The sequence below is a fragment of the Asterias rubens genome, chromosome 13 (genome assembly GCF_902459465.1).
Source record: "Asterias rubens chromosome 13, eAstRub1.3, whole genome shotgun sequence".
Taxonomy (NCBI): Eukaryota; Metazoa; Echinodermata; class Asteroidea; order Forcipulatida; family Asteriidae; genus Asterias; species Asterias rubens.
Window position 1 is genome coordinate 9,967,515 of NC_047074.1, and position 143,972 is coordinate 10,111,486.

The following is a 143,972-nucleotide window of genomic DNA, read 5'->3' on the forward strand; positions in this document are numbered from 1 at the left end:
GGCACTTTACCAACCAAGCATGATATTCTTCATACTTAAAGCCATTATACACTTTCGGAACAGAAAAATAAATTAAAGTTCACAGATTTACAAATAACTTACAGGGTTTACTGAAGGTAATGGTAAAAGACTTCTCTTGAAATATTATTCCATGAAATGCTTTACTTTTTGAGAAAACATTTAAAAAATTATCAATTCTCGACATCGAGAATTACGGACTTATAGTAAACACACGTCATGACACGGCGAAACGTGCGAAAACAAGGTAGGGTTTTTCTGTTATTTTCTCCCAACTCAGATGACCGATTAAGCCTAAATTTTCACAGGTTTGTTATATGTAAGTTGTGATAAACAAAGTGTGGGCCTTTGGACAATACTGTTTACCAAAGTGTCCAACGGCTTTAACTCATTTATGATTTGTTTTGCCCTTGTACAGTTGGAAAATAGGAAAAAGGAAATAGTGATTATATAGCCTGAAAAATAAATAAAACCATACACCATATGAACAAGTAGTTCAGCCAAAGAATTATTTTCCTACTTTTTTTCCAAGGACCAAACCTCATGCCTGACCAATTGAGCTGTCTAGCCCTATTTTGATGGTTCTCCATATATTGTTGATTTCTTTGTGTGGGGCCAGTCAGAAGGTATACATACAACTGCTACATGTAGCTGCTGTGTAGACTTGTGATGCCAAAACTAGCATCGCAATTTCCTGATATATAGACCAGGGCCTAATTCCACAAACATGTAAGCACAAAAGCTTGCTAAGCAGAAAAAATCTTGATCAGCAAAAAATATGCTACCAGCCAAAACGCCATCCATTTACTGTTGCTGTGACTGGTACCCCACTAACTTCTTTGCTTAGCAAAGAAATCTGCTTAACAGACTTTTCAGCTTAACAGCTTCATGACATTCTGCCTAGACTTTATGGTTTTGTCTCGCAAGATGACAAGAGTAATGTGGTTTAGCCTACTCTTTGCATTTTCGCTACTTTTCTTCGTTGAAGACGACCAGTGGTGCGTTCTTCTGTACGTTGTCTCCCTTGGCAACCAAGATCCTCTCTATTGTTCCTTTCTTTGGAGCGCGGATCACATACTGAAAATGAAGGCGAGAATGTCGAAGAAATGTGATAAAAATAATAGTTCTACTTGTAAATTCTTTTACATGTACATATAGCACTTCATAACACCCCTAGGTGCTACAAGTGTGAGACCTATGCCTTTATAGCACCATTTAACCATTCAGATAGGAGGTGTTTTGGCGCAATATTCTACCGATCCGACCAGGAACACCTGGGCTGACCGCTTCTCTTTAAGATAAGTGCACTAGGTTCTTTTACGTGCTTTACACAACACACAGGAACTACAGCTTTACATCCAATCCAAATGACGTGGCAGTAATCGGTAATAAGTACATTTAGCTTTTTTATTAGTAAAAATTCAAATGAAATAGTGATTGTGTCCACCACTGAACTAGCCAGTTGGACCACTTGGAAATATTTGTCTAACTGGTCCTCAGGTGTTTTAACTGGCATTTGGTCAGCAAATCACTGTTAAAGGAGAACAACGCTGATTTCTTACCTCCATTTTCATAGACTCGAGGGCCAGTAGTGGGTCCCCTTTCTCCACAACAGCTCCTGCCTCAACGTAGAGGTGCGTAATGTCGCCCTGCATTGGAGCTCGGTCGCCCATGGTACCTGAGCTGGATTCGCCAAGGTACTCTGGCACAGGTTGGGTCGCCTCAACCCCACCAACCTGAGGATATGTAACGTGTAAATGGTTATTTACTTGATAATTGAAATTAAAAAGTTGCAGCCCCTTGAGTTGATCCCTTTGCTGCTACTTCCCAGGTTGTATCATAAATTTGATTTATGCTATGCGGCAGGTATAAAAGATGCCCCCTTATTTGTTGGGTTCAATCAACTTTAGTCAGTTCCTTCAACCAATGCTTCTGGTAAATAGAGCACCTGCCACATCAGGTTTCGGGTGCTCCCATATTTTTATTGTATGTAGACAGCTCTGACAAGCTTCGTCTCTGTCTTCACAAGTACAGATACCGGTATAAGGTATGTAGGACAACTGTAGGCGATAACAGATTCCTCAGAATAGCATAATGGCCTGGTCTCACAGGCCCCGATAACGAGAACGGAAACGAGAAAGTTAAAAATGCACGCCTTACGATTGGTTGAATAAGCGTGGGCGTATTCTAGGTGGAGCGATTCAACCAATTAGAATGGGGTCTTATTGCGTCAGGATCGTTTTCGTTATCGCTGCAGTATGACTCGGCCTTAACAACCCTTCTATGAGTGTCACAGATGGCAGTTACTTGTTGAATGGCTTCTCACTGGCACTCCATTTCTATGGTAAAACCATAGAAATAGAGTGCAAAAAAAAGCTTGAGTAGAATGTCTAGTCTGACCTACCTCTGCGAAGAGGTGAACAGCGCCCTCGTACATCACAACTTTTGTCTCTGATTTCACCCCGTTGATTGTCCCAACTAGCTGTGCGGAATTATCCTCCACTGCTGTGAGTTTGCCTTGGAAGTCAAACGTTTCCTCACCAACCTGTTATCAAAAATGAAATATGGAAGTTAAGACTCGGATAAAACGGGGCCTAATTCTATGGCTCGCTCAATCACAGAATTCTGCAGAAAAATAATCATAACAAATTGAGATTTTTAAATATTGAATGGCTTCAAAATATAACCTATACACTGAAGAACAAGGCAATGCCTCATATGAACCAGATACTTTAAATCAAAGGTCTCCAACAACAGTAGTTTTCAATGGCTTTTCCCTGGCTAAAACAATTGACTTTTATTTGTAGTGTAATCTGGAATGAAATCAACGATCCTTGCCAACTGGGTATTTTGTTTATCTTCTTCTTCTACTTAAAAAAAACCTAAATATTTCGATTTTCAGTTGTTTCTTTTGACCCACCCACCCACAATTTTGAAGAATTTATTTTGTTGCTATTTTGAATGGCCCCTATTCCCTTATTCAGACTGGCATAGTTTTAAGTTAGTTTACAGACGGTCAAAGGACTGGTTTTTGTTTATATTACCTTGACCATGAAGTTTCCTTGCGATCCGTAAGTCACCATGACATCAATCGTCTCATCGTCTTTACCGGTGAATGTAATCTTCCTGCTCAGATCCTCGTTGACTCGTACACCACTTCCGAGGGCAAAGGGCGAAAAGGGATCTGAACCCCAAACAAAAAAGAAGAAAGAAAAATGGGGATTCACTATCAGGATTGACAATGCGTGATATTTGGTTCTTGGACAAAGTTTGGAACTATCTATTGATTACAAGTGGACAGATGACAGCGATCCGAGAATGTGACAGATTCTAACACATTTTAATGAACCAATTCCAGGGGCGAGCAAGACATTCTGGATAAAAAAATGGTGTGGCGAGATTGAGGTTGAGGATGAGGAAACTTTACCTCCGGTTGAAACAGCCTCTTTCTGACCCCTGTCCTGTTCGAAGAGAATCATGGCTATTGAAGCCTGGCACAATGTCCGACTATTGAGGGCGCCCTTCTTCTTTAACAGTTCATCTTCGTGTAGCGGAATAAAACCTGTGTGTACGTTGGCCTGAATGAATTCTGGATGCTTGGCCAGGTCGTCTAGAAACCTGATGTTTGTTTTTAGACCAACGATCTACAGTAAAAAAAAAAAAGAGTAAAAAAAGACAAGTTTCTCTTGATCAAATGGTTTTACATATTTTGTATGCATGGATTTTGTTCACATTCCACTGAAGAACATTCTAGTTTCCTGAATCACAATTTCTTGATTTGTGTAGTTCATAATCTTAGATATGATAAAACAATTACAAACTCGGGCTGGACTTGAGCCAATGACCTCCGGATTATTTAGGCGGCACTCTACTAACTGGGCTATCTAGCATACTGAGCTGGCAGTTAGCAGGCTGGTGCTTTGGGCCCCTACTCAGGGTCGCTGTTCCCGTGGCAGACCACAAACCACCTTTGTGGACACCTTGTGCCGGGACTCTGGCCTACGACGGGAAGAGCTGCGTACAGCAATGGAGGACCAACGTGTTTGGAGGGCCATCATCCGATGCTCCGTATCAACTGAAAGAAGGAATGAATCTAGCCCTATGTAATGTATATTGGCGGTCTCTCTATTTTGTCAACATCTTTGTTCGAGGGTATCAACAGTCTAAATCATACACTTACATGATAATTTCTGAGAGCTTTTCTAAGTTTTTCCAAGGCACTCGTCCTATCCGTTGACCAAACCACCAGCTTAGCAATCATCGGATCATAAAATGTGCTGACCTCATCACCTTCAAAAAAGAAAAAAAATTAATGACATTATAAAAAGAACTTTTATATACTGAAGGGGCAGTTCACTGCTCAGTGTTGTACTTCAACCCAGCAAATGATCCCAAGTTGTGTGTGTGGTGTTGGCCTGAGGACTGCACTAGTAAAACTGACTTTGCTTTACATGGGATCAGGCATACCACCATAATCAGAGTCAAACAGTTTAGGTGTTGAGCTGCCATTTGGTGCTGAAAATTGTTAGAGGGATTGGGAACATAAGCCTTCATTGCACTACACCGTTCCTGGGGTTATCCCCGGGAAGAATGGCCGGCCCTTTTCACACCATGATCTGGTCTGCCCCTCCAAAAGGGCATACCTGTGGAATGCCCACTCCTGCTTCTGAGTAGGGGTAAGTGGTTACCCTGGGTATTCTTAAAACGTGTGGATGAAACCCCTTGATATAGTTATATCTTGTTGGGCCCCTGCACCTAAGCCCTCATGCCCCCTTCCAATGTTGGTTCTTAATGTGCGGTCTCATTGTTTGCTCTCATTGAGTGGTCTGCGCTCCCATCAGCATTGATCGGGGGGACAGGGGAGAGAATGTTGGGACAGGGGAGAGAATGTTCAGTCAGGGGGGGAAGGGCACAGGGAGTGTTTACTGTCCTGTTGTGAATGGGTGGCCAAAGCATTTTGGCCGGGATTGTAGGCTGGGACAGTGTTAACGTTCGCTGGAGTAACCAAGGGAAAACTCCCGCGGCCTCCCCAGGGCTGCATTCACTAGGGATAAGAGATACAGTGTTGAAAAGAACTCAAGTGGATCCCTCATTGAAGTTGGGACTAAAAAATAAAATGCATTGTGACTGACCCTGCCTGACACCAGTCTCTATCCTCACTGTCTCGTCTGCTTCAGGGGGTGATAGATGGACTAAGGGTCCAGCGCCTGGTAAGAAGTTATTATCAGGATCTTCAGCGTAGATCCTAGCCTCAAAGGCGTGGCCGTGAAGGCGGAGCTCTGATTGGCTGAGAGGAAGAGGGTCACCACCGGCAACCTATTGAAAAATAAATGCATTCAAGTGTATAAATGGGTATCTGCAAGGGTGGAGGTTGATAGTGTGTTTGAAAAAGCCACTGGAGCATCACGGCAGCTCAGGGCTGTATACACCCCAGGGAGCTGAGAAAGATTAAAGGGATGTTATTGGCCCTATGACCAGGGCACCTTTTTTTCTATCAGAAATTCTTTTTAGAATTTGACTTTTTAACTTTGGGAAAATTATTTTTGGGGATTTCAGATTACAGCAACACAAAAGGTCTTCTTAGGCTGGAATGTATGCACATCTCCTTAACACTCGCTCAACAATACGACTAAAAAAAAAAAGGACGACAAGTTTGGAAAATAGAAAAACAATTTTTGGAGGCAGGTTACAATCTTACCTTTAGTTGCCATTCTACCAGGTCCGTTGCCGTTACCATCTCAGTGACTGGATGCTCCACTTGAAGTCTTGTGTTCATCTCCATGAAGTAGAAATTTTTCTTACTGTCCATGATGAACTCCACGGTACCTGGTGAGACAACAAAGCTGTTAGTTTAACAACCCTTTGGTTCCTAAATTATTTGGGCCTCAACAACCATTTGGGGACTGCATTGTTTGACTACTCGAGCATTAAGCAGACGTTCCTGCACAACAGAAAGCTTTTGTTTTAAAGGCCATTTTCACAAACTCCATTATATCTTTGAGGATGTTTTTCAACAAAAGTGATTAATAACAAAGTTCTTACTTATTAAAATCCATTGCATAAAATCCACAAATCATTGAGATCGGTCAATAAATGACCAAGTTCTTCGTTTTTCTTTCCTTAGGGTGATCTGTAATCACAAACACCTTTTTGTTCGCAACCATGGCACTCTGTAGGTGTTGCGCATTTCGGATCATTCAACTCCAATTTGAAGAAACAAGCAACCTTATTTTATTTAACCATCACTGGAAATATTTCGAAAGTCAAAAGAAAGTCTGCTTCTAATAACCTCAAATGATAAACACAGAGCACACATTCGCAAATATGCATCGCTGTGGAGACATCTTTTGTTCTTTCCATTGTCCCTGTACTAAAGATTTTCCTATAAACTTTGTACACAAAATTGCTTGTGGAGCACCCTGGTCTTCAGAATTTCCCCATGGAGTCCTTATATTTTCGCTTTTTGATTTGTCCTTGATCTCCAGAAGGTACCAAATATGAGAGCATTATTTGCTGAACCATACCTGCTCCTACGTAGTTGACGGCCCTTGCTGCTCTCACAGCTGCCTCTCCTATACTCCTCCGTACTTCCTCAGGAAGTCCAGGCTGTGGGACAGAAAGAAGAAAAAAAAACCATGAAGGTCAAATCCAAACACTTTGAGAGCATGCCTCTAACCCGACATGGGGTAATAGATTGTTTACTTCTGCGAACGAATGATTTTATGGAACTGATCATTTTCTCCATCACTGGCATTGTTCAAAATTTTCCTCAAGACTCACCTAATGAGGACTCGTAGCTTTCCCTTCTTTCATTGTGTTACTGCGCCATGAGCCTCTTGAGATGAGTCATAAACAAAAATTGTAAAAATCTTTAGAATCTTTTTCTTTCCCTGATACTTTGTGGAATAGTTCTATTATGTTAAATAGAAGAAATAGTCTGGTCCTCTTTTATTACAAGGAATGTTTTTAGCATTCATCACTGGTACGGCATACAAGGAACATGACTGAGATCAAAACTAACCGCAGGTGCTTCTTCAATAATCTTCTGGTGTCGTCTCTGAACGCTACAGTCTCTCTCAAACAGGTAGACATAATTGCCGTGTTTGTCACCAAACACTTGTACCTCAACGTGCCTGCCAAAACAAAGAAGAATATTAATCATCAGGTTGACGTCTTGGTGACCAAACAACTGACCCTGTCCAATTGAGGCGCAGGGCCCCAATTTAACACGTCTTGGTGACCAAACAACTGACCCTGTCCAATTGAGGCGCAGGGCCCCAATTTAACACGTCTTGGTGACCAAACAACTGACCCTGTCCAATTGAGGCGCAGGGCCCCAATTTAACACGTCTTGGTGACCAAACAACTGACCCTGTCCAATTGAGGCGCAGGGCCCCAATTTAACTTGTCTTGGTGACCAAACAACTGACCCTGTCCAATTGAGGCGCAGGGCCCCAATTTAACACGTCTTGGTGACCAAACAACTGACCCTGTCCAATTGAGGCGCATGGCCCCAATTTAACACGTCTTGGTGACCAAACAACTGACCCTGTCCAATTGAGGCGCAGGGCCCCAATTTAACACGTCTTGGTGACCAAACAACTGACCCTGTCCAATTGAGGCGCAGGGCCCCAATTTAACACGTCTTGGTGACCAAACAACTGACCCTGTCCAATTGAGGCGCAGGGCCCCAATTTAACACTGGACCCCAGGCCTGAGGCCAGTGACTTTAGCATCGGGCCAGTAAACAACCCTGCAAGTCAGGCAGTCTTGTGTTTTTGAATAATAACACCTCACTGCATTTTTAGATGAAGCTGATAAGAAAAAATATATTTCAATTTAGTTGAGTATTGAAGCTAAACACATTTAAGAAAAATCAGATAAATCTTCTCCCAGTGATTGTCCAACAGCTCAAAAGAATAGTGTTGTTCTCATTTTTCTGATCAGCAGAGTTTGGTTTTGAGTATCAATGCTGCAAATGTCACTTTAATATCAACACACCTTGGTGTCTCCACAAATTTCTCCACAAGCATGACGTCATCATCAAAGGATTTCAGAGCTTCTCTTCGGGCAGAGTCCAGGGCCTCATCAAAATCATCCGCTGTCATCACGATGCGCATACCCTGAAAAGAATATCAGTTCAGGGGGTGAGAGTCAGTGCTGAGAAAGTAGTTTAAAATTAAATGAACTAGGATAACATTTGTTAGCTCTGGTGATGTCAGCAGTCAAGAGTGGGGGGTTCGAATCCCGGTCATTTCACTTGGAGACTTTGAGCAAGAGTATCTTGGACAGAGTATCTGGTTCAATAAGAATGGGCATCAACCGTACCTTACCACCGCCCCCTCGGACCGCCTTGAGCATCACAGGATACCCAATCTTCTCTGACTCCGCCCTCAATCTTTCCACTGATTGGTCCTCGCCATGGTAACCTTCAATGATTGGCACTCCAGCCGCTGACATGATGCCTTTTGATGTGCTGCCAAAAAATCAAGGAATCCATTTATTCTAATTTCGTTTACAATACAATCAAGAACATTGTAAAGATGATGAAAGAAGATACAGGGTTGGAGACTACAGATGAACTAGCTGGCTGCATGAGGGATCATCATGTGTGGCGTGTGTACATGTATCATCGCGCTCATCTCAAGCAACTTCGGTCAACGGAGTGATTAGAGACTATAGCAGCCACAAAGTGGTCAAGAGCCCAATTTTTAAACCCCCAACCAATAAAATTCTGTTTCATGTTATTTTTGTTGACATTTTCACTGAAAACAAAATTGATTAAAAATGAACACCATTAGTGAGATACAGGCATGGTTAAGATTATACAGAAATGAATGGTCTCTATAAAGGGTTTATTGAAGTATTTCACAGTGGCCTCTTTATTATATTATTTTATCTCAGAGGTTTATACCGAAATCCAACCAACCTTTTGATTCCCATATCTCTGATAGCGGACGACGGCGGCCCAACAAAAATGACTCCTTCCTGATCGCACAGATCGGCAAACTCTGTGTTCTCTGAGAGGAATCCGTACCCTGGGTGGATTGCCTGAGCCCCCGAGGCCTTAGCGACATCGATGATACGCTGCTTATTGAGGTAACTCAGCTGAGAGGCAGCTGGCCCGATGCGGTACGCCTCGTCCGCCTGAGGTTATCAATCAATCAATCAATCAATCAAAAGAAATTTTGTAAAGCGCCAAAATCAAAAGTTTGCTCTATAGGCGCTGATGTATGGGCACCAACAGAAGAAACATTATTGATGATACACCTCCTGATGAAACAGGTGAGCTTTCAGGAGTGTCTTGAATGTATGCAGTGAGGTGGTATCTCTGATGTATTCTGGAAGTTTGTTCCAGATTCTGGGGCCAGATCAAGTAAGATCAAAGCAAAGGGGCAAAGCTAGAGTCAGTTGGCTACATCTCAAATATTTCCTTTGCTCATTTTTTTTTATTATCTGAAGTCAGCAGGGCTTTTTGTTCCAATTAGCCAATGACCCTGTGAGATTGTGACTTTAGCTTTTATTAACAGTGACTGTAGTTATTTTTGTTCGCTATTTGCACGCATTTTATTTTATTGCTGCCCTACATTTAAACAGTTTACAAAGTTTGTTAATAATATTCTACAATCCCGGCCAAAATGCTTGGGCCACCCTTTCCTAACGTTGTATACAACGATTCCCTGTGCACTTCCCATTCACATTCAAAACATTTGTCCCCCGCCCCCCGCTCAATGTTGACTGTAACTCAGAACACAACTCAGAACACAATCAGCAATTGGAACTCAGAACACAACTCAGAACACAATCAGCAATTGGAACCAACACTCAGAACACAACTCAGAACACAATCAGCAATTGGAACTCAGAACACAACTCAGAACACAATCAGCAATTGGAACCAACATTGAAAGGGGGCAGGGAGGCCCAACGAGATATGGCCGGGATTGTAGTTATGAGTAGTTTACAGTAATACATCTTAGGATATGAAAACAAATGAAAGTTCACAATGAGTTAGATAGTTATATATATTAGGAAGCTTAATATGCTTTACTGTAGCAGTTTTAAACCAACATTTGTCAGTTTTAAAATCAGAGAGTCTTGACAAAGAACTTGAATGTTGTGACTCATCAAGGACAATTGTGACTTGGACCCGATATCTTGGTTTTGTACTTGAATGTAATTCAAACTGTCAATAAACATACCAAAAAAAAGATCCCTATACATCATGTCATCCTAAATAAAGGGTGCTAACTAATATCAATAAGAAAGTGGTTCTCATAACTCTCCTTCACCTTTTATAACAAACCAGAAAATACCTGGATCAATACTGCAATAAATCTCCCAATGTAGGGATATATGTGACCCGCTACGTGAAAATGAGTCAGATGTTGACAATTTCAAGGATTGAGTTGTATGAATGGCTTGAAAGAACACACCAACAGCAGCTATTTGGTATATGTCTAAGCTTTGGGGTGTTTAGCGTTGCTGAGTTACTCCCCTTTGACAACATGTTTGAAATTAGCTAATACATCATTTTTTCAAAAAAACAAGTTACAAGTAAAGTGATGTTTTAAACTACCATTTCGCGCGAAAGGATACAAATTAGACATTATAAGTATGATCACAAAATTGTTGCTTTCATAGCTTTATAGCCTAAAGGTAAGTGTTCTCAAGGTTAACCATTCAAATGCATTGGGCGACATCTGACTCATTTTCACGTAGCGGGTCACATATAGGTTGCAGTTTGCCTGAGAAACATATAAAACTTTCCCGAGTTCTCAGTAATGTCAATCATTAATAAACAATCCCTATTTTCTAATATCGGGTCTGAACTGAAACTTGAGTAATGCACACAGAACGTGGTCTTACCATTGCAACATGCATTGAGTTCTTGTCGGCATCGCTGTACACGGCCACCGTCTGGATGCCTAGTTTACGAGCTGAGCGTATCACACGACAGGCAATCTCTCCACGGTTGGCAATAAGCACTTTGCTGATTGGGGCTGGAGAACCACCTAAGAAAAAAAGGTCATCAAGTTAAAGGCAGTGGCACTATTGCTAACTACTCTCAAAATAATTATTAGCACAAAACCTTACTTGCTAACAAGTAATAGGGAGCTGTTGATAGTATCAAACATTGTGAGAAACGAATCCCTCTGAAGTAACATAGTTTTCGAGAAAGAAGTAATTTTCCAAGAATTTGATTTCAAGACCTCAGAAATGGATTTTGAGGTCCCGAAATCAAGCATCTGAAAGCACACAACCTCGTGTGACAAGGGTGTTTTTTCTTTTATTATTATCTTGGAACTTTGACGACCAAATGAGTTTTTACAGGTTGTTTTTTTATGCACATGTTGAGATAAACCAAGAGAGAAGAATTGTCTTTGACAATTACCAAAGGTGTCCAGTCCAGTGTCTTTAAAAAACCTTTCATGAAAGTCAGATAAGCCACGTGCACCTTGCACTTGCAGGAAAATACCACATAGGACTCGGACTATACATACCTGATAAGTTCCTGCATGATTTAATCCAATTTCCGTTATTCCTAGGTAGAAAAAAAGAGAAAGAATATAATTTTAATAATCAGTGTAAAACTGTTACCATGGTTACAATACTTTAAATAGTGATTTTTGCTAATCATATTGCAATGGTGTATTTTATTAGATGTACCAAAAAAAAACATTTAAAAAAATGTTTATAAAACAGTTGAAATCTTAATGGTTTTATTTGCTTTAGTTCATTTAAATTATAATTAAAATACCTCTTGCAGAGGTAGACCTTATTCCATTTTTTCTTGAAATTTGTCATTGTCGATCGTACACTACGCCTTTGAACAACTTTGGTTGATTTTGGCGCTATATACATTCCCTCTGATTGATTGATTGATTAATTGAGTGACTACAATTTTTTACAAATATCAAAAAAGTAGTACAGCGCCTCAGTTACTGGGTCTACTGTAGTACAGTCTGACAGTAGTAAAACCTATCATTTTTATATATAGTATTGTAGATTTAGGCCCAATTACACTCTAAATAAGCCTCTAAATGTAAATAACTAAATAAAAGGTCCATTTGGCATACATTGATCTGCATCATCATTACAATATTACTCATACGGTTACCTTTTCGCAACTAAATATTATTCAATGCCAGTCAAATTATAAGTAAAATAATTGCCATCATGTAAATAATGTATCCATTAACTACATAGTTTATGGTTTACTCAAATAAATTAATGAAAATAATATAAATCAATACGCAGCATCCCACTCCTAGCATTCGGCAAAATCAATTGACAAAAGTTGAGAAACCTACTAAAAAAATCAAAAAAATAAATTAAATCAAAGGTAAAAAAACACACACCACACACAATTTGAGTAATAATACATTCATAAATACTCCGGACAATTTGTCTTCTCCTATTGGTGGAGAGAGCGTCACGTGGGGGTGTTTAAACAGTTGACAATGACCAGTGTTTAAAATATAACCGCCTGGCTTCCGCGCGTCAGTACACAATTATCAAGCGGAACGCAATTCATAGCTATTAGTAACAGCGCGTAATCTCATTCTAAGCGCGCGTGTAATCTATTTCTAAGCGCGCGCGCGGACACACAACCCACACGCAACAGACTCTTCACAAAGTTTTTGAAACAAATATTTCAAACCTCGAATTTGCAACTGTCAAAGTGTCTGTAGGCCTAATTGTATTTTTTTTTTAAACAAAATGAATGGGAATAAAAGAGTACAAGTGACTCATTCTGAAAGGTCCGTTTAAAACCTTGCAGGGTCGCCGTGTGCTAACCAGTGCTAACCCGAGCCGAACACGGCAATTCGACCCTGCCTGCTTTAAAACGGCCGTGTAAGAACTTGTTGCTGCCCTTTTATTCCCTTAGTTAGTTAGGCCTATTGCAAATTATTGTTTATAAATAAAATGAAAACATTTTTACAATAATTTGTTTTTTGTATTGTAAAATAATTGGTTTTATTAATATTATTATTTAATTAAATAATTTAATTAATTAATTTGATATTTTACGTCCAAAAGGGAAAGGTTTCCGTATCCTGACACCACTTTATCATTCGTTATGAAATAAATTAGTATATTATTTTTACTCAAATGAGATGTTCCTTTTAGGAAAAAGTAACACACATTGACAAAAATCATACCTTCCTTGCAGAAGAACATCAGCAGAAAAGAGCAGTCGCCTTGCTCTCATGAACGTCGCCATGTTGATATTGAGCAAAACTGGACAACAGAGGGCAGCATGCATTATTGAACTCAAGATTCAAGAAAATCTGTGGCCCTTTTTGAAACGACTAGATTTGGCTTTGGGTTCGGCTCAGGCTAGCGTCGGCCCTGTCGGTTGTTTTAACTTGCGCATGCTTGTAGTGTACGCGCTCAGGGCCGGCTTCAGACGAGAGAGAACGGAGCCTCAGGCCGAATACAAAGCCGCAACCGTGGTTTCGAAAAGGGCCTGTCCCACCACGATGGGGGGGGGGGGGGGGGGGGGGGTAAAAAGTGGCCATTCTGCTAATCTGGTATTGATTAGAATAGCAAAAAAGCAGTTTTATGTTTTTTTATTTTAAATAATGAATTTTTTTACTTGTTAACGTTTCTGTTCTGAACAGCAGATTTTTATCTCCTTATCATGAAAAGAGTAAAGAACGAAAACTGGTATGGCCATAATTGCAATTTTGTATTCCTCTGTAATTCAACCAATGTAAAGACTCGGTCTCTCTCTGGGGGCCGAAAAGTGGCCATCTCTTTTTTCTCTCAGAAAACCAAATCACTTTGTCGCATAAGAGTCTTTCGTCTGACAATCTAGAAAGGGCGAATCACAAAGACTTGTAGATAATTTAAATAAATTGCTCAAGAGTGTGGAGCAAAATAATAATTAATATAAAAACGTCTTTGGCGCGCTATTTATACTATAAAAACTTTTCAGATTCAAATTTTTGGAGCAAAAATGTTTTTCTTACAACATTCATACATTCTTTGAATGAATTGTTTCTCAAATTCATGATATTGAAAACTGCTGTTGGTTGGTGTTGCCAAACGGGCCTTTATTTAAGCCTACACCTAAACCACTACCTCGCTAGAAAAAGTAGTGACATCGCGGGAAAAAGGGGGAGATCCCGGACTGTATCAACAGAGGGCGCTTTCACCAGACTCTGAAAAAACAACACAATCGAGTAATTTTTTGCTTGAAAGTTCGAGAGGGGTAACTGGGGGAAACTGTCCCACAAAGTCAAAACCTTCAAAATGACTAAAGAAGTAAAGAGTGACAGTGTCAGTAGCCCTGGTTCCGTCGATGGTGCTGACAAAAAGAAAATGAAGGATGCACCGAGTGCAATGACCAAGGTAGGTCACGGAAGATGTCAACTTCCAATTATTTTTTGATAAGTTGTCCAATTTCCGGACAAAGAAATTTTTACACAGGCACAGCAAACTTCATTTAAAAGTTCTAATAAATTTGTTTAATAAATATTACTTTTTCTACCTGATTATAACTTATATTTATAAGAAGCTAAAATTCTGTCTAGTTTGTACACACCAAAATGACCATGGTCCATGGATTTTTGAATTAAAATGAAATAAATATATTAATATTATTTTAAAATTAAGGTAGGTACGTGACAATCCGGGGATCCCGTGCGTAGCTCCGTGCACCCCCGAACTGATCGTTCATTGACCGGCCGCGTAGTAAATCGCGTCATCAGTTTGAGGGTAGTAGTCGTATTTTAAGAGCATACTTACTGCACATGTGTTGATGACGTAGTACACATGTTCCTGTCTATCAGCGTCTTCGAATTTTTTCGATCCGAGTTGTAAAAGTGGAAAAAAAAATCCGTGAAAGTTTTGGGTCGTCAAAGTCATCGATTCGTTATCCGAAGGTAAGCTTTGTTTGTTTTAAAACCTATACTCATTGTTTGTTCATATGTTCGTCTATACTTACTGTGAATTTGAAGTGATTCTGATAACCCCCACTTTAATTTTTACCGGCCGCAAAATGTTGTGTCGGTGGCGAAATTTTTTAAAATGGCCGGATTTCATACTGCCGGATGCTTGTTGTAAAATACTGTCACTTCCTTTTAAACTACTTTTAGGCTCTAAAATCATTCTTAAATGAGACTTAGGGATGTTTCCCATTGACTTTACGAAAAAAAAGTGTAAATTATGCCTCACAGACACCGATGATTATGGATTTGTAAGGGTGGTTTTTCAGTAGAGAAAAATGACATAAGCGATCCTGACGTCACGTGACCAAATCTCGGCAATGTGATTGGTCAGTGCCAATGTTTACAAACACAGGCTGCCTTTTTTTTCGACGGTGTATTGCTTAACCTTCATGTTGTGTGGTTTTAAGGTCATTTCGCGTTTTTTTTTTAGATTGTTTTTAATTTTAATTAGTGTTTTAATAAACAGGTTATGAAATAATTGATTTAATTAAAGAAAAATTCCACTTCCTCGCCGCAAAAAATATAAAGTATTGACTCTTGTGTAAATGCCAGTCCTTATAAATTTATATAATTTATCATTTTTACATTCTGCTTTTTATTTTGTTTATAGGGTTTGTGATAGGCGACAATAATGCCACCAAAGAAAAGGAAACTGGCATTGCCAGCAAAGGTTGGCAAGATACGCCAATACTTGACAGATAATTTTAGCATCTTCCCTGAAGAACTGAAGAATTTCAAGAATGGCCATGTACTTCTTCAGTACATCATAAATGACAGCTCTAGGACAATGACTATAAAGGCAGTGATGAAAAAACTTCCATCATGTGTCATTAATCTCAGCCAGCTTCAATCTCTTCTGACCCAAGCAAAGAAGTTCAAGAATTTAAGGCGTGATTCTGAAATGGAGAAATACGCATCCCTTTGCAACCAATTGTTCAATCCTGTCAATGAAGATCCTGAGCCAGAGACCTCCAAGCTAGAACATTTTGACAGTAAGTGTCTTTCTAACTTGTTTTGCGAACGACGTGAAATAATAAAATCATTGAGAATCTTAAATGTTTTATACATAGGCCTACCATGGAAATTAACAAAACAAAATTAAATTGTGACAATGCACACACAAGTGATTTTTTATTATTTGTTCTCTTTGTCCTACTGAGTTTTCCTTTGTGGTGATTATCTGTATATTATAATAATATTGACATCACATGTTTTCTGACTTGCACTGTGGTGAGTTTATTTTTGAATCTTTTCAATTGTCAAGCCCAAACTTAAATCTTCAAACTTTCAACCCAAATGTCATTTTATTATACATTGTAGTAACAAAGGTTTGTAAATTATTCAAATTTCAGGTCCAAAGGAGGTTCAGCCTCAGCCTGGAACATCACAACAGCTTGACCCCCAGCCTGGAATATCACAACAGCTTGATCCCCAGCCTGGAACATCACAACAGCTTGACCCCCAGCCTGGAACATCACAACAGCTTGACCCCCAGCCTGGAACATCACAACAGCTTGACCCCCAGCCTGGAACATCACAACAGCTTGACCCCCAGCCTGGAACTTCAGCACAGCTTGAGCCCCGCCCCCAGCCTGGAACTTCAGAACAGTCTATTGATCCCCAGCTGCCAAAGACACCAAGATCATCTTCGTCTAATCGCTCCTCTCCACGTCAAGGGCTTCTTACTCCCAGGAAATTGAAGCTGAAAAAAAGATTGGAGTATCTTTCCCAGACAAGGAGTACCATGAAGCTTAAGTACAAAAATAAGATTGCAAAATTGCGACATGAAATCAACTACCAAAGTCTGCATAAAGTAAAATATCTAAACCAGGTAATAACCCGCAAAGACCTTTCACTAAAAAAGAAGGACAACAAAATAAAACGCCTCAGAGTACAGTTTTCAAAGACGGTGTTGGCAAAGGAGCTGGCTGAAACAAAGAAAAAACTAAAAAATTCAAGGCGAAACAACAAACGACTACAAAATGTGAACAAGAAGAGATGCTCCTCTGAAGCTACTGATGATGTCGAATTCCAGAAACTGCAGGATGAAGTCAATGTGAAAACTTCAACTATAATAGCCTTGGAGAATGAAAACCTTTGTTTACAAGAGACAGTCGAGTCATTGCAGCTTGGGGAAAGTAAATTACAGAAGGAAGGCAAAGTGTATTCCCCAGAAATGAGGATGTTGGTGTATGATGCAGTAGTTAATCATGTTCCAACAAAAAACGTACCAACTCTGATTCAACAGTTTGCGAGACGGTCTGGAGTTATTCTTGACAAAGTTCCACACCGAAACACTGTAGAGATGATGACCAGGGAGTTGGGAGTCATTTCTGATTTTCAAGCTGCTGAAATTCTTCTTCAAAATCAAAATATCACTCTTGGTTTTGATGCAACGACTCAAGAAGGTGTCCACGTCAATAGTGTTCATATCACTACCCAGACAACCTGCCACATACTTGATATTGACCAATTGGCTGGTGGTACATCAGAGGATTACGCACTACACATCGAAGCAAGTATTCAACGCATCAACGATGTTTACTGCCAGTTCTACTCAACCAACTTCTCAGAAAATCGGAAAAAAATACTAAATAACATATCAAATACTATGTCTGACAGAGCTGTAGTTAACCATGCTACAATACAACGACTTGAACTGTCCTGGAGAAAATCCCTTAACGAGCTCAACTGTCACCTCCATCCCTTAGATACCATCGCCAGTAAGACAAGATCAACGCTAAAAATTATGGAGCCTGCTGATGTTGGTAAAAAGTTATGGGGGACTGAATCCTTGAGTCACCAACTTGTTCTCGCAGTCAACAAACTACGTTATAAAGACGGTCGCGGGGACCCAAAAGGTTTTAAAACCTACTTGGATAATGCTGGACTTCCAAGAGGACTCATTCCAAGATACAGGGGTAACCGCCTCCACATAATGTTTCACATCTGTGGCAAACTTCATTCACATTGTGATTTTTTTCTGAAGATGTTTGAAGAAGGAACTGTTACTTGCGGTGGTCTTCTGGGGGGGATAAGGCAAGATTTCTTGAATCCTTGTTCCCAAGTTGAAATTCAAATTCTGGGGCTGATCGGAAAATTACTCTCAGGACCATGGATGGCCACGTTTTACACATCCAGTGAGTCTCCAATCAGTCACATCGATGGCATCACCATTGTCAAGGAAGTTGTTGCTCTTATGAAGAAGTTTTCCCTCACCCCACTTGACACGCTGTCCACTACAACAGATTTCTTCGGCAATGAACTCAAGTCTACTGATGAAACTCTCGGCAAACTCCAACAGAAGCCAGCAGATGATCCATTATTTGAGACAATGATGGGGGCCTGTCTCTCTGCAAGTGTTAGTGTACTAGAAAAACAATATGAGCGGTACTTCGGCACCGACTTGACCGACAAATTAAGAACAGAAACTGAGTCTGCAAGATGCCACAACATAGATGCCGAGGAAATAATGGGGATGTTTAGTGCCTCTAAAGAACGTGCCCCCAATGCAACGATGTGTTATTTGTCGTCAAGGATCCGGGCGCAGAAGAATAAGGTGGTTGATTTTCTCGACAATCTGGAAGAAGAAAAGAGAGCAAAGCTGATTGAGGTGGCAATAACATTAGGAAGAAAGCACAGACAAGAGAGACGGAAGAAAAGTAGAGAAATCCAAGTAGAGATTCGTAAACGGCTGGCTAATAAACTCCAGAAACAGAAAACAAAAGACAGGCAGAAGCTGGATCGATTACTCAGATCCTGTGACACAGGGTCACTGGATTTAAGCAAACAAAATGAATTTGGGGATTTGGGAGAAGACAGACTTCAAACCGTTAAGGACATCATTGCTGGGAAGATTGTGGGTCACAAACTTTCACACATTTGGTATGATGAAGACACTCAGGAGAAAACCGTGTACTTCGGGAAGGTAGAAAAATTGTTGAAGAGAAATGGGGGAACTTACCGGATCGGGTACTGGAAAGAGGATCAGCTGTATGACGATGATGCAGAAGACTTTGACCTTTCGAAATACACACTGGCAGTTGACTTCATCTGTGAAGACTTGATACTTTCATAAAGATACATGTACATGTTACTCAATTGTAAGTGGGTAAAATGTTGTTCAAAACAAAATCCTCAAGTCGCATGACTTTGTATTTTTTGTTTTTGTTCGTTAAGAAAATTATCCCTTTTTTTAATGTCAGTAACTAAAATTAAGGAACCCATCTTTTATAGTAAGTAAAAAGAGTTGCAAAGTGTTCTGTGTTAGTAAGGCTTTCTTTACTGAAAGTTTTATTAAAATCTGTGGGATATTACAAAAGTTATGACAATTTTTGGTTCAGAACTCTCCGAAAAGTCCCAAAAAGGTCACACGTTTTCTTTGTTTTCTATTATAAAACAATACAAAATTAAGCCCGTCAATTAAATCTTAAAATATTCATAACTTTTTTAATAATTGACCCATGACCAAACAATTTATATCATTGTAATGCTTACTGTGAGCTCTTTCCAATGGTATTAAAACTAAGCCAAAATGTTGAATTTGAATTTTTTTGTCACATACCTAATTAAGGAGTTAAAACTTTTTTATTAAAAAAGAAATATATTTAGTATAGGGTAGGGCCTATTTTATTAATTATTATAATAAATAACATAATTATATTATTTTCCCCGAAAATAAATAACTGATTCGTGGCGCATAAAAAAAGAGGTTTTTAATCAACAAACATACTGTCCTGGGAAAAGTTTCCGTATCACGCCACCACTTGTTCATTCAATATGATAGTCCAGTATCTATATTGGAAAAGTTTCTGTCTGGCACCACCCCTTTTTCATTTGATGTGAACTAATAAATAGTATCTAATTTACCTCACGGAGATATTCCTTTTTGTAAAAATGAGTGAAAAAGTGGTGGCGCCATATGGAAAGTTATCCATTTAATTTATCTCAATGATGAGATATCCCTTTTTGTAAAAAGTGGTGGCAGGATACGGAAAGTTATCCATACTTTTAAAATAGGAGTCAAACATTTTGAGCCTTCGTAATGCTAATTTTTAAAATGATTATTGACAGGAGAGTACGTCAATGCCCATGTCGATGTGCATTACTATTGCTAGTCTGTCCTGTCGTTGACCAAGATGTCTTTTTTACCATGACGACATGTTTTATATATTGTCTCATAATTTGACAATTTCAGGTTATTATCCGGTGCCTGCCCCCTACCCTGTCTGAAGCAGACTTCCTGGAACAGGTTTCACCCCTTGCAGATAACAACTACTTGTACTATGTCAAAGCAGACAGAAGGTGAGTTGCATTAAGGGCCAGTGGTTAGACTGCCGCCGTCGATTTCACCAAACTCTCCCTAACCTTCGGATTAATCTTAGGACTGATGTAGTAGGATGAGTTAAGTTCCGTATCCATAGACATTAGGACGCATTGAACCCATCCTAAATTAGGATGGGTTTATACTCGTCCTAACTCGAGATAGGACTTCTCCGAGCATTTCGTGAAATCGGCTGCTGGACTTGTAATTACATGGTTGTGGGTTTGAATCTTTCAAAATACATAGTAGCCGCAGCACAATGGCTAGAATAAGTTGATACTTGATACTTGATGAAGCTGGTGAAAGCTAAACTGGGATGATGTGCTGTGCATGACGCCGTGACCAGTGGTGCACACTTGCGGGCCCATTACCCGGATCTCCGGAAGGGCTGCAAGCCTAAATGCTTGGATGGAGGGTGCACTGACGACAGTAGAAGATAATCTATTCCAGATCCTGATGGTGCGACGATAGAATGAATATTTGTAGCAGTCCAGGGAGAAAGAGGGTACGCCATATTTGTTTAGGTGATGATCATGTCTCAACTGTTTGGGTCTAGTGACTGAATCACAATGTCTTGATTTGTGCAATTCACAATAAGAGGTGATAAACCACTGTTTCTTTTGAGAGAGATTGGCTGTTGCCAGCTTGGCATTTATATCCCGTTGTGTGAGTTTGCTTCTAAAAAATGCAGTTTTTTGTTTGTCTTGTAGCCTTGGACCCAATGCGTTTTCAAGAGCCTACATCAACTTCATCAATCCAGAGGAGATACTCTCATTCCGAGACCGATGGGACGGCTACCTCTTTACTGATACAAGAGGTAATCACTGACCAATTCTAATGTTAAAGCACTGTACACGTTTGCCAATTACTCAAACTATATACTAGTATAAAACTTGGTAACGAGCAATAGAGAGCTGTTGAAAGTACATGTATAAAACATTGTGAGAAACAGCTCCCTCTGAAGTAATGTAGTTTTCATAAAAGAAGTAATTTTCCACTAAAATATTTGAATTTGATTTCGAGACCTCAGAATTAGATTTTGAGGTTCCAAAATCAAGCAACTGAAAGTGCAAAACTTTGACCGTGTGACAAGGGTGGTTTTTCTGCCATTAATTTATATTATCTCGCAACTTCGATGACCAATTGAGTTCAAATTTTCACATGTTTGTTAGTTTCTGCATATAATGTTGAGATACACCAAGTGAGAGTACTGGTCTTGTACAATTACCAAAGGTGTCCATCGTCTTTAAGCTAGCCAGCAAATGTTTGTATTTTTACATAAATATCCAGGACTCAATATCCAGGAAATAAAATTTCAGGAAATCTCCGGGGTTTGGGGTTTGAATTTTGTGTTTTTCCACTGCTCCCTGTATTCATTCCGCCTGTGATCTATCTTCCTGCAATTTTTTAATCTTCTTTCCCATAAAAGCAAACTGACAATGAAAAGTTGCCTTCTTATAGAGTTCCACAGCCAGTGCCGCGATGCCCTGTGCTGTTGCTGTGGTGCCCTGTGCAAGGTTCCAATACAAATTTAAATTTTCCTCATAGAGGTCTACCCCACAGAGGGAAATTGCCCTGCCGTCGATTTCACAAAACTCTTCCTAACTTAAGATTAATCTTAGGACTTAGGACGGGTCCCAACCCTGCACTGTAGCATGCGGACCTTAAGAATAATCTTAAGTTAGGACGAGTTACTCATCCTAACTCGAGATAAGACGAGTCCTAACTCTTTGTGAAATCGACGACTGCCACTTTAAGAGCAAAGTTCAAGGCTTGTGTTTGATAACAAATCCGGAACTATTCCTTCTGTAGGTACAGAATATCCAGCCGTTGTGGAGTTCTCTCCGTACCAGAAAGTCCCCAAGAAACTAGGAAGGAAAGCCGACCCTCGCTGTGGAACAGTTGAGACTGGTAAGTTGGGACAAGTTAAAAAGTTGGAGCTATTAAAGGAACACATTGCCTTGGATCGGACGAGTTGGTCTATAAAAAGCGTTTAAAACCGTTTGTTATGAAATATATATGGTTAGAAAGATGTTGTATAAGTAGAATATAATGATCCACACAAGTATCACTCAAAATTGAACGGTTTTCTTTTTACGTCGCAAACTATCACGGTCGGCCATTTGACTCCTATAAATGGCCGATCGTGTTATTGGACGAAGCAAAAAGAAAACCACGCAATTTCGAGGCATATTTTGTGTAGATCATTGTATTCTACTTTTACATCATCTTTCTATATGCATTTTATAACAAACGGTCACAAAACGCATTTCAAAGACCAACTCGACCGATCCAAGGCAACATGTTCCTTTAATGGTCATAGATTGGTTTTTGCAACAGAATGATGGTTGTTTTTTCTACAAGGTATATAGAGCTACGTTTTGAAGTATGAGACCTGTTTTTTTTATAGCACCATGTAATGGTTTACAAGGTGCTGTGGCGCAATATACTGCCAATCAGACCAGGAACACGTAGACGAATCCCCTCTTTTTACGATAAGTGCACTGGGTTCTTTTAAATGTGCATCAGATAACACATGGTAAATAATTAAGTCCCATCCTAATGACACAGCAATAATGGTTTAAAAGTGTTTTTCTTAAAGGCAGTGGACACTATTGGTAATTACTCAAAATAATTATTAGCATAAAACCTTACTTGGTAATGAGTAATGGGGAGAGGTTGATAGTATAAAACATTGTGAGAAACGGCTCCCTCTGAAGTAATTTAGTTTTTCGAGAAAGAAGTAATTTTCCACAAATTTGATTTCAAGACCTCAGATTTAGAATTTGAGGTCTCAAAATCAAGCATCTGAAAGCACACAGCTTCGTGTGACAAGGGTGTTTTTTCTTTCATTATTATCTCGCAACTTTGACGACCGATTAAGCTCAAATTTGCACAGGTTTTTTATTTCATGTATATGTTGAGATACACCAACTGTGAAGGCTAGTCTTTGACAATTACCAATTGTGTCCAGTGTCTTTAAAGACACAAGTGTCATGACCCGAATTAAAACCCACATTCTTCTGATCAGCACCACCAGAGCTTAAGTCCGATGTTCTTATCCACTTGGCCAGGACACACCACTAACGAAGGAGGACTTATACCTTGGTTGTTTCTTATTTCAATAGATGAGGACTTCTTGGCCTTTGTGGAAGCCTTCCAGGCTGAAGTAGAACGTCTTCCCAGTGCAGAGACCTATCTGGAGGAGCTAGAGGCAAAACTAAGTGAAAAGGAAGGTAAACAAACAGAATGGAGTGGTCTTTATTTTTTTTGTGTAATGTTCTTTTTTTATTTCCTCATTACATTCAAATATTGCTACTCGTACACTTTGAGCTGATGAGAAACACTTTTTGCATTCATTTCTATTTGTGTCATTAGAAACTTCCGTATTTAGCGCTCTATAAAATGTTGTAATTATTATTATTATTTATATGTTGGCAAAAAGACTCTACTTTTATGCATTTTGGTGTAAAGGACGTATATTTGTGTGTGCAGTTCTTGAAAACATTTGTTTCTTATGGAAATTGAAGGCCATTTTGTCACAGTTTCACTGGTTTCCAACTTGATATTTGTCTATATTCTGTTTATATTTACATATTCATGTGTAGTCTTTTTCTTTTTGTTTTATATTATATTTTGCATTTTATCGTGTACTTTGATTGTGTATGTTTGTTGTTGATGTACCATACATAATGTTTTATTTTTGGTGTAAACAATGTATGAGTTGCTGTGTTTTCATCTTAAGCCTCAAACATGTCAGAGATACCAGACCTACATGGTAGAAACCTCGTAACCACGGTATTCCGTGACATCACATGTTTACCAACAAAGAACCACAGAGCCTGGACTTCCTGATTTGTTGACAGCTCAAAGGAAGAAAATGAAATCTGATTTTTTTGTTGAGATTGCACCAACTTTTCATAGAAAGGTGGCACATCTTTTAAGCTTAACATGTTGTGCTGACACACACTGCTATTTTTATAATTCTTGAATTTATCCCAAAATCATGATACAAAATGTAAAAATTGTCCATTCGAGTCTGTGTAGTATCTCGCTTGAAAGGTCCATATTATTCTGAAACCAAACAGCACTTCTAGTTTTTGTCTTTTTTTCCAAACCCCTGTTTCCCAGAAAAGCTGTGTCCAATAAATAAAGAATATACTAGCCATGTCTGTTTGGTATTGGCATACTGTATGATGATGATTGTACAGAAATGAATTGTCACTACAGTCAGTTACAGTTAATGTTTGTTTAGAATTGACTAATCCGCTTGTTAAAAAGTGTATTTCCAATATTCTATTGTTTTTTACTGCACAGTCAGGTGCTGAAGATCTGGCTTAGGGTGGCCTGGTAATCTCTCCCCTATTGTTGATCCTTTTCTTCTATGTGTTTTATGTAACTTATTCTATTTTATTCGCCTTTTCTACTTTCTATTCCCCCTTGTTCTGTTTTTATCCCGTTTCAACCTTTCATGTATTTTTATTTTCTATGTTTTTTTTTATGCAACTGATTTTATAGATAATTGTAGGTAGTTTTAATATTGATGTCTAATCACCATTTGCTTTTTGCCTTAAATTTGCCAATTACAATTAAATTTTTATCTTGAGTTTCTACTTATTATAGGCTTATACATTATGTATATTAAAGGTAGGCCTACTCTATAAATCCATTTTTTATTACTATTACTATAATTAATATATTGCCACATGTTTACTTTGCCAAATGTTTGAATGATTGATGCATTGACTCTCGATTGTTCCTCTTTTTTACAGCTAGAGCAATTACGCCCTTGCTCACCTTCATCAAAAACAAAAAGTTGGAAAGAATTGTAAGTAACTGAAACTCCTCAACTCTCGTAATAAATTCTTATATAATTTTACATAACCACAATACTTTGAAGTGCAAAGTTTTTTAAAATGCTTTATACGATCGAAAGCTGCTGTAAGCTTCTGAAACCAAAAGTTTTGAATCCAAACCTTTCCTTTAAATGTCCAAACTGTGCAGAAGGTCCGCCAGGAGGCCAAAGATGAGCGACGACGGAAGGAGAGAGAGCAGAAGAAGAGAGATGACGAGAGACGTCAAAAGAGGGACGACGAAAGAAGACGTCAACGTGAGAGGCAGAGACAGAAAGAAAAAGAGTCAAAGGAATCTGACAAATCAGAACCACAAAAGATTAAGGTATTGTTTGGTCCTTCCATGGCAAAGCAGCCAAGCTCAACAATATTGTTTTATTTATTTGAGATCGCTTCTCGGTAAACTGAGGGTGTTTGTTTTTTAAATTTCAAAGTTTCAAAGGCATGGTATGTATTAAAGGCACTGGACACTATTGGTAATTATCAAAGGCCAGTCTTCTCACTTGCTGTATCTCAACTTGCATAAAATAACAAACCTGTGAAAATTTGAGCTCAAGTGGTCATCGTAGTTGGGAGATAATGAAAGAAAAAACACCTTTGTAACACGGAGCTGTGTGCTTTCAGATGCTTGATTTCGAGACCTCTAATGCTTGATTTCTCGAAAACCGTGCACTTTAGAGGGAGCCGTTTCTCACAATGTTTTATACTATTATCAACCTCTCCCCAATACTCGTTACCAAGTAAGGTTTTATGCTAATAATTATTTTAATTAATTACCAATAGTGTCCACTGCCTTTAAGCCTTGGTGACTAGTGTGATTAATGTTGAAGTCGTGACTATTAATTGCTTAGTCGAGTTGCGGCTACTGCTTTTTCAACTAGTTGGTTATTTGTGCCACCACAACTTCCACAAAAAATAGTTGCGACTACCTGCTTGTTGAACCAATTGTGTTGTTGAGGGCTATTCCTGACAACATAATTAACTTACGAAACACAATCAGACATCAGTGACACAATCCTTCAATCCTTTGAGCTTGAATGTTACTATATTACGCTAGCGACACACAATGTCTTAAGAATCTTGAGAATGAAAAATTTGTCACGAATGGTGTGTATTTGCAACTATTTGAGGTACGACTAGTCAAGATGCAATGCATCTTGAGAATTAGAAATTAGTTGCGACTAGTGTGCTAGTCACAACTATTTGAGGCGCGACTAGTCAAGATCAATGCATCTTGAGAATTAGAAATTAGTTGCGACTAGTGTGCTAGTCACAACTATTTGAGGCGCGACTAGTCGAATAGTAAATTTCAGTAATAGCCCAGGCCTAGTTGCTCCCATTTTTAACTTTCAAACACTCCATAATGACAGTGGATGATGATTTTCTCCTGAAATGATGATCAAACTAAACAATTTCTTTGTTTTTTGTTTTCTCCTAATGTAGCTGCTGAAGAAACCAGAGGGAGACAAGTCTAACAGAAGGAGAGATGAACCCACAGCTAGTTCCAAGATGGATGACAGGGGGAAGGAGAGAGACCGAAGGGGAAGAGTTGATGCTGTCCAGAATAAAGGGCGGTCCGATGATAGGTAAAGAGCTAAAGCGTTAAAGACAGTGTACACTATTGGTAATTGTCCAAGACTAGTCTTCTCACTTGGTGTATCTCAACATATGCATAAAATAACAAACCTGTGAAAATTTGAGCTCAATTGATCATCGAAATTGCGAGATAACGGTGAAAGAAAAAAGCACCCTTGTCACACGAAAATGTGTGCTTTCAGATGCAAGTCGATTTCGAGACCTCATCTATTTTCTGAGGTCTTGAAATCAAATTCGTGGAAAACTACTTCTTTCTCAAAAACTACGTAACTTTAGAGGGAGCCGTTTCTCACAATGTTTTTTACTATCAACCTCTCTCCATTACTCGTTACCAAGTAAGGTTTAGTGCTAATAAATATTATGAGTAATTACCAATAGTGTCCACTGCCTTTAAGATATAACAAATAGATCTTCTCCAATGTGATATGTAAATTGCACATAGCGCTTGAGCTCTAACATTTTGGTTGGCAAAATGAGGAAACGCCGCACTGTTTTGTAAATAGCTAATGGCTGCGTGACGCGATCGTGCATCTGCTGAATGCACATCTCTACTCCGTAAGCCAACCAATAGGGTCTGTATTCATGAGTGAATGTATTGGCAATATTTCTTCAGAAAGGTCTATTGTTGGGAAGGGTTGCAATTGAAAAACTCATTTCAACTTGACCTTTTTTCAACTACAGTTTTACCTTTTTTTCACACTTTTCAACAAAGAGGATATTTTTAGATGGAAATAAAAGAGTATTGACTATTGACTTACTTGGCTGTTAATAACCTTGCGATAAAGGACGTCGTCTTTAGTTCGTTTCTGCATCCCAAGGACATGAACCTGCTACTTTTAAAAGGCCTGTAAGACCTTGTTGCCAATTTATTACTCCCTAATAAACTAGCAATTAAAGACCGTGTCGTACTGAGCTGACAAAATTAATGTTCCTTTGATTTTTTGTCTGCATTCTCAGAAAAGAAAGAGACTTCAAGTCAACATCCAAAGATTCCCGCACAGGGTCTCAGAGGGATGCTGAGGAGAGAGATAAGTCCAGACAGAAAGATCGGGACTGGGAACACGAACGGCGAGACAGAGATCAACACAGAGACAAAGAACGGGAGAGGAACAAAGATAGAGATAGACAGCGCGATAGAGACAGAGACAGACATGCTGACAGAGGGGCTGACAAACACCGTGACAAAAGGCACGATCAGGAGACCAAAGTAGCCCCTGAGAGACGCAATAAAGGTAGGTGGCCCTCAACTAATAAGAGGCTGATGAGACCAAAAGAAAGTGTTTTTGAGAAGATACCAATTAAGGACCTCCACAGCTGCCAATTTTGATTGCCACACTCGAAACTAACCCTGATTTAAGTGTGTGTGAAAAAAAAAAAACCTTAAAAGTAACCAACTAAAACCAGACAAACGATAAAATGTTTGCACCTAGATCTAGAGTCTACACAATAGCTTACTAGCCCAGGGGTCGATTTCACAAAGAGTTAGGACCTAGGAGATATACAAAACGTGTGGCTGGTCCTAAGTTTGGACGAGTAACTTGTCCTAACTCGAGATAAGACTAGTCTTAACTCTTTGTGAAATCCACCCCTGGGCTTAAATCTCTGGCATGTGGTCAAGTGATTATTTCGTTCTCTGCTACATGCATTCATCAGAAGTGTTTGTTTAACTTGACCTAGATTCCGACTCAAGGGGACAATCCCAGCGAGAGGATCGACGTGACGGCGGCCGCCGAGACTCGTACAAAGAGAAGCCTCCGAGGCAATCTCAGGGGAAGGAAGGCGAACGTGACAGGAGAGATGTCGAGTCATCTCGCAGGAACAGCACCAGCGACAAAAGACCCGACAGGAGCGAGGGCCAGTCGAGGACAACCGGGCAGGGCAGTAGAGAGGGGCCTAGTAAGAAGGAAGAGAGGGACATGGGGGCTAGGGCCGACAGGAAACCAAGAAGTGACTCTCATGAGGAGCACTCGGAGAGGTCGGCAAAATCTGGCCGTGGGAGGGACAGGTCTGACCGTGAGCGTGACCGTGTCCGCAATAAGGTAAAACTTCCCTTTAGGAATGTATGAAAATACAGGCACATTATTTTGTTGTAAGTTTAAACCAATGTCTTGTAAATATTGTATTTTTGTTTTTTTCATTTAAGACTCTTAGCTTTTATTACAATACTGATTGTATACTAATTTAGGGTTTTACCCTTAAATCGATGTGTGTTAGCACTGTATACTCAGTACTTTCCTGAGTAGAGCTCTGTGAACAAAATCACAGGTGTATTAATGTAGGATTCAAACTGCCGCCAGCTATCGAGCAATCTCGGTGGTCTACTTGGTAAGACATCTGCTCTAGAATTGCAAAGGTCGTGGGTTCGAATCCCACCTGAGTGATATGCCTGTGATTTTTCACTGAACTCGGGATAGTACTGTGTATATAGTGCTAACACACATCGGTGTATTATGGGTAAACCAAAGTTAATATTCTTGTAATATTCATGATGAAAATTTGACATCTATTTGTTGATCTTGATATCTGTTTACTTGATAGGACCGACCAGCCATGGCCCTCTATCAACCAGGCAACAGGGGAGTAGGTTCTAAGGAGCAAGACGACAAGGAGGTCGGAAGCAAGTCAAAAGATGAAAGGTCAAGCCCTGTCGACTCCCTGCCTGAGAAGCCAAAGTCAGGGGAGGACAGACGAGAAGGGCGAAGAGATAGTAAAGACTCCAGTCAGGGGAAAGGTGGCTCAACTCCAAGACCTTCCCAAGGAGGAAAAGATGATCAACGCAGCAATGATAGAAATAGAAAAGACGGGCGTGGGCCTAAGGATGGCGACCACAAAGGCTCGAGGCAACATGGAGGGAGGGACGACCGGCCAAGAGAGGGCGACAGACGGGGAGACAGAGGGGGTGATAAACCCAGGAGTAGTGGAAGCAATGATTCGTCGCGCAGCGGAACCAGCGAGAGACAACGAGGGGGTCAAACTCCCCGAGACAGACCCGGCGATAGACCCAAGGGAAGTGATGGACGAGGAACTACACCGAGGGATGTTAATAGGCGATCCTATGATAGGCCTAGAGACAGGGGAGGTGATAGACCGAGGGGTGGTACTAACGATAGACCGCGTGACAGGGGTGCTACCAAAGGGCCTACTAGGCAGCCGGAGAGGGATCAGGGTAGGGGTAAGCCCGGGGTACACTCTGGAGGAGATAAGACTGGGAGTGATAAGGGGAAAGAGAAAGGCAGCGACAGACCGGGAGATAAAGGAAGTAGTGATGGGAAGAGTGGGGCAGCAGACAGCTCAAAGTAGATTGATATGTAGTATAGAGAGGTTTAAGTTTCAAGTCTTTTAAGTATTATTTGGTTTATGGAACCGTTCGATTGTTTTAAAGACGCTGAACATTTTTGAAAATTGTCAAAGACCAGTCTTCTCACTTGGTGTATCTGAGCATATACCAAAAACAGCAACCTGTGAAAATTTGAACTCAATTGGTCGTTGAAGTTGCGAGATAATAATTTCTAACTAAAGTATTGAATTGATTTCCGCTGAAGTGTAGAAATCAAGCATCTGAAAGCACACAGCTTGTGCGACAAGGGTTTTTTTTTTTCTTTCATTATTCTCTCGCAATTTCGACGACCAAATGATTTAAAATGTTCACAGGTTTGTTATTTTATGCATATGTTGAGATACACTTAGTGAGAAGACTGGTCCTTGAGAATTACCAAAGGTGTCCAGTGCCTTTCAGATGGCTCAGATTTTGAATTTATTTATACCAATATTTGATTGGTAACCCTCCTACCCTTGATAATAAATTTAATGAACCATTTGAAACCATTCATTTGCAAGAGTTGCGTATGGTTGCAGTCCGTGACACAACTGTGCACTGTACTAAACTGTGCACATTTATTATGTGCTCTGTGGAGATGCAACCACCTCATGACATCTTTAAGGGCAGTGGACACTACTGGTAATTACTCAAAATAATTAAAATAATTATTAGAGAGAAGACTGGTCTTTGACAATTACCAATAGTGTCCTGCCAGTGTCTTTAAAGGCAGTGGACACTATTGGTAATCACTCAAAATAATTATTAACATAAAACCTTTCTTGGTGATTAGTAATGGGGAGAGGTTGATGGTATAAAACATGGTGAGAAATGGCTCCCTCTGAAGTGCCATAGTTTTCGAGAGAGAAGTAATTTTCCACAAATTTGATTTTGAAATCAACTATCTAAACGCACACAACTTCGTGTGCCAACGGTATTTTTGTTTTCATTATTATCTCGGAAGTTTGATGACCGATTGAGCTAAAATTTTCACAGGTTTGTTATTTTATGCATATGTTGAGATACAACAAGTGAAAAGACTGGTCTTTGACAATTACCAATAGTGTCCACTGCCTTTAACTTGTTACTTTGTACATTTTAGTTGAATACTGCTGCTAGATTGCATTGACTAGTAATTTTAAAAAGACAGATTGACTTCACAATATTTTATCAACTCATTTCCCATCCAACTTGTTAAACTCTCTGACAGTCAAAGTTTATTCATTTGGGAAAGTTTGAAAGAAACGTTTTTTAAAAAATAAAGGTTAAAACCCCCCAAATGTTCACTCAGTGTGCGAGTTCTTGCAGCTTGTTTGTAAATTTTTGTTGAATAGATTTGTTCTTATTTTAAGATGTCTTTGTTTTTTAATTGTAAGACGATTTTTCTTTGTTTTACCTTAACATTTTGCATTTTTTTCCTGTTTAAAAAATCTAGAAGCAAATACAGTGGTAAAAGTACATGGTTTGTCAACCAAAAATGGCAACAGAAGCAATTATGCAACAAATTAACTGCCATGTAGCAATTCTTTTGTTTTTGTTTTTACTTTATATAATCAGTGATTTCATTGGATAAGTGTTTTGATTGGTGTGAGGTCACCTTTGGCAGCTGCACTTCCCGGTCGTCTGCATATCAATGTAGGTGAAAGGTGAAGATGGACGGGGATTGACCATGGATTGACCTAATAGAGGCCACTCTCTGACGTAATTCACGAACCTCGAAGTGTGACGTCAATGAGCGGCGCTTTTGTTTGTGTATAAGACAGCCGTATATAGACAGCGCAGTGTAGAATGAATCGGAGGGACTGGGCCAGTCTACCAAGCTGGATAAATCTGGGTGCGTTCGATTAGCTTCCCTGGGTTTACCCCGCGGTGCTCACTCGGGTGAGCCCCTGACAAGGTGAGCCCCTGACAAGAGCTAAACGAACGATCACTCACCGCTCTCGTAATGACATCGTGCACCTGGGGCCAGCCCCTAAAGTGACCCACTCTACAAGCATGCCGTGCACTTGGGGCTGACCCGGATGAGCCATTGGAATGACGTCAAAGCTACTCGAACGCACCGGGCAGACCGGGGTCGACCCAGGAAAGCTAGACGTACGCACCCGTTATCACTATGCATCAACCTTGTTCCCAGTGGCGAACGATCGCGTCGCGCCCTTTTTTCTTTCTTAGAATTCCTGTGGTGGTCGTATGAGTTATATTAAACAAAACAAAACAAAACAAAACAAAACAAAACAAAACAAAACGAAAGCAAAATTTAACTAAAATCGAAGTGTAATCTTTTATTTACCAATTACATGTGATATCACTAATGTACTACACTCGTTTTAATAACTACTGCAGAATACAAACCATTATCGGTAGACTTTACTAATGATCCGTTAACTGCACACTCGGCCCTTTTGAGAGCAATGTAGTCAAAGGTCCCTTGATAAATTGTAGCAAAGTTGTACTTCACAAAATGCACCTCGGTCGTTAATAGAAGAGACAACAATGTTGTATAAGGTCCCTAGTAACATATTTTCCAACATTGCTACCAGACCTGTTTTGACCACTTCGGCAGTTATTTTTGCAGATAGGTTATTCAAAACACAACTATATAGCATTTGAAGTTGTGGTTTGTGCTTAATAACACATATTTGTGTTGTTAAAGGCTTGGGCAGGGGTACTCGCGAAGTGTTTCACCCCTTTTTCAACTGAAAGTCCTCGTGTTATATGGAACCGAAAACACTTTACACAATTTTAACCATTGTCAGCATAGCGACGTAAAGCATTATTTAAAAACTTGGGGACCCCCCCCCCCCGCTTTCTCACCCCTGAATGTAGTGTACTCTGGTCTATACCTACACAATTTCGGAAACTTGTTTATTGTGACAACATACATTTTAGGTGAAACTTCTCGACATCTTAATAGCGGATCAAACCCTTATAATGTCCAAAGCCTTTGGCTTGGAAAGCTTCATGGAAGGAGAGACCACACCCCGAGTGTGGCGCAGGCTTCGCCGCTCGACTCGCGCACGTAGTCTCACCTTCCAGTCGCTTGGGATCGCGGCTTTTCATACTCTTAAACTTTTACGACGGCTTTTCCGGTGTTCGTGCCAGAGAAAAGTCCCATAAAAGCATCAAACATGTTGTCGAATCCTTGTGTAACGTGCTCCTTGTATTTCAGTTTCCCCTGCAAGACGAAACATTTACATATTAATTATATTTAAAGGCATTTGGTAAAAACTATTGGTAATTACTCAACATAATTATTAGCATACAACTTTACTTGTTAACGAGTAGTGGGGAGAGGTTGACAGTATAAAACACTGTGAGAAACGGCTCCCTCTGAAGTGATGTAGTTTTCGAGGTAGTTTTCGAGAAAGAAGTCATTTTTCACGAATTTGTTCAAGACCTCAGATTTAGAACTTGATGTCTCGAAATCAAGCATCTTAAAGCACACAACTTCGTGTGACAAGGGTGTTTTTTCTTTCATAGTTATCTCGCAACTTCGACGACTGATTGAGCTAAAAGTTTCACAGGTTTGTCATTTTCTGTATATGTTGAGATACACCAAGTGAGAAGACTGGTATTTGACAATTACCAATAGTGTCTTTGTCTTTAAAGCCATTGGACACTGTCGGTCATGACATGTGTTTACTATAAATCCGTAATTCCCGATGTCGAGAATTGATAATTGTTTTAATGTTTTCTCAAAAAGTAAAGCATTTCATGGAATAATATTTCAAGAGAAGTCTTTTACTATTACCTCCTGTAAACCCTGTAAGTTATTTGTAAATCTGTGAACTTTTTTTTTCTGTTCCGAAAGTGTATATGGCTTTAAAGCCATTGGACCCTTTCGGTAAACAGTATTGTCCAAGGCCAACACTTCGTGTATCACAACTTGTATATCAAATAACAAACCTGTGAAAATTTAGGCTCAATCGGTCATCGGATCGAGTCGGGAGAAAATAACGGGAAAACCCACCCTTGTATCCGCGCGTTTCGCCGAGTCATGACATGTGTTTACTATAAATCCGTAATTCTCGCTATCGAGAATTGATATTGTTTTACTGTTTTCACAAAAAGTAAAGCATTTCATGGAATAATATTTCAAGAGAAGTCTTTCACCACTACCTTCTGTAAACCCTGTAACTTATTTGTAAATCTGTTTTTTTTTTTTTTTTCTGTACCGAAAGGGTCCAATGAACTATTTTTAAAGAGCGAGTGAGCAGTCTAAAGTTATATAATTCAAAGACAATATTTACACGATTTTGCTAAAAGACCTGTAAAAGCTGAAACCTGCTCGGGACTTACAGTGATTGAAAAAGTGCAATTGGTAATATTTTCAGCTGGTAAAATGAAGTTTATTGATTGGGAGTTGTCTCCAAAGTATTTGTTTAGCAAAAAGAAAAACAAAATAATGTTCTAAGTTATTTTTTTATTTTGATTCATAATTGTCCACATAATAATGTTCATATTCTTTTGATCATAACGGATGTCAAAATGCAATTAAGGACCTTAGTAGCACAGAGCCGACCATGGTTTAAGATTGCCGGGACAGGCGTTCGCATAATTTCATTGTGTACAGCAGGGCATGTGGGCATTGCAAGACAGGTGTCAATTTTTGGTTTGCGGTGACAATATTATGTTTCTACTTGCTGGATGGGTATTGTTCTTTTGAGCAATCAGTAGGTTAAAAAAAAAAAAAAGACCCCGTCCGCAAAACCCAAAACAATCAACATTATTTCCTTAAAGGCAGTGGACACTATTGGTAATTACTCAAAATAATTATTAGCATAAAACCTTTCTTGGTGACGAGTAATGGGGAGAGGTTGGTGGTATCAAACTTTGTGAGAAACGGCTCCCTCTGAAGCGCCATAGTTTTCGAGAAAGAAGTAATTTTCCACTAATTTGATTTCGAGACCTCAAGTTTAGAACTTGAGGTCTCAAAATCAACCATCTAAACGCACACAACTTCGTGTGACAAGGGTTATCTCGCAACTTTGATGACCGATTGAGCTCAAATTTTCACAGGTTTGTTATTTTATGCATATGTTGAGATACACCAACTGTGAAGGCTAGTCTTTGACAATTACCAAAAGTGTCCACTGCCTTTAAGAAGATCTTTAAAAACCTCTTCTGATTACTATACCTCTTTAATCCAGCCAATGTTTCGTTGGATCCACTCCGGGTAGCGGGCAAGGTGTGAAAATATCAGGAAACCTTGCATCTTGATCTCCTTGAAGACGAGGGTTCCTTGGACAGCGGGAACTTGAGCAAGAACAAAAAAAGACACAAACTCAAAGTCACCTGGAAATATAATTTGTTTTCATCAAACAGTAGAGTATATGTTTCTGACCAATACAATTTTTGCAGTACTTTTTTTTAACGATTTATATGTTTAAAAAACATAATAAAGTTGTGTGGGGGATGACTCCGCCTACCCCTTTTGTGACGTCAATCGAGGTACCTTGCCTCGATCTAACATCGAACACACGTACATGCAAGTACATTCAAGTTCTAGTCCGGAGTTTTACGTTTCGAAAAAAGTTTTTTTCTTGCATTTTCCCGGCAATGTCGACCAGGTGGATGCAGCAAAACAACTAAAGATCGGGTCAGTTTGCAAAGTGATCCGGTCCGACGTCTTTTCCAGCGCTGTGCAGCAAACACTTCGAGACGTCGTACTTGGAGAATCCGGAATACACTATACATTTTGACATGGAGAGAAAAGTTCTTTTCTAAAACATGACGTCATCTTTACAATTTTTCCAGCTAGCGGGAAGTCGAAGAAGGTACCTGAAAGACGTAACGAACCTAAAGGAGCATTTGCCTAACGTGAAAAAAATCAGGGATTGTTTAAACTATGAGGGCATGTTTTTAGCTTGCGCGAAGCGTCACTATCTTGTTCTGGCGCTGCATGCGATTCATCGCGCCTCGATTGACGTCACGAACAGCGCCCTCTCGGGTCGGGATTATTTTCAAATTTGTAAATGACATGGAAACTAATTTTTCAAAACCTTAGTTAATTGTTTATTCATATTCTACTCATCTAAACACATATTTTAGTGACAAAAGCTTTATTATGACAAAATACCACTTCCAGGTGACTTTAATGTTTAAAAAAAATATGGGATTTAAAGGAACACGTTGCCTTGGATCGAACGAGTTGGTCTATAAAAATCGTTTGTAACCGTTTGTTATAAAATGCATATTATGGTTAGAAAGATGTCGTAAAAGTAGCATACAATGATCCACACAACTATGCCTCGAAATTGGACGGTTTTCCTTTTACCTCTTCGACTAACACGGTCGGCCATTTTTGGAGTCAAATTTTTTTACTCCCATAGATGGCCGACCGTGTTAGTTCGCACAGTAAAAGGAAAACCACGCAATTTCGAGACAAATTTGTGTGGATCATTGTATTCTATTTTTAAATAAAACACCTTTCTAACCATATTTATACATTTTTTAACAAACGGTTACAAACGCTTTTTATGGGCAACGTGTCACTTTAAGGCACTGCATGGTGAGGTAGTAATGTTTTGCGGTAACGGTGTGAATCTATGGATTTATGATCTTTTAAAAACTTGTCTTGCTTTTTGCTTAGTGTAATAATTATACAGTGGCGGAGTAGATTTTTTGGAATTCGGGAGATTTCTCTTCTACCGCAGAGTAGATTTTCGGAAATCGGTAGACTTCTCAGAGCTGAAAATAACTCTCCTGCTTTTAACTACAACATGGGATGGGCCGAAGGTATGAAATCGGCCGGGACTACAAAATACTTTCGCTTTACCACGATCGATAATAACTTTACCGCAGAGTGAGTTTTTATAACAGCAAACAAAAGTTAAAGGCAGACACTAATTGTAATAATTACTCAAATAATTTATTACCATAAAACCTTACTTTGTATTGAGTAATGGAAAGCTGTTGGTTGAATAAAACATTGTGAGAAAAGGCTCGAATTTGATTTCGAGACCTCAGATTTAGAATTTGAGGTCTCTAAATCAAGCATCTTTAAAAATCTGACAGGCCTAAGCTTCGTTTTTAAAAGGGTAGGGGCACCAAGGCATTTTCTCCTTGGAAAAGATCACCATAAATATGAGGAATTTCTACATTTCTCCTTGAACAATTCGAGGGCACCAAGGCAATGACCAGCGGGCAGGGATACGGGGGTAGGGATAGGGTTGGGTTGGATAGGCGTAGGTCTGTTTTTGGAGGTATTGGTTGGAGTGGTTGGAGTGGGGAAGGGGGGGGGGGTTCTTATATAATTTGTACCTTTAAGTGGAGCTTTATCATTGTAACCGGAAATGGCGCCACAGCATCCGATGCGTCCAAGACGGGCCATGTTGTTAAGAACAGTATTCGCAAACTCACCACCAACCTGTCCTCAAAAATAAAAAGTAACATTTCAACAAGACCAAAACTAAACAAAGTATCGGCGGAACAATATTCAACTTTTGAGTATTCATTGCATGCCCTACAAACTTATGCAAGAAATAATGAGAGACATCGTTGTCATTGGTCTCCAGAAATGCGTACCGGTGTGACTGGAGATTATAGTACTGTGCTTCCATACGGCAAACTGTGTACAAAGTTATATCTTTCCCACGTAATATCTTAGAAGTAAAACAAACAAAAAATGGGTGTTTCACTAATTGTACACACATAGATAAGTAAAAACTAAAAAAAAGACATAATTATTAGCAAATTGCCAACTGGCATTATATAACGCACCAAAGATTAAAGTCTTGCTTCCAACAAACAGTTATTGTTTATAAAGGGAAGGTACATGTCTGGTAATTACTCAAAACAAATATTAACTTAAAACATTACTTGGTAACGATCATTGGAGAGCTGCTGATAGTTAAAAACATTGTGGGGGAACGACTCCCTCTGAAGTAACGTGGTTTTTGAGAAAGAGGTAACTTCTCATCACTAAAATAATAAAAGACTTCCAGCTATAGAAGTTATTTATTTTTATTCTGAAAGCACACAAATTCGTCCAACAAGAGTGTTTTTTCTTTCATCATTTTCTCGCAACTTTGATGACCGATTGAGCCTAAATTTTCACAGGTTTGTTATTTTATGCATATGATGGGATACACCAAGTGAGAAGACTGGTCTTTGACAATTACCAATTGTGTACCTTCCCTTTAACAGTGGTCCATATGCCAAATGCCACTGAAAACTCCTGAGAACTGGTAAAAATTCACCCCATGTGGACCCGCTGGCTTGTTCAAACGTGTACAATACTACATTGCCTTATAAGTCTTTACTCACGTTGTCGAAGTAGCAATTTACACCATTGGGTGCAGCTTTCTTCAAAGTCGCGTCCAGATCGACTTTCTTGTAGTTGAATGCTTCATCGAAGCCAAGTTCCTTTATCCACGCTACCTTTTCATCAGAACCAGCGAAACCGATAACTCTACAGCCCTGTTAAAAAAAAAACGTAATCGTGCTCAGTTCAATGGGGGACACAGTTGGCCAAATTTGAATCTTAGAAGATTTACTGCAGCAACAATTCTCAGATTGGAGTTTTCATCTTCCACTTTATGGACACTTATTCCTATCGCTTCAGATTTTCTGCGACATCTCAAAACGTGACCACCACTCTCTACAGATATAAAGGATTAACACATTCGAACATCAAAGGTATACTTTGCCTTCTAAAGTAACTTACTTTTATTTTAGCGATCTGTCCCACGATAGAGCCCACTGCACCAGCCGCACCACTGACTACAACAACGTCCCCTGCTTTGGCTTCGCAGACATCCACAATGCCCAAGTTTGCTGCCATCCTGATCAACAGAAAACACACTTTTTAACAATCTAGTTTAACCATCTTTAAAACTCACATCCATCCTCAGGCAGTTTCGCTGTTCCTATATTGGCGGAGAGCGCATTTAAACGGTTGATAGTTATCAGCTCAAAACCGGTTGTTTTCGGATACGTTAAGATGGATACGTGCACGAATGTATATCCGAAAACTGTCTCAGTCATAAAAATGCAACACACGTACAGAGCTCAAGGACGGCTCGGGCCTTTATCGCACGGCCACGACACTGCCGGTTTTAAACGGCAGTTTAAGAACTCGTCGCTGTATACCCTTTTATTTCCATTAAGACTTCGTATAGTCGAGTGCACATTAATTGGAACAGCTTTGGACACAACGGGTCCCCACATTGATTGATATACAAAACATTGTAGTCTATACTTCATTAATTAAAGTAAAAGGTTCTCGACCAGTCGTAAAAACAATGTACGAGTTTGTAGTGTGTGGCAATCGGGGTAATAAGAAAAGGGACAACGTGGTGGATTCGAGCATAGTGTTCTATCTATAACTCTGTTTTGCACACAACTTTACCAACTTTGCAACGGGTATTGTTTTTAGGATAATAGTCATTATAGCAATTTTTAAAGCTGTATTAGTGAACATTCATAGTGTTTTAATCGATAACTGTGTTTTGCATATTATATACCAACTCTTCATCGAGTATTGCTTTGATGATACTAAAGTCACTTCATAGCCATTTAACAGAAAAAAATCTTAATCAGTTCAAAACATTGTTTTTTAAAACTCACCCCGGCATTCCCAACACACCCAGAGCGAAAGAGAGTGGCACGCCCTCTGGATAAGGCGGGATCTTAGTAAGATCCGACCCATCAGACACCCAGTGTGACACCCAGCCACATGATACCAGCACGTTGGTACCCACGGGAAAAGTCGGATTCTTGCTCTCGATGACCCTGAAAATAAATCAAGTATTTTTTATTAAAATTCGTAATAAGCTCATTCAATAAAAACTATGAAACAACACCAACAGCAACAGTAACAGCAACAACAACCTCAGCAGCAGCAGCAGCAGTAACAACATCAAAAACAGCAGCAGCAGCAGCAGCATGATCAACATCAGCAACAGTAACATTATATCAACAGTAAAAGTAACAGTAACAGTAACAGTAACAGTAACAGTAACAGTAACAGTAACAGTAACAGTAACAGTAACAGTAACAGTAACAGTAACAGTAACAGTAACAGTAACAGTAACGATAACGGTAACGGTAACGGTAACGGTAACGGTAACAGTAACAGTTACAGTAATGGTAACAGTAACGTTAACGGTAACGGTAACGGTAACTGTAACGGTAACTGTAACGGTAACGGTAACGAATTGTCTCACCTTGCAATTATCTCGCCGACCATGACGCTTCCAGTTGGGGCATTTGCGCTAAACAGTCTAAATAAAATAAACCACATCATTTAAATTTACGGTTATGGGCATGCTCGACAGAGCAAATTTGCATTTCATTGACATTGAATTGAATTGAAAACTACATTACTTCAAAACGGTCGTTTCTTACAGTTCTTAGGTGTTCTTTAACAATAAGTGTTTAATGTCGTTTACTTGTGAAGCAATTAAACTAAAAGTAAAATTGCCAGGGGTGTCTCTAACACAACAAAGGTTTGAAGCAAAACACTTATTACAGCAATAGCATTTATTCCAGGAAAATCATGCTCACCAATAAAAAAAAAAATTCTGCAGATACTAAGCTTGTTTTGGGAAATGAATTCAAACTTGAAAAAGAAAAACGTAAAATATATCCTTTTTAATAATTAGAAGTAAAAAGCACTGATACCTCATGTAAGGGTCCACGCTGAGATACACGGCCTCCAACAAGACAACTGGGGGAAACAATAGACGATTTAAATGAGTGGTCAGAGCAAGGTCGTTTACCTACTGGAGTTTCCACAACAGCGACTAGTCCGCTGTCTAAAGGGAATTTCCCCATTGACTCGTACTTAAGGACATCACGGTTACAGTTATAATGGGACCTATAGGGACTGATTTCACAAAGAACCAAGATTGGTCGTAATTGAAAAACAATCGTAGTTGCTTAAAAGTGTGATATCACAATGCAAATCACTATGGTAATACTGACGATTGATTTGATTGCTTTGTGAAATCGACCCAACATTTCTCGTAGTTAGTGTGTCCATAACCAACGTTGTCTCGAAATTCTAGGAAAGCGGTGTGGGGTATGAGGACATTCTGTCTCCCCGTAGATGTTTGCCCTTTTCGAAACCACGGCTTTGGCTTTGGATTCGGATCAGACTAGCTTGGCCCCGCAGTCGTTTTGACAATATTGTGCGTGCTTTGCGTACGCGCTCAGGGCTTCAGATGAGAGGACAAAGCCTGAAGCCGTGGTTTTTGAAGAGGGCCTATGTCTCATTTATGGGCATACCACACTGAACAAACTTCCATTATGCTAAAAAAGAAAGTAAAAATCACAAAATCGAAACTCGAAAATCGAAATTTTTGCTATATATAGCGACCCCAGAAAAAAATCCCACCACTGAAGATAAACTCTTTCCCAAACTTACTTGCTGCCAGTTTTCGTGAAGCACTTAAAGTTTAAACGCATAAGTTTATCAAGTCTCCATACAAAAGTTGAAACACAGAACCCCCATGTTGTGATAGCTTCGTGTAATTACACAATCCATTACTTGCATGACCCACTAAAATTTAATAATTCGAAATATACTGCGAGTTTACAAGTTATGATAATGAGCTTGGCGCATGAATATTTTAATATTGTGCAGCGCCTTTATACGATAAACGGTAAACAGACTTCTTCTGATGCACCGGCCTCTTTTGAATCATCCTCCTTCAGCTAGTTCCCATAATGGGTGACAGAATCTCCCGGTGTAGATCACTAATCTTTATCAGTGGTAGGCCTATAGATTTCCCGATAGAACACCGGCAACTTGTGAAATCCGTGTGTAATGGACCATAATGGAAAAGGTTGTCTATAATTTATACAGTATAAATATCCTAAAATAAAGGGTCACGTTGAGCTACATATTCGTATACGACGGGGCATGACGCATACGGGGGGTATACACCTGTTCTTTTGCAACGTCACAGCCCGAGTTTTTGCCAACCCAGGTTGGAAAAATATGGCAAGCCATAAATGCAAATCAAAAACAGATCGCTACTGTTTGTACAATGTTACAAAAATATTCAAACATTGTGTTAATTTTTTTGAAAATAAAACAGCTAATTATGGGAGGTTTTTTTTTTCATTGGGAGTTTGCAGAAATCGTGAATTTTGTTAAACAGTCTGTTAATATGATTGAGTGTTTTACTAACATTCGGCCGACCATGCCAATCAAGGCGGTTGGTTTATCAACAAAAGAAAGGTCCAAATAAGTACATGTCAAAATGGGCTTTATTTGTACACGTTTCAAACGGAGCTTGGCTGAACCCAATTTTCTCACGGTCCCTGGCAACCTTTGTACGCGTTAACTGACCAGTGGACTGAGACCCGAAGCAACACTCAAATGTTACCTCAAATAATTATTATTTCAATGAAGTCATAAAAACCAATCGGTGGAACTGAACTAGGATAAAAAAAAAAACAAGAAATTTGCCCTTCAGCTTTCATTATTCTTTAAAATTTCATTATAAATCCTGAAAGTAACCTCAACTTTAAGTTTGGTCCTTGCTCTATGGTTTTGGTTAGTGGGGAGTAATCCGCCAGAAACCGTCACGACAATAAAAAAGAATACCCTAGCGTTAAAAGAAATGCATTCATCAGTCAAAGAAATAACAGTAAACTTGTATTAACAGGCTTGTAAACGTTTTCTCTTAATTTCTGTTCTGTTAATTTATTTTCAGAGCATTTACACTGACAAGTCAGAAGCATAATTTATATTGTAATGATTGTAATTCAAAATCAACACGGCCACTTGCCGTGACCTTTGACATGTTTTTAAGAAACCAGTCAATAAGATAATTACAATGTACTAACAATAAAAAGAAAATAGTGAAAACTGTGGAGAGATACTAAAAATGCAAAGCTTGTAGTCATGGAAAATTACTACGAATACAGACTTTTATTTGGACTACAACTAAATGTCAATCAAACTTTATGGGAAGGGAAGGCTTTCCACAGACTATCATTCCGATTTCAAGTCAACATTATTATCGTCCATAAGATAAGTACAACTTGAAAACGTTTACCGGTCCAAAATTCAAAACAAGAATGATAAGGTGTGTAGTATTGACATTGACATTGAACGTTAACCTCACCAATAACACAAACGAAAATAATAAAAACGCAAGAAACAACACCCAGCGACCTTTTGGCACCAGGGGCGTACAATCAAAGTACAGTTATGAAGCACATCATACAAACCAATTTAGGTCTTCCTGGCTAATTTCGACAAAAATTTAGTTATTTCAACACCCAGCTCGTGAAATTTTGTTTAAAAAAGACCCTATAGTTTGAGAGGAATAGGGGGAAATGCGGTAATTCGAATACACGTTGATGAACTTGCATGGATAAATTAGCCGGGAAAACCTATACAGTACGAATTTAAAGGCACTGGACACCGTAGAGCTGTTTTTAAATTACTCAAAATACCGTTTAGCATAAAAACCAACTTGGTAACGAGTAATGGAGAGCTGTTGATAGTATAAAACGTTGTGAGAAACGGCTCCCTCTGAAGTACCGTAGTTTTTGATAAAGAGGTAATTTCTCACTCAAATAATAAAAGACCTAGGCCCGAAGCCTTTTTTAGTCCTCTGAAAGCATACACATTTGTGCAGCAAGGGTGATTTTTTTTTTATCATTATTCTCTTGCAACTTCGATGACCAATTGAGTCCAAATGTTTACAGATTTATAATTATGTTGGATACCCCAAGTGAGAATACTACTTTGACAATAATATTACCAAACGTGTCCAGTGCCTTTTAACAAAATGATACATGTTCTACTTACACCCATCCTTGACTGCCGGCAGATCGAACTCCACAATGTTTAAGTCACTTCTCTTCGGCGTCCCATCGAAATGTTTTTCTAAGATCCATTTCTTTCCTTTGGTAGGCATCTTTGGTGAAAATTGTTTTAGACGTGGAAAGCTGGAAACGCTTTCAGAACTCTGACTGGTCTAAAGGGTGTTGTTCTGTCCGAGTGACAAGAGCTCAATAATGAGCGTTGTATTGATATACGCCTGGTGTTGGTTTTAAAGGGGAGGTTGTGTATGCATAAGTATGGATAAATGAACTTAGAAAATATAGAGGCATTGCTTCGCAACAGACATGCAGCACTGGGCCCAATTTCATAGACCTAATAAGCGAACATGCTTAACATTTTTTTTCCTAAGCAGAAATGAGTAGGATACCAGTCATAAATTATGCACATGACAGTTTGGCTGGTAACCTTAATCTAGTAAGCACAATTATTTTGTTGTGCTTAGATACTTTTTGTGCCTAAACAGCTTTTTGAAATTGGGCCTAATTTAGAGTGAAAAGGATAAGTGGTGATGAGGCTTTCCTACTGCAGACGAGTAAAATAGGCTGATATGTTAATCACTCGTAAAATGAATGACACGAAACATTTTTAGGCCAGAAGCCTAAACACCAGCTTTCGATAATATCCTAAAGAGTTGAGAACAAAAACCCACTTCACTCCGAAGAAATAAGGTTACTAGTAAAAAAATTAGCTTTTTAAGGTCAACAATTTAAATCTGAGAAACTGTAGTAATAATGCTTCTCATGTTTTGTATTCCCTTTTTAGGAATTATTTGTCCTGTGATGTCAATGTGGGAACTTTTGGAGGGGGCACCAAGTGGTCTTTGCCTTGGTGCCGATTCTGAAGTTCCACATTGACAATAATATTTTGAAAATGGCCTTGCTCCTTAAAAGCATCCGCACAATATTGGTAAACACTTTTGTCCATAGGCCCACACTTCGTGTATCACAACTTATGTATAAAATAACAAACCTGTGAAAATTTAGGCTCAATCGGGCATCGGAGTTGGGATAATACAACGGGAAAACCCTACCTTGTTTCCGCTCGTTTTCTCAAAAAATAAAGCATTTCATGGAATTATATTTTAAGGGAAGTCTTATACCATGACCTTTTATAAACCCTGTGATGTGTAAATCTGTGAATTTTAATTTTTGTTCTGTTCAGAATGTGTCCAATGGCTTTAAAGATGAAATTTCAGGTCTGCAGTTTCATCCAAAAACCACCTTCTCTTTAATGCACTGTGATTGCGCACAAAATACATTGTATTGTGCATGGCGTGTATTCAATTTGCACCGTCATGGTAAATGCTGACCTGTATTATGCACTTGGTTGGTAGTTGTTGACCCTGGTATGAAGTCCGTTTTGATAGAACACCGAGTGTTTGGCCCGCCGATTTGTGTGATTACTGGAACCCCATTGAGATTTTTAATCTAAAAACTATCTGGGGCCCAATTTCATGGCTCTGCTTAGATACCAGCGAATTCGTTTAAAAGGCAGCGGACACTATTGATAATTACTCAAAACAACTGTTGGCATAGAAGCTTACTTGGTTACAAGCAATGGAGAGCTGTTGATAGTATAAAACATTGTGAGAAACGGCTCCCTCTGAAGTAACGTAGTTTTCGAGAAAGAAGTATTTTTCAACGAATTTGATTTCGAGACCTCAGAATTAGACTTTGAGGTCCCGAAATCAAGCATCTGAATTAAAACACAACCTTCGTGTGACATGGTTGTTTTTCTTTCATTATTATCTCGCTAATAGTAACAACAGTGAGTAGAAACGACTCCCTCTGAAGTTATGTAGTTTTTTTTAGAGTGAGGTGTTTACCAATAACACAATATTTGAATCTGACAAAAACTTCAGGCCTGAAGCTTATTCTAAGAAAGCTAGCTGAAAGCACACTAATTTGTGCAACAAGTTTTTTTTGTCTTTCTTCTCGAAACTTCGATGAACAATAATTTAGCATTTTTTGTTCACAGAGTTGTTATGTTAAACATAATTATGTCGGGATACACCAAACGAGAACACTGCATGGTATTTGACAATTAACAAACATCTCCAGGGGTGGATTTCACATCCTGTCAAAGCCAGTGTACACTATTGGTAAATGTCAAAGACCAGTCTTCTCACTTGGTGTACCTCCACATATGCATAAAATAACAAACCTGTGAAAATTTGAGCTCGATTGGTCATCGGAGTTGCGAGATAACTATGAAAGAAAAAAACACCATTGTCACACGAAGTTGTGTTCGTTTAGATGGTTGATTTCGAAACCTCAAATTCTAAACTTGACGTCTCGAAATCAAATTCGTGAAAAGTTACTCCTTTCTCGAAAACTATTCCACTTCAGAGGGAGCCGTTTCTCACAATGTTACCAACCTCTCCCCATTACTTATTACTCAGGAGGAGGGGGTGGGGTGGTGATGCTTTGATTGTTTTGCTCCGAAATCCATATTATGCTGTTTCAACTTACAGTGTTCGGCAATCTTCACAAGTTCACACCTTGCTCGTAGTCATCAGTGATAAGTTAAATACACAAGACGATAATTATTATAAGTGTCACCGTACTTTTACAAGATCCATGTGAAATCGAAATAGTAAACTGCTCACAAAAAGTAAGGAAACTTTTTTCAATCCAGTATATTTGTTATTATTTAAGAATCTCTTTGTATATGGTATATATCAATACAAAGCTGAACTGTTCCTCTTTAAAATAATACCACATTTGCAATGACTACATGTTGCTGAACTTGGCTACACGAATAACAATGAGGCAAAGTCACAAATCAAATGTGCCAAAATTACCGTTGTCTGTGCTAAATGGTCAATAGGTAATGCTCAATAATCAAACCGATCAAGCTTTTCAGAACCATTAATGGTTTACACAAAGATTTGCACCAGTGAGCTCATCAGACACAATTAACCCTCATCTCTTAAAAAACACCTTGTTTGATTGGTATTTGCAAGACGATATTCTACAGCCGATTACAGTCCCATACTTGCAGACTCTTGGACCAAAATGCCATCTTTCGAGATGACAACGCTCGCCCCCATCGAGCCCGACTGGTGACTGACTACCTGAACAATGTTGGGGTGCACCGGATGGATTGGCCCGCTACCAGTCAAGACCTGAATCCCATGGAACATCTGTGGGACCAGCTTGGCCTCGCTGTCCGCGCCAGAACCACCAACACATCAACTGTGGCTGACCTACCAGGTTCCTTAATGCAGAATGGAACGCCATCCCCCATCATCAGCGCATCACAAGACTTGTGTGCAGCATGAGAAGAAGGTGCCATGCTTTCATCAACGCCTTCGGATCATCCACTCGTTACTGAACTTTTTGTATCAAAAAAGTGCATTAAGATCAGTAAGTTGTCTTGCTCTACACCAAACTTCTTGTCTCAATAAAGTGGATTAAGATCAGTAAGTTGTCTTGCTTGTTTGAATTACAGTGTCAATTTGATTGTTCACACGGTAACACAAAATTGCTAATTTTTGGCACATTTGATTTGTGACTTTGTCTCATTCTCATTAACGTGGTCAAGTCCAGCAACATGTAATCATTGCAATTGTGGTATCATTTTGAAGAGGAACAGTTCAGCTTTGCAATGATATATACCATATACAAAGAGAGTATTAAATAATAACAAATATACTGGATTGAAAAAAGTTTCCTTACTTTTTGTGAGCAGTTTAATAGCCAACTCCGCTTGATGTTTAATGAGAGACGGGTTTGGCGCTCCATACTTCGTTGTCTGCAGGCGGCTACTGTGTCTGTTGGATATCTGTCCAGGGTGTGGCCGAAGAGACAGCGAGATACGAAGTGACCAGTAGACTCATCTACTGTCAGGCCACAGACGTTACACAATCATAGTGGATTAGCCACATGTGGCTTGACGAGGACGCTCACAGACGACGAACATCCTGATTTGTGAATGCACATCACCCCAACAGCCAAGTACGTCTGGATTCTTACTCGCACTGTATAAACGGGTTATCATGAAGCCGCAATCATCATCACTTGGCCACTTCTCATCATCTGGTTGGTCTGGCTCCCACTTCCGATATTCAGTCGGATGTTTACCGTCCTCGTTGCAGTTCCATTTACCTTCAACTTCAGCATCATTACAATTGATCCAAACACGGAAAGAATCTCCATGGTGCTGAAATGAAGTAAATATGAATATATGAATTTATTCTCCCAATCTGAGCTCGGGGCCATTAAAGATGCGTTGTTACGATCACACTGCATCACGGCAGTAGACCAGTCGCCCTCAATGGATCCATCCAGACCCAAGTAGCAAGACACACCCTTGATTACCATGATGATAACAGATATAGCAACAACTGCTGTAGAAATCATCATCAGATGCAATAACCACTCTAAATCATTTAACAGTTTCAGGTTTCTTGAAGGTATTTTGTGATTTAAGTGATCTTAGATAGGGTGCGGTGCGAGCAATCGTCAGCAGTAATGCAAATGATTCAGTCAAAACGGATACTCATCTTAAAAAGTGTCGACAATTAATTGAGGAGAAATTGAATTAAAACGACATGCATTGTTGCGTGAAGCAGAATTGTTGGTTCATTTGGTCGTTACCTGGTTACGGTCAAACCTCTGATATATTTCGTAAGGAAAGTGAGACCATATTTAAACAATTATCACGATACTTAGTCTTGCAGTAACCAAAACCACTAAGGTTATACGCGATCTTTTTAGATTTGATGAAGAATACACAATTTTATACGTTGTCAAAGAAACTGTGGCGTAGGCAATTTACTCTACGAAGTGACCCGTGGTTTGCCGCCATGATTGTTGACACAGTTTGCTCTGGTTTTAGAACGACAATTCCTGAAGGTCTAACAGTTTTTCACCGATAAAACATCAACATTACAATTTAAATCATTCGAAATGACTATACTACGCCTATGTAGCGCTTAGCTGCTGCTGTTTCAAAAAAGGCAAAAATAATAATAAGGTTCATCTTGTTAAACAAACAATGATAAAGTAGTCGCGACTCTATCCGCTCCCATGAGTGTCAAGATATTCACTACAACTCAAAAACAATTAACACAAATTACACAGTCTATGTTAACATTATTTTTTTTCTTTTCTTTTTTCGTGTGAATCTTCTGAATTACAGTGTAATAAAGGTTGTCAACATTTACATGATTTCAAAGTGCATTGATAGAACAGGCCAAGTCTCGCGGACATTCAACAAATTTTCGAGAACCGTGTGTTCCCACTTAATTACGGCCCTTTTCGAAACCACACCTGCCATCGGCTTTGGATTCGGCTCATTGGGCTAGCTTGGCCCTGCGGTTGTTTTGACAATTGCGCGTGCTTTGCGTATGTGCTTAGGGCTTCAGACGAGAGGACGGAGCCTGAAGCCGAATCCAAAGCCGAAGCCGTTGTCTCGAAAAGGGCAAACGTTGCCTATACGTGTAAAGGAAAAACAAACATCGCGCACCTTGGTGCAACCCAGCTCTTGAAAACACGAGAGATCTGCATTTTCTGTTATAATAAATAGGATATCGGTGAGTTCACATAGTGTTTTTACCATATTTTTATATTCACAAATACCTCAGACAGTTTCTCTACTCCTATTGGTGGAGAGCGCGTCACGTGGGGGTGTTTAAACGGTTGATAATGACCTGTGTTTATAACCGGCTGGCTTCCGCGTGTCAGGCGCGCAAGATGATCACGCCGAACGCGCAATTCATAGATATAAAACAGCACGTAATATATTTATAAGCGCGCGCGCGCAATCTATTTCTAAGCGCGCGCGCGCATACACACAACCCACGCGCAACATACTGTTCACAAAAAAATAATTTCAAACCGCGAACTTTCAACTTTCAAAGTGTCTGTAATTGTATTTTTCGTTTTTTAACAAAAGGGCATTTATGAATGGGAATAAAAGAGACCTTGTCGGGTCGTTGCCGTAATCAAGTTCTACCCTGCCGGCTTTAAACGGCCGTGTAAAAACTCGTCGCTACCCTTTTATTTCCTTTATTCAAAACATTCGGTGTCGTTATTCTCCATCAAATTGCACATGTGATTTTCCGGCGCGAAATTTTCTTGGTAAAAAGTACACAATTATAGATAGAGTTTAAACATTCTAGTTAGCAATATATTGCATTTTTGTCAAGTTTGAGGCTCATGTGGTAAGCCAACAAACCCCGCCCTCCTTTTCTCTTAGTTTGAGCAGCAAAGGAGAACAAAATAATTATATCCTTTTCCACTTTTCGGCTGAGTTTGATGAATAAGGAACACACAAATCAATGATGCAATACTAGTTTGTAGAACAACATGTAGTCTTGCTAGTTAAATGTCTAAATCTATAGACTTTTAAATTTATTTTTCAAAAGTGCGCGCGATCTTTACTTTGTTCCTCTAGCAGTTTTTTTTTATGAAGAATTAATTTTCGTTCACAGCTCCATGAAAAGATGATTTGTTTTTTCTAACGAACAAAAAAAGGTAAATTTAAAAGTTTAGTTAAAACTGAAACTGTAAATAATTAGATAATACTTGTTTCGTTATTTTCCGTGCATTAACGCATGCACACTATTTCTTGAATGGCTTAGACAAAAGTCATAATGAAACCAGCGTGTTGGTCTTTAAAAATAAAAAATAAATGCTCCATCTGGCGCGAAGTTGAAATGTTCAAGGCGAGCAAAGTTGATGCTTCACCACAGTCTGTACTTGCAACAGGTCTGTTCGCTTACCCTTTAGTTCTTCTCACGTAGAAAGACGGGCATTAACTTTTCGTTAACTGTAACTATAGATAGTTCTTTCTGGAGGGGGGGGGGGTGATGCTTTGATTGTTACTTGGCTTTCCATTTTATGTTGTGTCAACTTCCGTGTCGGGCGATCTTGAAAAGTTCACATCTTGCTCGTTTTCATCAGTGATAAGTTGTAAACACAAACAAGATAATATTGTCACAGTACTTTTTTAAAGAGAATTTTAAATACAAAAAGTAGCAGCCAACCTCGCTCTATCAGGCCTTAGACGCTACACGATCGTAGTGGATTAACCACATCTGGCTTGACGGCGACGCTCACAGATGATATACTTCTTAGTTGTTGCCTCCCCATCACCCCAATAGCCAAGTACGTCAGGATTCTTCCCATAGTAAGCACGGGTTATCATGAAGCCATAATCCTGGTCACTTGGCCACTTCTCGTCATATGGTTGGTCTGGCTCCCACTTCCGATATTCAGTCGGTTTACCATCCTCGTAGCAGCTCCATTCACCTTCAAATTCAGCATCATTACAATTGATCCAAACACCGACTGGATCTCCATGGTGCTCAAACGAAGTAAGTATGAATTTATTTTCCCAATCTGAGCTTGGGAGCATTATAGATGCGTTGTTACGATTACACTGCATCACGGCAGTGATCCAGTTGCCCTCCATGGATCCATCCAGACCCAAGTAGCAAGACTCAGCATAAGGCACCCATCCATAAGGGCACCCTCTCGCTGCAAACACACCCTTTACCATGATAATGATAACAAATTGAGTCAAAACTGCAGCTGAAATCATGACATCAGATGCAATGAACTCCTTGTAACTTTGAAATCTTTGTCTGTAAAAATGTCTTTGTAAGTTGAGGGATCTATGAGATGGAGTGGTGCGAGCATATTAAAGTCAGTAATGAGCATATTTTGGGAAGCAGCGCAATAAATATCGACGTATTATTGCATTAAGCTGAATGTTTATTGTTTAGTCGTTACCGGGATACGGTCAAACAATCATGGTTATTGTTATTAATCATTCATTCGCCCATGATGATAACAGTCAGTGAGTCCATCAAAATGACAATTTTCACCCAAAGGAGAAATCAATCAAACCTATTAAATCACACAAAAACAGCCACTTATGCAAATTGGTTATTTTCCAGATGAAACATACGAAGCAATTAGATAAACAGTTTCAAAGTAGGAAACTACTTCAGGGAGATAAATTGACTCATTTGTCGTATGTTGCCATTTACTCTGTTTGACACAATGTATAAACAGTTCATCAACCTCCCCTAGATAAAACACTAGAGTTCGCATTTGAAACTACTACGATACGCCTACATGGTTTGAACGACGGTATCCGCCATTTTGAACCGTTGATTTTGGAAGGTTTTAAGGCAAACACACCCAACTGGTAACCAAACTAATTAAAGCCAGACATATTATTACGTGAGTGTACTTCGGATGGAATAAGAACTAAACCACCGATCGGCGAGGTGATGTGTTCTTTTCAGATGGAGTGAAGCATGGACAATTTGATACATTTTCAAAGAAACTGTGGCGTAGGAAACTAATCCAGTGAGACAAAGTGACCTATGTTTTTCTTTAGCAACTTGTTTGACTTAACCCTGAATTTAGAACTCAGCATTTCCCGAAGGTCTAACATATTAAATTTGCCATCTAAATCGTCGATAAAACTGCGTAGTTTTCAGCTCATACAATTCATTTGAAAGACTACAATAACAGCCTTCACAGTCTAAACGAAATGACGGACCCGCCATTTTGATCGTTTATTGTGGTTGGTTCGTAAGCAATCACACCACAGCTGGTAACCGCGCTAAATCAAGTCAGAAATTGTAGGTATTCGTGAGTGTCACGTACATCATGGTCGCCTGCCATTGTTCATCACGATCCCACGGTCGTTTTACGGCGTGCGCAGGTATTAGCGCCAATTATTACTTGAGTGTTCGTTTGCATCCAGCACGCTGTGCGGATGATCTTTTATTAGTAAATTGGTGCGCCCTCTGTAGTTTGTCGAGTAGAAAACGCTGGAATGTTGATTGAGTCGCCTCGCAGCGTACGAACTGCATATTTTGCGTTGGTAACGGCGACGTTTTTATGTGGCTGGTGAAAGCTGTTTTGAATTTCATGTCAGTTATTGCAAGGTGCCAAATCACACGTGTGTTACTGAGTTGTGAGTTCTATTGTCCTTATCAGTTGACCACTTTTGGATATTTGCCTCTCGGGAGAACTGTAGAGGGCGCAATGCTTTGAGTATCACCTAATTGGAAAGGAAAAATGCTCTGAGTGAAAAGAAAAGAAACTAGAGGGGAAAAAAAGCCTAAACAGAATTGTGCATCTATTTTTTATAATGTTTTAACACCAGCAAAACGCACAGGACCAGCCTAAACAATACACCGCTCATCTTGGGAAACAAACAATGGTAAAGTAGTCGCGACTCCATCCGCTCCCATGAGTGTCAAGACACATTACAACTCAGAAACATTGGACACGAAAATACAAAATCTTTGTTAACACTAATTTTTTTTTATTTCTTTCGTGCGAATCTCATGAATTACACATTGATACTGATTTTACAGTGCATAATAGATCATGCCAAGTCTTGCGGGTATTCACCAAGTTTTCGAGAACCGTGTGTTCCCACTTCCAGCCCTTTTCGAAACCACGGCTTCGGCTTTTGACTCGACTCGGGCTTGCTTGGCCTCGCGGTTGTTTTGCCAGTCGTGTGGTCTTGCGTACTTTCTCATGGCTTCACACGAGAGGACGGAGCCTGAAGCCGAATCCAAAGCCGATGCCGTGGTCTCGAAAGGGGCCTACGTTGCATTAACGTGTAAAGGAAAAACATCGCGCACCTTGATGCAACCCAACTTTTAAAAACACGCGAGAATTGCATTTTCTGTTGTAATAAATAGAATATCGGTGATTTCACATACTATAGTGTTTTCACAATGTTTTCTTTTTTTCTACAACATTCGGTCTCGTTATTCTTTATCAAATTGATCGAACATGGGGTTTTTCCGGCGCGACATTTTCTTAAAAGTACACAACTATTGCTAAAACTAAAAAGTTCTAGCTAGCAATATATTATAGATGTTAAATTTGCATCGGGGATAAAGAATGTTAATTTTGGTTTTTACCCATACACCGATGTGTGTTAGCACTGTATACTCAGTACTTCCCGAGTCCTGCTGAGTATACAGTGCTAACACACATCGGTGTATGGGTAAAAACCAAAATTATATCGTTGCGGTACCCGCTGCCAAAACAAAGGATTCGAACTAACTCTAGCTGCCGGGCAACCTCGGTAGTCTAGTTGGTGAGACGCTGCTCTAGAATTGCAAGGGTCGTGGGTTCGAGTCCCACCCGAGTAACATGCCTGTGATATTTTTTTTCACAGGACTCGGGAAGGTGCTGAGTAAGCAGTGCTAACACACATCGGTGTATGTGTAAAAACCAAAATTAATAGCAATATATTGCAAATATTATTTGTTAAGTTTGAGGTTCATGTGATATCCCGTCCTCCTTTTCTCTTGGTTTGAGCAGCAAAGGGAAACAAACGAATATCCTTTTCCACTTTTCGGCTAGGTTTGAGCAACAAAGTATATCAAAGTTGAACCCCTCCATTTTTGGAGTTAGAGGAACAAGAGATACCAAAATATATTCCCCTTTCATTTAGGCTGGGTATGATGAATAAGGAATACTAAAATCTACAATATTTACTTAAAATTATGACCACTTGAACCACAATTTAACTCTTCTTTATGTCAGCTTTCCAAACAATGCAGCATACATTGTAAACAAAAAAGGTGTGCGTAACTATGCGGAACTATGATGCAATAATAGTTTGTATAACAACATGTAGTCTTGCGAACAAAAAATGTCCAAATCAAAAGACTTTAAAATATATTTTTAAAAAGTGCACGCGATCTTTACTTTGTTCCTCCAGCAGTATTTCATGAAGAAAACTTTTGTGTACACCGCTCCTTGAAAAACGCTGTATATTACACCCACCAATGAAAAGTGTAGTTAAAGTTGAACCTGTTTGTAAGAATAAATGGTGTTTCGTTGTTTTTGTTAAAAAAAAAAAAAAAGCAAGAACGAAATACTCCATCTGGCGCGAAGTTGAAATGTTCAGGGCGACCAAAGTTGAAGTTTCACCACATTCTGCACATGCAACAGGTTTGTTCGCCGTTCCTTTATTTCTTCTCTCTTGCAAAGAAGTACCACGATATGTTTAGTGTTTCATTATAGATGTAGTTCTTTCATGATGTGGGGTGGGGGTGATTCTTTGATTGCTGCTTGGCTTTCCATTATGCTGTATCAACTTACAGTGTTCGGCGATCTTGAAAAACTCACAACTTGCTCGTAGTCATTAGTGATAAGTTAAAAACACAAAGACGACAGTTATTCTAAGTGTCACGGTAATTTTTATAGAAACATGTGAAATCAAAATAATAGCAACCAACTCCGCTCGATGTTGAATGAAAGACAGTTTTGGCGCTCCATACATCGTCGTCTGCAGGCGTCTATACTGTGTCTGTTGGATATCTGTCCAGGGTGTGGCCGAAGAGACAGCGAGACACGAAGTGACCAGTAGACTCATCTACTGTCAGGCCATTGACGTAATACGATGGTAGTGGCATTACCCACATCTATCTTGACGGCGACGCTCACAGACGATGAACATCGCAGCTCTTGGCTCACTTTCACCCCAATAACCAAGTATACCTGGGTTACTCTTGAAATCACGGGTTATCATGAAGCCAGAATCCTGATCATGATGCCACCCCTCACTATCTGGTTGGTCTGGCTCCCACTTCCGATATTCAGTCGGATCTTTACCATCCTCGTTGCAATTCCATTCACCTTCAACTTCAGCATCATTACAATTGATCCAAACGCCGTCTAATTGGTTTCCATTGAGCTGAAATGAAGTAAATATGAATTTATTCTCCCAATCTGAGCTTGGGAGCATTATAGATGCGTTGTTACGATCACACTGCATCACGGCAGTGATCCAGTTGCCCTCCATGGATCCATCCAGACCCAAGTAGCAAGACTCAGCATAAGGCACCCATCCATAAGGGCACCCTCTCGCTGCAAAGACACCCCTGGTTACCATGATGATAACAGTAAGAACTCTCGCAGAAATCATGACGTCATATGCTACGATCTCTTTTAACAATTAAAAACTGTCGAATTCTTGAAGGATTTTTCTGGGTCGAACAAAGAGTTGACTAGGGTGGGAGTGAACAAAGAATTGACAAGAGTGGGATTCGAACCAACGACCTCCGGATTAACGTGCCAAATTTCTTGAAGGTGATTTAAAGGTATGGTGCAGTGCGGGTAGTCGTCAGAAGTGATGCACATTTTGTGACGCAGCACCGACTTAAAATTGTGTTCTGCGGTGCCGCATGATTATGGTCCGAGATACAGGATTGCATTTTGGTGCAAGTAATCCATGCATTGTAACGGAAAGAGGAGATTTTGGCTCATTTGGTCGTTGCTGGGATACATTCAAACCTTATTGTTATCATTTCGTCCAGCCAAGATGATAGCAGACAGTGAGACCAAATATAATATTAATACCAAAATACAACCTTCCTCACAGTTCACTTGTGTTCATTCTGACTGCGTCTTCAGATTGTTAAGGTGTAGCAAACCATATCACAGAGATACCAACATACACGATTTGGGCGTAGCAAATACGATTTCGAGCCATGACTACGACGCTACGATAATACTCAATAAAACACGCTAAACAAGCCGCCCAATATAATTTTATTAAATCGTACAATACATGCAAACAACGAATGAACTATTAAGTGGAAATACAAATTAAGAAAAATATCAAAACAATTGTAACAGAAAAGAAAACACACTTTTTATTTTAGAACGCAGTGTTGAATAATAGCGGCGAATTCACTCGAACAATGTACGTGTCTCGACGTAATGATTGTTGCGTGCCCTCCCCCGCTGGCTGGCCGGCTGAGTGTGCATTTTTTACGCTAGTGATTGCTGCTAGATCGTACCCATTGATCTCTATTACACGATGGGGAATAGTGCACACGTGCGTGGGGAATGAGGTTGTGTGTGAGCTAAACGTGTCACAGTAACCTCATTCCTCATGTACATGTATCCACTATTAATGTGCCCACGCTGTCTGTACATGTACTTCATCGAAGCTTGGCAAAAAAAGTACGAAATAATGGCGACAAAAAAAGGAGACCTTTTGAACAAAAATACCTTCAACTGAGTGGCCTGTGAGGTCTTAGCTAGACAGTTTCCATGTTTTCCTACCAGTAATTGTAGCGCCGATGTCCAGACAATGCCCAAAATACGGACACGTATTTTTTGCCCAAAATCCGGACACGTTTTTTTTTTTTTTTTTTTTTTCTTTCTCTCTCCCAATAGCTTGTTGTTGCATTTCTGATCATTAAAACAAAAACATTTAAGTAAGGCCACCCTTTTTTATGTTACATTTAAGTAAGGCCACCCTTTTTTATGTTACATTTATTTTTGAAACATAGTCAGAAGATGAGGGAAATCAGTTTTTTTTTTCAAGTTTCTTTTCACTGGCCATTATAAACATTTGTAGCTGTTCTGTTGATGCATACAGGTAATTGTTATTTCACAACAATGCCTGAAAATGAGCTAATTAGCATTGTAGAGAGTAATAGAAAGATCGGTTTCGGGAGCCCAAGCTGCGCTCGCCCTTAACATTTGGGAGATGCTACTCTTTTTTAAAATTCAATGTTGGCATCTCTGATATCATTGTAATTCACACCAACGAATTATTTTAGTCAGGCCTAATAAACCGGGAGATAACCAAACCACTGAGGCGATCGGTCTTCTTTTCAGGTTTTATGAAGCATGCACAATTGAGTGGTCGAAGAAACCGGTGGCATAGGAAACTACTCAAGGGAGATAAATTGACCTGTGTTTTGTATCCAGCCAGTTGATTTGACTTAATATAGTTGTACCTGTATTGAGAGCGGCTATTTCCAAAGGCTATACAGTTTCCCATTGAAACTCAATGTAAAACACATACTACCAAATACGGATCCGCCATTTTGACTGTTGATCTCGTTACTACCCAAGGTTCGAAGGCAATCACGCCAAGCTAGGACCGAGCTAAGTGAAAGATCATACGTTAGTGTAGTGCATCCACGAATTTTTCACGAATTTGACTTCGATACCTCAGACTTAGAATTTGAGGTCTCGATCAAGCCTCTGAAAGCACACAACTTCGTTTGGCAAGAGTGTATTTTCTTTCATTACATATTATCTCGCAACTTTGACTACCAATTGAGCTCAAACTTTCACAGTTTTGTTATGAGCACATAAGTTGAGATACAGCAAGTGATGAGGAGACTGGTCTATGACAATTACTAATAGTGTCCAGTGTCTTTCACTTAAATATTGCCCCTGCATTTAGAACACAGTCTTTCCCGAAGGTCTAACATATTGAATTTGCCATTCAAACCGTTGATAAAACAGCATAGTTTCAGCAAATACAACTCATTTGAAGTGCTGCCAATAAACACCTTCACAGTCTGAACGGAATGACGGACCCGCCATTTTGATCGTTTATTGCGATGTGGTTGGTTCGTAAGCAATCACACCACAGCTGGTAACCGAGTTAATTGAAGTCAGAAATTGTAGTTATTCGTGATTGTCATATATCATGGTCGCCTGCCAATGTCCACCACAATCCCAATGTTAGTTTAACGGCATGCGCCCTCTATTGCTATTTATAGCTTGAGTGTTCGTTTGCATCCAGCATGTGGTGCGGATGATCTATTAAAATGATAATGAGCAAATAGTCTGGTTCCAAGACCCCAAAATCTCCGACTAGGCGCGTCGAATTTAGGGTCCGGTATCACCCAAAATCACGTTACCAAAAAGGAGGAATTCCTCCTTTTTTTAGAAGTTATCCGAAATGATCCGAACGTGTTGTCGTCATCATTCGGACAGTATCGTTGATGGTCGGTATGGAATCATAATGTCAGTCCTGTCGCCGTAGATCCAGGAGTTTTTATGCCAGCTATTGTTATTTAAAGCCATGCAGGCGTTGTGCCTAAATAAGTCATGCTCTATTTTTAACCGTGGGTGATACCTGACCTAAGATTTGTAACAAGAGACGTCAAGGAATCTTTGGTCATGGGACCAGACTAATGAGCAAATTGGTGCGCCCTCTACAGTTTGTCGAGTAGAGGCAGTTTTGACAGTGCATCATGGGAAAACGCCAGAATATTAATTGAATCGCCTATTAGCGTACGAACTGCGTATTATTTGGTTATGGCGACATTTTCTAGGCTGGTGAAAGCTTTTGTGAATTCCATGTCAAGATTTGAAAGGTCCCACACCACACGTGTGTTGCTGAGTTGTGAGTGCGATCGCTTTTGGATATTTGCCTCTCGGGAGAACGGTAGAGGGCGCAATGTGTGGGTATCACCTGATTGGAGTTGAAAAATGCGCTGAGTGAAAACAAAACAAACTAGAGGGGAAATGCTTAACCAGAATTGTGCATCTATTTAAAAAATTTTAACACCAGCAAAACGCACAGGACCAGCCTTAACAATACACCGCTCATCTTGTGACACAAACAACGGTATAAAGTAGTCGCAACTCTATCCGCTCCCGTGAATGTCAAAATATTCATTACAACTCAGAAACATACTGAACACAAAACAAACAGTCTATGTTAACATTACATTTTTTTATTTCTTTTGTGCGAATTTCGTGAACTACAGTGCAATAAGATTGTCAACATTGATTTCAAAGTGCGTTGATAGACCATGCCAAGTCTCGCGGGCACCCAACAAGTTTTTGAGAACCGTGTGTTCCCACTTACGGCCCTTTTCGAAACAACGGCTTCGGATTTGGATTTGGCCCAGGCTAGCTTGGCCCCGTGGTTTTTTTGACAATTGCACGTGCTTTGCGTATTAGTGCTCAAGGCTTCAGACGAGAGAACGGAGCCTGAGGCCGAATCCAAAGCCGAAGCCGTGGTCTCGAAAGGGGCCTACTTATACGTTGCCTTTACGTGTAAAGGAAAAACCTCGCGCACGTTGGTGTAACCCAACTTTTTAAAACACGCGATAATTGCATTGTCTAGTGTAATAGATATGATTTTTGGGGGATTTCACATAATGTTTTTATCATAATAAAATTATTTTCTATTTACAACATTCGGTATCGTTATTCTCTATCAAATTGAACGTGTGGTTTTCCGGCGCGAAATTTTCTTGGTAAAAGTATAGGCCTACACAACTGTTGATAACATTTAAAATTTCTAGGTTGAGGTTCATGTGATCAAAAAATGTATCCCGTCCTCCTTTTCTCTTGGTTTGAGCAACAAAGGATACCAAAATTGAACCCTCCTATATTCGGCTGAGTTTGAGGAACAAGAGATACCAAAATTAATCCCCATTATTTCGGCTTGGGTGGATGAATACGGAATACAAAAATCTACAACACTTACTTAAAATGTTCACAACTCGAGCCACAGTCTTTATGAAACTAACGTGAAGATCTTTAAAAAACAAAACAAAAAAGTTGATGTTTCACCACAGTCTGTACTCGCAACAAGTTCGATTTTCCTTTATTTCTTCTCACGTAGAAAGGCAGGACATTAACTTTTGCAAAGAAGCAACACGTTTTCGTTAAATGTTTCATTACAGATGTTTAGTTCTTTCAGGAGGGGGGTTGGGGATGGTGATGCTTTGATTATTGCTTGGCTTTCCATATTATGTTGTATCAACTTACAGTGTTCGGTGATCTTGAAAAGTTCACATCTTGCTCGTCGTCATTAGTGATAAGTTAAATACACAAAGACGATAATTATTTTAAGTGTCACCGTACTTTTTAAAGAAACAAGTGTAAAATCAAAAAAGTAGTAGCCAACTCCGCTCGATGTTGAATAAGAGACAGTCTTGGTGCTCCATACATCGTCGTCTGTGTGTCCAGGGTGTGGCCGAAGAGACAACCGAAGTGACCAGTAGACTCATCTACTGTCAGGCCATGGTATAGACGTTACACATTCGTAGTGGATTAACCACATCTGGCTTGGCGGCGACGCTCACAGACGATAAACTTATCAGGATGTGTTGCATCCGCATCACCCCAATAGCCAAGTACCTCTGGATTCTTCCCATGGTAAGTACGGGTTATCATGAAGCCATAATCATCATCAGCTGGCCACTTCTCGTCATCTGGTTGGTCTGGCTCCCACTTCCGATATTCAGTCGGATATTTACCGTCCTCGTAGCAGTTCCATTCACCTTCAACTTTAGCATCATTGCAATCAATCCAAACACCTTTGAGACTGCCGTGGTGCTGAAATGAAGTGAGTATGTATTTATTTTCCCAATCTGAGCTTGGGACCATTATAGATGCGTTGTTACGATCACACTGCATCACGGCAGTGGACCAGTCGCCCTCCATGGATCCATCCAGACCCAAGTAGCAAGACTCAGCATAAGGCACCCATCCATAAGGGCACCCTCTCGCTGCAAACACACCCTTTGTTACCATGATGATAACAGATAGAGCAACAACTGCTGTAGAAATCATCATCAAATGCAATGATCACTCTAAATAATTTAACAGATTCAGGTTTCTCGAAGGTATTTGGTGACTTGAGTGATCTTAGATATATGGTGCGGTGCGAGCAATCGTCAGCAGTACACAAGTGACGCAGTATAAACGGATATTCGTCTTTAAAAAGTGCCGACAATTAACTAAGGAGAAACTGAATTAGTACACGAATTGTTGCGTGAAGTAGAATTGTTGGTTCATTTAGCCGTTACCTGGTTACGTTCAAACCTGCGTTGTTATTTCGTACTGCCATGTCGATACGAGCAGTAAAAACTTCGATTAAAATGTTGCACGAGCAACGTTTGTCTTGCAGTAACCAAAGCCACCAAGGTTATACGCGATCTTTTTATTAGATTTGATGAAGCATACACAATTTGATACGTTGTCAAAGAAACTGTGGCGTAGGCAATTTACTCTACGAAGTGACTAGTGGTTTGCCGCCATGATTGTAGACACAGTTTGCTCTGGTTTTAGAACGACAATTCCTGAAGGTCTAACAGTTTTTCTTCACCGATAAAACATCAACATTACAATTAAATCATTCGAAATGACTATACTACGCCTAAGTAGCGCTTAGCTGCTGCTGTTTCAAAAAAGGCAAAAATAATAATAAGGTTCATCTTGGGAAACAAACAATGATAAAGTAGTCGCGACTCTATCCGCTCCCATGAGTGTCAAGATATTCACTACAACTCAAAAACAATTAACACAAAATACACAGTCTATGTTAACATTATTTTTTTTCTTTTCTTTTTTCGTGTGAATCTTCTGAATTACAGTGTAATAAAGGTTGTCAACATTTACATGATTTCAAAGTGCATTGATAGAACAGGCCAAGTCTCGCGGACATTCAACAAATTTTCGAGAACCGTGTGTTCCCACTTAATTACGGCCCTTTTCGAAACCACACCTGCCATCGGCTTTGGATTCGGCTCATTGGGCTAGCTTGGCCCTGCGGTTGTTTTGACAATTGCGCGTGCTTTGCGTATGGGCTTAGGGCTTCAGACGAGAGGACGGAGCCTGAAGCCGAATCCAAAGCCGAAGCCGTTGTCTCGAAAAGGGCAAACGTTGCCTATACGTGTAAAGGAAAAACAAACATCGCGCACCTTGGTGCAACCCAGCTTTTGAAAACACGAGAGATCTGCATTGTCTGTTATAATAAATAGGATATCAGTGAGTTCACATAGTGTTTTTACCATATTTTAATATTCATAAATACCTCAGACAGTTTCTCTACTCCTATTGGTGGAGAGCGCGTCACGTGGGGGTGTTTAAACGGTTGATAATGACCTGTGTTTATAACCGGCTGGCTTCCGCGTGTCAGGCGCGCAAGATGATCACGCCGAACGCGCAATTCATAGATATAAAACAGCACGTAACATATTTATAAGCGCGCGCGCGCAATCTATTTCTAAGCGCGCGCGCGCATACACACAACCCACGCGCAACATACTGTTCACAAAAAATAATTTCAAACCGCGAACTTTCAACTTTCAAAGTGTCTGTAATTGTATTTTTCGTTTTTTAACAAAAGGGCATTTATGAATGAGAATAAAAGAGACCTTGTCGGGTCGTTGCCGTAATCAAGTTCTACCCTGCCGGCTTTAAAATGCCGTGTAAAAACTCGTCGCTACCCTTTTATTTCCTTTATTCAAAACATTCGGTGTCGTTATTCTCCATCAAATTGCACATGTGATTTTCCGGCGCGAAATTTTCTTGGTAAAAAGTACACAATTATAGATAGAGTTTAAACATTCTAGTTAGCAATATATGCATTTTTGTCAAGTTTGAGGCTCATGTGGTAAGCCAACAAACCCCGCCCTCCTGTTCTCTTAGTTTGAGCAGCAAAGGAGAACAAAATAATTATATCCTTTTCCACTTTTCGGCTGAGTTTGATGAATAAGGAACACACAAATCAATGATGCAATACTAGTTTGCAGAACAACATGTAGTCTTGCTAGTTAAATGTCTAAATCTATAGACTTTTAAATTTATTTTTCAAAAGTGCGCGCGATCTTTACTTTGTTCCTCTAGCAGTTTTTTTTATGAAGAATTAATTTTCGTTCACAGCTCCATGAAAAGATGATTTGTTTTTCTAACGAACAAAAAAAGGTAAATTTAAAAGTTTAGTTAAAACTGAAACTGTAAATAATTAGATAATACTTGTTTCGTTATTTTCCGTGCATTAACGCATGCACACTATTTCTTGAATGGGTTAGATAAAAGTCATAATGAAACCAGCGTGTTGGTCTTTAAAAATAAAAAATAAATGCTCCATCTGGCGCGAAGTTGAAATGTTCAAGGCGAGCAAAGTTGATGTTTCACCACAGTCTGTACTTGCAACAGGTCTGTTCGCTTACCCTTTATTTCTTCTCACGTAGAAAGACGGGCATTACCTTTTCGTTAACTGTAACTATAGATAGTTCTTTCTGGAGGAGGGGGGGGGGGTTGATGCTTTGATTGTTACTTGGCTTTCCATTTTATGTTGTGTCAACTTCCGTGTTGGGCGATCTTGAAAAGTTCACATCTTGCTCGTTTTCATCAGTGATAAGTTGTAAACACAAACAAGATAATATTGTCACAGTACTTTTTTAAAGAGAATTTAAACTACAAAAAGTAGCAGCCAACCTCGCTCTACTGTCGGGCCTTAGACGCTACACGATCGTAGTGGATTAACCACATCTGGCTTGACGGCGACGCTCACAGATGATATACTTCTTAGTTGTTGCCTCTCCATCACCCCAATAGCCAAGTACGTCAGGATTCTTCCCATAGTAAGCACGGGTTATCATGAAGCCATAATCCTGGTCACTTTGCCACTTCTCGTCATCTGGTTGGTCTGGCTCCCACTTCCGATATTCAGTCGGTTTACCATCCTCGTAGCAGCTCCATTCACCTTCAAATTCAGCATCATTACAATTGATCCAAACACCGACTAGATCTCCATGGTGCTCAAACGAAGTAAATATGAATTTATTCTCCCAATCTGAGCTTGGGAGCATTATAGATGCGTTGTTACGATTACACTGCATCACGGCAGTGATCCAGTTGCCCTCCATGGATCCATCCAGACCCAAGTAGCAAGACTCAGCATAAGGCACCCACCCATAAGGGCACCCTCTCGCTGCAAACACACCCTTTACCATGATAATGATAACAAATTGAGTCAAAACTGCAGCTGAAATCATGACATCAGATGCAATGAACTCCTTGTAACTTTGAAATCTTTGTCTGTAAAAATGTCTTTGTAAGTTGAGGGATCTATGAGATGGAGTGGTGCGAGCATATTAAAGTCAGTAATGAGCTTATTTTGGGAAGCGGCGCAATAAATATCGACGTATTATTGCATTAAGCTGAATGTTTATTGTTTAGTCGTTACCGGGATACGGTCAAACAATCATGGTTATTGTTATTAATCATTCATTCGCCCATGATGATAACAGTCAGTGAGTCCATCAAAATGACAATTTTCACCCAAAGGAGAAATCAATCAAACCTATTAAATCACACAAAAACAGCCACTTATGCAAATTGGTTATTTTCCAGATGAAACATACGAAGCAATTAGATAAACAGTTTCAAAGTAGGAAACTACTTCAGGGAGATAAATTGACTCATTTGTCGTATGTTGCCATTTACTCTGTTTGACACAATGTATAAACAGTTCATCAACCTCCCCTAGATAAAACACTAGAGTTCGCAATATACAATTCATTTGAAACTACTACGATACGCCTACATGGTTTGAACGACGGTATCCGCCATTTTGAACCGTTGATTTTGGAAGGTTTTAAGGCAAACACACCCAACTGGTAACCAAACTAATTAAAGCCAGACATATTATTACGTGAGTGTACTTCGGATGGAATAAGAACTAAACCACCGATCGGCGAGGTGATGTGTTCTTTTCAGATGGAGTGAAGCATGGACAATTTGATACATTTTCAAAGAAACTGTGGCGTAGGAAACTAATCCAGTGAGACAAAGTGACCTATGTTTTTCTTTAGCAACTTGTTTTACTTAACCCTGAATTTAGAACTCAGCATTTCCCGAAGGTCTAACATATTAAATTTGCCATCTAAATCGTCGATAAAACTGCGTCGTTTTCAGCTCATACAATTCATTTGAAAGACTACAATAACAGCCTTCACAGTCTAAACGAAATGACGGACCCGCCATTTTGATCGTTTATTGTGGTTGTTTCGTAAGCAATCACACCACAGCTGGTAACCGCGCTAAATCAAGTCAGAAATTGTAGGTATTCGTGAGTGTCACGTACATCATGGTCGCCTGCCATTGTTCATCACGATCCCACGGTCGTTTTACGGCGTGCGCAGGTGTTAGCGCCAATTATTACTTGAGTGTTCGTTTGCATCCAGCACGCTGTGCGGATGATCTTTTATTAGTAAATTGGTGCGCCCTCTGTAGTTTGTCGAGTAGAAAACGCTGGAATGTTGATTGAGTCGCCTCGCAGCGTACGAACTGCATATTTTGCGTTGGTAACGGCGACGTTTTTTTTTGTGGCTGGTGAAAGCTGTTTTGAATTTCATGTCAGTTATTGCAAGGTGCCAAATCACACGTGTGTTACTGAGTTGTGAGTTCTATTGTCCTTATCAGTTGACCACTTTTGGATATTTGCCTCTCGGGAGAACTGTAGAGGGCGCAATGCTTTGAGTATCACCTAATTGGAAAGGAAAAATGCTCTGAGTGAAAAGAAAAGAAACTAGAGGGGAAAAAAAGCCTAAACAGAATTGTGCATCTATTTTTTATAATGTTTTAACACCAGCAAAACGCACAGGACCAGCCTAAACAATACACCGCTCATCTTGGGAAACAAACAATGGTAAAGTAGTCGCGACTCCATCCGCTCCCATGAGTGTCAAGACACATTACAACTCAGAAACATTGGACACGAAAATACAAAACCTTTGTTAACACTAATTTTTTTTATTTCTTTCGTGCGAATCTCATGAATTACACATTGATACTGATTTTACAGTGCATAATAGATCATGCCAAGTCTCGCGGGTACTCACCAAGTTTTCGAGAACCGTGTGTTCCCACTTCCAACCCTTTTCGAAACCACGGCTTCGGCTTTTGACTCGACTCGGGCTTGCTTGGCCTCGCGGTTGTTTTGCCAGTCGTGTGGTCTTGCATACGTTCTCATGGCTTCACACGAGAGGACGGAGCCTGAAGCCGAATCCAAAGCCGATGCCGTGGTCTCGAAAGGGGTCTACGTTGCATTAACGTGTAAAGGAAAAACATCGCGCACCTTGATGCAACCCAACTTTTAAAAACACGCGAGAATTGCATTTTCTGTTGTAATAAATAGAATATCGGTGATTTCACATACTATAGTGTTTTCACAATGTTTTCTTTTTTTCTACAACATTCGGTCTCGTTATTCTTTATCAAATTGATCGAACATGGGGTTTTTCCGGCGCGACATTTTCTTGGTAAAAGTACACAACTATTGCTAAAACTAAAAAGTTCTAGCTAGCAATATATTATAGATGTTAAATTTGCATCGGGGATAAAGAATATTAATTTTGGTTTTGACCCATACACCGATGTGTGTTAGCACTGTATACTCAGCACTTTCCCGAGTCCTGCTGAGTATACAGTGCTAACACACATCGGTGTATGGTAAAAACCAAAATTATATCGTTGCGGTACCCGCTGCCAAAACAAAGGATTCGAACTAACTCTAGCTGCCGGGCAACCTCGGTAGTCTAGTTGGTGAGACGCTGCTCTGGAATTGCAAGGGTCGTGGGTTCGAGTCCCACCCGAGTAACATGCCTGTGATATTTTTTTTCACAGGACTCGGGAAGGTGCTGAGTAAGCAGTGCTAACACACATCGGTGTATGGGTAAAAACCAAAATTAATAGCAATATATTGCAAATATTTGTTAAGTTTGAGGTTCATGTGATATCCCGTCCTCCTTTTCTCTTGGTTTGAGCAGCAAAGGGAAACAAACGAATATCCTTTTCCACTTTCGGCTAGGTTTGAGCAACAAAGTATATCAAAGTTGAACCCCTCCATTTTTGGAGTTAGAGGAACAAGAGATACCAAAATATATTCCCCTTCCATTTAGGCTGGGTATGATGAATAAGGAATACTAAAATCTACAATATTTACTTAAAATTATCACCACTTGAACCACAATTTAACTCTTCTTTATGTCAGCTTTCCAAACAATGCAGCATACATTGTAAACAAAAAAGGTGTGCGTAACTATGCGGAACTATGATGCAATAATAGTTTGTATAACAACATGTAGTCTTGCGAACAAAAAATGTCCAAATCAAAAGACTTTAAAATATATTATTTTCAAAAAGTGCACGCGATCTTTACTTTGTTCCTCCAGCAGTATCTCATGAAAAAAACAAGAACGAAATACTCCATCTGGCGCGAAGTTGAAATGTTCAGGGCGACCAAAGTTGAAGTTTCACCACATTCTGCACATGCAACAGGTTTGTTCGCCGTTCCTTTATTTCTTCTCTCTTGCAAAGAAGCACCACGATATGTTTAGTGTTTCATTAGTTCTTTCATGATGTGGGGTGGGGGTGATTCTTTGATTGCTGCTTGGCTTTCCATTATGCTGTATCAACTTACAGTGTTCGGCGATCTTGAAAAACTCACAACTTGCTCGTAGTCATTAGTGATAAGTTAAAAACCATAGACGACAGTTATTCTAAGTGTCACGGTAATTTTTATAGAAACATGTGAAATCAAAATAATAGCAACCAACTCCGCTCGATGTTGAATGAAAGACAGTTTTGGCGCTCCATACATCGTCGTCTGCAGGCGTCTACTGTGTCTGTTGGATATCTGTCCAGGGTGTGGCCGAAGAGACAGCGAGACACGAAGTGACCAGTAGACTCATCTACTGTCAGGCCATTGACGTAATACGATCGTAGTGGCATTACCCACATCTATCTTGACGGCGACGCTCACAGACGATGAACATCGCAGCTCTTGGCTCACTTTCACCCCAATAACCAAGTATACCTGGGTTACTCTTGAAATCACGGGTTATCATGAAGCCAGAATCCTGATCATGATGCCACCCCTCACTATCTGGTTGGTCTGGCTCCCACTTCCGATATTCAGTCGGATCTTTACCATCCTCGTTGCAATTCCATTCACCTTCAACTTCAGCATCATTACAATTGATCCAAACGCCGTCTAATTGGTTTCCATTGTGCTGAAATGAAGTAAATATGAATTTATTCTCCCAATCTGAGCTTGGGAGCATTATAGATGCGTTGTTACGATTACACTTCATCACGGCAGTGGACCAGTCGCCCTCCATGGATCCATCCAGACCCAAGTAGCAAGACTCAGCATAAGGCACCCATCCATAAGGGCACCCTCTCGCTGCAAAGACACCCCTGGTTACCATGATGATAACAGTAAGAACTCTCGTAGAAATCATGACGTCAGATGCTACGATCTCTTTTAACAATTAAAAACTGTCGAATTCTTGAAGGATTTTTCTGGGTCGAACAAAGAGTTGACTAGGGTGGGAGTGAACAAAGAATTGACAAGAGTGGGATTCGAACCAACGACCTCCGGATTAACGTGCCAAATTTCTTGAAGGTGATTGAAAGGTATGGTGCAGTGCGGGTAATCGTCAGAAGTGATGCACATTTTGTGACGCAGCACCGACTTAAAATTTTGTTCTGCGGTGCCGCATGATTATGGTCCGAGATACAGGATTGCATTTTGGTGCAAGTAATCCATGCATTGTAACGGAAAGAGGAGATTTTGGCTCATTTGGTCGTTGCTGGGATACATTCAAACCTTATTGTTATCATTTCGTCCAGCCAAGATGATAGCAGACAGTGAGACCAAATATAATATTAATACCAAAATACAACCTTCCTCACAGTTCACTTGTGTTCATTCTGACTGCGTCTTTAGATTGTTAAGGTGTAGCAAACCATATCATTGTAATTCACACCAACGAATTATTTTAGTCAGGCCTAATAAACCGGGAGATAACCAAACCACTGAGGCGATCGGTCTTCTTTTCAGGTTTTATGAAGCATACACAATTGAGTGGTCGAAGAAACCGGTGGCATAGGAAACTACTCAAGGGAGATAAATTGACCTGTGTTTTGTATCCAGCCAGTTGATTTGACTTAATATATTTGTACCTGTATTGAGAGCGGCTATTTCCAAAGGCTATACAGTTTCCCATTGAAACTCAATGTAAAACACATACTACCAAATATGGATCCGCCATTTTGACTGTTGATCTCGTTACTACCCAAGGTTCGAAGGCAATCACGCCAAGCTAGGACCGAGCTAAGTGAAAGATCATACGTTAGTGTAGTGCATCCACGAATTTTCCACGAATTTGACTTCGATACCTCAGACTTAGAATTTGAGGTCTCGATCAAGCCTCTGAAAGCACACAACTTCGTTTGGCAAGAGTGTATTTTCTTTCATTACATATTATCTCGCAACTTTGACTACCAATTGAGCTCAAACTTTCACAGTTTTGTTATGAGCACATAAGTTGAGATACAGCAAGTGATGAGGAGACTGGTCTATGACAATTACTAATAGTGTCCAGTGTCTTTCACTTAAATATTGCCCCTGCATTTAGAACACAGTCTTTCCCGAAGGTCTAACATATTGAATTTGCCATTCAAACCGTTGATAAAACAGCATAGTTTCAGCAAATACAACTCATTTGAAGTGCTGCCAATAAACACCTTCACAGTCTGAACGGAATGACGGACCCGCCATTTTGATCGTTTATTGCGATGTGGTTGGTTCGTAAGCAATCACACCACAGCTGGTAACCGAGTTAATTGAAGTCAGAAATTGTAGTTATTCGTGATTGTCATATATCATGGTCGCCTGCCAATGTCCACCACAATCCCAATGTTAGTTTAACGGCATGCGCCCTCTATTGCTATTTATAGCTTGAGTGTTCGTTTGCATCCAGCATGTGGTGCGGATGATCTATTAAAATGATAATGAGCAAATAGTCTGGTTCCAAGACCCCAAAATCTCCGACTAGGCGCGTCGAATTTAGGGTCCGGTATCACCCAAAATCACGTTACCAAAAAGGAGGAATTCCTCCTTTTTTTTAGAAGTTATCCGAAATGATCCGAACGTGTTGTCGTCATCATTCGGACAGTATCGTTGATGGTCGGTATGGAATCATAATGTCAGTCCTGTCGCCGTAGATCCAGGAGTTTTTATGCCAGCTATTGTTATTTAAAGCCATGCAGGCGTTGTGCCTAAATAAGTCATGCTCTATTTTTAACCGTGGGTGATACCTGACCTAAGATTTGTAACAAGAGACGTCAAGGAATCTTTGGTCATGGGACCAGACTAATGAGCAAATTGGTGCGCCCTCTACAGTTTGTCGAGTAGAGGCAGTTTTGACAGTGCATCATGGGAAAACGCCAGAATATTAATTGAATCGCCTATTAGCGTACGAACTGCGTATTATTTGGTTATGGCGACATTTTCTAGGCTGGTGAAAGCTTTTGTGAATTCCATGTCAAGATTTGAAAGGTCCCACACCACACGTGTGTTGCTGAGTTGTGAGTGCGATCGCTTTTGGATATTTGCCTCTCGGGAGAACGGTAGAGGGCGCAATGTGTGGGTATCACCTGATTGGAGTTGAAAAATGCGCTGAGTGAAAACAAAACAAACTAGAGGGGAAATGCTTAACCAGAATTGTGCATCTATTTTAAAAATTTTAGAACCAGCAAAACGCACAGGACCAGCCTTAACAATACACCGCTCATCTTGTGACACAAACAACGGTATAAAGTAGTCGCAACTCTATCCGCTCCCGTGAATGTCAAGATATTCATTACAACTCAGAAACATATTGAACACAAAACAAACAGTCTATGTTAACATTACATTTTTTTATTTCTTTTGTGCGAATTTCGTGAACTACAGTGCAATAAGATTGTCAACATTGATTTCAAAGTGCGTTGATAGACCATGCCAAGTCTCGCGGGCACCCAACAAGTTTTTGAGAACCGTGTGTTCCCACTTACGGCCCTTTTCGAAACAACGGCTTCGGATTTGGATTTGGCCCAGGCTAGCTTGGCCCCGTGGTTTTTTTGACAATTGCACGTGCTTTGCGTATTAGTGCTCAAGGCTTCAGACGAGAGAACGGAGCCTGAGGCCGAATCCAAAGCCGAAGCCGTGGTCTCGAAAGGGGCCTACTTATACGTTGCCTTTACGTGTAAAGGAAAAACCTCGCGCACGTTGGTGTAACCCAACTTTTTAAAACACGCGATAATTGCATTGTCTAGTGTAATAGATATGATTTTTGGGGGATTTCACATAATGTTTTTATCATAATAAAATTATTTTCTATTTACAACATTCGGTATCGTTATTCTCTATCAAATTGAACGTGTGGTTTTCCGGCGCGAAATTTTCTTGGTAAAAGTAGGCCTACACAACTGTTGATAACATTTAAAATTTCTAGGTTGAGGTTCATGTGATCAAAAAATGTATCCCGTCCTCCTTTTCTCTTGGTTTGAGCAACAAAGGATACCAAAATTGAACCCTCCTATATTCGGCTGAGTTTGAGGAACAAGAGATACCAAAATTAATCCCCATTATTTCGGCTTGGGTGGATGAATACGGAATACAAAAATCTACAACACTTACTTAAAATGTTCACAACTCGAGCCACAGTCTTTATGAAACTAACGTGAAGATCTTTAAAAAACAAAACAAAAAAGTTGATGATTCACCACAGTCTGTACTCGCAACAAGTTCGATTTTCCTTTATTTCTTCTCACGTAGAAAGGCAGGACATTAACTTATGCAAAGAAGCAACACGTTTTCGTTAAATGTTTCATTATAGATGTTTAGTTCTTTCAGGAGGGGGGTTGGGGATGGTGATGCTTTGATTATTGCTTGGCTTTCCATATTATGTTGTATCAACTTACAGTGTTCGGTGATCTTGAAAGTTCACATCTTGCTCGTCGTCATTAGTGATAAGTTAAATACACAAAGACGATAATTATTTTAAGTGTCACCGTACTTTTTAAAGAAACAAGTGTAAAATCAAAAAAGTAGTAGCCAACTCCGCTCGATGTTGAATAAGAGACAGTCTTGGCGCTCCATACATCGTCGTCTGTGTGTCCAGGGTGTGGCCGAAGAGACAACCGAAGTGACCAGTAGACTCATCTACTGTCAGGCCATGGTATAGACGCTACACGTTCGTAGTGGATTAACCACATCTGGCGTGGCGGCGACGCTCACAGACGATAAACTTATCAGTATGTGTTGCATCCGCATCACCCCAATAGCCAAGTACCTCTGGATTCTTCCCATGGTAAGCACGGGTTATCATGAAGCCATAATCATCATCAGCTGGCCACTTCTCGTCATCTGGTTGGTCTGGCTCCCACTTCCGATATTCAGTCGGATATTTACCGTCCTCGTAGCAGTTCCATTCACCTTCAACTTTAGCATCATTGCAATCAATCCAAACACCTTTGAGACTGCCGTGGTGCTGAAATGAAGTGAGTATGTATTTATTTTCCCAATCTGAGCTTGGGACCATTATAGATGCGTTGTTACGATCACACTGCATCACGGCAGTGGACCAGTCGCCCTCCATGGATCCATCCAGACCCAAGTAGCAAGACTCAGCATAAGGCACCCATCCATAAGGGCACCCTCTCGCTGCAAAGACACCCTTTGTTACCATGATTAAAACAGTAAGAACTCTTGTAGAAATCATGACGTCAGATGCTACGATCTCTTTTAACAATTAAAAACTGTCGAATTCTTGAAGGATTTTTCTGGGTTGAACAAAGAGTTGACTAGGGTGGGAGTGAACAAAGAATTGACAAGAGTGGGATTCGAACCAACGACCTCCGGATTAACGTGCCAAATTTCTTGAAGGTGATTTAAAGGTATGGTGCAGTGCGGGTAGTCGTCAGAAGTGATGCACATTTTGTGACGCAGCACCGACTTAAAATTGTGTTCTGCGGTGCCGCATGATTATGGTCCGAGATACAGGATTGCATTTTGGTGCAAGTAATCCATGCATTGTAACGGAAAGAGGAGATTTTGGCTCATTTGGTCGTTGCTGGGATACATTCAAACCTTATTGTTATCATTTCGTCCAGCCAAGATGATAGCAGACAGTGAGACCAAATATAATATTAATACCAAAATACAACCTTCCTCACAGTTCACTTGTGTTCATTCTGACTGCGTCTTTAGATTGTTAAGGTGTAGCAAACCATATCATTGTAATTCACACCAACGAATTATTTTAGTCAGGCCTAATAAACCGGGAGATAACCAAACCACTGAGGCGATCGGTCTTCTTTTCAGGTTTTATGAAGCATACACAATTGAGTGGTCGAAGAAACCGGTGGCATAGGAAACTACTCAAGGGAGATAAATTGACCTGTGTTTTGTATCCAGCCAGTTGATTTGACTTAATATATTTGTACCTGTATTGAGAGCGGCTATTTCCAAAGGCTATACAGTTTCCCATTGAAACTCAATGTAAAACACATACTACCAAATACGGATCCGCCATTTTGACTGTTGATTTCGTTACTACCCAAGGTTCGAAGGCAATCACGCCAAGCTAGGACCGAGCTAAGTGAAAGATCATACGTTAGTGTAGTGCATCCACGAATTTTCCACGAATTTGACTTCGATACCTCAGACTTAGAATTTGAGGTCTCGATCAAGCCTCTGAAAGCACACAACTTCGTTTGGCAAGAGTGTATTTTCTTTCATTACATATTACCTCGCAACTTTGACTACCAATTGAGCTCAAACTTTCACAGTTTTGTTATGAGCACATAAGTTGAGATACAGCAAGTGATGAGGAGACTGGTCTATGACAATTACCAATAGTGTCCAGTGTCTTTCACTTAAATATTGCCCCTGCATTTAGAACACAGTCTTTCCCGAAGGTCTAACATATTGAATTTGCCATTCAAACCATTGATAAAACAGCATAGTTTCAGCAAATACAACTCATTTGAAGTGCTACCAATAAACACCTTCACAGTCTGAACGGAATGACGGACCCGCCATTTTGATCGTTTATTGCGATGTGGTTGGTTCGTAAGCAATCACACCACAGCTGGTAACCGAGTTAATTGAAGTCAGAAATTGTAGTTATTCGTGATTGTCATATATCATGGTCGCCTGCCAATGTCCACCACAATCCCAATGTTAGTTTAACGGCATGCGCTGGTATATGAGCGCCCTCTATTGCTATTTATAGCTTGAGTGTTCGTTTGCATCCAGCATGTGGTGCGGATGATCTATTAAATGATAATGAGCAAATAGTCTGGTTCCAAGACCCATAAATCTCCGACTAGGCGCGTCGAATTTAGGGTCCGGTATCACCCAAAATCACGTTACCAAAAAGGAGGAATTCCTCCTTTTTTAGAAGTTATCCGAAATGATCCGAACGTGTTGTCGTCATCATTCGGACAGTATCATTGATGGTCGGTATGGGATCATAATGTCAGTCCTGTCGCCGTAGATCCAGGAGTTTTTATGCCAGCTATTGTTATTTAAAGCCATGCAGGCGTTGTGCCTAAATAAAACGTGTGCAAAGCGATGCGACAAGTCCAAAATATATAAACCTGGGAAATCGCTCCGGGATCTGGTAAGTTTTTGTCCTTTTTCTTCAAAAATATTTTTTCAAAGGTGTTTTGAATTAAGTTTCATGATTTTTTAAAGTGGTAAAAATGGGGCAAATCTGGTGACTAGCTGTCGAAATTATACGTGTTGAACCAGACTGCCATTAAAATAATTGCCGATCAAAATAATCTCGTAACCCTCCGGCCTGGCGGCCGTCGGGAGGAGGGATACTTTATCGCAACTAGTGCAGACATGGTTCCCCTGGAGATGACCCCCGACCCTGTCAAGTTGCGTCATGCTCTATTTTTAACCGTGGGTGATACCTGACCTAAGATTTGTAACAAGAGACGTCAAGGAATCTTTGGTCATGGGACCAGACTAATGAGCAAATTGGTGCGCCCTCTACAGTTTGTCGAGTAGAGGCAGTTTTGACAGTGCATCATGGGAAAACGCCAGAATATTAATTGAATCGCCTATTAGCGTATGAACTGCGTATTATTTGGTTATGGCGACATTTTCTAGGCTGGTGAAAGCTTTTCTGAATTGTGTTTCTCATGTGTTTTGGAGACATAAAACGATACTTTGTTTTGTGAGGCTGATGAATGTTTTTAAATTCTATTATTTTAGCAGTAAGGGTCCGAAATTGAGCGACTGCTGATTTCCAAAAAGATTGATTTTGTAAACCACTTTTTCGAAATGTGTTTCTCCGAAGTAAGCATCAATTGCAATGCGCCTAAACTTTCTATTATTTCAACAACTATCGGTCCACAATTGGCCGTATGCATGATTTTCAAAAAGATTGATTTTGTAAACCACTTTTTCGAAATGTGTTTCTCCGAAGTAAGCATACAATGCAATGCGCCTAAACTTTTTTTCGAAAATTGAAAACCGTAAGATTTTTAGAAAGTCTTTTTAAAAGTTTACATGTCCTTGATATGGTGCGGTGCAGTAAGCAGTAAGTTGGGACGCCTGCGTAAAATATGTTGACAACAAAATGAGAAATCCATGTTGAGTAGTTACTGCGGTAACGTACAAGCATGGTTATTATAGATGTTAAATTTGCATCGGGGATAAAGAATATTAATTTTGGTTTTCACCCATACACCGATGTGTGTCAGCACTGCATACTCAGTACGTTCCCGAGTCCTGTGAAATATCACAGGCATGTTACTCGAGGTGGGATTCGAACCCACGACCCTTGCAATTCTAGAGCAGTGTCTTACCAACTAGACTACCGAGATTGCCCGGCAGCTAGAGGCAGTTCAAATCCTATGTTTTTGGCAGCGGGTACCGCAACGATATAATAGATGTTAAATTTGCATCGGGGATAAAGAATATTAATTTTGGTTTTTTACCCATACAACGATGTGTGTTAGCACTGTATACCTAGTACTTTCCCGAGTCCTGTGAAATATCACAGGCGTGTTACTCAATTTCATACGTCCAGGACGATAACAGACAGTGAGCCAATCAAATGAGAGTACTGTTTTGCACCAGCGAATCAATAAATAAAACCTTATTAATTTTAACATGCCAGAAAACAACCACCAAAGGCAATTGTTCTTTTCAGATTAAATGAGGCGCAACACATTCAGTACGTTTTTCATTGTCTGTTTCAGACAATGTATAACAGTACACCAACCTCCCCTGTATAAATTAATGTAGATAGCAATTACAATTCTTTTTAACCACACGCTAACTGTATCCAGGTCAGCATTGAGACCAGTTTCGATTTCAGCTGAATTCGTACTGCTGTACATAATTATACTGTCGTCAGCATACATCATTTTTTGACCTGTAGTTACAGAATTGGGAGGATCGGTTTCACCTGGGTACGAGTTGACTTGGGAACGAGTTCACTTAGGGTAGGGTTGACTTGGGGAAGAGTTCACTTGGGTGCAAATTGAGTAGGGGACGAGTTGACTTGAGTACCATATGATCCGAATTCCCAAGAGGTCAACTCGTGCCACATTAAACTCGTACTCATGCCAAGAGTACGAGTTGTCTGTGGCACCTTCATCATGAAGCCCAAGTTTTGCATTGTGTAAGACGAAACCCTGTGTCCCTATATATGGGCATTAATCCTGTGGGCAAAGGATGACACAATATCCACGTCAAAGTTGGCCCTATATTTCATCACAGGGCATCTAAAACGCCAAATTTTCCCCGGCCCTTAATCGGGCCCGCACCTCGAGCCGTAAAGGCTTCTCACACGCATGCTCCATCGTTGACAGATTTGCACCTCCCCCTTGAAAGAGTGGAAGGGAGGGGTACCCCACCCCACCCCACCCCATTTTCGAAGGGTGGGGGACACAGTATCAATGTTCCCCGTGTCGTTTGACCACCTTTATCATGAAAATCGTGTTTTGCACTGTGGAACTGTGGAGCACTGGAACACAATATTCACACAGCTCATTGTTCTGTTTTGTTTGCCATTTGGCCGCTATATGGCCTAAAGATTGCACCTCAGAGCATCTAAAAAATACAAAATTTTCCCGGGCCCTTGAGCGGGCCCGATTCCATGCCGTAAAGGTTTCACACTCACGTGCTCACTATTTCCCCCCAAAACTTGGCATTAAATTCCAACATCTGAGAGGGGGGAACATCACCCCTCAGATTCACTAGATTGCACCAGAGAGCATCTACGGGCTTAACAAAATTCCGGGGCCCTAAAGCGGGCCCCGGACCCACGCCGTAAACGTTATGTCCCCCCACCTTTCAAGACGGATTGACGCCCCTGCCTGACGGAAGAATTCGGATCATATGGTACTCGAATCAACTCGTCCCCTACTCAATTTGTACTAAGACTATAACCAGGGCCCAATCATAAAACATGTGAGCAGCCGTTTTGTGCTTATACGGGTCGTCCCTTAGCAGCATTTCTATTTCATAAAGGTATTTACCGTAATCATGGGTAAATGCTGGCTAAAACCCGCGGTAAGCTCATGAGTGACGTAATGCAAATGCCAATCAATGGTAAACGTACATATTTTTTGTGCGCCTAGAAATGTTCTGCTAACTTGAGAAATCATGGTGAAACACGTTTATGCTTTTACGCACAGTTTCTGCTACAGTACGTAGCCCTATATGACTCTTTCACTGTGCTGTATAGACGATGTGACCTATACAAAACACTGCATACGTCATGTTTCGCCGGGCAAAAAGGCGCGTAGTCGTGGTAAGATTGTATACACTTTCTAGCTGGCTGCCAAAAACACAAAGGTTTTGCCCGGCGGTATGCGCGCAAATCATGTTAATGGTTTTCGAGTGACGTCAGAGGTCACATCGTCTATAATACGAAAGTGCAAGGCCACCAGAGCTACTACTGTAAAAGCACAACAACTTGCTAACTGGTAAACAAGCTTTATGAAACTGGGTCCAGTTCACGGCCGGGACACACAAGCAATCTTATTGACCTGCTTTTTGGGGCCCTGCTATTGTGGTTCTATTATTATTCCCCCTACTGGGAAACATGTCAATACTTCAACGCCGTGTAGTTCAAACATAGAGCAAATAAAAGTCCTTTGATCACAAATTTATTTTGTTTTACCCATCACAAAATAGCCATGGCTTTTTTGTGCATTTAATAGCTAAACGCATACATAGTGTACCTCGAATACCTCTCAATAAACCTGCTACATTATGGTGGTAGGCAGTTTGGAAAGGCAGCTGCTACACTCTGGAACTCTCTGCCCACATCCCTAAGAGACATAAGAGAACTGAAAAGGGAGCGCACTGAAACTAGAATATTTAAACTGAAAATGTTCACTGAATAAGTTCACTGTTAAGAATAGTCGGTTAAACTGTTTTTTTTTTTCTCACGTAGAAGTCTGGACTAAAATTATTTCGTATCTTTATGCGCATTTTTAACCCGTCACCATACAAATATATAAAATTACGTAAAGATAATAGTAAAATACATTATACAAAATCTTGCGCTAAAAAGGTTTTGGGAGCATTGATTTCCATTAAAAAAAAAACATGGCAAAGTGTATTTTAAAACAATTAACGGAAAAACGATCACACGATGAAAATCAAACCAAAAGTTGTGAGATGTAAAGAAAGAAAAATAACCCTTGTCACACGAAGTTGTGTGCGTTTAGATGGTTGATTTTGAGACCTCAAGTTCTAAATCTGAGGTCTCGAAATCAAATTCGTGGAAAATTACTTCTTTCTCAAAAACTATGGCACTTAAGAGGGAGCCGTTTCTCACAATGTTTTATACCAGCAACCTCTCCCATTACTCGTCACCAAGAAAGGTTTTATGCCAATAACTATTTTCAGTAATTACCAAATTCGTCCCAGTTTTAGCATGTAAAACGTATTTACCAGTTGAGGTGTTTTATCAAAACTGGTTACTTTTAGTACGTTTTATAATTTTAAACTCACTGAAACAAACAATAATGTTCGTGACTTGTTTAACTCATTTCTCAAAAACTACAGCACCTCAGCAAGTAATATTTTAAGGGAAGCTTTCTGCCATCATTATCTATAAACCGTATAATGTAAAGCTGTGGACCCTTGTGTTTTGTCTATACCAAAATAATGTCTTTAATTTTTAAAACGATTAACCAAACAACGACCACACGATGATAATCACACCAAAAACACATAGGCTCCTTACACACGTTATCAAACACGCCCATACACACGTTATTAAAAACGAAACAACTATCCTTTAAAACCATCTGGTCGCAATTTCATCAAAGCCTGTAGAAGTAAAAGCTTGCTAAGTACAGACAGATCTTAGCAGCCGGGGTTACGAGCCAAAAAGTCCATCAAGCTTACATTGTTGTGACTGGTACCCCGTCCAAGTATTTGCGTAGCATATCAATTTGCTAAGCAGTAATTTCTGCTTAACAGCTTTATGAAATTGGGTCCATGAAGGCGGTAGGGACACATTGGAGAACAGTTAAGCCAACATCACGATCATGGTAGACACAGCACAGCCTGCCACAGCGAGTGACAACATCGGGTATCTTCCATTATAGGAAGCAGAATTCGGAGTGGGGGCAGGTTTAATAGGAACATTGGACCCGATATCATCTTGGTGCCAGTCACCGCCACATCGAGGGAAATTACGTGGAACTGGTGGTAGGTCTTTATCCGAACCAACTCGAATAACCATCGTCATGCCAGCCTGAGAAACAAAGTACCAACATTCTTTAAAGTTGTATAAAATACATGAAATTACAGACCCGCTAAGCTTGCTTGTAGGCTGCCATTGCTCACGTCAAAAAATGGATTGCACATGTCGTTGACCGTCATCTTTGATGTAAAACAAAAGAAAGGTACACGCGTGTTACTGGTGCTTTTTTAATAGTTCATAGCCTGAACATCTGACGTCACACATCGCGAGGCCAGTGATTTTTGCCAGACACCTACCTTGAGCGTGCGTCAGGATCTGTACAAATGTACCTTTGACCTTCGTTGTCAAATCATACGTAAACGTATATTATGAACAGCATTAAATGCGTACATGTACATACATAAATTATGCTCACCACGCGCTTGCAGACGACAGAAAGCTCAGCATGCAGCTGACAAACATCACCTCGGACCAATCAAAAACAGATAATATGGAAAGCCGAAGTCACTGAACATTATCCATATAAATCATATTCCATCCAATGAAATCGTTGGACCCTTAAGACAAGTGCCTGTCTACCAGTATAATTATCATTATATTTACGTACCGTGAAGTGGAATGATACATGGCAATGAAACAGCCACCATCCTGGGTTATCTGCCACGAAACGTACAATGACGTACCCACCAGATAGCGGGGCGACTGTGTCTTTATGGGGTACATTATGAGTGCGGCGTGTGATGTTACCTGAGAAAAAAAAAGATATCCGAGTCAACTCCACCTTTAGTTCAATTACAGGACGTGGAAAGAAATAAGTCTCTCAAATAAAAATCAGATTTAATACATAATATGCAAATCGTTAAAAACATGCAATCCCATGCTTTATAAAATTGTCGTATATTGATATTACGAAGAGGCAGGACCAAGTATGCGTTGGTTGGACGACATCAGAGAATTTTGAATCATCACATCGATGCGACAAATACAAGAAAGACCAAAAGGGAATGGTGATGAAGAGGCCTTCCTTCTGCAGTGAAGTGACATAGGCTAGATTGATAGATAGGTTTAAAGACCCATGAACAACAGTTGGTCAAAGTCTTAGAACTATACTCGGACAGGATAGTGTTTTTTGCTAAGGGTACTCCACACAAAACTTGGCTACATCTGATTTTGAATCTCTAGGTTCACTGCACATGTTTTAAAAAAAGCTTTGTATGTCGTACAAGTACGATTGGTGACACTTTTTGTGTACATAAAAAAAAATTATAATATATTATACCATATTGGCACTGAAAGATGTATAAATTAAACTATAAATTAAAGATACATTTTATCTAGACATTTGCATTTTGGACATGAATTCTAATCTTGTCTTTTTGTTGGGGAATTGTTATTAATTTTTACAATTTTCTCATGTACATTTTAAATATTGCTGGACTTTGAATTGCGTTTTTTCCCCCCTTTTTTTTTTTTTTTTTTTTAATTGTGTGCAGTTTTAATGTTTTGGAATTTTACTGGTTTTTGTGTATAAATATAAAGATTGAGAGACGACGTCATGAAATTTCCAGCTTTTGATTTTATAAAGTTGTATCTGATCTAATCTAATATGACTTTGGTGGATACCTGCTCTATCTAGTCGCTTGACCTCCTCAAGTGTCGTCTCCTCTCCCAACGTGTCTTGGGCAACTACTTGGAATCTATAGCCGTGAATGTGCATCGCATGAGCATTTCTGAAATTACCCTGGTCAACAAGTACTATTTCAACCACCTAGAAAAAAGGAGAGAATCGTAGTTATAACATTCGGTTGAATCCCGTTAGGTTTGGAGATGACAAGAAAAAACAAATCTCGTAATCACGGGAAGCAATTTTCCCGCCCAGTTGCGGCAGAACTAAACAGGAGGCGCTGTTTGCAAGGGATTTGGTCATGAGAGAGATAAGAATAATGCATCGGTGTCGTGTGCTGTCTTTCGCGGTTTTGGTAAACTATAAGCAACATTTTATCAGATTTCATGTCAAAATTCCGTAACTTACTCGAATGTACTAAAATATTGAGTCGTGTATGCGTTAGTTCACGCATCAACAATTTCATGACTTTTTAATATCTAATAAGAATAATAATAATAATAATAATAATAGTGGCTTCTTTATAGTGCTCATACCCGTCACCCATCAGTGACACAACAAGATGCTTCAACATTTCAGTATTTTCCTGCAATAATTAGCCATATGCAGTTCATCCAGCCAGGAACACCGGGGCGGACCCATCTCGTTTCGATGAGTACACTGGATTCTTTCCTACGTGCGTTAACACAACACACGGAACCAACGGCTTTACGTCCCATCCGAAGGAAGAAGTATCTTGGTCGTGGTTAAAGTGTCTCGCTAATCGGACACAAGTGTCACGATTGTGACTCGAACCCACACTCTGATGATCAAACACCAGCGCTTTAGTCCGGTGCTCTTAACCGCTAGGCCATGACACGCCATGTGAATTGATTGATCATCAATTTCATGACTTATCGACAATTATTGAACATTACCTTCCCAAGCTCGACATGAAGAACCTGTGTACATACACAGTGCTCATTCTTACAGCGTTCCTGATGATACGCCAACACACTCTCCGTGCTGCACATTTCAAAATCAGACAAATCTTGGTACTGCGTGAGAAGCGGCGATGATGGATACTTAAACGAAACGCGATTTATCTGCGGTGATGGGACTCCTTTATAGGTTGAAAGATCACCTTTGACCCCGAATGCTGGATTGTACATGGGATGGTTGTAGTCGTTATTGTTGATCAGTTCAAGTTCAAGCACCATGTAATGAGTTTCATCTGCCTCCGGAACAGGAACTTGCTCAGTGCCGTTCACTTGACAAGAAAACACAAATGGGTTGGTGTAAAGATACAACTTTTAAGTTTCATTAACATGTGATTGTTTTGCAAAAAGCATTACAACGGTCGTGAAAACGAAATCGAAGAAGGCAAAAATCAACTAAAGGGATTTGGTTGTTTTTCGCAATTAAAACTTTACTGTGATGTGCATACCCTGGTGGCAATAACAGTCTTAAAAGAACGTTTGAGCAATGGGGGCAACTATAAACTAACATACTTGCAGACCTGTGTCTTGCAGTTCTTGTAAGTGCTGGGCTCTCGTGGTAAATTATAAAGCTCCCAATATAACCACCTACCTGCCTCAAACCACCCACTGGACAAATATATCATTTTTTTTATCCCCCAAAATTTCAATGTAAGAAGATTACCGCACGTGGCTTCTTACATTGTGTATTCCAATAGGGATTATTCTTCTTGCGTGGACATCGCGCCGGAGTTTCGGCAATATCTTTAAAACACAACTGTCTTTTGAAATAACATTTTCTCGGGTTACTTTTATTGTATCATGACAACTACATTACAATGATTAAACAAGTCCAACGGTTCTAAATACTAAAGGTGCACAAAGCGTTAAAGATGTCTTGTTAAGATGGAACCTCCATGGTGCAGTTGATACTATAATGTACACCATTCTAGATAAAATACAAATAGACGGGGTACGCCTCGGAAGAGGTGGGAAAACGACATCATCATGAACAGCACCTTCTACCTGGAACATCGAAGAGCGCAAGATAGGCAAGAGTGGAAAAAGAAAATTCGTGGAGCCAACGTCCTGTGGGATACGGTGCAAGATTGATTGATTGATTGATTGATTGATTGATTGATTGATTGATTGATTAATTGATTCTAGATACATGCTAGACTTGACTCAAATCCCAATCCCATGCGATCGCCAGAAAGCTACTGTTCAGTGATATATTTTTGTTGACGGCGAGCGCGCGATGCTATACGAGTTGTTTGCTGCGAGACTTGAATCAAGTCTAGATGCTTACCTGCTGCGCTTAAGTCGATGATATTCTTTACATACTCAGAGCTCTTCCTATTGAAAGGATTCACGATGACTTCTGATGGATAAGGCTGTTCTACTTCCGGTGGGTCGGGTTGGTCCGCTGCCCCCTCATAGACGAGAAGAGCCAGTTCCTCAAACCCGTGGCAGTCACGCCCTTTAATCCGCATCCAGTACTTTCCGATCTCGGCACTGGCGTCTAAGATAAAGTCAAATCTTTCCCCGCTTGACATACCGTACGCCCCGGCTTCCACCGGTTGAAGGGGAGCTCCATCGCTGGCGATGATGGTCAGATTGTGATGGTCGATGGACACCTCCACTAAGCAGTCCATCAAGTTATTGCTGATGGTGCGAAATCTGTATGTATTGCCCCTCTGGACGTGGAATACCTCTCGGGGCGTATAGACGCTCTGGTTGGAAGACTCGTCAATGAATTCGCGGTATCTACCTTTAAAAAAATAAATCATCATAATAATTCAGTAATCTATCATGATGCAGCATTTATGAGGCGCACTTTACTGAAAACAATTAAAGGTGCCGTTCTGGAAGAAGTTTTAGTTGAAGTTAAAGTATTGTCAAAATTGTTTGGAAAGCAAGCGTGAACAAGTGTTTTTAAAGTTTCTGCCGGAGTATTGTGATGGGTTGTGCATTTGTCTGAGGTCTTCCGGAAGTGAATTCAAAAGTTTTGGTGCTATGAAAATACAGTGCCCTTATTGGTTTATACTGCGCCCATTCCATAAAACGAACACAAGTGCACAACAAAATAATTATATACATTGATTAAGAATAATAATAATAAACTACAGCATTTATAAGGCGCACTTTACTGAAAAGGAGAAACATTCAAAGGCGCCGGTCAAGTTTTGTCAAGATGTTGGAAAGCAAGCAAGAATAAGTGTGTTCTGAGTTTCTGCTGGAAGAGAGTCATGTTGTGTATTTGTCTGAGGTAATCCGGAAGTGAGTTCCAGAGTCTTGGTGTTATGTCCCTGTCCCCATAACTGACCAGTCGAGTTCGAGGAACATGGAGCGTATTTCTGATAGATCTTAGACCTGGTCTAGTTGTACGGGGTGTCAAGAGATCGTGTTTGTAGGGTGGAGCTGAACCATGTAGTGCCTTGAATGTGAGTATGATGATTTTGAATTGAATACGCTGATTGACAGGTAGCCAATGTAGTTTATAGAGTATGGGGGTGATGTGATCGAACTTTCTAGTACCAGTAAGGAGACGTGCTGCAGCATTCTGTACTGACTGGAGACGATTAAGTGTGCTCTGAGGAAGACCGGTAAGAAGGACGTTACAAAAGTCAAGTCTGGATGTGATGAATGCGTGTATGAGCTGCTCTGCCGCCTGCTTAGACAAAAGGTGTCTGATTTTGGCAATGCGTCTAAGGTGAATGTAAGATATTTGGCAGACACGACAGACGTGCTTCTCAAGGGTCATACACTGGTCGAATATGACACCGAGATTACGCACGTCTGTGCTGGGTGTGACCTGGACATCACCAATTTGAATGTGTGGGATAGAAATTTTGTGTTGAAGGTGAGGAGAGGAAATTATTATGAGTTTTGTTTTGTGAGTGTTGAGTTTCAGGAAATTGTCTTGCATCCATGTTTGGAAGTCACACAGGCAGTTAACAAGAAGTTAGCAACTGGTGAAAATTAGGGAAATACCACACTCCCACTAAAAACAAATAAATAAATAAAACATGAAGACACAAAACCCCTACAGGACTTTCCAAACCGTAGTTAATTTAAATGCATTTTTATTTATGCAAGTCGCCAGACACACAAGGCCTGAAGGACTGTGGGCACTTTTTTTTTCAGGGGCCGCAGCCACCTTCCTGAGGCTGAGACTGGGTTACCCCCCTTTACAGTCGCTACGGATTTAGGCTTGGGTACCATCCATCTGGCTGGTACAGCAGAAAGCACGACCTATACCCAGTTATACGAGGCAATCTAAGGGTCTTGCCACGACAGGGACTCGAGCCCACACTCTGCTGATCAAACACCAGTGCTCGAGTCCGGTGCTCATAAACGGCCAAGACACGCAACTACCTTTTCCATTGATCAACATAGAATCTGGCGCCAGCTCTAGGTCCCCATAGACAATCCTGGTGAATCTATCAATCATCAATTGATTGACCCAATCCTGCATTATTATGACATGTTCTTGCAAATCATAATCGTACAGCCGGTTGTGGATTTCGGCAGGAGCGGCTTGCCGTATGACAAGAGATCCCACGGCACCATTGGACCGGGCCATCCCGTGTGCGTGCCAGAAATGAGTGCCGAACGTTTCGGCTTGGAAACGGTAGGTGAAGCTCGAGCGATAGGGTATGTGACATTGTGTGACCAGCGGAACACCGTCCATGTAGGGTGTTCCTCGTTGGTGAATGCCGTGCCAGTGAATGGTGATACTTTCTTCGTTGATCATTTCATTGTTTACTTTGACCTCGATGGTGTCAAACTCACAAACCTGCAATTAAATACAAAGTTATTTGTGTAACCTTTAACCTGTGACCCGGGTGGAGGTACCAGCTTGTCAATCATCTAATGGCCAATAATACGCTATTTCTCCAAAGTGACCCGGTGATCTGAAGCCAAATTTTCGACACCCTTGATATCCAGCACCCCCCCCCCCCCCCGCACGCTGCTCGAATTAGGGAACGAGAGATGGGGTGGATTTCACAGAGAGTTATAGTAGTCTTATTTCAAGTTAGGACAAGTTACTCATCTTAACTTAGGACAAAATAGTCTTGTGTTTTAAATATACCGCGCAAGTGTTTAGCACCGCGCGCCATTGCTGCGGTGTCTTCAGTACCTAGATTTTGCACAAAGACACAGCAGTTGTTAATTGTTTTGTCGCATTGATATGCCCTAGGACTAGTCCTAAGTTGGGACCAAAGTTAGGACTAGGACTAGTCCTAACTCTTTGTAAAAATGGACCCCTGGGTTTTTACCGACCTACGGAAGCGTGCCTTCACAAAGAGTTAGGACTAGTCTTATCTCGAGTTAGGACCAGTTACTCGTCCTAACTTTGGACTGTCCATGCAATTTGTATATCTCCTAGGACTAGTCCTAACTCTTTGTGAAATCGACCCCGGGTCACGCTCAGAGACTTTTATGTTCTATTTAGCACTACCTCATGCAAATACAGACCTACAAGATCTAAACCCTGTGCAGTGTGGAATTTTGCTTTTTGTTTAAAGCAGGGGCCTTTGGTGTCAGGGCTAAAATTAATCTGCTCCCCTGGAAATGTTTCCAAGAACACTGTTTTCCCCTTTAAGGATTGTGTTTGTTTACCCATAAAGTTAAGAAATAATAACGGGAAAAAACGTTCGTGTTTTTTATATTTCCTACTTGAATACTCGGTCCGGGAAACTGCCTGTTGATTGTGACAATTCCACGAGGCACTCCATTAATGGGTATACAGTGCGGTCTAGTGCAGTCGGTCATGTTGTACGGACAGTCGAAACACGACGTGGACATGCTGTAATACCACTCCACAGTAAACTCATAGCGGCAGATCATTGGGTTCGGTGGCCACTCGCATGTTCGGAAACATTCGTGAGCTGTAAAAGAGTTAGGGTTTTCAAATGTTTGAACATTTCAAAAGTGAACATTTTGAAGGCACTGGGGTGGATTTCACAATGAATCTGAGTTAGTCTTATCTCGAGTTGGGACTAATCATAACTCTTTGTGAAATCGACCCCTGGAAACTTTGAGTAATTACTCAAAAACATTTTTTGCTTGACAAAATAATAGGACAATGTAAGGTTGAGAAAAATCAGCAGCTACGGACAAACAAACGCCACAACAACCACCTCAGATACCAAACAAAGACTCAAGCATAATAACACAAAACAATAAAACATCTAAGAAAAACATAATACAACTTAAAGGAACTGGAGACTACTGGTAATTACTCAAATACTTGTTAGCATAAAACCTTACTTGGTGACGATCTATAGGGAGCTGTTGATAGTATAAAACATTGTGAGAAACGGCTCCCTCTGGGGGAAACGTTGAGAAAGGGGTAATTTCTCACTCGAATTAATAAAAGGCCTGAAGCCCTCTTCAGATTGATATAAAAGTGAACGGTTTAAACGAGCAATGAGGGCTGATTGATGATAGTATACAATATTGTGAGAAAGCTAAGAGGCGTATTTTTTTTAGAAACAGGTAATCTCAAATATTAAAATACTTGAGGCCTGCAGCCTTTTTAGGCATCTGGATGCACACGAATATATGCACCAAATGTGCGTTTTCTCAACGCCGATGACCATTTAAATATAGTGGACACTATTGGTAATTCACAAAGACCAGTCTTCCCACATTGTGTATCTCAACATATGCATAAAATAACCAACCTGTGAAAATTTAAGCTCAATTGGTCTTCGAAGTTGCGAGATATTAATGAAAGAAAATTGTCACACGCAGTTGTGTGCTTTCATATGCTTGACTTCGAGACCTCAAATTCTTAATCTGAGGTCTCGAAATCAAATTCGTGGAATTACTTCTTTCTCGAAAACTACGTTACTTCAGAGAGAGCCGTTTCTCACAATGTTTTATACCATCAACAGCTTTCCAATGCTCGTTTCTAAGTAAGTTTTTATGCTAAAAACAGCTCCCCATTACTTTTTACCAATTAAGGTTTTTGCTAATAACTATTTTGAGAAATTATCAATTTTGTCCACTGTCTGTAAGTTAGTACAGATACAAGTGATATAATCGATTTCACCGCACACCTCACCTATTTAAAATCACTCCATGCAAAGTTTAAAATAATTAGCTGTTCCGAACTACCGTCGGAACAGGTTTTGTTTTCGTCTAGATTTTTATTGTTTTTATTATTATTCTTTGTTTCTGCCTAAAACCCCATTGCATTTGTACACGTTTTTTTTTTATTCCTAATCTCCCAAACCACAAGGTCAAAAGAGTTAAATCATAATATCAAATTGAAGCTTAGAACATAAGCTTAATTCTAAATGTCACAAATGTCAAAATTCTTAATTAATTAACCACGTGATCTTCATTTGAATTTTTAATTTGTAAACTTGATGCAGTCACTTTCATGTTATTGTGAAATATTCTATTTGGTAATACAACACAGTATGTACCTATATGAGTTGTTAACTTCTTGAGAGGAGTCTATAGTATTTTGTTTCCTACCCGCGTTCTGGACACATAACTCTGTACACGCACAAAGTACGGACATTTAGGATTTTCGTTAGAACGTGCGTTAAATTTGTCCTTGGTTTTTCTAACCGCGTTCTGGACCAATTACTCTGTGCATGGGTTTTCGTTAAAACGAACGTACGTAATTAGATAGGGGTTTTTGACGACATCGACGTCGTCTTCAAAAACCCCTAAAGGCATCTAATACTACATTTCAACCCTTCTTAATAGTTATAGGCGTTTTTAGCAGTTCATATTTAGTGACAATGGTCGCAAAATCATGAAACGAGAATTATTTCGCCGGATCATAATCCCCTCTGTTGATGCACACATGTAAAAACCCACCATTTTTACATCGTGCCCTTCTAGCCTAGTGGTCATCAGTCGCGACTACGCTCCTGAGAATTGCGAGTTCGAATCTCCGTCCGAAATCAATATTTGTTTATCCCCCAAAACTAAAAATATATTTCTTTTTGTAATATTTAAGTTTGATTCTTATCTTTATATCGATAGTGTTGCCTTTTCTTTTTCTCAAATGTTAGCCCAACATAACCTGTGTGCATGCATGACACGATGATGTTTAAAAACACAGTAAGCGAAAAATGGTGATCATAAGCGCAGAGTTTGGTGGTTAAGAGTTCTGTGAAATCAACTTATACTAGATCAAACATCAAACCAGCGACCCAAAAAAAAATTAAAATCGTAATTAATTAACCACGTGACCCATATTTGCATATTTAATTGTACAAGGGGACAAAGTTGTTGGAACTTCCGGTTGATGCTGACATCATGAGAACATCAGCATAAGTATTGGAATTGCACTACCTATTGAACCACTTGGAGTGTTCAAGGAGTCCAACACGTCAGTCTAGAGTCCAACTCTGATCGTAAAAATCACCTCAGGCATCATCTTCAATTTAATTTTATGCAACAAGCAAACTTATATATTTTCTGATTTCATTTCAAAGGGTACCATAATGGCTGTTAGCAAACGGTTTCCAACAAAAACTACATGGTGTACGTGCACAATACTCTTACTGGCCTCAAGCATTTACCTCTAGATAATAAATCAAGCATTCAGTTCAAAATGATAAAAGTTTGTTATTGCCACATTATTCTGCGAAACATGAATCATACACAGCTACTATTCACAAGAAAATCTATGTGTGGAGGGTAACAGACAGCACACAATGGAACCGGAGTTTAACAATGACAATACCAAAAGTGCAATCGTCAGCCCTTGAAGTTTATTATACATGGGGCTGATGGTGATCAAAAGGATAAAAGTATGTTATCGCCACATTATTCAGCGAACCATGAATCATACACAGCTACTATTCACAAGAAAATCTATGTGTGGAGGGTAACAGACAGCACACAATGGAACCGGAGTTTAAAAATGACAGTACCAAAAGTGCAATCGTCAGCCCTTGAAGTTTATTATACATGGGGCTGATGGTGATCAAAAGGATAAAAGTATGTTATCGCCACATTATTCAGCGAACCATGAATCATACACAGCTACTATTCACAAGAAAATCTATGTGTGGAGGGTAACAGACAGCACACAATGGAACCGGAGTTTAAAAATGACAATACCAAAAGTGCAATCGTCAGCCCTTGAAGTTTATTATACATGGGGCTGATGGTGATCAAAAGGATAAAAGTCTGCTGTCGAAACAACCGCCCACTTATATTCAAGGTACCATGAATCACGGACCATATGCACAAAATAAAATATTCAAAAGAATATCCATAAAATAGATTTGTCTGGTGTATAAACTGATGTCCCAGCCGTGGGATTTTCGTGTGTTTTTGCTGGATTCCTCGCTCCCCAACCAAAGTGACTACAAAACGTCTCTAATGGATAACAATGGTATATTTCGACATGTTTTTTTTTCCCAGCAAGAGTTGTGGGGCCCATTTTCTCTAGTATTTATTTTTATCACACAACTAGTGTTCCCTTTTATGTTTTATTATGATGTTGGGTATTTTGTTTATCTGTTTCATTTAAATATATGGTGAAGTTTTATTTTACGCTAACTGTTTTTGTGTTTGTTCTTCCTGTAATTTTGAATTGTTTTGCCGCTACATAAGATTACACCCACTAAATAGAATTGCTTACATTGTGTTCTTCGTTAGAAAAAAGGGGGGTCCGTACTCGTTAAGGTTTGCTTTTTATGGGCCCCTCCATCCCCTGAATGTGATTTGCATTGATTTTTAGTTTTTGTTTTCTATTATTGTACGATTGCATTTGCTTGTAATAAATTATTTATTACCTTCTGTGTAGACTAAGCAAGTCTCGCGCGTATTTAAACTTGCGGGACCATTATGTTCCAAACCTTATGGAGTTTTACGTGGGACATTTTTGTCCGTCCATTATTTTAGTTTAACGTAGTTTATGACCATGAATATTAGAAATATTGTTGGAAATGTAATACTAGTTAACATAACGTATACAAGTAAAATCATTTCAACAACAAAAATCCTACTTTCGAGATGTCGACTTCCCGAGATAAATTATCACAGGAAGACGACATCCTAATTTTAGGATGTTGACTTCCCGAGATAAATTATCACAGCAAGACGACATCCTACTTTTGGGATATCAACATTCCGAGATAAATTATCACAGGAAGACGACATTCTTCTTTTAGAATGTCGACTTCCCGAGATAAATTATCACAGGAAGATGACAACTGACGTTTAGGATGTCGACATACCGAGATAAATTATCACAGCAAGACGACATCCTACTTTTAGGACGTCGACATCTCGAGATAAATTATCACAGGAAGACGACATCCTACTTTTAGGATGTCGACATTCCGAGATAAATTAACACAGGAAGACGACATTCTTCTTTAATAATGTCGACTGTTTGTAGTTATAAGACTCCTTGGGGATAGGAGAAAAACTTGGAAAAACCGTGACCTCAATTTGACCTCTACTTCCGGGTCAACCGGAAGTGTAACCATATCTCAAGAACTACTCAACCGATTTTCAATTTGTTTTCACTTACAGACTCCTTGACATTAATATTGACTGTGAAAACCCGTGACCCCATGTTGGCATCTACGTCCGGGTAACCCGGAAGTGGGACCATACGCCAAGTACTATACAACCGATTTTCAATCCTTTTTGTTCAGTTTTATCCAAATAAACTTTGAAAATCCATGACCCTAAGTTGATCTCTACTTCCGGGTCAACCAGAAGTGGCACCATATCTCAAGAACTACACAGCCGATTTTCTAATTTTTTTCAGTTACAGACTCCTTGGGCGTTAGAGATTAGCCTTAGGTTAACGTGACCCCATGAAGTGGCACCGTAACTCAAGACACTGTACAGTATTTTTCAAACTTTTTTTCAGTTATAGACTCCTTGGTAATTTTAACACATAATCAAAGCAAAAGAACACGGAACAGCTTTGTGTTTGTTCACAAACACCTAATGTCTAGTTATTGTTAATTCACTTACCATCGGTGCGACAAACAACTCCAACACGTAGCAGGATGAAGTACATCAACGATGTTTTCAAGATGGTGTCGAGCGCAAAGCGTGAGGACGCCATTTTCGTTGAGAAAACAAAACTATAATGTCCCGCGGCGATAAGTGTGTCACATGAACATTTAGCTTGGAAAACCTCTCTCGCGTGCGCATAGGCCTCAATATTGAGGACACAGAAACTTATTCACTTACTATAAATAACTCGACGCCTGAGAGGGTAATAGATATAACACATTTCAGCGTCATAAACCGCAATCACTGTGGATAGTTCTTTTTATTTTATTTTGTTAAGCCTACCTTAAACTGTCCATGACCTGGCATAGTTCTATAGTCCACGAGTAACCTTTAAAAATGCATTGTGATCATGGTTTGTATAAAACGCCGGTTAATAATAATAATAGGTTAACCAAAACTGACTGAAAAGGGTTTACAATTTGAGAGCTACGGATGATTGTTAAACATCTGAGCGGCAGACCGGAAATAAACAAAGTGCGAGTTCATGCAGAGTTGATGACAACTTATTTTTTTATGAAATTATTATTTGTATAAATTGTTTATCGTGGAAACTATAACTCTAAACAACCAAACCAAAATAAAAGGTATAAATGAAATTGGCTGCTTATTTGCCGAAATTTACCGAGAAACCTAAATAAAAAAAAATTAAAAAACTTTAGTACAATGAGTGGTTTGCTTACAATTGGCCTTCTAGGTTTCTGATAACAAACCTTCAAGTACACACAATTTAATGCTTTTATAAACTGCTACCATCGTCATGGAGGAGGCGGGACACGTTTTACTGGGCCAGTGCCGGTGTGGCAAGAAATTATGCCCCAGATATTCTGACCCCCCCCCCCCCCATATTATGGTAAACTGTGAACAAACTTCTTGTGATAGCGCCCTCTTTTGAATCCTCCTCCTCCAGCCCATGATAATTTTTTCCGTACTAGGGACAGAATTAACTGAGACACCGGGATACGTCTACAAGGTAATGGTTATTAAACGCCCACCTGAACGAAAACAGCAATTCGTGACAGAGTCTCCGGGGAACATAATCACCTGCCACACCTATCGGTTTTATATGGAAATCTGACCGCTGGAGATTCTGTCCCCCAAACTTGGAACATGTGCTGGAGGGGCAGGATTCAAAAGAAGGCCCTGGTAGAATGTATTCCACAGACATACAGAACCCTTGTCTGTGGAAGAACACAGCTCGTCATAAAAAATGGTTTAATTGACCCCTCCTTACAGGGTAATAAGTCCCTGTCCAGCCCCTGTCATTCTTCATAGACCACTGGCATCCTTACAAGACGCCGGCATCCGTCCCATTCCCCGACATCACCCTGGCTTTATTTTTGGACTCCTTCCTAGACCCCAAGCATCCTTCCAAGACCCCAAGCATCCTTCCCAGACCCCAGGTATCATTCCAAGACCATGACATCCTTCCCAGACCCACGGAATCCTTCACAGACCCCGGTACGCTTCCCTGACCCCCCTGCACCCCTCCAAGACCACTGACATCCTTCCCAGTCCCTGACACCCTTCCCAGGCCCATGGAATCCTCCCCTGACCCTGACATCCTTCCAAGACCCTTGCGCTCTTAGCAGACCCTGGCATCCTTCCCAGATCCTGGCATCCTTCCCAAGCTCCTGTCATCCTCCCAAAGCGCAGGCAAACTTTCCAGGCCACTCACATCCTTCCCAGACCCCTGGCATTATTCACCAGCCCCTGGCACCCTTCCCATACCCCTGACACACTTCTCAGACCCTGGCATCCTTCCCAGACCCTGGCATCCCTCCCAAGCTCATGTCATCCTTCCAAGACCCGTGTCGTCTTCTTCCCAGACCTCGGCATCCTTCCCAGACCCCAGCATCCTGCCCAGATCCTGGCTTCGTTCCCAAGCTCCCGGCATCCTTCCAAGACCCTGCATCTTTCATGACCCCTGGCGTCCTCCCCAAACTCATGTCATCCTTCCCAAAGCTAGCGGTTGGTTATTTACACTCATTAGTAAGCCGTTTGAGGGTAAGATTTGTGTATAGTTTGGTACAATGGTTTGCTTGGTCAACAGGTCATTACTTTAAGTTTGAGCTCCTCGGAATACAGAGACAGTTGCTATATCAATTAAAATGGTTCGAAGTAAGCTTCTGTACGGCAACTACAACTGTGTCATATGCATGCAGTTAGATTTGTTATGGGTGTTCGGCGTCGCTTATGTAACTACACCAAAACTTGGCCGACTCATGTGACGTAGCAAGTGTCTCGCCTATCTGAGGAATTTGAATTTAAGCGGTAACGTGTCATCAAAGAGCCATTGTTCCTGAATTATTCAAATCTTACCCGTAAAAATGGTAAATTCCTTCACGTTTTCATGACGCTCATCGGTCGATCCCAGCAGTTATGCTTTTCCAATGAAAACAGCCCATAACTGGCCAAGCACTTGGTGGCGCACTTAATAATTGTGCGTTCCCTGTAATAAGTTTCGTTTTTTTTTTCTTGACCAGGGAGCAAATTTAATTTAACGATATAATAATCTGCTGACTTACTTCATACACAACAACAATTTGAACAAAAATATGAATGTTTGTTTCACCCTTACACACATCGGTTCAAACTTAAAGGCAGTGGACACTATTGGTAATTAAAAATATTTTTTAGCATAAAACCTTTCTTGGTGACGAGTAATGGGGAGAGGTCGATGGTATAAAACATTGTGAGAAACGGCTCCCTCTGAAGTGCCATAGTTTTTGAGAAAGAAGTAATTTTCCACGAACTTGATTTCGAGACCTCAGATTTAGAACTTGAGGTCTCGAAATCATATTATCCAAATTTATTTATTATAAATTATTTAGATGTAAAATATAATTTGTTAAAATTATACATATTTAGACTTCAAGATTAAAGGTGGAATAAATTATCTTTGTTAAAAAATATGTGCAAGTAAAACGCTAATAAATTTGTTTTTAAAGATGCATTGCCATAGTTTGGTCAAAATTTAAGGTCACAAATTAAAGGGGCTATCTCATCTGTCCTGCGGCTGTGCATGGAAATATTAACTGATGAACCCACCACATGATAACCTACATCCCAGGCATGGACATGCCCTTCCAGGATGTAGATGCGAGGGTGCCCAGGGTGTAGGTCACCGAGTGGTGGGTTCATCATTAGTTTATAGTTCCATGCACAACTGCAGGACAGGCGAGATAGCCCCTTTTAATGTGGTACATTGCTATTTGGTAGGGGTAGGAAAAGTTATCAACTTTCATATGATACATTGATCATTGAATGGTTCTTCGCCATCAAAATTTAATACGAAATTGCTTGTTACCATGTTAGTTTTATGCTAACAATTAGTTTGAGTAACTACCAACTGTGTCCAGTGCCTTTAACCTCTCTGAGGAACAAATGTATTTAAAACATATTAAAAAACTGTACATTTATTTGAACTGTTTCAAAAAATGAAATCAATATTTGTGTGCACACAGCTTGATCTCATTGTTGGACCTTCTTTATTGTTGTTCCCGCCTAATTTTCATGTTATTTTCATTTTCTGAAGGTGACTGTTTCCTTATCATCTTCTTTTGGAACGAGAGAAAATATACAAGCGTCTGGGTTAATTTGTCGAAGTGTGTACAGATCAAGACTTTCTAGAGTGGCTTTTAAAGTGACATCCACGTTAGATTTTACTGACCTGATCTGTCCACACCTGTCATAACGTGGTTTAAAGGGTCTATGTACTCTTTTCTAACACAAAACACAATGTCCACAAATTTACATTACACTTCCACGGTTTGAAGATAATGATAGTAGAAAGCCTCCCTTAAAATATTACTTACTGAGGTGCTGTAGTTTTTGAGAAATGAGTAGAACAATGTCACAAAAATAATTTTGAAAAAGTACTCGAATCCTAACAAAATGAAGATCTTTGACAGTACATGGTTCGAGCCCTGTTCCTTTGAGAAAATCTTGGTTCCATATGGATGCTTTCTCAGTGCAGGCCTGGGTCGTATACTCCAGCCGATTTGCTGCCTCCAACTTGAACAGTATTGCCGCAATATAGACTACACGCTTCTCCAAGGCTGATTAAAAAGCAAAAAGAAAAAGCAGGGCTTGTTATTAATTTGGTAGCCTATAGGTTACGTGCCCAAATCTACATCTATTGACAACTCTCAACCTAGGAAACAAGACCGCCCCGAAAAATGTACCTTCAACAAAGGCGCCCCCTGGCAAGCTTCGCCCCTAGCATTGTCGACCCCCGGCAAAGTCGCCCCCTGGCTTGGATTAACTGTAAATTATTTCTCAAGTCGCCATGGTCACTGAAGCAAACTTAAAGTGTTTGTTTTTTTATAATGAAAACTCGGAAAGATCATGACTGGGAAGTGGTGTGAGTCAAATGGCTTAATACTAAAGGGTTCATGGATGAAAAGCGGTATTTTGCTTACACACATTATTTTCATTCATAGATGAAATTGAAAATAAATAATTGTGAATAGGCAGCAGGCGTTGGGAGATGATCTGTTTATATATTATTTATTGGGGTGACGTTGCCCGAGTATGAAATTTTCGTGGGCAAGTAAGCTAGATTACCATCATCCGGATTACTCCTAGAACTATTTCGGTTTCATCTGCTATCGTCTCCAGTAACGGGAGACGATAGCAGACGAAACCGCAATATGGGATCCGGATATGGAGTGATTGTCCACAGTATGTATAGTTTGGCCGGTGGGGTTTTTAATTTTTATTTTTATTTTTATGAATGACAACATTGAAATAAATGTTACTGAATTGAATTACCAAAATATGTGATTGTGAACTGAACAAATTACCCTTCCCCTGATCTACATTTGGACCGCTATCAATTTGCAATTCAACTGCAATTATATTTCATAATAAAAACCGCAATGGCTCTCGAATATAACAAAAATAACAACGTACTAAGTAACTACTCAACTAGGCTAAAGCAACACTAACAGTAACAGTGGTCCGGTATAAATATGTGTAGGTCCCTACGTATTTTTCACGCTGTTCCCCAAAATAACAGAGATAGGCCCTATGCCTAGTTTGAAATTAAAAACAATTCAAATGAAAACACAAATTTAAAATGCCCGCTTGCCTAAGTTAAAAGTTTAATAAAGAACGTCAACAAGGTCAACGTGCTATAGAGGCTTACCTGCCATGCATACACACAGTTGCGCAGAACCACATATCCAGTTGTTTTAATCACAACCCAAGCACTCACAACTGTCATAGCTGACTACATACTGAATCTGAAATTCTTCACGAAATTACTGTACGATTCTCTATAGCGACTTGTTAAGTTGTAAGCCCAAAGTCTCCATGTACTGTCAGGCGACATTTTATAAAGTAACTTGCCAACCAGAAACTGCGCATGCGCTGGTTTCGCCCCAATGTTTGTAAACAAAAGAAAGGTCTATAGGACTTATGAGACTCATAAGACTAATAACGCTAGGTGGCAGCAGACTAGTCACATAATGCTATTTTTTTAACAGTGGCAGCGATCAGTAAATAACCTCAAATTGGATATAATTAATTACTCAGTGTGCGTATGCTGTAATTCAGCATCAAAACATATAAAAGTCATGGTAGCGAATCACAAATGATAACATTTATTAACGGGGCTTCTGAAACTAATCGCAAAATGATTATCAACTATAAAAAGTATATTACATGACATTTGCGCAGAGATATTGCTCAATCACCGTTGATGCGCATCCATTTAATTTTTACTAACATCTTCTGGGTGAAATAAGTGCCGCCAGAAAGCTGTTTTCAATTGTTTTCTAGTCCAACCATTAAAGCACTTGTACAAACTATAGCAACTACGAAAAGCGTACAACCAACAAACTCGTGAGGATGTGATAGTTTTACATATCATAAACAAAAAACAAGAGGGTAAGTCTATAGTTTGTAAACATATTTGATCCGAGTCAGATCACGGTTTAGGAATTAGTTTAGTTTTCTATGATTTGAGGAACAAATGGCTTCGTGTGGGTTCGAATCCCGGTCGTGACACTTGTGTCCTTGAGCAATATACTTTACTATAATTGCTTCTCTTCACCCAGGGGTTCAAATGGGTACCTGCGAGAGTAGAGGCTGATATTTGTAAATGAAAAGGCCTTTGGAGCGATATACATTGTTGCCCAGGTTGTATACTCCCAAGGGAGCTGAGAAACATTAAACAAAGGATGTTATTGGCCCCATGACCAGGGCATTAATGTAAAGCGCGCTGATACAGTTATTGTGAAATGCGCTATAATAAGAACTGGTTATTATTTATTCGTAATAGCAGTAATGTACGACGTTATTGTCGCTATCCCCATACAAAGTGCTAACTGTGAGGTACGGATGGGTCCCCCCAGATTTGTTTTGAATACTTGACGGGTCATTTTCCTCGTCCCAACGAAAATACTCCTCAGTCGCATTCATGCCTTGGACGGCCTGACACTGCTCCGAGTTATACGGGAACAGGTAGAAAGGATTCTGAGTAGGCAAGCTGATCGGCTGGGATACGTCACCATCGGTCATGCAACAGTAGTCGATATACGGGTATTCCTGTTGTACACTCCTGATGGTATGGTGCCATACAATGTGTTTGCGTTTACGTCTTCGTCATCCCAAAAGATGAAACCAGACGACATCACTGTAAAAAGGATCACGAATAACATTTAACTATTCTACGTTCATAGAAATGTACGGAAGCCGGATAGTGCCACGATATTGGAAGTGAACTATTTTTTCGTGAGTGTGATACTATTTTTTTTTTTACCATTAACCTGGCCGTCGCCACACACAATCTGGCAGCCGCCACTTATAATCCGGCGGCTGCGACTTAATTATCTGGCGGCCAACACTTATTATCCGGCGGCTACCACAACATTATCTGGCGGCGGCCGCCACATAATAACCTGAACTACACGTCCTTTGGTGGTTAGGGGAAAAGTGTAATCATACATGAAGCCGGAGATTACGGAAGCCGAATAGTGCCAGGAGACAAGAAGTGAAATATAATTATGTGGCGGCCGCCAAATAAATGGTACAACAAATATTACTAAATCTCATACATTATTCATGAGCGAGAGTCGAGTTCTCATTGGTCCATTCACTATCACGTGCCAGGTGGTAATCATTACCAAGCGCGAACGCAGGTATTCACGCAAGTGGTTAATTAATGTGCGTGACAAGTAATAGACCTTTCTTTTGTTGATAAATAAACCGCCTTGGTTGGCATGGTCGGCCGATTGTTTGTAAAACGCTAAGTCGTAAAAACAGATGTTTCAACAAAATTCAACATTTTCTGCAAATTCTCAATTAAATAAAATAACTCTCATGATAAGTTGCTTTGTTTTAAACAAAATCAACAAATTTGGTTACATTGTTACCAACAATAGCGATCTATTCTTGATTTGCACTTATGGCTTTCTATAGTTTTCCAATCTGGGTTGGCAAAAACTTGGGCTGTGACGTTGCAAAGGAAAGGTCTATAGCTCCCGGGAACTTTTCTACTTGTCATGTGCATTACCTCTGTGCGACGTCATCCCCAGGCGCTATTCTACTTGTCATGCGCTTTACGATCGTGGAACATATATAACAGCTGAAACATTAACACGTGAACAATAATGTACTGAGCTAGATCCATCCTTGTGTTTAGTAATGAATCATAACATATTCAGTCAGTTTTTATGTTCATCAGAGTCAGTTTTTGTGCTCATAAAGTTTTTGTGTTCATATTCGCAACGGTAAAACAAATTATAGCATGGTTTATTTCGGTTGACTTGTCGATTATTAGCTCCCCTCGGTATTGGAAGTTGACAAACTAGTTCCCTCGGCTTCGCCTCGGGAACTAGTTTGTCAACTTCCAATACCTCGAGGAGCTAATATCGACTAGTCACCCTCAAACCAGGTTATATTTGTATATTATCGCACTCCTGAAAAAAAGTACTTCACTTCTTATCTCTTGGCACTACAATCTTGGCACATACTTTTTCCTTTAATGTTGTTTACTTTCTACTCCAGTTTGGGGTTGCACAAACTAAAATTGACTTGAACTGGACTTGAACCAACGACCTCCGGGTTTTGTGTTACGAAAAGTACCCAAATCATTTAATAACCTGACCCGACGCATAATATAATTATAAATTTACAATTTTAACTGCTAACAAATCAAGCCTTACTTCTTGGAGAGCTTGGTCCGTACTTTTAACACACAGTATCTCCCCTGCGGCCAGTAAAAGACAACCTCGTCTTCATGATCACGTATCTTCATGCAGAAGTTCTGCTGGATGAAATTTTTGTTATACGGTCCAAGGAGTTGGATTCCAGTTGATGGGTACCAGAAGTTTTTTTAATAAGTATTATCTTCCGTGTCGTGATAACGGGAACCGGTTCCCAGATGACTCCAGAATCAACTGGGCAGCCGCTTGTAGGCGCTGGTAAACCGTAAACGCCAGAGGGCCAAAGTATACGATCTGTTCGGAAAACATCTGTTCAAAGTTGACAACTAATATTCACATAATTGAGTGACCAGAAGAGTGACCAGAAGAGGGGCCTATTTCCCTCGGCCTTCAGCCTCAGGAAATAGGTCCCTCTTCTGGTCACTCAAAGTCCCTCGGGGAATAGACGTACACTAGTGACCTCATTGCCAGTCAATATGTGTTTTATAACACACATCTATCTTAATGTGAAATAAGAACAGCAATCTGGAAAAGAAAGGAAGTTGTGCAGTTGCTGTACACGGTTCAAGTCAACAGAGGGCGCTGTAACCATTCAAAGACTAGTGCCCGCTTATTTTCCGCAAAACACGCGCGCGTAATCACTAGACTACATTAGTTCATCTCACGTGACCGTGTTTTAGCCAACCATAACACATAACAAACAAGAGGTGTGTTTATAATTCAATTTATTACTGGGGAAAGTCCCTGAGATGTTCAATAAAATGCTTTGTGATTGCAGGTGTATAAGATGCTTCATTGCTCAACACAATTTAAAAATGAAACAAAAAACACACCTTCCCTTTGACAGTCACGCCCATTTTCTTGACCAACTCCGACACATGTATGGTCCTGTTCAAAGAAAAAAATGGGCCACGGTAATTTAAAAAAAAATGACCGTTAATATATAAACAGACATGGTGTATAATAAGTTTAAAGGCACTGAACACGTTTGGGTCAAAGGCCAGTATTCTCATGTGGGATATCCCAACATATGCATAGAATATCAATCTTGTGAACATTTGACTCAATTGGTCATTGAATTTGCACGAGAATAAAACAAAAGAAAGAAAGCACCCTTATTGTACAAACGTGTGTGCTTCCAGATGGCAGTATAAGGTTTCAGGGGTGAAGTATTTTATTGTTATTTTTTTACTAAGAAATGACTTCTTCTTTTTTTAACTGCGTTTCTCACAATGTTGTGTACTATCAAAAGATCTCCATTGCTCGATACAAAGGAAGCTCGATCATCTATCCGAAGCGAATTCAAACAAACACAGTTTAAAACATTACAACTAAGTCAACATTTGACACGGCCATTGACTAATAAAATGTATAAAAAACCCTTAAAACTAATAACTTCACACAATCAAACGTGTATTTTCTGCCATGAAAATATCCGTTTATTTAACACCATAACCGGATATGAGATATATAAGTTTTATTCATTCAAAGCTGAGTCAATTCTTTATAATATTACCTGATGTAAATTTTACATGGAAAAATCCACCCGAGCCTTTCTCTCAATCGACAGATATAGTTATTTTTATTTTATTTTTTCCCTGAAAAACTTGACGACTAATGAAGCTGAAACTTTTCCAGGTAAATTATGTTCCTTTCATATTCACACACAGTAAGTAGGGGTTATTATGTCATGGCCCAAATCTTTAATTGCAAAATGTATCAAAACCCTTTAAAGGCAGTGGACACTATTGGTAATTACTAAAAATAATTATATAACACCCAAGCGGATCCTTGCCATTTGATTGGAGGATTGTCCGTCACGTGATAGCAAATAAAAGTACCATTGCACGCTGAGTCACTCGCCGTGCTTTTTCGTTCCATCCGAAAAGTACCATTGCACGCTGGCACGCTGCCAGCGTGCAATGGTACTTTTCGGATGGAACGAAAAAGCTGAGTAAAAACATCACTGCGTGCGCGTGTCTTTGGTAACGCAGCAGGTGTTACTGCAAGAAGGCATAGTAAAATTACTAGCATTCGGCTTCTACAGTTGAAATTGTTTGTTTTGAAAGTTGTTTCTTTCAATCAAAATGACAAAGTTCTACTTGGATGTTATATAAAACAAATAATGAATGTTTTTCATTCGTGCAATGGTGCGAATATGTTCATTCGTTGAAAGCTGGAATGTTCCATTCAACTCGGCTCCGCCTCGTTCAATAGAACATTCCATCTTTCAACTCATGAACATATTCGCACCGTTGCACTCATAAACATTCATTATGTGTATATTATTATCACAACACCTTTCTTGATTACGCGTTATAGGGAGAGGTTGATGGTATAAAACATTGTGAGACACAGCTCCCTCTGAAGTGACGTAGTTTTCGAGAAAGAAGTAATTTTCCACGAATTTGATTTCGAGACCTCAAGTTTAGAACTTGAGGTCTCGAAATCAAGCATCTGAAAGCATATAACTTTGTGTGAACAGGGTTTTTGTTTTTCTTTCATTAATATCTCGCAATTTGAGCTAAAATTTTCACAGGTTTGTTACTTTATGCATATGTTGAGATACACCAAGTGAGAACACTGGTCTTTGACAATTACCAATAGTGTCCACTGTCTTTAAAGTTCTAATATCTTTACATATGAAACAATTGTGGTTTCTTTAATTTATTGCTAAGATACTAGTCTGCGATGGAAATACTGGTTTCTCAAACACCACACATTGAACACATATCGTGTTTATCAACATTATAAATTACCTGCTTTGAGTTGTACATGTAAATCCAGCCATTCATTTCCCTCAATCCACCAGTGGAGCCGTTAGCGCCGCTCAACTCACACTGCCCTCCTCACAGCTGGAAATTTACAGAGATGCATTTCGGATCGTTCTGACATGTCCTTTTGCAGATCTTCTGACTCGCGAATCCTCCGTTCTTGTAGACATTTCCGGTCGAGACGAAGTCAACAACGACACACCAAATGGATTTACCAGGATGCATTATCAATCCATCAAATGTGCCATTTGAGACGGTTAGTAACACATGTGTGGACAGAACAACCAGACTCAAAAAGCAACCCGCCATTATTTCACTTGTGTTTGGTTGTAATTATTCAAATAAAACGATCTGTTAGGGTGAACACGTCAGACTCACACGCAAAGAGAATGATGTATGTACAGACCCCTAACAGTCAACTCAAATGAGCCACTCGTTGCTTTGTGCTTTAGGAACTGTTATAAAATGTTCCACGATCGTAAAGCGCATGACAAAAGAACGCTTTGAGCTATCATTGGAAGAGAAAATAAAATGGGGATGGGGCTAATTGCATGTACTTAAGGTACTATAGGTAATTACAAACCTTAATTGGTAACTAGCCACGGAGAGCTGTTTATTTTAATAAAACAAAAACTTAACCCTGAAATGTTTCTCAGGCAATTTAAAGCAAACTTTGTGCAATAAAGGCGGTTTTTTTTTGTATATTTTTTTATTATTATAATTAACAACTAGGAAAAGGAAGTATTATTTGTTTAATGTTTGTATTGTTTGTTGTTGCATTGGGGTACTTATGTGTTTTGTTTGTCTGTTTGTCTGTTTGTCTGTGTGTCTGTTTGTCTGTTTGTCTGTTTGTCTGTCTGTCTGTTTGTCTGTTTGTCTGTTTGTCTGTTTGTCTGTTTGTCCATTTGTCCGTTTGTCTGTTTGTCTGTTTGTCTGTTTGTTTGTCTGTTGCTTTTTGTCTGCTTATTTGAGTGTTTGTTTTATTTGATGTACTTAAATTTTCAAAATACCAATGACCTTCGCATGACCTTTGAACCTTATGGACAGACAATGGGATAATAAAGAGCATTGTATGCATCTTGGTTGATTTTTCTCAGAAAAACTTGTTTTAGAAATAAATCACCCTTTAAGTTAATGACTCTAAAAGTTTCACATGATTAAGAGATGGAAACAGCCTTGGCGGTATTCTGTTTATTACCAGAAATGAAACCACTTTATAATGTTGAGATACACTAAGTGGGAAGACTGGTCTTTGACAACTACCAATAGTGTCCATTGTTTTGAACCAAGTTTTTGTTTCGCGATGACATGAATGTCTGCTCACAATGAATGCGGAGAATTATATGTTATATATTTTACCGGTAGAAGTTACAGCTACAAGAGTCGTCAAGTTTTGGAGAAAACATGTAAAAAGTCTAAGAGTTTGTAGTGAATTCTTTTAAGAATAAATAAAGCTTTCTTTGTGCACAAAAGACGTACGCTTTTGTTCCCTTCTTCTTTTGAAAACTGCTGAGGTGTAACGACAACGAGGGGCGCATAGCAAATGCTCGTCCACTTCATCGTCAGCTCTGGTCAGAGAAGGTTCTCGATTATTAAGGCAGTTTTCTTCGCTACTATTTTCTTTAGCCAATGTAGCAGGTTTGGACTTGGCTTGGTGGTGTTTGCCCCTCACAGGGAAGAACCTGCTCATTGGTTAAAGTTGTAAGTAATATATATTAATTATTATTAACTAGTAACTACCCCGCCTATGCAGTTGCAGGCATTTTCCCATAATTTAAGGCCTCGGCAGTTGCAGGCCAATCTAATTTACATTGTTGGTAAAGTTATAAAATTATTTAACTCTTACCACAAAAAGTTACGTTTTCAGGAGAGTCGCGTAAATACCAATACCGGTTAATTTATATTATGCTTTAATAATAATGGAGACGAAAACTATTTTCGTGACATTGTATTACTAATTTCTCAAAAACTACAGCAGCTCAGCAAAAGATATTTTAAGGGAAGCTTTCTATTATCATTATCGTCAAACCGTGTAAGGTTAATATTTATCTGAAGAAGTTGTGTTTTTTTATGTTGTACAAAAAGTAGGACTAAATCCTTTAAACAATGTTACGCTGGACACAAAATGTTTTTAACATTTGAACTTTTATTTTTAGAACTACATTTCACCTTTAAATATGATTTATTAATGTATTAATGTCGCCCTTTTTTACTGGGAATCTAAGATTATCACAATTTTAAACGAAATTTAAAAACATTTTTGACTCGGGCTTGGATATTATAGGGAATCAAAACCTATGTGTATATAGCTCATAAATATTCTCAGCTGAAGTTTAAGTTTTTTAGCACAATTTTGTCAATTTGGCTCATTCGAAAACCAAAAACTGACCATTTCCAACACTGGCATTACTTCGCCCGCAGAGGGCGCACGTTTAAAACATATACCATTGTCGTTGGGTATACAACTTTTATGTGGCTGTTCACGTGCAATCTAGATAGCAACATGTCGTCAAGGGGACTAACATTGGTTTGTTGAGAGTTATACTTTCTCTTCAACTTACTGTTTGAGACTTAACATGTCAGCTTATGCCAACTATTATTATCTTGTCCCGTGAACTTAACTGATCGAGAGAAATATTACTATTTGTATTATGTAGTAACGTTCGTTGTGTCCCCCACCCAACCATACAGCAAACTGTGTACAAACCATGGCAAAACTACTTCTGATAGCGCCCTCTTTTGAAAATTCACATGGGCTACAGGAGGTAGCCTGAACGTCTGACGTCATTCTTCGAGGCTCGTGAATAACGCCAGAAACCGGCGTGTGATTTGTCATTTGACCTCTCATAGAGATACGCCCAATTTTTACACCAACATTACCAAGCAAGTACCGTATCCCCCATGAATGTACTGTATATACATATTACCACACACGTGGACACACACGTGCGGACGACGACCGAAAGTAAGGCCGTGTCCGAAACGGCGACTTCGGCTACAGCTACGGCTAGATCGCGCGCGTCTGCCTATTCTTCAACACTGCTAGACGCGCTGATACTAGACGTAGCTGTAGCCGAAGTCGTCGTTTCGGACACGGCCTTAGCTTTCCATATCTGTGTTTTGATTGGCCAACCTAGGTGACCTTAGACCAATCAAAACAAACCCAGCTACGGTAGCTTTCAGTCACTGCATTTATCCAATGGTATCATAATACCCAATGGAATCACTGGATCTGAAAAGCTGATACCTGTCTTTATCCTTCAGTCTATACAGAAGTATGATTCAAAAGAGGGCGCTATCAAAAAATTGTGTACACAGTTTGCCTTAGGGAGGTACCGAATCTCCGGGGGGGGGACAGAATTTCCTGCCACACCGTCTTATCAAGTCGACGAAATTTACTTATTTCCCCGAAACAACCTCTTCAAGACCACCGACCTACTTAACCTTTAACGAACATTATTTTAGCATGTAAAACGTACGTGACATTGTTTTACTCATTTCTTAAAAACTACAGCACTTCCCAGAGAGTAATAATTAAACGTTAGCTTTCTGTACTATCATGATCTTCAAACTGTGTATAAGTTTGATGTAAGTTTGTGGACATTGTGTGTTGTGTTACAAAAAGCACCCAAATCTTTGTGTTTGGTCTGTTCGAATATTTCGAATTAACCTGCTGTAGATTTTCTGTTAACGCTCTTTTCTGATATAAACCGTCACTGGGATCTTAAGTTTTATTACAAATGACAGTCTTTTTCCTTGAAGAAAGCACCCCACCACCGCAACCTTTTTACCTGCTACTTTTGCAGATTGCTACAAGTTACTTCTAAATCTGGATAAACCGTTAACATTTAAAGTGAAAAGGTATTTCGATAAGTATTTGTATATGTATATCTACACGTATGTTGTACATTTTATTGCTATTTTTGTTTTTACAATAATATTATTGATTTTGTACATTTCAGTATAAAATATTAACAAACCACAAATCACCATTTTCAATTATTTAATAAATATAAATGTATGTATATTCTACGAAGTAACGCTAGAATCACTGTGACATAAATTGTCTAGATCTTTAAATAACTGGACTTTTTCATAATTCTATTACAACAGTAAATATTTTTTATAAAGTTACTTTACCACGTTATACACTGACAGCCGGTTAATTTTTTAAATTGGTACTTTTTACGCTTGGTAGCAGCAGACTAAGTAAATAATAGACCTTCATCGCAAATACTCGGTAAAAAGGCACAATAGGCGTGGAATGAGGTGCATGCTGTTCTAGATAGCTGTCAAGTTTGATCGCTAGATAGACCAGCATGCACCTCATTCAACAGTTATCGCTTGCGCAACGGGTATTGGCGAAAAAAGTCATGGATATTTTTACCTGGTAAGTCTGCTGCCACATAACGTTCCATAGTCCTCACAATTCCTATTATGGGTGCATTCGATATTAAGCTTTCCTGGTTCAACCCCGCAGTGCTCACTCGGGTGAGCCCCTGACAAGAGCTAATCGAACGATCACACTCGCCCTCTCGTGGTGACGGCATGCACCTCAGGTCACCCCCAAATGACCCACTCCACAAGCAGGCCACTTGGGGCTAACCCGGGTGAGCCCCGGGCCCCCATCAAAGCTATTCGAACGTACCGGGACAGACCGGGGTCGACCCAGGGAAGCCAAACGAACGCACCCATTATCTAAAGGGCTGATTTCGGGCTGTGTGTTCTTGGCACAAGTTCATTGTTCTTTCACGCCCGGACGGTAAGAACACATCCCGAGAACAATACACTCGGAACAAGATCACACACCACCTTTCAGCAGGGATCATTGGAGAACAATACTGCACAAAATGGCACAACATCATCATCGTTCGGACGGTAGATACATCCTACGTGTTCTTGGGCATCCAAGAACACACCGTCCGAACTCGATCAAGAATGCTGCACCACATATAGGGCCCAATTTAAAGGCAACTTCTACCAATGATTGGCGAGTGTAAGTTTGGCTACCAGCAACAACTAGCCACTACTTGGTAGATGAGAAAGTATTACTATCAATGTAGGAGAATTGTGCACGCTGTGGGACCAACCGTTCTCGGTAATGTGCGCACGCTCAGAACTAAGTAAACACAAAATAACTTTATCTGGTAAGTCTGCTGCCACCTAGCGTTTCAAAGACTTCCATTGTAGAAGCAAGTTCAATACAAAACAATAATTCGCTGATAAATTTCAATAATCATATTATTTACATAATAAAAGGTAAACCTATACAGGATAATATTGCTGTTGGTCTAACTATCATAAAACCAAACACTAATCAAAACCATGGCTATTATCTACAAACTCCTCATATGATCTTCATTAAAAAGATTATAAAAGCGCTAATATTTTTATTAAAATTGATATAAGGATCGTCGAATGTCATGACGCACCAATTTTGTAATATTTCCCAAACTGTTAAACATGTCTGAAACAATTTCTAGCCCCCCCAAAAAAAAATATTAAATCTTCTTACACAGTTCACAGCAGTCCACTCTCTTACACTGTCACGAGGCCGAGTATTCTCATCGGCGGGACGAGTGTTGTGTTTCATTGAATTCCCAGTTGTAAAACAAAAACCCACAACTATTATTTGAACGTTTTGGGGATCCTAGACTGCATGGACTATCTCACATCAAAGAGAGGGGGGGGGGTGGTGGGGTAATTAGTTCCAAGGGTTCTGTTTTATGTTATTCTTATGGGCTCGGAATTATTATGTGGTTTTCAGCAAACTCCCCTCCCTTAACACCACCAGAAGGATACTGTCACCAATTACTATGTGTGGCTAGAAGGGAATACAATCACTTGGCGAAAAAGTCATAGAACTTTAGATGAGGTGACTATGATTATCACTCAGCAAAGTATTCAAAACATGACAGTAAATTAACGTTGTCAGTTTGTCGAAGATGAACGTTGGAAAAGTGGATAACATGTAGAGACAGTGGAAAATATGTGGGTTTTTTTTATGGCCCTACCGGCTGTCATCTTCATCGCTACTACACTGTTTGCCATTGACGTAGTTATCAAATTCAGCCTTCCAGTTGACCATGTATTTCGTGCTCCAGTCGTCGAACTGCTGCTTCCATTTCCTCTCGGCTTCACTAATATCACCTGAACAAAGAAAACAATATAAGTATTAATACTGCCGCATAACCGATCTGCAGTGTTTATTAAAGGCACTGGACACTATTGGATAACTAACACTCTTAAGAATTGTTAGTTAACAAACTTTCTTGGTAACAGGCAACGGAGAGCTGTGTAGTGAGTATGAAACATTGTGAGAAACGGCTCCCTCTGAAGTTAAAAGGTAGTTTTTGAGAAAGAAGTAGTTTCTCACTAAAATATTTGAAATGAATTTGAGACCTCAGTTGATCGGTTTCGAATTCAAGCATCTGAGCGCACACAACTTGTGCGACAAGGGTGTGTTTTCTTCCATTATTCTCTCGCACTTCGACGAGTTCAAATATTTAATTTAGTTTATTTTTATGCATTCGTTAGACTCACCAAGTGAGAATACTGGTCTTTGACAATATTACCAAATAAACATTGCATGTTCAATGACTGAACAAAATTGATGTTGTATAATATTAATGACATGTTGTGTGGTATAGAAGTCTCCAAAAAATCTCTATAGAAATCTCCAGCTAACAAAAAATTGCACGTATTGTTTGAAGCTATATGCATGGCGTGGAGAAACGAGAAGAATTGCAAATAAATAGTAAACTTGCGGCTACTCTGTTGAGGGAATGTTGACTTTGAACAGAGCCGATTTGGTATCGACGTTTCGAACAGTATGCTCTGCTCGTCTTCAGTTGAAAACATGCACGTATGGACGGGATACACAGCAGTGTACTTCTTTTACCTGTCTGAGTAACCAACGATGGAATATACTCCCTCCAGAATGCACACTCCTTTGCCCTTGGCCCATGACCAATGAAGACATCACCATTGTTAATACTCTTATTAAGAGTGAAATACTTCTGGCTGTCCATGGTGTAGAGAGGCCAGTCACCGTCTGGGTCATCTTCGTCCGCTTTATTGGGATTTCTGAAAAGTTCATGCAAAAAAAGTAGACAATGGTGTTAGTGAAAGTCAAAACATTGAAACAAAAAATTAGACGCTCAGTTGCAGTTGAAGCTAGGATAGCTTCACCCTTTCCTGCCAAATTCCAGGGTTAGACGTGGACCAAGTGTGGCACAGATTCTGTCCCCGGAGATGTTGACGTTATTGCATTGTATCCAATGAAATCATTGGGTCTGTAAAGCCAGTGCCCTTGTGGGGGATACCATACAGTCTATCAAGAAATGAAATATGAGTATTCACGCAACGTTGGGGTCGCATGACTCATTTCCGACCTGAAGTTCATCGTACTAGATTTCTTCCTTGAACCAATGAAAACACAGATATGAAAAGACGTCACTGCATTGTATCCAATGAAATCATTTGGTCTGTAAAGCCAGTGCGTGTGTGTTGGGAGACCAGTCTATCAAAAGAGTTGAAATATGAGTCTTCGCGGCAACGTTTGGGTCGCATGACTCATTTCCCACCTGAAGTTCAAAGCTCTTACTAGATTTCTTCCTTGAACCAATGAAACACAGATATGGAAAGACGTCACTGCATTGTATCCAATGAAATCATTGGGTCCGTAAAGCCAGTGCGTGTGTGTTGGGAGACCAGTCTATCAAGAATTAGAGTCATCGCGGCAACGTTTGGGTCGCATGACTCATTTCCCACCTGAAGTTCAAAGCTCTTACTAGATTTCTTCCTTGAACCAATGAAAATACAGATATGGAAAGACGTCACTGCATTGTATCCAATGAAATCATTGGGTCTGTAAAGCCCAGTGCCTGTGTTTGGGAACACCAGTCTATCAAAAGAGTTGGAATTTGAGTCATCGCGGCAACGTTTGGGTCGCATAAGTTCAAAGCTCTTACTAGATTTCTTACTCGAACCAATGAAAACACAGATTAGAAATACGTCACTGCGTTGTATCCAATGAAATCAATTGGTATGTATAGCCAGTGCGTGTGTGTTGGGAGACCAGTCTATCAAAAGAATTGAAATGTGAGTCTTCGCGGCAACGTTTGGGTCGCATGACTCATTTCCCACCTGAAGTTCAAAGCTCGTGCTATGTTTCTTCATCGGACCAATGAAAACACAGATATAGAAATACGTCACTGCATTGTATCCAATGAAATCATTGGGTCTGTAAAGCCAGTGCCTGTGTAGTGGGAGACCAGTCTATCAAAAGAATTGAAACATGAGTTGGGGTCGTATGACTCATTTCCCACCTGAAGTTCAAAGCTATAGAATTCTTCACAGGCCAACAACTATACTAAATATCCGTATCACGGAACCCGTCAACGCTAATTCATCATTTGGAAATTCCAACGATGCTTGACAGACACTAATGGATGAGTTTACTGTTGTTAATTAAGCACATTGGTATGTCAACATTGTTTGAAATTCTTAATCGATCAGGCTGTTGATGAACTTCAGGATCAAATCAATGTTAAATACCCAACGTATATTTCAATGAGAAGCTTATAACCGTCTGCTCAAAACTATCAGGTCATAGTGCAGAGTTGTAATGGGGCTTAAGTACCAAGAGTGTGATCTTCCATTGTATTTTTGGGCAATCAGAGATAGTAAGTTTTCTTAGTAAAACAATTGTTAAAATTTTGATTGATTGTTTTCAAAATCATATACACATTTTACATTTAATCTTTTTTATTACAACGAGTATGAATTGTAAGTATAGGCCTTATACGGCACTAAGCATTGACTCACATTTATGAGAAATTGTGGCATAGAGTACAATACGGCCACAATGAAATTCAACCAATTTAAAGGAACACGTTGCCTGGGATCGGTCGAGTTGGTCTTTGAAAAGCATTTGTAACCGTTTGTTATAAAATGCGTATGGGTAGAAAGATGTTGTAAAAGTGGAATACAATGATCCACACAAACATGCCTCGAAATTGCATGGTTTTCCTTCTACCTCGTCGACTAACACGGTCGGCCATTGACTCCCATAAATGGCCGACCGTTTCAGTTCGCAAATTTGTGTTGATTATTGTATTTTACTTTTAAAACATCTTTCCAACCAAATGCATTTTATAAAAAACGGTTACAAACGCTTTTTATAGACCAACTCGTCCGATCCAAGGCATTGTGTTCCTTAAAGTCTTCAGAAATTGCTCAATAAAAAAAGGAGGAATTAATAATTGAACGAATTTTGGCGAAGATTGGTTTTAAATGATGGGCTATTTTTCTCCTCCATAACTTAAGCACCACACTCGTTGGAGCTTCCATCATTAACATTATTTGTTTTTAGTTGTTGAATTTGCATCGGGGTAAAGAGATATTGGTTTTATTCTTACACCGTTGTGGGTAAGCCGTACTCATTACTTTCCTGAGTTGTTAAAACAATTATTTGTGTTCTTAAAGACTAAACTATTATTATGTACGAGCTGCATGTGGATCTATGTGTGTTTGCATGGGGATAAAAAAATCACAAATGGTTGCCATTTCTACATTAGTTAATTTGTCCCATACATATTATTACCAGGGCTATTTATTTATTTTTTTTTTTTACAGTTTTTTATCCAAGGAAAGTGTTATTCCAAGATTTCTTAAGCTAACAGTGCATCGTATACACTTGGTATTGATTTTGAAGCAGCAGTATTTTGCCGACAAACTCCCCCGTGTTCGCTGCGGCAGGCTACCCTATCCTTCTCCCCAGTCACCCCACACCCGATCAATACACAAAGTCTCTCTTACTGTATAACCCAAATTTTCCCGGACTTGAAAATGTCACAGGAGGTAAATGATACGGCGGTGGGCAGAGACCCATCCATCACGTGTCACTTTAGTGACGTAATCGTTGCTCTGGTGACTCTGTCACGGAGCATTTTGACCTTTTGGCGCGAAAAAAAAAGAAGAAGATATGTACACGGATAGTATCAACTGGCGACGTTGCACCCCAGCGTATTTAAATTAAACAGTGTGCGTTCATGGGCTTCATGCTTCAGGGCTATACAGATTTGAATACGGGTTTCCAGTGGATTCTATCACAGAACTCGGGGCAGTTCAGTTCTTATTACACATTGGTATAAGGGTATAAACCAATTATTCTTTATCCCCGATGCAAAATATAAAGATCTTTTAAATCGTTGCGATACCCGCTGCTAACACGTTAGATTCGTACTGCCTCTAGCCACCGGGATGGTCAAGACATCAGGGCCCAGTTTCATAGAGCTGCTTAGCACAAAAATGTGCTTACATGAAATTTCTACCTCGATATAAACAGGATTACCAACCAAATTTCCACATGATTTTCAGGATGAGCAAACAACAGCTGAGTACCAGTAACAAGCAATATGCAACAAATGGAAATTTGGTTGGTAATCCTGTTTTTATCAGGAAAGAAATTTCATGCTAAGCAAATTTTTGTGCTTAGCAGCTCTATGAAATTGGGCCCTGCTCTAGCAGTACAAAGGTCGTGGATTCGTATCTCAACCAAGTGATTCGCCTGTGGAGTTTTACATGGAGAATTCGGTGAAGTAAGCAAGTACAGTGCTCTATCCCGATGTAAATATCTATTAAATGAGTGATTTGTAATCTGACATCCCACCCAAGTGAGTTGCAATTGTAGTTTTCCCCACAGATCTTGGGAAAGTACTGAGTAAAAAGTGCTCAATACACATCAGTGACGTAGGATACCATGGCTACAAAAATAATATTAATTTCATGTGATAGCCGTACCCATCTGCACCTGCGCCAAAACAAGGGTACAATTTAAGGGGGCACAAGGGGGTGCACCATCTAATGGGGGATCATTTAAAAGGCACTGAACACGTTTGGTAATTGTCAAAGACTAGTCTTCTCACTTGGTGTATCCAAACATAAGCATAACATAACTAACCTGTGAACATTTGAGCTCAATTGGTCATCGAAGTTGCGAGTAATTGATGATGTTAGACGAATTTGTGTGCTTTCAGGTATGAATAATAGACTTCTCTGGCTAGAAGTCTTTTTTTTAGTGAGAAATTACCTCTTTCTCAAAACCTCTGTTACTTCAGAGGGAGTCGTTTCCCACAATGTTTTACACTATCAACAGCTCTTCAATGATCGTTATCAAGTAAGGTTTTAAGTTAATATTTGTTTTTAGTAATTACCAAACATGTACCTTCCCTTTAATTGCCAATACAATTTAAGTTTAGTTTTGTATTTCGATTTTCAGAGCGAACCATGACAAATTTGAGTTACGTGAATAATGTGGTTCTTACCCTGTCCTTGCAAAGTTAGCCCAGTACCTCATCATTTTCCGACTGAGCTCTGCTTCAGCTTTGTTGTACCCGCTGTCTGGATCCAGAGGTATCCCAAAGATGTATGCGATCTCGTCACCGTGTAAAACGCCCATCCACAACGGCCAAGGGTTATTGGAGGCTCGGTCCGTAAACCTATAATGGTAGACCGGGTTGCCGGCGTTTGCCACGGCCGCAGCGAGCTCGTAGACGGGGCACGCGAACAGATAATCCCCCACGGCGCGCTCCACAGCGTCCCGCAAGGCGACCGGGTCGTTCGGACTTAGCCACGGCGTGTATTCATAATCAATAGCGTTTATCCCAAACGAGTTCACTTTATGGAAACAGTATTTGATAGCCGTCACGTACTTTTCTCGATCCAGTAAGCTCGTGTGAGATTTGGAGTACCCCGGTACCTCGTACAATATAAACCACATCCCTTCGTTTGTGTTACTGCCTAAAAGCACCTCGCACTGCTTAAAGGCCCCTCTCTCTATCGACGACTGAGGGCGTTCGGTGAGAAAAGTGCCGTCGATGACTGGTACGAAGGGAAACTCGACGAATTTCCCCGTGACCCATTGCCACTGGAGAATCTCCATGACGTCTCTCCCTCGCAAACAATCGACGACCTGTTCCTTGGTCAATGTGACCCCGTTAACATCCTCGACACATTCGAGACGTTCGGCAAGTATCATTCCCCTCTCCAATCCTACGTCCATTGTGTAGTAAGCCCAAGGGGCGGTGGCTGAAGCACTTTCCACGGCCAGGCGTTGGTAGAGGTGCCTGCTCAACGGTGACACCATATGAAATGCAATACTGGCCGCACCAGAGCTTTCACCGAACAGAGTCACCTTGTCAGGGTCCCCTCCGAACACATGGATGTTGTCTTGTACCCATTGTAGTGATAGCACCTGATCACGAAGCCCTTGGTTCCCCGGAGCACTTGGGCTGTCCATAGCAAGAAACCCAAAGACCCCTACACGGTAGTTCATTGACACCACGATCAGCCCTTCTTCCGCCGCTAGCGTCTTCCCGTCGTACACATCCAACGAGGCCACGCCCGAGTAGAAGCCACCACCGTAGATCCACACAAGAACTGTGGAGTTCGAAGGTCGTGGGTACGGTACCCAGACGTTCAGATTCAGGCAGTCCTCGTGTAAGTTCACATTCGGGTTCCACATTTCAGATCCACGGAAATCTTTGAAGGTCTCGTCTGGTAACTGGAAACACCCAAATCCAAACATGGTGGCGTTGTAGGTTCTTTGCCACGGTGAGCGTGGCAGTGGGGGTTTAAAACGAAGGGGCCCCTCGGGGGATTCGCCGTATGGGATCCCGAGGAAAGCATCGACTGTTTTGCCATAAACTGACATCCTCTTGCCTAGAATGCGCCCCGTTGATATCGTCTCTATTGGACCCAGGTCTGGAACACTTTGCGGAGCCACCAGTGTCCTCATTATGAGAAGATAGAAAATGCAGATCGTCATATCCCACGTCATTCTGTGCCCAATGTTTGCTTTGGTTTCCCTGTTAACATCAAAACAAAAAATTCAAATAAAAATTTACAAACTTGTACATATCATTGTTATCTAACAGGACCGCAACCATTGTCAAACTTAAGGGGGTTTGCTACTTTTTGTAGATCAGCTTTTTTGCCATGAAATAAATTCATGAATGAAGATGATTTAATATAATTTACCGTTAGAAATTTCAGCTTCATTAGTCGTCAAGTGTTTGAAAAAAGGTGAAAATCACAGTGCAATGTTTTCATGAGGGTAGCGTAAATTCGTTGTACATGCTAAACTAATTGTCGTGAAGTTGTGAAGTACTCATTTCTTAAAACCTATACAGCACCTCAGCAAATAATATTTTGAGGACGCTTTCTAGCATCATTATCTTTAACCCGTATTAGTTTAATGTAGATCAGTAAACGTTGGTGTTTTGTGTCGTACTTAAATTGCCCAAACCCTTTAAAGGTACGGTCACATACATTAACAAAGTACACATGCATGAGTAGTTATTCATCAAGTCATGTAATAATTGCAGTATACTTCAGAGCCCATTTCTTTCCAGATAACGTTCAGATTACAGATTTAGAAAACCGTCTCTGACACTCAGCATGTTATTACTGTGAAACCAATCTCAAAATGGCAGCTAACACAATGAGACCACTATTAGCACTTTTTCCGGTTTGAAATTTTAAAATGAAAAGCCCGAGGACGGCTTCGTGCCTGAAACCTTTCACGTGTTAAAATTTCTGTCTGGAAACTTACCTCTTTCTCAAAAATTACATTTCTTCAAACGGGTAAAACCTAAGAATGTTTGATCATATCAACAGCTCTCCAGTGCTCTTTACCAAGTAAGTTTCTATAATAATTACGACAAATTGTGATTGCCTTTAAAGCGTAAATATTTCACTGATGTTTGTAATAATGGTGTCTCTTTATTTAAACAAAATGTAAAAGTCACACATATCGCGGTGAATACATTATTTACCTCTCATTCAAATCAGCCTGACCAAACCGAGGCTTGAATGAAATTAGTAGTCTGGTACCTTGTTCATCTAGCTAGCAAGATGCTGAAATAACACACACGAGCTTGACATAGTGTACATTTTGGATCTTTGATCAGACATGCACAACTGTGGCTATTATAACACATCAGAGTATTCACATTTTTGGTTTTGTTTGAATCATATTTCGAAATAATATTATTATTACCTACCTGAGATAAAGCTTTTCTGACACGCAGAGCTGGTTCGCTGCACCGGCCGTAAAGAAAATCTCACAGTGTGTTTCCTCAAAGAAGATGTTGCGCCCAGTCGTACATCATCTTCCGTCTTACCATCTTCCTCATCATCATCATGCTCTTATGTCTTAAAAGAAATCTGCACCAATGCCTTGCAACGTCACGGGCGGTCAACCATGCCGTTAGCCCAGTTGTTAGAGCAGCTAGCGCTCTCCTCCTCTGCGCATCCAACACAGACTTCCCGGAGTATTCTGATCAGCTTGAAGCCCGCCGGGGTAGAGCGGGTGTGAGCCTCGAGAAGAGAGTAACAACTCCGTAATAGAAACACACGTGTAACTGAATCTACGTAATGGTGTCAGTGATCGTTTATTCCAAGTTCCGCTCACTCCTGGAAAAGGACGAGAGAGAGAAGTCGAGTTTAGGGTGGTCAGTCGCGGTTAGGGCCCCGGGCAGAAATTGAACCCAATTAGAGGACACGGGTGCCGTGTTCGTGTTCTCTTTGAAAGCATCGATCCTCATAAGGTAATTTCACCCGGGGATAAAACAAAGACATAAATAAATCCAGGGTAGGCCTACTGAGTATGTGTATTAGGTACTCTGGTAATAAATATATAAACACACCCGCATTTAAAGACACTGGACACTATTGGTAATTGTCAAAGACCAGTCTTCGCACTTGGTGCATCTCAACATTACGCACAAAATATCAAAGATGCTTGGTTTTGAGACCTCAAAATACAATTCTGAGGTCTCGAACTCAAATTGGTGGAAAATTACTTCATTCTCGAAAATTACTTTACTTCAGAGGGAGCCGTTTTTCCCGTATGACAAGGGTGTTTTTCTTTCATTGTTATCTCGCACCTTTGACAACTAATTGAGCTCAAATTTCCATTGGTTTGTTATTTTATGCATATGTTGAGATACACTCAGTGAGAAGACTGGTCTTTGACCATTACCAATAGTATCCATTGACTTTAAATAAGTAATGCAACATTAATTGATATATATTATTAATAGAAGCCGGTTCTGGGTATAACCCCGACGGGTCATGCTTTAGTGCTTCATGACTATACACGTGCTCTCTTAGCAGGTGGGTTTCCGTACTGAATTGGACACACCAGGCTGAGCAAATAAATGAGGAAAAAGATACCTCCAAAAAAATGTATTGGTAGACATCCATATACTACAACCGATTATATTGATTCACATGGTTCGTTGAATATAAGGGGGTTGGTTGTGGCGACAACAACCTTTTTATCCTTTTGACAACCATCATATATAATGTAACTTCACGGCTGATGGTTGCACTTTGGTATTGTCACTTTTCAACTCGGCTCCGTTACGTGCTGTCTGGTACCTTCCATACATACATTTTGTTGTGAAGGTTTTAATTGTGTAAAGGCTTATAGTTTGATGAACAATATGACGAAAACAAACTTTTATCCTTTTAAACTGAATTCATGATTTATTGTCTCATTCTTCTCACGTTATTTAGTAGGGTCAAAATGTGAGGCCAGTAACACTATTTTGCAAGTACATGTACACCATGTAATGTTAGTTGGACGCAGTGTTTGAGTTTCAAGGGATAAACAAATCTACCCATCCACTCTTCAGCTTGATTTGAGCCTTAAAGGATAAACAAATCTATCCCTCCTTTTTCTTGCTAAGTTTGTGCACCCGATACTGAATTTGTTCTCCCAAAAATATTTATAGAGAAAAACAGCATAATTTCAACACTTTGAAAACATCTTCAAGAAAACTTGCTATATATTACCGAAAAAAGCAAAAATAAAAAATCATAGTTAATTTTGAACCTGTTATTTGTAGAGATATTAAATTTGCATCGGGGATAAAGAATATTATATATACATATATATATGAATATTTTTTTTATTTTTTTTACCCACACACCGATGGGTATTTCCTTCTTTTTCCCATACATATATATGCTTCCCTAGCCTGTCTCATTCGCTAATTAAATACTTCGTCTCGCTCTTCCCAATCCTAATGATACTGTTTACCAGTAGACGGAAACTTTGATTGCGGTGATTTTGACACCTTGTTTGTTACAATCGGTCGAGTATTGTTGTTGCGGCATGTGCTTGAAAAGTGCCCATTTCCATTGTTGCAGTAACTCCTATTGACAAGAACAGCTTTACGCTGAATCAGAGTAGAGATCAACCATGTGATCTTTCACCTGCTGTAAGCACATACCGCGACAACAATACTCGACCGATTGAAACAAACAAGGTGACAAAATCACCTTTATTAAATTGTTCGTCTCCTGGTTGTTTCTTTTTTAGAATATGAGTAACAATTTTAAAAGTATAGGTGCTTTTACAACAGCCTAGTTACTTTTGTGTTGCTGTCTTTGGGTCATTTTAATAAGCCGTGTTAGAATTATGTATGGTACAATAACTTGCTGGATAACAAACTACCGCTAAATTCGAATTCCTCAGACTATCGACAGTTGCTATATCACGTCATTAGGGGCAAGCTTTTGTGTAGTTACGTGAGAGACGATGAACACCCAAACACAATTTCTGAATGGAGGTGTATGCCACAATGGTACCTGGGTCTGCTCATTAAGAGGTTGCTATACAAAAGCTTGCCACAAACCAATTGACATAGCATAGCAACCAAAGATTATAGAGCACCGCAAGATGCGGAACTGAAGCTTTATCTATCGTTGGAACGTGAAATACGCATGGGCGCCATTTCAGCAAGTGAATGTTTTGTTTCCCATTGATAGGAATGGTCATTGTCTGCGCTGAACTGCACTGATCTATTGTTGTATCAAAAGAGTTACGAAATGGCATCCAGTTGGATTTCACATTTTTCAGCCCGAGTTCCGCATCTTGCGGCTTACGGCGCTCTATAATCTTTGATAGCAACTGTCTCTATAGTCTGAGGAATTCAAATCTCAGCAGTATTCTGTGCCTATTAAGCGAGTCACTGTACCAGACAATTCAAATCAATTCAATTTAGATTCAAATGGCTTATTGGATAACCAGTTTGAAACAGCTCATTTATGGAAAGCCCAAACCCTGAAGTTCGCAAGGCTTCTGTCCGAGACGGGAGTCGTACCCGAGTCCGTGTAGGTGACAGGCAGGGAACAAACTACTCAGCCAACACGACCACCGAACAAAAACCTGGACTATACTTAACCCCATTTAGCACTGGCCCAAATATTGGGAAAACGACTTGATCGAGAAAGCCAAAGTTCAAGATACCAATCGAAACTATACTGTACAAAACTTCAGATACATTTTCTGGCAGCAGCTGTACCCAAGAAGAAGAAGGAGAAGAAGAAGGGCATCAGCTTCAGGGGTAAATATTGACGTCATTTTCAACATGTCAGATATGATTACACTTAAAGCCAAAAGATTTCACCAACCCCGTGTTTAAGGCATTCTAAATATACCGTGCGCTCTGACATTCCCTGTTAAACAACCGATGAAGTCATTGGGTGAGATGGTGTACGTGCGCCGACGTGTCGAAGCGATAGCCGGGCGGCCGTTGAAAGGCTACAAGAACGAGACAGAATCACGGGAATGGGGCAAGCGGCGGAAGCGCCAAGCATGGCCCCCGGGAGAGCGAGCCGATACCCAGGGGAGGGGTAGCAATGCTTTGCTTGGCTCCACGTGGCGTCACGGCCCACACAAATGCGTCATAAGTGTGGGGATATCAAAGGTATAGGCGGGGCGCTGGGGGATGTTTGAACGTATCATAGGTGGTAATGGGGGAGGGTGGGGGTTCAAACCCCATTTCCTATCACATTGGATTCAAAACTGCTTTGAATTCAGCACATTGCTCACTAATAACAAGCTATATGTTTCCCTACCATTAAACCAAACAATGATTTCATTAGGCTGTAGTAAGTAAAACATATTTATTGCGCATCATTTGTCTGCTGAGCAGGATACCAGTGCTATTTGTGTTGCTCCTTATTAGGTTTTACTCATTAAAACATCGTATTAATTGAAAAGTAATTATTTAAGAAAATAACAATTTGCTCAAATAATCACAGACACTAACTGTGGGCATTATGATAAGTCAGTTCAGGTAAAAAGTGTTGGGAAATATACAATAAAAATATACTGGATGTTATGGCCTTAAACAAACAAAAATGTACCCCAACGTCTGGATAAGTAGGAGGCTGACACGCCCATAAGGGTTAAGAAAGATCCCACGGGCTTGCTGCATATCTTTGGGATCACGCGATGTCCTGACATTACACCTCTTGGATATTGTATCCCAAGGAGTAATGGCTCTAGCGGTATGCCGCCGAGGCGTAGGATGCAAACCCGTCCACCCAACTCCAACTAAGTTATTATGACGGAAACACACATCGGCAATTCTTGAAACCATCGGGTTTAGCCGTATAGTTTAAAGGCAGTGGACACTATTGGTAATTACTCCAAATAATTATCAGCATAAAACCTCTTTTGGTAACAAGTAATGGGGAGAGGTTGATAGTATAAAACTTGGTGAGAAACGGCTCCCTCTGAGTAATAGGGAGAGGTTGATAGTATAAAACATTGTGAGAAACGGCTCCCTCTGAAGTGACGTAGTTTTCGAGAAAGAAGTAATTATCCACCAATTTGATTTCGAGACCTCAAGTTTAGAATTTGAGGTCTCGAAATCAAGCATCTGAAAGCACACAACTTCGTGTGACAAAGGTGTTTTTTCTTTCAGAGTTATCTCACAACTCTGACGACCAATCAAGCTCAAATTTTCACAGGCTTGTTACTTTATGCATATGTTGAGATACGCCAAGTGAGAAGACAGGTCTTTGACAGTTACCAGTGTCCAGTGTCTAAAGACACTGGAAAGCTTTGGTAATTGTAAAATACCAGTATTCTCTCTTGGTGTATCCCAACATGCATAAAATAACAAACCTGTGAAAATGTTGACTCTACTGATCATCGACGTTGCAAAGAAAAACAAAACTGTAGCATTACCCGTCGAGTCAAAATACTGACACTTCACTTGCCGTGCGCGTTCAATGGATGGTGGAGCTAAAGCAAAGTTAAAAGTTTATTCACTCCCGGTATTGGAGTTTGCTTTCTACTCTAGTAGATAGCACACAGCGCTCCATTCACCACATGCGTCTATTGCCTCGCCGCGAAAATGTCACGAGAGAGCTATTATTAACCCGTCATCTGATATCACAGCACAATTGTCGCCTTACAAATAACACCGGGTGCCAATGTCATCTATGACTGATCCCTGTTTAGCGGCGAGTCGGGAAACAGATCTGTCCTCGCGCTCGTAAACCCGAATTACTCCGAATTACTTTTGATACCGAAGACCCGGCGGTTTTGGAAACCAGTCGCTGGTGAGAGGTTCGTACGATATTGACGTTAATTGGAGGCCCGTGCGACGGTGGGGCGTGAGTGGAAAATTGAAGAAAAAAAAATCAAACAAATGTTTACAGAAAACGCAACGTATGGCCGTGTTCTGTTTAGCTCTGATGTGCATTTTACGGTTGCTTAATCAATCCATTACACTCTAAATGTAATAATCAATATTTACATTTAAAATTCAATGTTTTAGAACTGAGTTTTAAATGCTTAAAGGCAGTGGAAACTATTGTAAATTTCTCAAAATAATTATTAGCATAAAACCTTGCTTGGTGAAGAGTAATGGGGAGAGGTTGATGGTATAAAATATCGTGAGAAACGGCTCCCTCTAAAGTGCCATAGTTTTCGAGAAAGAAGTAATTATCCACGAATTTGATTTCAAGACCTCAGATTTAGAACTTGAGGTCTCGAAATCAACCATCTAAACGCACACAACGTCCTGTGACAAGGATGTTTTTTCTTTCATTATTATCTCGCAACTTCGACCAATTGAGCTCAAATTTTTACAGGTTTCTTATTTGATGCATATGTTGAGATACACCAAGCGAGAAGACTGATCTTTGACAATTACCAATAGTGTCCAGTGTCTTTTACACTGTACATACTCAATACTTTTACGAGGGTAAAACCGAAATTAATACTTTCTTTAAATCCCCGATTTAAATTGAACATGTATTAAACCCCTGTAGTTTGTTGACGTGTTTTGTATTCACCAGTCATGGTATGACGTCACAGTAAAGCAATACAGGGATCCAGATGTGTCTGCATGACAGCAGAGCTGTGGATATGTGGTACATGATGAACACGTAACGTTTCAGTGAAAATGAATCTACATTTTAGTCAATCCAAACTTAGCAATACAGAAATTATAAATAAACAATGGTCCGGTGGTCAGGCATGGATTCTCATTAAAGCCATTATACACTTTTGGAACAGAAACAAAATAAAAGTTCACAGATTTATAAATAACTTACAGGGTTTACAGAAGGTAATGGTGAAAGACTTCTCTTGAAATATTAGTCTATGAAATGCTTTACTTTTTGAGAAAACATTAAAACAATTATCAATTATTGATAGCAAAAATTACGGATTTATATTACACACATGTGATGACACGGCGAAACGTGCAGAAACAAGGGTGGGTTTTCCCGTTATTTTCTCCCGACTCCGATGACCGATTGCGCCTAAATTTTCACAGGTTTGTTATTTTATATATAAGTTGTGATACACAAAGTGTGGGCCTTTGGACAATACTGTTTACCGAAAGTGCCCAATGGCTTTAAAGGCAAAGTATACATTGGGTGTGGGAACCGTTTGATTGTTTTAATGATATTATACGCCTCTCTTATAATTTATGCGTGACGTCAAAATTCTTACCCAAAATGAGGCTATAGTCGCAAGCCCCCATCACTTTCAGTGGCTGCGCCCATCGCCTCGTTTTGGGTTAGCATTGTGACGTACCTCATGCATAAACATAGGGTGCGTTCGTTTAGCTTCCCTGGGTCGACCCTGGTGTGTGACGTTTTTTTTTCCAGGACGAACGTGTGCAGATAATTACCCACGTTCGTCCTGGAGAAAAAAAAACCGCCACACACCGGGGTCGACCCAGGGAAGCTAAACGAACGCACCCAATAAGAGAGGCGTATAGTGTAGATACTATCAACATTGTGCAAATTTCTAAATATCGCCAAAAATCGGGAGCAGCTTTGTTCACAAAAATCCGTAACTTGAAAACACAATCGGATACACGTTTCATAGATTTAATTTGTGTTAATCCCTTTCTATTGTGAACGGCTGCAGTGCTTCTTATACCAATGGTCATCATTATTTTGGTGTCCAAAGTTGTACCCATTCTTTTAAGGAGCCATACTACATTAAAATCAAGGTAGACAAACAATGAGCCTTTTTTAAATATGGTGGAAAATATGCTACGACAAAAGTGGAAGGTTTGGGTTCATTTGTGTGTATACAACCAAACCAAAACAGTACACTCATATCACGTCCGCCATACCTCAAAAAGACTAATTACATTTTGCAAGCGTTTACTAATTGCTCAGATTACTGTTCGTGATATAATTGCTAATGTGTTACAAACAATGCAAATCAACTACAACTTTGAGTTGTTCGAACAGATTTAGCGTCCGATAGTTAGGAACTACAGTTCCTTAAAGATGTCCATGAATTAAACACAGATGTTTCTTTTTATAGGTAGTCTTCTTATAGCAATATAGACAAACGCGCAGGTCAATATTCAATTTCCCAAGCGCACTAAACATCAGCTTTAAAGGGAGTAGACACTATTGGTAATTACTCAAAATAACTATTAGCATAAAACCTTACCTGGTAACGAGTAATGGGGAGAGGTTAATATATAAAACACTGTGGGAAACGGCTCCCTCTGAAGTAATTTGGGAAAGAAGAAATTGTCCACGAATTTTATTTCGAGACCTCAGATTTAGAGGTCTTGAAATCATGCATCTGAAAGCACACAACTTCGTGTGACAAGGGTGTTTTTTTCTTTCATTATTATCTCGCAACTTCGTCGACCGATTGAGCTCAAATTTTCACAGGTTTGTTATTTCATGCATATGTTGAGATACACCAAGTGAGAAGACTGGTCTTTAACAATTACCAATAGTGTCCATAGGTCAAGTACAACTTTGGTCTTGGGACCGTTCTCGTTTTAATACTATTGTATATGTAAATGTCTACCATAAAACTTACATTTCATGGAAATGAAAACTTTCATTTAATAAGTGGTCCCGTTTTTTAGATATCGCCCAAGCTCAAAATCCTAAACAAATAATATACATGCAGGAAGAATATTCCCTACCAGAAATACATAATCCTATTTAGGGGCATAACAACTTATGTATCCTTATTTCATAAAACGTATTGTATTATCAAAAGCTGCTGCAGGCTTCTAGCCAATAGTTCTTTAATATTGTCATTAGTTTTAATAGTGACTATCAAACGTATACCTTCCCTTAATAAACGTATGCAGACCTCGCACACACGTGACTTAGCGTTAAGGTCAAGGGAAGGACGCGTGGGCAGTATGTATGACGTCATTCGGCATGCCGTGTTAAGGATGGGTCATTCTATCACATAGCCGTCTTGTAAATCAAAATTGAAGGCGACTTGGATCGTGCCCAGCACCTGTAATCATTTCTCCCTTCAAAACTGATCCATCGTTTCCCGTGGATGGAGATATTGTGAATGTTGAGTTGGTAAATATTACTCCACTGTTATATATGACAGGAGGGGAATCAATTTGCAATACAAAGGTCATAATTGATATCGTGTGCAGTTGCGTGTTTTGTTTTCTTCATTAGAATGGTATTAAAAAGCTGCAGCAATATAAATTGTAATTTGAAAACAGTCGATATATAACCGGGGTCGGTTGTGTAGGTTTATTAGTAGAATGCATTGGTTATAATAGCTTGTATAGGGTGTTCATGTGTGATTTTAGGCAATGGGACTGAACATAAAAGGACTCTCACGGGATGAGGACTTGAGTCAAGTCTATACCAAGTTTTCTGCACAAGTTGCCTCGTGTGATCAGTCTCTATTAGAATTGAGATAAATTGCAGGACTGTTCTCTTCCGGAATTCCCTTTACTGATGTAACTACCGTCAATGAGTATGACATCAGTAGTCCTCTGCACGGAAAGCATCTCTGATACATTCCATCAACAAACAGCTCGGGGAATGTATCAATCTTCCTTTCTAAGACGTTTCCTCTCTCAGCATCAACAACACAATTTCCTTATCTACGACTGTAGGGCAAGCTTGTCGAAACGTTGAAACGTTTAAAGCAATCGCACAAGATCGGTAAACAGTATTGTCCAAAGGTCCACATTTCGTGTATCACAACTTATATAGAAAATAACAAACCTGTGAAAATTTAGGCTCAATCGGTCATCGGAGTGGGAGTTGGGAAAAAATAACGGGAAAACCCACCCTTGTTTCCGCACGTTTCGCGATATCGAGAATTGATAATTGTTTTAATGTTTTCTCAAAAAGTAAAGCATTTCATGAAATAATATTTCATGGGAATACCCCAGTACCTTCTGTAAACCATGTAAGTTATTTGTAAATTTGTGAGCTTTTAATTGTTGTTCTATTTAGAATGTGTCAATGGCTTTAAGAACTCACACCGCAGAAGGGAGTTTAATAGTCAGTAGTCCCGGCCGATTTTCTATCTTCGCCTTGATAATAGAATAAGTGGGGGCAGTTCTGCAAAGAACTGGTAAGTCTCCCGAATTCCTAAAATTTACTGTGCGATAGTAGTAGAGAAATTTCCCGAGTTATATGCTCCGAATCAGTGGTAAACATATAGCCAGACATTAGCTCTAGCCAGTAGATATACACTGGTGTTACTGCAACCCAAACATGCCTCACAATGCTATGCCTCAAATCCCAAATAAGATTCATCATTTATGCATATTTCCATCTTAATTGCCTCAACAACACCGTGAGATAAACATAATTTTATTTAAGTATACATAGTTATTGTAAATAATTAGCATGGACATCTTTGTAGCTTCGTTTGGTTGTGCGTGTTTCTTTCCATGTTCATACTATTTCGTCTAACTTTTTGGTTTATGGAATTGTTACACTGTAATTTTCACGACATTTCTGTATTGGTGGTTATCTCCACCAGATTGTTTAAGTCTCACGCGTTTTCAAATAAATTAATCAGGATCTGTTGTTAAAGTGCGCAATTTTTTAAAATTTACGTGGCTCCCATAATGATTAATCTCTACTAATAAATTTATTTTTTAGATAAATGGTGGCACCAAAGTGATCCAAAAAATATTAGACTTACATGGTTTGCTAAGTTAAAGGGAAGGTACTTGTTGGTAGTTACTCAAAACAAATATTAACATAAAAACTGACTTGGTAACAAGCATTGGAGAGCTGTTGATAGTATAAAACATTGTGGGAAATGACTCCCTCTGAAGTAAATTGAGAAAGAGGTAATTTCACACTAAAATAATAAAATACTTCTAGCAAGAAGTCTTTTATTCATATCTGAAAGCACACAAATTCGTCCAACAGGGGTGTTTTTTCTTTCATCATTTCCTCGCAACTTCGATGACCATTATTGGGCCCAAATTTTCACAGGCTTGTTATTTTATGGTTATGATGGGATACACCAATTGAGAAGACTGATCTTTGACAATTACCAAACGTGTACCTTCGCTTTAATAAGGAAGCCAGTGTCTGCAGCCAGGGTGCTACACAAATAATACAAGATATTACACAACCAGCCTAATTAAAAATCGCCGAAAATCAACGTGCTTCAATCTACAGTCGATTCCATGAAGGTTATAACACGGCCGTCGATTTCACCAAACTCTTCCTAACTTAGGATTTATCTTATAGGACTTAGGACGGGTTCAGTTCCGTATCCAAATACGTAGGACGCATTGAACCCGTCCTAAGTTAGGACGGGTTACTCGTCCTATTAACTCGAGTTAGGATTGATCCTAGCGTTTCGTGAAATCGGCTGCAGGATTCGTAAGGATACCAAACCGTCTCCTGAAAACGAGCATATAGTACACTGTTCGAAACGTCGAGACCAAAACCGGCTCTTTTCAGAGCCACCACTTCTTCCAACTAAGATTTTACTCATGGTTGTACCCCGAGCCTATTATTCATATTTATTTTTATAGTACTCTTATCTGAAACCAAACCAACAACATTTACATTTTAGTCTGAAAGTTGGACTTAGTAATTTTTACATGCAAAAACTGTTTTCTTCTTTTTTCAAAAACATTTTAAAAGTAAATCAAAACGTAAACAATAAAGTAACAAATCCGCAGCTGAAAATAAGGAAAATTGTTTGCAAGTTGAAAATGTAACACTTGTTTTACTTACACAATGGATCAACCCTGCCTGTAAGAATGTACCAAGTGGTGATTCATGGGTTCTCAGATCTTCTTCTAAAATATTAGAGTGATACATTATCATACCAAACGAATAAATCCAAAATATTAGTTTGCTGACGCTTTTGGTTTGGGAGTTATCAGTTATCAAAGTATCAAAGCCTTCGTGAAACGAATAGTACATTCCCTGTGAACACAAAAATGTACGCCAAGGTCATCCCAACAAAAGAATTTTTTTTTTTAAACCTCCAGTTGGGCTTATAACAAAAGTAAAACAAAGAAATTGGGATCTCGTTGGCGCGTCATGTTACGCGCACCTGAACCTTTGACGAACAGTGCCCTCGTGCCATTTTCAACGCCATTTTCAGCTATATAGTACATTAAAAACATGTGAAATTTTAGTTTATAAATCTGCTTGAACAACAACTGAATTGTTCAAATGTTTTCAAATCAATAAGGAAATCGAGTCATTTGACTATGAGTATTTTAAATCGTGTAAAAACATTCATTTCGAATACCCTTATCCAGCGCTTTTTTTTTGATAGATTTGCTAAAACCTTTGTTACGTAATCACGAAACATTCAGAAGTGTACAAAATATATCAAAATTATATTTAAATGGTGAACAAACGCATTAGAAACAAGTTAAAATAGCATTTCCGTAAAAAAGAAAATTTCACCCAAGTAGCTGTTTAATTCCTCGTCCACGGACAAGCCATCTTTAAAGGATTCGGGTACTTTTTCAAAATGTCCACAGATTAACATTAAACTTACAGAGTTTCCCTTCAAAGATTACTAACTAACGTTGTGTAGTTTTTGAGAAATGAGTAAAACAAGTCACAAAATAGTTTTGGTCTCATGAGACCAAAATTATTTTAGCATGTAAAATCCTCTTAACCAGTTATGATATTATACCAAAACCATAGCATAACTGGTTTTGCGTTTTGAAAAGCTAAAACTGAGACGAAAATTATTACTTTTACTCATTTCTCAAAAACTACAGCGCCTCAGTAAGTAAAATTTCAAGGGAAGCTTTCTACTATAATAATTTTCAAACTGTGTAAGTTTAATATATCTGTGGACATTGTGTTTTTTGTTAGGAAAAAGCACATACCCTTTAAACTCATTCCCGGGCTCCAAGGAATAGAACTTTCCAAAAAAAATAATTTTGTTTCAGAGAACCGTTGAGCATAAGCCATCGGATTAAATGGCAGGATGGAGCGAACACTTATACCATACGCTGCCGGCAGTTCGTAATGGGTTCACGCCATGTTCATGCATCTAATTAAATTAGGATTTTTGTTTTCTTTCTCGGCTGTGCTTTTTGTAATACAAAAAATAATTTACAATAAAAGGGCTACTGCACTGTGCAATCTATAGCAGACGTGTTTTGGTTTTTTTTTTAATGTTTTCATCACCAATTATTTTTTGATTCACGCCATGTTCATGCATCAACCCCGATGCAAATTTATTATCTGCGGCTGCAAAAACATAGGATTCGAACTGCCTCTAGATACCGGGCAATCTCGGTAGTCTAGTTGCTCTGGAGTTGCAAAGATCGTGGGTTCGAATCCCATCCGAGTAATATGTATATGATTTTTGTTTTCACAGGACTCGGGAAAGTACTGAGTATACACTGCTAACACACATCGGTGTATGGGTAAAAAACTAAAATTAATATTCCCTATCCTCGATGCAAATTTAACATCTATTATATAAACAATATTTATTCATGATTTCCGTCGCACTAATTGGATTAAATCTTTACTCTTTAAGGCTGCACTAGTGCCTTTTTTCTTCAACTCTCACATCCCAGACGCAATAAATTATGCATGATATGAAACTGACTAGCCTTATTTTCAGCAGGATAAACGTAATGGTGCGGAGTGTAACAATCCTACGGTTTATCGATTCCGAACCCGTAGACTTGATACTCGGGAATGCCCTTAACAGAGAGCGACATTGATTACGGGTGGTATCGTGTTTAAATGGTCCGAAGAAAAGTCACATTCTAAGAAAACCCGGTGGCTGTTTCATGTAGGCCGGTTTTATGCAGCTCAGGTTTTTGTAGTGCATTGTTGGTTGATTGCAAACATTCCAATACACATGTATTTCTGTTATCAACACATATCAAGATGACCAAAGGCCAAAATCGCTTCAACGTTCAAAGTTAAAGGAACACGTTGCCTTGGATCGGTCGAGTTGGTCTTTGAAAAGCGTTCGTTATAATATGCATATGGGTAGAAAGATGCTGTAAAAGTAGAATACAATGATCCACACAAACATGCCTCGAAATTGCACGGTTTTCATTTTACCTCGTCGACTAACACGGTCGGCCATTTATGGGAGTCTGAAAGATGGTATACACATAATGAATGTTTATGAGTGCAATGGTGCAAATATGTTCATGAGTTGAAAGATGGAATGTTCTATTCAACATCCAAGTAGATCTTTGTCATTTTGATTGAAAGATACAACTTTCAAAACAAACAAAGCGTAGGCCTCCAATTTTTAATTGTAGAAGACAAATGCTAGTAAGTTTACTAATATGCCTTGCTGCGTTACCGAGGACAACGCGCACGCAGTGATGTTTTTACTCAGCTTTTTCGTTCCATCCGAAAAGTACCATTGCACGCTGGCAGCGTGCAATGGTACTTTTCGGATGGAACGAAAAAGCACGGTGAGTGACTTAGCGTGCAATGGTACTTTTATTTGCTATCACGTGACGGACAATCCTCCAATCAAATGGCAAGGATCTGCTTGGGTGTTATATAAAATGTTCTATTCAACGAGGCAGAGCCGAGTTGAATGGAACATTTCATCTTTCAAACTCCCATAAATGGCCGACCGTGTTAGTCGACGAGGTAAAAGGAAAACCGTGCAATTTCGAGGCATGTTTGTGTGGATCATTGTATTCTACTTTTAAATTATCTTTCCAACCATTATGCATTTTATAACAAACGGTTACAAACGCTTTTTTATAGACCAACTCGTCCGATCCAAGGCTACGTGTTCCTTTAAGTTACACAAGTATAACGAATAAAAGATTTAGTATCAGCAATACAAGCACAGCAAATTGACAAATAATTTAACTTGAGAGTAGAAAACGGCAAACGAGGATCAAGCGAGATGGTTATTGTAGTCTCGTGTATCTTGTTTTCTTCTTGTAGGCCTATCTTTTTTTTTTCGTTCTTTTTTTTTCCTTCTTGTTTCACTTCTTCTTTTTTTTTTTTCTTTTTTTTTTTTGGCTTCACTTCTGTGTGATCACACTCTGTCCCATAACGATGCTCAAAATGATTGACAGTACAACAAATCATTTTTAAAATTGGATGATGGACATTCACATTAGATTTGTACAGCGAATATCAATGTTGCTTTTAAGATATTGGATATTTAAAATTCACGTATATGTTTGTACATCGATATTGGACAATTTTTCATTCCCGTTGTACAGTGATTGATTACCTTGTACAATGGACAATCGCTAAGTTTGAATAGTGAATGTCTGCGTTTTGTATGTACATCGGTATTGATATTAGACTTGCCCATAAACATTATAGGTAACTTTACTGTTATTACGGAGGCAAGCAACTACTAAACCCTTTGGTCGGGTTTCGGACGATATGCTATAGTGTGAATCACAAACAGCACTGGTATCGAAATTATAAACATAACTATTATTGTGAAGTTTAGTCAGTGTGAAATGTGATGTTAAAACCATCATCTATAATTGCTTGATGATATTTCAAGATGCCTGAATAACATAAACACTTCGTTAAAGAGAGAGTTTCAAGATCGAATAAACCATCCAGATTGCCTATGCACATTTATACAAAAGGGCCAAATGGCATAATAATAGTTTGGGAGCATTTACAAACTTGTCAAGTTGGTTTTTACCTGACACCGTGGTGTGTATTGCAAGAACTGTATTTGCAGTACTTTCTCGAAGTCGCAGACACTGCTCTAGAATTGCAAAGGTTACGGGTTCGACTCCCACAAGAGTAAACTGATTTTTTTTTCTTGATAGAACTCGAAAGGGTACCGAGTATACAGTGCTTAATAACATATATCGATGTAAGGGTAAAACCAAAATAACATTCTGTATCCCACAAATTTCAAACCGACTTTTATTATTATTATTATTATTATTCATTCGGCCAAGATTTCAACAAACAGTACAATATACAATATTACCGTACTAAAGAAATAGAACAGTATAACAAACAATGAGTGTAAACTTAAGACACCTAGAACAATTGTAAACCAATGATTGAATGAGACAGAGCACTGGCAATCAAGCAAGACAATTATAAAAACAGACAGGACAAGCCCATTCTAAGATGGCCAGGATTAATAAAAGTGAACCTAACCACTGTGACTCGAAAGGTTACCAATCCAATCTTAAAATGGGAATAGAATCTTCTTCTTTTTCTGACATAAAACAGCCGTTCGGTCTACTGACTGTGACAAAACTTCTAATCCATAAGGCATAACTGTCGGCAATTCCGGCTGTATGATTAAATTATAAAAACAAAACGGTGAGTTAAAGCAACCACACAGTGCCAAGATCGATAGCGAGGGTAGAGAGAGAGGGGTGTCTCGAGTGACTTCACTCTTAAAGGCTACGGAAAACCTTTGGTAATTGTCAAATAACAGTATTCTCACTTGGTGAATCCCAACGTATGCGTAAAATAACAAACCTGTGAACATTTGGACTCAGTTGATCATCGAAGTTGCAAGAGAACAATTATTGAGAAATTACCTCTTTTAAAAAAATTTCAGAGAATGCAATTTTCTTACAATGTTTTATACTATCAATAGCTCTCCAAGTCCAAGTACCACGTAAGCTTTTACGCTACTATTATTGTGAGAATTATAACGATGTAAAATACCTTTAAACAGACCAGGAAACATTGAGCTGTAAGAAACGCCGTATGTTAAATGTGGTCCTTGGATTTTCCTAAAACTGGTCATGTGTTAATTGGTTTGTTCCATAAAAAGAAAACATTCAAATGGGATGAATAGTATGACAAACGGTGGGTTGAATTGCACTGGAACATGTATTACAAAATCAGAACATTAAACAATCAACCAGCCCTCGACCAAAAAGAATGAGACTTCAAAAATAAACGTAATCTAAGGGACACATTATGTGGATGTAAAAGCCAACAATGCAATCCATGGTCTTGTTCTATAGCAAGTACATTTGGCTATAATATGCATAGTGTGCGATAACAAGTACACTCTAAAAACTAATGAGTTGAATCCAACACTTGCATGAGTTTGGTGAGTGACTACACTTTGGAAGTGTAGGATCTAGCATTTTTAATTTTTGATCCAATGCAAAAAGGGTTATTCTACAATATTTAAGTGTTACTTCAACATTCAAAAAAATTCCTTTGAATTGTTGGATCAGCTTTTTACACGTCTTAAACTGGCACTTAAATTATTGACCGTATACTTTAAAAAGCTGGATTTAACATGTAAAATGCTGGATTCAACACTTTCAAAGTGTAGGTACTCACCGAAATCATGCAAGTGTTGGAATCAACTTATTAGTTTTTAGAGTGTATACATAGTTTGCGATAACGTGTGTCTACTTGCTGGGTAGATTATGTTCTTTTGAGAACTTGTCTTGCTTTATGTTCTACTACCACGGAATAGTTTTTTTCGGAACGCCCATGTTGGTCTTTTCAGTACTGACAAGTTTGTTAAGTTAACACAACCATGTCGGACATCGAGGCAGTGTCGTGGCCGAGCGGTTAAGTGCACCGAATTCAAACTCTGGTGTTTCCGATCAGCCGAGTGTGGGTTCGAATCCCCAGCCGTGACACTTGTGTCCTTAAGCAAGACACTTAACCGTTGCTTCGTTCTTCGGATGGGACGTAAAGCCGTTGGTCCCATGTGTTGAGTATAACGCATGTAAAAGAACCCAGTGCACTTTTCGAAAATAGAAGGGGTTCGCCCCGGTTTAGCACCCGTATAAAGTGCTAAACAATTGGGTCTCAAAAATCATCACTGCAATTACCTATCTTTCTGAAAGTTTGTATATACTCAGCGCCTTGAGTACATTGTTTGGTAGATACGTGCGCTATACATAAGACTTCGATATTATTAATATTTATTATTATTATTATTATTATTATTATTATTATTATTATTATTAATCACACTGCTGATCCGGATTCCGGCTCGAAATGTTACCGGAACTAGTAGGATTGGTTTGTAGATCCGTATCCCGGAGCAAAATGATCGTGTCCGTCAACCAGAACTAATTGCAAACCCGGATTTACCCGGAGCTCTACTCCTCTAGTACATTTTGTCGTCGTGCACCATCGGAATCAAAATGAATATGTGCTTAGTTCCAGGTATGGCAGTATCTGGGTTTGCTTTAATATTTCACTGTGAAAAAAAACGTGGCTTATAAAGGCCCTGTACACTATTGGTTAACAATAGAAAGTGTTCACAGATTCACACATAACTTTCATGATTTAAAGAAAGTAACGGTGGAAAGGGTTCCTTTAAGGACACTGGACACCTTTGGTGTATCTCAAAATATGCATAAAATAACAAACCTGTGAAAATTTGAGCTCAATCGGTTATCGAAGTTGCGAGATAATCATGAAAGAAAACACACCCTTGTCACACGAAGCTGTGTGCTTTCAGATGCTTGATTTTTTTGGCCTCAAAATCTAATTTTGAGGTCTCGAAATCATAAAAATGCTAACAATTATATTTTGAGTACTTGTGTCTAGTGCCTTTAATATTTCATTGGTTATAAAAATGACGTGGCTTAATAAAATAAACAACAACATTCCAGAAACTGTGACCGTCATATTAAAATAAACAACTAGTCGTAGAATCCATAGTATGTTATGAATATGCACTTTCCAGACGTTGAAAGTGAAAAGATATCATAATAATAGACCACAAGGAACACTGACTGTAAATGTTGAAATGGTGTTAAACAAAGATACCAGCCTGGGATTTAGACCATCAATTAATTTCAGACACCGTTTCATTTTAAAGCAAATTCCACCATTATGTGAGATGATAAACTCTACAAATATGATTTAATTGCATCAGAGCCAGTGATGTAAAACACAAAAATAATAGTAACGTGTTCTGTTTCATGGAATATGGATGTTATTTCAGTGATTTTGCTTTTTTAAATACATTTAACCGTCATGTTTGGTCTGTCTTCGTTCTTGCTACCTCCATGGGTATTGCGGTAAAACTGTTTTTAGCGTGCGATTGAGCCATTGTTGTCCCCTTCTGAAGGGTACTTTCAATTTTCTAAAATCTTCACGATATAATCGTAGTATCGGCGATATTTACCCGACGATATCTCGCCAGCCAAAATGTTCGACAACGTCCAGGTTTTACTGCACAACAAGCACGATTAGTATAAATCGAGTTCAAAGTTGTAACTTGGTAAGCCTTCAGACCAATATTGTTTTCAAAGAAAATGTGATGCAATCTTAATTAAATATTTTTTAAACAGAAGCACAAACAACGTTTTATTGCATTAGATAATTCAATACTTGTGTATGGGGAATGAAATATTGCCCTGGGGAAAGAAAGAGAAAAACCAAGTGAAATTAATCCGTGTATAATTTGCATATTAGATTAGTGCATTATGAGACAATCCTGTCTGGAGTCAAGTTACATCGTTTAAAAACGCACCGGGTATAAATCTGAACTGACTGAAAAGATACAACCTCAAACGCATCGTGATAAAGAAGAAAATGTACATTGGCAGAGCCATGTCACAAGACTCAACAATAGCTCTTGATTTTTGTCCCCAACCCTTCGCTCTGTGCCTTTAATGTGACTTGCTGTGCAATTATTTGTTTTATCTAATTTGTCGCTGGCACTAGCCAGTTTGCCCTTTTAATGTATAAAAACAAATTGTAATTCTTGATGTTTTTTGTAATTTTTAAACATTTCTATTTTTTATGAATCTCTGTATTTTAAAATTAATTCAGCTTAACAGCTGCGATGTTTGAATGTGTTTTAATAAACCAATAATAACAAGAAGTCACTTTACAGGCAAGTAGTTTCAGGCAACTGTTATGGGTAGAAAAGCAAGTTATGTTTTAATGTTCACATAATTTTGTTGAGGATTGTAAAACATCGTTAGAAAATTAACTCCTGTTTAGGGTGATTATTCGTTTAAAGACATATTTGTTTTAACTTGATGTGCTAACGAAGGCTTCCCTTTACAATTGGTTGCCGTCATGTTGCCTTTAAACAGTGCCCTGTGCAAAAGGTATTGTGGGTTAAGTTTTATTCAATTTATTTTTGTATTGTTTAATTTTAACTTATCTGTCTGCTTCTGTCTATGCGCTCTTGAAAGTGTGCAAATATGAAACAATGAACATCCATTCTACGGTAATATAAACGGTGTCAATGTTACCTCCTTTTGATTAAAGATAGGCAATGTATGACGAATTTAGGAAGAAAAAAACGCGAAGAAGAAAAAATTTCCAGAAAAAAAATGTAGGTTTCCCAAAACACTACCACGAGCAAAGTGCGTTCATTTTCGGTAACCTTTCAAAAACCAGGGGAAACAGAAATTAGGTTTCCAATCTACCACGCGCAAAGTGTGCTCATTTTCGGTACCTTCTTGAAACCAAGGACAAAACAAAAAAAAGAGGGACCACAAAAAACAACTCCATAGGGGAAGTCAGAGGGAAATATATGTACAAAGTCTACTGTGAACTGTTACGTGCATGGACAGGGGTAAGAACAAAAGAATTTCCAAGAAGGGTGCATTTTTTTTGAAGTCCACACAGTGTTTATGCACCCGGCATTTTGTTCTCAGCTCCACTCTGTGCAAACTAAATCAAAACTTTGGAAAAGAACAACATGTCTGAGCAGTATTTTGTGTGTACAAAAAGTCTTTGTAAAACTGGACTGGACTTTTTTTTTTATTTTTATAATAATCACTTAGTTATTTGTACTGCATTTGTTAGCCCACACCTCTCCCCAACAACTGTAGCTCTCTTCGTATACAAAAAATAAACAAGATATAACCGTACCATTGAACCACTGGGTTCTTGAAGTTGTTATAGATTTTTTTCTTTCTTATTCTAGGTCGACGGATTGAACTTCAGACTCGCCATCTTTTCATCTTCCGGGCACGAACCAAATTAGAGAAAGTGTGGCCAATCTCGTTTAAAGCCGCCAATCTCACCCTCCATTGCATTGATCATGATCCGGGCTAGTGTTGCATGAGGATTAGTCTCACGACCCGCTAATTAAATTGAGCCGGATTAAAATAAAATGAAAATGTATTTATGGAAGTATCTATCCGGAACGTAGCCAGATATGCTTTTACTTCATCTTCAAACCAGCCGAAATATTCCTGGGGAAAAAATGTTCACTGGCAATATTAAAGTCACCTGGAAGTGGTATTTTTTCAAAATAAGCTTTTGTCACTAATATATGTGTTTTGATGAGTGGAATGTGAATAAACAGTTAACTAAGGTTTTAAAAAATCAGTTCTTATGTTATTTACAAATTTAAGAGTAGACCCCGACCCGAGAGGGCGCTGTTCGTGACGTCAATTGAGGCAGACTTTGCCTGTATTGCGTAGAGTAAACACATTTGCAAAGTACATGTACGGACCAAGTCGTGAGTTTGTACGTTTCAAAAAACAAATTTTTTTTTTTCCGGCAATGCCGACCAGGTGTATTGCTGCTGAATGCAGAAAAACACTTTTTGAAATGTATACAACTCACGACTTGGACGTACATGTACTTTGCAGGTGTTTTTACTATACGCATTGCCGGCAAAGTCTGCCTCGATTGACGTAACAAAAGGGGTAGGCGGAGTCAGCCCCCCAAACAACTTTATATATTTTTTAAACATATAAATCGTGACAAACAATTACTAAAAAAAAATGTTTTATTGTTCGTAAGCATATACTCTTATGTTTGAAAGAAAACAAATTCTATTTCCAGGTGACTTTAAAGGAAGTGGACACTATTGGTAGTTACTCAAAATAATTGTTGGCCTTTTACTTGATGAAGAGTTTTGGGGAGAGGTTGATAGTATAAAACATTGTGAGAAACGGCTCCCTCTGAGAATTTTTATACGAATTTGTCTTCGAGACCTCAGAATTAGATTTTGAGGTCTCGAAATCAAGCATCTGAAAGCACACAAATAGTGTGACAAGGGTGTTTTTTACTTTCATTATTATCTCGCAACTTTGACGACCAATTGAGTTCAAATTTTGTTATTTTATGCAAATGTTGAGATACACCAAGTGGAAAGACTGGTCTGTGACAATATTACCAATTGTGTCCACGGTCTTTAAAGGCAGTGGACACTATTGGTAATTGTCAAAATCCAGTCTTCTCACTTGGTGTATCTCAACATGTACATAAAATAACAAACCTGTGAAAATTATAGCTCGATTGGTCGTCGGAGTTGCGAGATAACTATGAAAGAAAAAAACACCCTTGTCACACGAAATTGTGTACTTTCAGATGCTTGATTTCGAGACCTCAAGTTCTAAACTTGAGGTCTCGAAATCAAATTCGTGGAAAATTACATCACTTCAGAGGGAGCCGTTTCTCACAAGGTTTTACACTATCAACCTCTCCCTATTACTAGTTACCAATTAAGGTTTTATGCTAATAATTTTTTTGAGTAATTACCAATAGTGTCCACTGCCTCTTAAAGGAAAACAACTGTTGTCTGGCAATATTAAGTACTGCATCGGAATCGGATGCCGAATGATTTTAGTAAGTTCCCGTATCTACACATGGGTAATGCTAATTTGGGTGAGTCGATATTAAACTGGTTGTATAGGGTGACTGGATAAAAAGATAATGTTCACCTTTGGTTTGAGAATAATAATATTTTTGATCAAAATTAAAATAAATTTACTCTCTCTTTGCGTCCAGCCTGTTGGACGGCGCAATACATTTACACATGAGAAAAATTACACATAAAACACCTCAAAAGACCGAAGACTTCACAAATTTAGCTTCAAAACGTGATGGAAGAAGAGAAGCGAAAATGGATTAATTTTCACAGGCACAAGGGTGGCGCCACGGTTTGTTTGGGAGCAACAAAACTAATACTGCTTTTCCCGAATAGCAAAAAAAAAGAAAATTCCCAGAAGCAAAGAAACAAAATGCTTCGGATCCAAAAGTAATTACAAACGTCTGAACCAATAAAGCAGTTTAAAATGTCTACACAAACATTGGATTTGCTCTGTACGTCAACACGAGGCAAAACAGCTCCTCCGCAGTGATCTAAAAAGACAGTGCTAGTGTGAAATAAATATTACAGAGGAAACAAATTATGTGGATTATTAAGAAAAAAAGAAAAAAATCAGGAAAGGTTCAACGGTATTTAATACAGAGCTGCCAAACTTGTTCTCACTGGGTGCGTTCGTTTAGCTTCCCTGGGTCGACCCCGGTCTGCCCCGGTACGTTCGAATAGCTTTGACGGGATCACCTGGGTCAGCCCCCAGTGCCCTGCTTGTGGAGTGGGTCACTTGGGGGTGACCTGATGAGGTGCATGCAGTCACCACGAGAGGGCGAGTGTGATCGTTCGATAAGCTCTTGTCAGGGGCCCACCCGAGTGAGTACCGCGGGGTCGACCCAGGGAAGCTTAACGAACGCACCCAGTGTTAACTGTTGGAGAGCTCATGGATCTACCTTACTCGCTAAACTACACTGGCTTCCCATGGAGAAGCTGATGTTCATATCCCGGTTTTACTTGTTCTCACTGTTAACTGTTGGAGAGCTCATGGATCTACCTTACTCGCTAAACTACACTGGCTTCCCATGGAGATTCGCATCCAATTCAAAACTCTTCTATATGTTTTTAAATGTTTGAATGACATTGCTCCACCTTATCTGTATGAAATGTTTCATCTTCGCCAAACCCACCGTCAAGGACTCCGTTCTTCTTCCGATAAAACTCGGCTTAACACTGAAGAGTACAGATTAAAGGAACACGTTGCCTTTGACCGGTCGAGTTGGTCTCTGAAAAGCGTTTGTAACCGTTTGTTATAAAATGCATCATGGTTAGAATGATGATGTAAAAGTAGAATACAATGATCCACACAAATTTGCCTCGAAATTGCGTGGTTTTCCTTTTACTTTGCGAACTAACACGGTCGGCCATTTATGAGAGTCAAACATTTGACTCCCATAAATGGCCGACCGTGTTATTCGACGAGATAAAAAGAAAACCTCACAATTTCGAGTGATACTTGTGTGGATCATTATATTCTACTTTAAAAAAAATCTTTCTAATCATATGCATTTTATAACAAACGGTTACAAACGCTTTTCAAAGACCAACTCGACCGATCCAAGGCAACGTGTTCCTCTTTTAAGGCAAACACGCTTTCTCACACTCTGCTGCTGAACTATGGAATAATATCCCAATTACTGTCCGTAAATCTTCTCGTGTTGTTACTTTTTAAAGATAAAAACTTAAAACTTATCTCTTTCCTGAAGAGTCAATTATTGATTTGTTTCTAGCTAGTTTGTTTTTATTTTATCCTTTTCTTTGTTATTCGCTACCATGCTAACGAAAAGCGCATTATAAATACCTTTTATTATTTGTTATAATTTTGTAGGAGGGAATAAGGGGTATTTGGTTACGAGAGAGCGCCTAACATCTACACAATTTGGACTAATTACCAAAATCAACTGATACCAGGAGCGCGTTGCCACCTACTCCCCGGGCTGAAGTTTGTAAGGATGTAAGGGATTATCAAGCAATGATTCGAAATGACAATGCATTTAGTTCTTGGAAATATGTAGTAAAAAAAAAAAAAAAAAAAAATTCTCACCTGGCAGAAGTTTCTTAGTCGTCTGGATCTCGTGCCAGGGTAAGGTGAAAGTCTGGCCCTCTCCCAGCAATACTTTCCTGAACCACAGAAGAAAGAAATGCACGAACTAGATGTTTACAGAAAGAGTCTAACAGCCAACTGTCTTGAAATATCGAACACGACAATGCTCGCTCGTTTATCGAGAAGAGATAGTGCAGTCAGGCCCATGAGCAGTCTTAGAGAGCAGTGTCGAGCTGTCATCGTCAGCTTTAGCTTTGGCACCAGTGTGTGTATGATAAACTACCCATCGCTCGCCAGCAATCTGCTTGTCAATAGAGGGTGCTCAAGTGCGTGATATCATAGCATAGTGATGCATGTTGGTTCACGCTCGTTGGGGTCTGATAGCCCAGGATGTGGTGCTGCTTTTTAGTGTGTGTCTCTTCACTACTAGCGCGACGAGTGACTGTGATGAAGTCTATCGTGCCTCTTATTCATCTCGCAACGATATTCGTATGTTGCCACTGATTTTCCGCCTCCTCCCGCAGTCAATAAAACATCGACTGAACACTTACCACATAACGACGGCTCTTTCACGTTTTAAACACCCTCTACCATGTATTGGATATAGCCCGCCCTCATCCTCACTCTGCTTGAGTAATAAGTTAAGGGGCTGTGCCGGTGTCCCGGGAAAGTCTGCTGAGAATCTGGGCACCTATTCGGAAATTAACGTTGGCCGAAGGAGGATACTTCAAAAGAGGGCGCAATCAGAAGTAAATTGTACATAACTCGCCGATTGGGGAGGGGGGACACGGAATCTCCTGCCACACCCCTTTCTCACAGCGAGTCTGTGGCCAGACATTGAACTCCGAACTCTCATCCAGTTACCGCAAAAGCGCGCGCGATAATGGACCCCTTGCATCGACGCATTCCCGCCATCTTAGAGCAAGTTCGAGTGTGCACAATGGTTAACTAAAGGTTGACCATTTTGACTCGAACCCAGGCTGGTCGACCATTGGTTGACTACTGTGGTCGACCATTTGGAACCAGCCTCGAGCCCATGGTTTCTTCACTGGTCCCAACAGCATGTTCCATTTAGCGAAAAGGTGGAAGGTTGACGAGACTCGTTCGGGTGAGTACGTCACTGCGCATGTGCGTTGCTAGTCTGGGGTCGACCACTGCTGGTGGACTAAAGGCCGAGTTATAGTAGGTCGCGCGATGGTCGGGCGTCGGAAATCTGGACGCGCGATCATAAAAAAGACACAGTTTTTAGGCGTCAGTCTTAGGATTGCGCGCAAGATTTCCGTCGCGCGACCATCGCGCGACCGACCATAAACCGGCCTTAAATGTGCGCACTCGAACTTGCTCTTAGGTGAACCGCTGATGAGGCAATAAACACGCGCTGATTTGTACGCGCGGCGCACAGGCTGGCCAATGAACAACCTCCATTTGACCTCTAGGCGAGGGCGCCCTACTCGAATGGCGTCATATGCACAAGGTATTTAATGACGGTGCCCCTCATAAAATTGTTATGCCCTGCGAAGGCGCCACCGAAGGGGCATACTGTTTCCAACACAATGTCCTTCCGTGTGTGTGGGGGTGCGTGCGTGTGTGTGCCTGTGTTTCGTCTGAGGACATTTTAACAAAAGGGACAATAGGTCCTCACTAGTCGGTTCTTTGTTTCCAGGTGTTCTCACTAGTCATTTGTGTACAAAACAAATGGGGATTGCTTCAATACAGGAACAACAGAAAGTACAATAGGTGTCCTCTAACGTATAGGAGTGCTGTACCTGTGTGTGTGGGGGACAGAAATATTCTTGCCACACCGCGGACTGGACCATTATACACCGACACGTTTATTGATCATGGCCATCATCTTGAAAACGTGTCCGACGTTCTCCTTCCTCACAAGATCCTTTGCAGAATGAAACAAACTAACTATTTGTATTTTTAAGGGTAAACTTCAAGCTATGGGTAACATTATCAGGGGGGGGGGCACTTCATGTAAATCATTAAGTCACCTGCACGTGTACATCCCGATATGTTGAGATGGTGCAGTAATTCAACAGAACCAGAACCAGAACCAGAACCATGGCAATGGTAACTAGTATAATAACAAGTATTACAATTAATGGTTTAAGCACTTTGAAGGTTCGTTTCAGTAATCTAGAGGGCAAACGTAAGCAAACCACTCATAGCAATAGTAAACATGAGTTTTTATCTGTCAATTCCTGCAAACAAGCAGCAAGTTTCATAATTTTTACCTTGTGTTTTGGTTTGGTTGAAAAGGGGTATATTCTGTTTACAGTT

General features: G+C 39.7%; 10 protein-coding genes and 1 long non-coding RNA gene across 11 annotated transcripts; 1 reads left to right on the forward strand and 10 right to left on the reverse strand.

The window, feature by feature from the left end:
- Positions 1-355: 355 nt before the first annotated feature.
- Positions 356-13,256, reverse strand: LOC117298917 (methylcrotonoyl-CoA carboxylase subunit alpha, mitochondrial-like). The gene is made up of 16 exons (XM_033782295.1): positions 13,185-13,256; positions 11,523-11,563; positions 10,888-11,033; positions 8,948-9,165; positions 8,347-8,494; positions 8,020-8,141; positions 7,040-7,151; positions 6,543-6,624; positions 5,717-5,844; positions 5,151-5,334; positions 4,199-4,308; positions 3,446-3,662; positions 3,063-3,202; positions 2,423-2,563; positions 1,581-1,754; positions 356-1,095 (listed from the first exon to the last, which is right to left on the reverse strand). The coding sequence occupies exons 1-16, from the start codon at positions 13,244-13,246 to the stop codon at positions 988-990; spliced, it is 2,133 nt and encodes a 710-aa protein (XP_033638186.1). The 5' UTR covers positions 13,247-13,256; the 3' UTR covers positions 356-987.
- A 933-nt stretch (positions 13,257-14,189) lies between these two features.
- Positions 14,190-30,183, forward strand: LOC117298692 (regulator of nonsense transcripts 3A-like). Its single transcript, XM_033782010.1, has 11 exons — positions 14,190-14,379; positions 20,176-20,282; positions 21,012-21,118; positions 22,114-22,212; positions 23,430-23,537; positions 25,074-25,129; positions 25,306-25,479; positions 26,598-26,740; positions 27,708-27,982; positions 28,428-28,789; positions 29,289-30,183. The coding sequence occupies exons 1-11, from the start codon at positions 14,281-14,283 to the stop codon at positions 30,048-30,050; spliced, it is 2,292 nt and encodes a 763-aa protein (XP_033637901.1). The 5' UTR covers positions 14,190-14,280; the 3' UTR covers positions 30,051-30,183.
- Positions 30,184-32,322: 2,139 nt separating this feature from the next.
- Positions 32,323-44,210, reverse strand: LOC117298996 (prostaglandin reductase 1-like). The gene is made up of 9 exons (XM_033782399.1): positions 43,841-44,210; positions 40,693-40,738; positions 40,236-40,292; positions 39,637-39,801; positions 38,735-38,852; positions 38,335-38,487; positions 37,330-37,435; positions 35,204-35,322; positions 32,323-33,241 (listed from the first exon to the last, which is right to left on the reverse strand). Exons 1-9 carry the CDS (start codon positions 43,947-43,949, stop codon positions 33,131-33,133), a joined length of 984 nt encoding a protein of 327 aa, XP_033638290.1. The 5' UTR covers positions 43,950-44,210; the 3' UTR covers positions 32,323-33,130.
- Positions 44,211-50,911: 6,701 nt separating this feature from the next.
- LOC117298703 (perlucin-like protein) lies at positions 50,912-51,385 on the reverse strand. The gene has a single exon (XM_033782020.1). It carries the CDS (start codon positions 51,383-51,385, stop codon positions 50,912-50,914), a length of 474 nt encoding a protein of 157 aa, XP_033637911.1.
- Positions 51,386-55,288: 3,903 nt separating this feature from the next.
- On the reverse strand, positions 55,289-55,768 carry LOC117298705 (asialoglycoprotein receptor 1-like). Its single transcript, XM_033782021.1, has one exon. It carries the CDS (start codon positions 55,766-55,768, stop codon positions 55,289-55,291), a length of 480 nt encoding a protein of 159 aa, XP_033637912.1.
- A 4,931-nt stretch (positions 55,769-60,699) lies between these two features.
- Positions 60,700-61,182, reverse strand: LOC117298706 (asialoglycoprotein receptor 1-like). Its single transcript, XM_033782022.1, has one exon. The coding sequence runs from the start codon at positions 61,180-61,182 to the stop codon at positions 60,700-60,702; it is 483 nt and encodes a 160-aa protein (XP_033637913.1).
- A 2,735-nt stretch (positions 61,183-63,917) lies between these two features.
- LOC117298707 (perlucin-like protein) lies at positions 63,918-64,391 on the reverse strand. The gene has a single exon (XM_033782023.1). It carries the CDS (start codon positions 64,389-64,391, stop codon positions 63,918-63,920), a length of 474 nt encoding a protein of 157 aa, XP_033637914.1.
- An 8,085-nt stretch (positions 64,392-72,476) lies between these two features.
- On the reverse strand, positions 72,477-72,959 carry LOC117298708 (asialoglycoprotein receptor 1-like). Its single transcript, XM_033782025.1, has one exon. The coding sequence runs from the start codon at positions 72,957-72,959 to the stop codon at positions 72,477-72,479; it is 483 nt and encodes a 160-aa protein (XP_033637916.1).
- Positions 72,960-79,143: 6,184 nt separating this feature from the next.
- LOC117298956 (laccase-5-like) lies at positions 79,144-93,092 on the reverse strand. Its single transcript, XM_033782344.1, has 8 exons — positions 92,520-93,092; positions 87,225-87,436; positions 85,920-86,340; positions 83,851-84,312; positions 82,503-82,834; positions 81,585-81,729; positions 80,569-80,708; positions 79,144-80,012 (listed from the first exon to the last, which is right to left on the reverse strand). Exons 1-8 carry the CDS (start codon positions 92,611-92,613, stop codon positions 79,785-79,787), a joined length of 2,034 nt encoding a protein of 677 aa, XP_033638235.1. The 5' UTR covers positions 92,614-93,092; the 3' UTR covers positions 79,144-79,784.
- A 3,344-nt stretch (positions 93,093-96,436) lies between these two features.
- On the reverse strand, positions 96,437-97,949 carry LOC117298885. Its single transcript, XR_004520008.1, has 2 exons — positions 97,714-97,949; positions 96,437-96,622 (listed from the first exon to the last, which is right to left on the reverse strand). It is a non-coding gene; the product is annotated as an uncharacterized LOC117298885 (long non-coding RNA).
- Positions 97,950-108,131: 10,182 nt separating this feature from the next.
- On the reverse strand, positions 108,132-142,214 carry LOC117298785 (cholinesterase 2-like). Its single transcript, XM_033782116.1, has 5 exons — positions 141,687-142,214; positions 117,579-117,990; positions 114,840-116,381; positions 110,411-110,595; positions 108,132-109,659 (listed from the first exon to the last, which is right to left on the reverse strand). The coding sequence occupies exons 3-5, from the start codon at positions 116,351-116,353 to the stop codon at positions 109,520-109,522; spliced, it is 1,839 nt and encodes a 612-aa protein (XP_033638007.1). The 5' UTR covers positions 116,354-116,381; positions 117,579-117,990; positions 141,687-142,214; the 3' UTR covers positions 108,132-109,519.
- Positions 142,215-143,972: the final 1,758 nt, after the last annotated feature.

Bases quoted from the DNA above. Each gene is read 5' to 3' on its own strand.
- LOC117298692 (XM_033782010.1), top strand. From the start codon at position 14,281: ATGACTAAAGAAGTAAAGAGTGACAGTGTCAGTAGCCCTGGTTCCGTC. The intron at 14,380-20,175 runs GTAGGTCACGGA...TGACAATTTCAG, and splicing joins CACCGAGTGCAATGACCAAG to GTTATTATCCGGTGCCTGCC. The intron at 22,213-23,429 runs GTAAGTTGGGAC...TTATTTCAATAG, and splicing joins CTGTGGAACAGTTGAGACTG to ATGAGGACTTCTTGGCCTTT.
- LOC117298917 (XM_033782295.1), bottom strand. From the start codon at position 13,246: ATGGCGACGTTCATGAGAGCAAGGCGACTGCTCTTTTCTGCTGATGTT. The intron at 11,564-13,184 runs GTATGATTTTTG...TTTTCTACCTAG, and splicing joins GATGTTCTTCTGCAAGGAAG to GAATAACGGAAATTGGATTA. The intron at 5,845-6,542 runs GTATGGTTCAGC...TTGTCTCACCAG, and splicing joins CGTCAACTACGTAGGAGCAG to GTACCGTGGAGTTCATCATG.
- LOC117298956 (XM_033782344.1), bottom strand. From the start codon at position 92,613: ATGGCGTCCTCACGCTTTGCGCTCGACACCATCTTGAAAACATCGTTG. The intron at 86,341-87,224 runs GTAGGAAATATA...ATTTAATTGCAG, and splicing joins TTCCCGGACCGAGTATTCAA to GTTTGTGAGTTTGACACCAT. The intron at 80,709-81,584 runs GTATCCACCAAA...TTTTTTTCTCAG, and splicing joins CAAGCGACTAGATAGAGCAG to GTAACATCACACGCCGCACT.
- LOC117298703 (XM_033782020.1), bottom strand. From the start codon at position 51,385: ATGGTAAAGGGTGTGTTTGCAGCGAGAGGGTGCCCTTATGGATGGGTG.
- LOC117298708 (XM_033782025.1), bottom strand. From the start codon at position 72,959: ATGGTAACAAAGGGTGTCTTTGCAGCGAGAGGGTGCCCTTATGGATGG.
- LOC117298996 (XM_033782399.1), bottom strand. From the start codon at position 43,949: ATGCCTACCAAAGGAAAGAAATGGATCTTAGAAAAACATTTCGATGGG. The intron at 38,488-38,734 runs GTAAGTTACTTT...TTTTTTTAACAG, and splicing joins GACAGATCGCTAAAATAAAA to GGCTGTAGAGTTATCGGTTT. The intron at 33,242-35,203 runs GTATAGTAATCA...TTCGTCTTGCAG, and splicing joins ACATTGGCTGGATTAAAGAG to GGGAAACTGAAATACAAGGA.
- LOC117298707 (XM_033782023.1), bottom strand. From the start codon at position 64,391: ATGGTAAAGGGTGTGTTTGCAGCGAGAGGGTGCCCTTATGGGTGGGTG.
- LOC117298705 (XM_033782021.1), bottom strand. From the start codon at position 55,768: ATGGTAACCAGGGGTGTCTTTGCAGCGAGAGGGTGCCCTTATGGATGG.
- LOC117298706 (XM_033782022.1), bottom strand. From the start codon at position 61,182: ATGGTAACAAAGGGTGTGTTTGCAGCGAGAGGGTGCCCTTATGGATGG.
- LOC117298785 (XM_033782116.1), bottom strand. From the start codon at position 116,353: ATGACGTGGGATATGACGATCTGCATTTTCTATCTTCTCATAATGAGG. The intron at 110,596-114,839 runs GTAAGAACCACA...TGAACTTTTCAG, and splicing joins GCTAACTTTGCAAGGACAGG to AAATCCCAATAAAGCGGACG. The intron at 109,660-110,410 runs GTAAAAGAAGTA...TTCTTTGTTCAG, and splicing joins ATCGTTGGTTACTCAGACAG to GTGATATTAGTGAAGCCGAG.